The sequence below is a fragment of the Saccopteryx leptura genome, chromosome 8 (genome assembly GCF_036850995.1).
Source record: "Saccopteryx leptura isolate mSacLep1 chromosome 8, mSacLep1_pri_phased_curated, whole genome shotgun sequence".
Taxonomy (NCBI): Eukaryota; Metazoa; Chordata; class Mammalia; order Chiroptera; family Emballonuridae; genus Saccopteryx; species Saccopteryx leptura.
In genome coordinates this window covers 85,770,380-85,914,558 of record NC_089510.1, presented here as the reverse complement: position 1 = coordinate 85,914,558, position 144,179 = coordinate 85,770,380, and the positions used below count along the sequence as shown (strand labels likewise).

Here is a 144,179-nt window from a genome sequence, read left to right as displayed (position 1 = left end):
AAGGATTGAGATGAAGTAGATGGTAGAGATGAGAAATGGTCCAGCCTATATGCCTAGGGACCAGCTGTGGATTGGCTAGGTGGTTTTGCTTCACACTGTGAGCCTGGCTGGACTTGACTTCTTACAGTGGTTTGGACTCAGGTCTAGCCAACATATGCTCATTCTGGTGCCCAGGCCAAAGGAGCAGCAGCTATGCAAGGGAAAGTCTTCTCCTGGTGATGGCAAAAGCACAAGGTAAGCCCAGGAATTCAGTACAGGTCAGGCCACATCCACTAAAATCCCACTGACCAAAGCAAGTCACAGAGTCAAGCCCAAAGTCAAGGGGAAATTTTCACTATCTCTAGTGGAGGGAGTACAGATTCACATGATAAAAGGCACAGATATAAGAAAGCACAAATTACTGCAATCAGGAATTCCAATTCTAACCCACAGAAACCTCTTTTTTTAGATATTCCCTCTGTTAAGTGGGCAATAGACACATTATTCTTCTGTCTTTCCTCAATATAAATATATATATACATGTATCACCATATTTTACTGATTTTTAAGAAGCCATTAATTGTAAAGTATACCATAATTTTGTATACTACTAAAAAAAAATAACACTGCCAATTGAGCTATGGTACAGTGCTTTAATAATAAACCTGTGTTGCTCTGACATTTCTTTCATTTTTTCTGAAAGAACTGGTGATTTATTCTGTTTTCAGTTCACTGTTTGACATGTGATAAGCAATCCTATGGCACATACTCAGTAACAAGATGTAACCCAACTACATCCACTGTGGTGTCATTCTTTCTTGGGTCCTAGAAAGCACATGGTTCTTGCTTTGATATCAAATTTAGAACTTGCTAATAACATCACTATATATTTCTGCATACCAGTAACTTTTCATTCCAATGCAGAACCATAATCTAATCATTTTGAGCTTCCTTTACATTATAAAATCAACATGTTAAGAACTAACAATATAAAAACTCAACTGACCTTTTTATTTTTTTATTTTTATTTTTTTTAGAGAGGAGAGAGAGACAGAGAGAGACAGAGAGGAGAGAGAGACAGGGGGAGGAGCTGGAAGCATCAACTCCCATATGTGCCTTGCCCAGGCAAGCCCAGGGTTTCGAACCGGCGACCTCAGCATTTCCAGGTTGATGCTTTATCCACTGCGCCACCACAGGTCAGGCCTCAACTGACCTTCTGACAATATTAACAACTATGGCCAAATTCACCCATGCATAATTAATAGTAATTATAAGCAGTAATGGTTAAAACACATCCCCATTTGTATTTAAAATGTGAAAATATGCACACAATCAAATAGATGAAGCACAATTTATACATTTATATACATATGCACATTTGTAACTTGTAATAAAATACAGAATCTGATTTACCAAAAATGATCCAAGGGAATTTTTTTACAGGAAAAACAATCAGAGAAGCAGTCTTCCTGAGGAGAATAGGGGAAGTTGGATAATATTAATGAAATGGATAAATTGCTAGAAAAACACAACTTACCAAAATGAACATGAGGAAAAAATAGAAATAGTGATATGCCTTTTAAAGAAATTTAATATGATCAAAAATATTTTCCCACAAAGAAAACTCCAGAGTCAGAGGACTTCATGGAAATTCTTTCAATTATTAAAGGATAAAATAAAAACCAATTTATTTGTGTTAAACTTTTCTTTATCCCAAAATTTTCAAACATGGAATAGTTGAGTAATGAACCTGTGTCCCATCACCTGACTTCAATAATCAACAATCTCTGGCAATCTTGTTACACTCTCCCCTCCAAATCTCCAGTATCAAAGAAACATGGTCCTGATACATCCAGTAAGGGCCTGCGGCTTGTACTTCATCAACCTGGCCGGGGCTACCTTCCCATCATTTGAGCCAACCAAGGTCAGAAGATGATTAGATGAGTTGGGCCAGATTCCGTGCCCACTCCTGCCACCAGCATGAGTCAACTCCTTTTAAATTAAGAGAACTTTTGCACCAATCTTATACAAACTCTTCCAGAAAACAGAAAAAGAAGAAATACTTTCCAACTAATTTTATGAGGCTTGTGTAACTTAATATAAAAATATGACAATGACACCTGACCAGGTGGTGGCACAAACGGGGATGCGGAGGACCCAGGTTTGAAACCCTGAGGTCGCCGACTTGAGCGCAGGCTCATCTGGTTTGAGTGTAGCTCACCAGCTTGAGCCCTATGTCGCTGCTCGAGCAAGGGGTCACTCGCTCTGCTGGAACACCCCCACCCCCACCCCCACCCCATCAAGGCACATATGAGAAAGCAATCAAAGAACAACTAAGGTGCTGCAAAGAAAAATTGATGTTTCTCATCTCTCTCCCTTCCTGTCTGTCCCTCTCTCTGTCTCTGTCACAAAAAAAGAAATATGACAATGACATATAAAGGGAAAGCATGAGGCAATTTTTTTTTTTTTTTAAAGTGGTGTCTTTTTTTTTTTTTTAATTTAATTTATTCATTTTTAGAGAGGAGAGAGAGAGGGAGAGAGAGAGACAGAGAGGGAGAGAGAGAGGAGGGGGGAGGAGCTGGAAGCATCAACTCCCATATGTGCCTTGACCAGGCAAGCCCAGGGTTTCGAACCGGCGACCTCAGCACTTCCAGGTAGATGCTTTATCCACTGCGCCACCACAGGTCAGGCCGCATGAGGCAATTTTTAACAAGTACGTTTATGTAAAAATCCTAAATAAAACACTAATATCAAATCCAGTGATTCATTATATATATTTTTTCAAAATGACAAACCATCCTTACATTTCTAGAATAACCACATATATATTGTATATATAAATATGATAGTATATAATCTCCATATATAAGTAAATATACACATACAAATAAGGTGAGTTATTCTAGAAATGCAAGGGTGACTTGTCATTTGAAAATAAATCAATGTGGCCCTGGCCGGTTGGCTCAGCGGTAGAGCGTCGGCCTGGCGTGCGGGGGACCCGGGTTCGATTCCCGGCCAGGGCACACAGGAGAAGCGCCCATTTGCTTCTCCACCCCCCCCCCCCTTCCTTTCTGTCTCTCTCTTCCCCTCCCGCAGCCAAGGCGCAGCCAAGGCTCCATTGGAGCAAAGATGGCCCGGGCGCTGGGGATGGCTCCTTGGCCTCTGCCCCAGGCGCTAGAGTGGCTCTGGTCTCGGCAGAGCGACGCCCCGGAGGGGCAGAGCGTCACCCCCTGGTGGGCAGAGCGTCACCCCCTGGTGGGCAGAGCATCCCCCCTGGTGGGCGTGCCGGGTGGATCCCCTGTCGGGCGCACGCGGGAGTCTGTCTGACTGTCTATCCCCGTTTCCAGCTTCAGAAAAATACAAAAAATAATAATAATAATAAATAAATAAATAAAAAAATGTAATTCATTATTATCAGAAAAAAAGGAAAATATATCATTTCTATATACTGTATTCAGAAAAAGCATTCTATAAAATTCAACTCTATTCATCATTTAAAAAAATACTCAGCATAAACTACAAATAAAAGAAAATCTTCTAAATCTGATAGCATGTTAACTATAGTTAATAAAGCTGCTAAGTGAGTAGATCTTAAGTTCTCATCAAAGGAAAAGAAATACGTTACCATGTATGGTGATGGTTGTTAACTAGACTTACTGTGGTGATCAATTCACAATATATACAAATACCGAGTCAGTATGTTGTACACCTAAAACTAATAAATGTTATATGTGTCAAGTGATGGTCATTGCTGCCGATTCAGTGCCAACAGGAACCCCAATTTAGGGTGCAGTGAAGAAGGAAACTTTGTTAAGCGCAAAACAGCTTAAGTGTGATGCAGCATGGCTGTGAGAACAGCACAGCTGAGAGGCGGTCTTGGGGTCAGGCCCCTCCAGCTAGACAGCTCAGCTCTGCAGTGCAGTGCAGTGCAGTGCAGTGCGCTGGTCTGCTGCACTGTACTTTGGTCTCTGCTCTCCTCTGCTGAGACAGCTTCAGTATTTCAGTTCAGCCATCTTCAGTCTTTGATTAAAAGGGGAAAGTGTGCTCTCAGAGCCAAAGGGAAGCTGGCTTATATGGAGTGAAGTCCCTATCTCGGGTCTCTTGATTTTTCTGTCCTTATGCAAAGAAAGACTACATCCTCAGTTTGATTGGCCCAAAAGGCACTGTCATGATTGGTCAGTCAGAATAGAGCCACTATGGTTGGTTGGCACTGCACTGCTCTGATTGGATGAGGAAAGCCTCAGTCCCTTCCTTAAAACAGGATTCCAAGGCCTTTGTATAAGGTCTGTTTCAGATGGCAGAAACACAGTGCCGGCAGACAGGTCCGTACAGTTTATGTGAGAGGCCCCTGGGTACAAATGGCTGCTGGGCTCTGTTTTTGTTTTTTTTTGTTTGCTTGTTTATTAATTAATTGAATTTATTGGGATGACACTGGTTCTCAAAACCATATAGGATTCAACTGCAAAACTCAATAAAACATCATGTACACCCGCACCATGTGCCCTCCATCCAAGCAAAGTCTCTTTCTGTCCCCATGTCTCCCACGTCGCCCACCTCCACCTTGCCTCCACACCCTTGCTCTCTGGCTATCACCACACTGTTGTCTACGTCTGTGCATTATGTATGTATGTTTTTAGCTAATCCCTTCACCTTCTTTTATCAGTCTCCACAACTTCCACCCCTTAAATTTGAGCCCAGTTAGCCACCATGAGCCCTTCTTATTAGGTGTCTTCTTTCTCAGAGTTCACATATGTCAATCACATCTCAATAAAAAAAAGAAACAATACCAGTGAAAAGACAGTGTAGCCACACCTTTAAAATACTGAAATAAACACTGTCAACCTAGAATTCTACTACCCAAATGGAAATATCTTTCAAAAACCAAGACAAAATAAAGACTTTTCAAACATACAAAAGCTAAAAGAATTAATTGCCAACAGAACCACATTGCAAGAAATATCATAGAAAGCATGACCAGGTGATGGTGCAGTGGATAGAGCATCGGGCTGGGATGCAGGACACCCAAGCTCGAAACCCCGAAGTCACTGGCTTGAGCACGGGCTCACCAGCTTGAGCACGGGGTTGCCAGGTTGAACATGGGATCATAGATATGACCCCAAGGTCACTGGCTCAGCTGGAGCCCCCGGTCAAGGCACATATGAGAAAGCAATTAATAAACAACTAAGGTGCTGTGATGAAAAATTGATGCTTTTCATCTCTCTCCATTCCTGTCTCTCTGTCTCTCTCTCAAAGAAAGAAGGAAGGGAGGGAGGGAGGGAGAGAGAGAGAGAGGTAATAGGAAGTTATCCACACAGGAGGGAAATGATGCCTCATGGAATTCTGGATCTACACAAGGGAATGAATTGCACCAAAAATGGCAGCAGAGCTCAACACATGGTCTGGGAATTCTAGAGGACCCCCTTCCAGGAGTTCTGCAAGGGCAAACTGTTTTTGTAATAATGCTAAGATACTATTGTCTTTTTACGCGTATTTCTCTCCCAGTGTACAGTGGAGGGAATAGCAGGACAGAGTAAATGCGGGCTGGTCTGAGGCTCTGGGTTTCTTCTATCCAGCCATACATCAGGAGAATCATTAAAAATATAAAATAGTGATGCTCTTCTGACCATGTTTTTTATTTTGAAATATATTTTTCATAAAAACATGTTACTTATGGTAACCAGTAATCTTTCATTGTTACTTTAAAATGAATAAGTATTTAAATTTTTTGTATTTTAAAAATTTCTAATGCAGCATGTATCAATAGAAAGAACCCACAGAAACAGAAGCTTTTCAGCGTCCTCCATAATTTTAAGACTATTTAAGGAGCCCTGAGACTAAAAAGTGTGAGAACTGCTATTCTATTCTGGAGCAGCTTAATGTTCAAAGGCCTTTGACATAGATAACTGGAAATAAGGACAATTTTGTGATACATAGAGCCACATATGTTAAAAAAAAAAAAAAGCGTGAAGGTGAAGGAAGGGCTTTAAAAATGGAAGCAGACAGAAGACCGAACAGGACCAAATACCTCAATCTGGAGGTTTATACAAAATGGAGGAGGGGCAAAAGCTTTGAGGAGATTGCCTAAGGTGTGTAAATCATTTACCTGCTCACTGTGGACCAGCTGTGCCTGGTAAATACAGCTGCCCAGCAACCTCAGCGATTAGTTGTTTGAGACACAGATACGATTGCAGGGTGTGAATGCATTTCAGAATAATACCATTGAAATTGCATCTGGCACCTAGGGACACTGTCTAAGTTCCTGGTGGCGTTTTCATTCATGCTTACCTTTCTGCCATCATGTATCCATTTTACTTATAAAGAAATTGCAAACTTCTTTATAAGAAAGGTGTGGACTTTGGATCTGAGTAGCCCTGGACTCAAAATCCTGCTTAATCCTGCCTTCGTCTACAAATTGTTGTGTGGGATCTTAACCATTTCGAGCTTGCACTGCTGAAGGTGCTTGCTTTCAAAACAAATGCCATGACTTGGGCTTTGGCTCTGATAGCCCATGGTTTGCGCCTGATTCTCCAGGTTTTCCAGTAAGTCTTAGAGGCCCTCAGACTTTAACAATAAATTCATTTCTTCATATAGCAATAAATAATAATTCCAATTTGCCACCTCCTCTCTAAGGCTTGTTACTATGTACTCTTTTTATTATTAGCGGTGCTAGTGGGTGTGAAGTGATATCTCATTGTGGTTTTGATTTGCATTTCCCTAATGATTAATGATTGCTGCAGACAAAATGTTTATGATCCCCAAATTCATATGTTGAATCCCTAAAATCATGGTATTTGCAGGTGAGATTTGGGAGTTAACTGTCATGAGGGTAGAGCCCCATGATGGGGTCAATGTCCTGTTCAGAGGAGGGAGGAGCTAGCTCTCTCTCTCTCCTCCATGTGAGGGTACAGGGAGAAGACAGCCCTCAGTAAAACAAGAGGGCCTTCCCCAGGAACCCAACAGTAGCAGCACCCTTAGGGACTTCCTGCCTCTAGGACTGGGGAAAATCATTGCTTGTTGTTTAAGCCCCCTAGTCTATGGTATTCCGTTATAGCAGCTCAAACAAACTAAGGCAGATGTTAAATATCTTTTCTTGTACTTACTGACCATTTGCACAGTCTGTGGAGAAATCTCTATCCCTGTCCATTTCTAAATTCAGTTGTCTTTTTATTGCTGAGTTGTGCCTGGCAGGATAATTTTGAGGTGCACATTGTACACTGTCTGCAGAGTTCCCCACTTGGGGTTAAGATCCATTTTGTCACACTGGTAACTTGCTTGATAGCACATGCTTTACTGTCACCTTCCCTTCTCTATTAGTTTGCTGAGACTGCCAGAACAGAATCCCACAATCTGGGTGGTTTAAATGACAAAAATCTATTGTCTCATAATTTTGGAGGCTAAAAGTCCAAATTCAAGGTGTCAGCAATGTTGATTCTTTCTGAAGGTTGTGGGAAAAAAAAAACCCAAAACCTGTTCCGTCCCTCTAATCTAGCTTCGGGTGCTTTATTGGAGATCTTTGGTGTAGCCTGGCTTGTAGAAGCGCCCTCGGGTCTGCCTTAATGTTTATGATGTTCTACCTGTGTGCATGTCTGTTCCAAATCTCCCCTTTAGATAAAAACATCAGTCATATTGGGTTAGGGCCCACTCTATGCCATATGACCTCCTTCTAACTTAACTAATTACATGTGCAATATACTAGTTTCAAATAAAGACACATTTTGAGGGAGTAGGGGTTAGGAATTCAACATATGAATTTGGTGGGGGAGGTACAGTTCAACCCATACCATCTTCCTTGTTTTACCCTTCTCCCAATTACTGTTTCCTGAGATCACAGCCAATAAACAACATGCTCCACATCCTGATCTCTGGGCCTGCCTCCGGGGAGCCAAAGCCAAAGAGACAATCAGGACCTTGCTGAGTCAAAAGGCAAACATCATTCCGGGGCCGCCAACCACTACCTGCCAACAGGGTGGCAACTTCCAGTGACACTCATCCTTGCTAAAAAGACCAAGGGCTTGGACTGGAAATATTAAGTCCTTGGCTACTTTTCCTAAGAACTTAATATAACTTGGTAACTCTAGGGGTGGAGTCTTTGTCAATCAATCTTTTGCAGTTTATGTGGTGAGATTTCAACTCATATCCAATGAGCAGGTAGAGTAGCAGGACAGTTTTTTGTCAAACCCATGGAGATTGGGTGTGGGTGCTGTCTAAAGTTTGAGATGAAGACCGGGCGCGTCACTACCCACTCCCCCCCACCACCACCCCCCCCCCCCACCCCCGTGCACACCACGCAGGCTTCTGATGACCTGGAGATTTTCATTTCCCTGCACAACTAAGTTCTCACATATGCTGCCTTTCCCCAGGCTATCTCTGCTATTCCACCATAATTTACCAGTTCTCACACTTCCTTTAAGTTCTACTTTAAATGTCACTTATTCTTTTAAGTCATTCCCAACCTAATCTGATCAGAGTGAATGCCGGGACCTGTGTGGCAGCCGTCAGCCCCAATAGGGCTTTTGGCCTGGAGCTCCTGACAGCTATCTTGCCACCACGTGGAGCCTAAGAAGGAAGTCCACACGGAGATGAGAAGACAAGAAAGATGGAGAGAAGCCCAGCACTGGGGACATCACTGAATTACCAGATCAAACGATGCCAAATTCTGCCAATCCCTTGACATTTCAGAGTCATGTGCAAAGTATTTCACCTTCTTATTTAACTCAGTCTTAATTGGTTATGACTTTTTAAAAATAAATCCAGAGATCTAAGACTAAATCACCCATGAGATACAACTTCCAAGGCATGGGAAGACAGCTATGGGGACCTCAATTTCCCTCTTCACCAGAGCAGGGCGGTGGAAGCTATTTTCCAATGAAGTGAAATAAACAATAAACAAATATACAAACAAGATAATTTCAGAGTGATAAGTGTTCTTGAATAAATTAAAGTGGCCCAGAGAGCAAGGAAGGGTAAGGCCAGTACTTTGGCTCAGGCTTAGGAAAGGTCTATCAGAGGAGGTGACATTTAAACAGATGCCTGGTGGAGAAAGGTCCAGTCACACAGAGAGCCGGAAAACGGCTCCCGGCAGGGGACAGACTATGCCAAGGCCCACAGGCAGGAAAGGACTTTGCCTGTTCAGAATGAGGCATCATGAGTGAGGGGGAGCATGGTCTGGGTAAGGTGAGAGAGGCCGACAGGGCAGAGCACAAAGGGCTCTATTATATGCCAGGGGTGCAAGGGAGGCTTGAGGTTCAGAGTCAGAGGCTCTGATGGAAAGGCCCTCTCACTGCTCTGGATAGCGGGCTGCAGACAAGAGGCTGTGGCAGAACTGAGGAGCGAGGCACGCATACAGGAAAGAAGGCAGATTCAGAATATACTTTATAATTTGGAGACAGCAGGATTGCCTTAGGAGCATATCCTAAACTCTTTCCATAGAGTCTTCTATACCTTGATTTGTAATGGCGTCATCTCTACCTTGCAAAGGAACTGGGGTGAAGAAAGTTTCCAAATTTCATCTCCTTAGGCTGGTACAACAAATTACCTCCAGTTTAGTGGCTCTAAACAACACAAAAGTATCTTCTTACTGCTCTGGAAGCTTGAAGTTTGAAATTAATCCAAGCAGGGCAGAGGCTGAAATCAAGTGTCAGCAGGGTTTGGTTTTTTTTGTTTGTTTGTTTGTTTTTTCTGGAAGCTCTAGGGAAGAAGTTCCCTTGACTTTCCCAGGTTCCAGAGGCCACCCATACTCCTCATCGTCATAGCAGCACTCGCTGCACTCCTGCTGCTGTGGCCACACCTCCTTCTCTGGGTCCCCCACCTCCCTATTTCTTTTAAACAGACCCTGGCAATCACATGGGTCTCCTTGGATAATCCAAGATAACCTTCCCACCTGGAGATACTTAACCTTTTCACATCTGCATTGTCCCTTTTGCTGCATAAAGCAACATCCTTTGGCTGTGGGGATTAGAATGCAGGCATCTCCCAGGAGCTGTTATTCTGACTACCACACACTCCACAGCTGTTTATTTCCTTGCTACTTTCTTTATTGTCATGTGAATCATTTCTAAAGCCCTGGCATTTTTTTTTCCCATTTGCTGTCCATTCCTTCCTTCATCCCACAACCATTTTCTACTCATCTACGTTGTGAGGTGTTGCCAGGTGTTGTGGGGAGACAGTTATGTACCCAGACTCCACCCTTAGGAATTTCCTGCCCCCTTCCCGGGAGAGCCTTGTTACTAGTCCCGCTAAAGCGGGCTGGCTGTTGTGCAGGGACACTGCAAAGGGGGCAGGTGCTCCACAAAGGTGGTCACTCCAAACGGCGTCACCACATCGCCGCTTCTGCTGAGTTTCTACCCCTGGGGTCAGCAAAACACCATCTAAGCCTCAGTAGATTCACCAAACAGGCGGTGGGGAGATAAAGGTGGAGTGGTTGCCATAGGAAGGGGGTGTGGGGAGGGGAGTAAAGAGGGACAAATACAGAGTGACAGAAAATGATTTGAGTTCAGGTGATGGGCACACAATGCAATCAACAGTTCAAATGCTATAGAAACGTTCACCTGAAACCTGTGTACTCTATAGATTGATGTCACCCTATTAAACTTATAAATTAAACACCACTTTTAAAGGAGAGAGCTAACAGTGAAGAGCAGGGCCATGATTTGAAGTCGTGGCCGTCACAGAATGGGACCGACTTTCCCTGAGGGGCCGGTGCTGCAGCTGCCGCTCACACCCCCCCCCCAGGGCTCACTGCTACCACAGCTGCCTGTCTGACCCTCCTCCCTGCCTCTCCCAGGTCAGCCTTCTGGAAATCATCTGAGCCATTTCTTGGCAAATGTTCCCACAAACCCGTCTCAGGAAATGCTTGACAAAACACTTGGCCCCAAAGAGTCCTTATCTCTCCGAGATACCTACTGAAATATTTATGGATGAAATGATACGAAGTCTGGGCTTTACTTCTGAACAAAATGTGGGAGGAAATGGGTGGGTATAGATGAAACAGGCCTGGTCATGAGTTAATAATTGTTGGAGCTGGGTGAGGGGAACACAGAGGTTTGTTACATACTGGGTTTTGTTTTGGTCTGTTTTTTTGCATATCTAGATTTTTTTTTAAGATTATGGGGAAAAGAGGTGCCACATTTCTGATAGATACGTGAATTCCAAACTGCCCTCTTGCTGTTCCACTTATCTGTCAGACCTCACCCTTACTGGACTATCGCCCTGAGACAAAGGAATTCCAAAAAGTTGACAACCCGCCCCAAGGAGGGGCTCCGGACACACCAGGACTTTTGGTTCAACACCCACATGCTCGAAGCCTCCCAAGGAGGAGCATTCCGGACATACCAGGACTTTTGCCTCAGTATCCCCTCAGGCTCTCCCAAACACTATATAACTGGCCCCTAGTCTGTAACCGGTGCTCTTCTCCCCCAGGAGGAGTGCCCAGCAGGGTTCCTTTCTTCCTTTCAATAAAGCCTGTGACTCTGGTCTTTCGGACTCCCATGGATTCCAACAATTTCACCTTATGTTCTTGAAACAAACATTTGGATATATTTTCCTGTTTAATAATCGCCTAGATTTTAAAAATAAATAAATGCAGGCATACAAATATTTGACAAAATAGTCACTTTCTACAGTCACTGGAGCTACAGCAGGGAAGAGAAAGTGCTAAATATCTTGCCTGCTGCTCGTCTTGAAACAATAATGGTACTGTCCTCCGAGGAAGAAACACATAAAATCCTGGCACATTATTCCAGTAATGGGATTCAAAGGGCTAAAGATATCACTTGGAAAATGATAGTTGATTAAGAGATAGTTGTGGTTCTTTATGATGGACATGACAAATTGGCTTGACTTGTCTCAGAATTTTCTTACATTAATATCCAGACAGCATATTAGCATGAGACATGGGTCATGAAACTGTGGTTGTCAACCTCAGGACAAATCTGAGAATAAAACCTGTGAAATGGATAGAATTTTCTTTGGATTGTCTTCACTTGCTTTTTCAGCACTCCTGTAAGGCAGAATTATGTAGTAGAAAGACCACGGCCTTTGGACTCAAAAAAGTTGACTTGACTTCCATCTCAGATACCTGCTGTGTGACTTTGGGCAAGTTATATAACCTCTGAATCTGTTTCCTCATCTATAAAATGGGCCTAATAGTACATACTTTGCAGGGATATGGTAATGTATATAAAATGCCTCTTCCACTACAGACACTCTATTAATGGTAGTTTATTATATTTATAATTGCATATTTCTCTTTACCCTACTCCATCTCCCAATATAGAGCCTAGAACATAGTAAGAATGCAAATGTTTGCACTCTTAATGCAACAAATATTTGTTGACTTACCTTAACCTGGAGATGGCAGTTACTGAGAGGAAGTATTAAAATTATACCCGTTGCGGGTTCGATTCCCGGCCAGGGCACTCAGGAGAAGCGCCCATCTGCTTCTCCACCCCTCCCCCTCTCCTTCCTCTCTGTCTCTCTCTTCCCCTCCCACAGCTGAGGCTCCATTGGAGCAAGGTTGGCCCAGGTGCTGAGGACGGCTCTGTGGCCTCTGCCTCAGGCGCTAGAATGGCCCTGGTTGCAACAGAACAACGCCCCAGATGGGCAGAGCATCGCCCCCTGGTGGGCATGCCGGGTGAATCCCGGTCAGGCGCATGCAGGAGTCTGACTGCCTCCCTGTTTCCAACTTCAGAAAAATACAAAAAATTAAAAAAATTATACCCAAATCCTCTTTTTTTTGCAGATCACACATTCTCCTGAGAGCTTCCCTAGCTAATTGCTCGAGCCAAAAAATAAATCCCATTCGTGACATCACCTTTTTCCTCCTCACATTTAATCAATCACCAAATTCTACTCGAATCCTCAATTATCACTAGAATCTATTCACTTCCCTCAAATCCTATTGCTAGTTTAAGACTACCTTCTCTTTCATTTGGTCTATAGCAAAATTAGGTCTCCTGACATCTGCTTTCTCTTTTCCTCTTTATTGTAGCCAAACGGATGTTTTTTTCCTTTTTTATTGGGGAGGAACAAGAGATGAGAAACATCAGCTTGTAGTTGTATCACTTTAGTTGTTCATTGATTGCTTCTCATATGTGCCTTGACTGGGGGGCTCTAGCCAAGCCAGTGACCCCTTGCTCAAGCCTGTGACCTTGGGCTCAAGCTAGTGACTTTGGGCTTCAAACCAGCAACCTTGGGCTCAAACCAGCAACCTTGGGGTTTCAAACCTAGGTCCTCAGCCTCCCAGGTTGATAACTCTATCCACTGTGCCACCACTGGTCAGGCTTCTTTTTTTTTTTTTTTTTTTTAATCGTGGAAAAAATTAAATACTCAAAAAATAAAGAATATAATAAACTTCCATATACCCATCACACAGCTTCAACAATGATCGATGATTGGCCGATTTTGTTTCGTGTATACCCCACCCACTTTCTCCTATGTTCTCAGATTACTTGAAGCAAATTCCAGAAGTCATGGCTTTCTGGGGGATCTTTTCATGCAGTCAGAATAAAATTCTAAGTCCCTCACATGGCTTGTTTGCCATGCTCTAATCCCTGTTGACTTCTCCAGATCAGAACTGACTAGTCCCCCATCTGCAGACCCAGTCAAACCAGCCATCTCTCAGTTCCTCTGCCATTTTATGTTGTCTCCTTACTGCCCTGCAGTCTTCAGTGAGGCTATTTCCAGTGCCCAGGAAGCCTGACCTTGACCTTCTCTCACCCTCTTTGCTCAGCATCAGCTCCTCCTGCTCCTACTGTCACCCTGCACATCACTCATTGCCCAAGAGGCCTCCAACAGTCTCCCCCTGCTTCTCCTCCAATTACACGTACATGATTTTGTAAGGAGTCATGCAAGGTCGTCTCCATGTAAAAAATAAACTCTGTGGGCATAAGAACTGTGTCTGTCCTATCTGTCTCATGAAGCACCCAGCACACAGTTCAATACCTTCCTTAGAGGAGGCTTGTAATATCTGTTGAATGAGGTCCTCAAGAATGGTAAACACAAAAGCCACATTAATTTCATGTTATAAATTGCTAATAGACCGGTGTCCTAAATCTTTTATAACCACCAGGACAATGCTCAGACCTTTAAATTAAGTGTATCTTGTTATATTCAATGACTTTTGCCTGACCAGGCAGTGGCGCAATGGTTAGAGCATTGGTCTGGGACACAGAGGACCCAGGTTTGAAACCCCGAGGTCACCAGCTTGAGCGCGGGCTCACCAGCTTGAGCCCAGGGTCGCTGGTTTGAGCACGGGATCATAGACATGACCCCATGGTCACTAGCTTGAGCCCAAGGTCGCTGGATTGAGCAAGGGGTCACTAGCTTGGCTGGAGCCCCAGGTCAAGGCATATATAAGAGTAATCAACGAACAATTAAGGAGCCGGAACGAAGAATTGATGCTTCTCATTTCTTTCCCTTCCTGTCTGTCCCTGTCTATATCTCTCTCTCTCGCACGCAAAAAAAAAGAAGTCTATCTATCTATCTATCTATCTATCTACCTATCTATCTATCTATATATACACACACATATATACATACATACATATACACACATATATATAGTCTGTGTCGCTGTGTCATACATACATATGTATATATATGTGACATACATACATATGTATATATGTATTCATATATATATGACTTTTAAAAAGGGTATGAGCTACATTATGCTAGACATTGAGGATTCAAAGACAAATAATACATGGATCCTTCCTCACAGAGCTGAATCTAGTGGAAAAGATAGTCATTTAATTATTTGAAAACTGGTCATTTCTCCCATATTATACAAAGAGGCCAGAATAGTTAATTAGCCAGAGAATTGGTAAAGTGTCAGATAACTGAGAGTAAACAGAAATTTGCTATAAAAAACAACAGCTAACATGAATTGAGTCCTTCCTTTGAGCCAGATATAAGTACAAAGCATCCTTCACACATGATTTTATTTAATCCTCATAGCACCCTTTCAGATATGCCTTATTATTCCCATTTGCAGATTTTTTTTAAAAGGCATTAAAAACTTAGATAAATCTATGCCATCCAGGATTTAAAATCAGGAGTCTGACTCCAAAGGTAGCATCGCTAATTTTTACACTGAAGCTGACCAGTAATCTTCGAGTACTGCTACACGACAAAACGAAGGACACTTTCCAGTTCATCAGCGCTTTGCACTTGGTGTCCTGGTTTCAGAGTTATTTGTACACACACTTTCACTGGAAAACAGCAGTTGCTGAAACCTGTTACTGATAAGGCCAGGCACTGAGAAGTGCCTGGGGGCCCAAGGCACTAACCATTGAATTTGGACTTTGTACCAAATTTTTCCTATAAAGAGAAATAAGCTAGAAACTCTCAAGTTGTGAAGCTATTTATTGCCTGCCATGAACTTAGCCTGTCTTCTCTGCCAAATTGAAAGCTCTACATTGTTTTCTTCATTGCACAGTGTATTTTGCCTGCTTACCTCCTACAGATGGATACTGACTAAGAGGAAATGTATTCTAGTTTAAAAGGGAGAAGTTGTGGACCCTGGTCAGTTGGCTGAGTGAATAGAGCATTGGCCCAGCACGTGGAGGTCCTAGGTTCGATACCTGGTCAGGGCACACATGAGGAGTGACCATCTGCTTCTCTTCCCCTCGGTCTCTCCACTCTTCTCCTCTTGCAGCCAGCGCTCATTCGGTTCAAGCATCAGCCCTGGGCACTGAGGACAGCTCAGCTGATTTGAGGATTGGCACCAGATGGGGGTTGCTGGGTGGATCCTGGTCAGGGAGTATGCGAAAGTCTGTCTCACTATCTCCCCTCCTCTCCCTTAAAAATATAAATGTTAACCATTAAAAACAAAACAAACCCAAACACAACAGAATTTTGGGCGGACAAAGAGGAATGTGGGAAGTGAGGAAAGTGGGGTGATGATAAAACTGAATTCATAAGACATTTTTATTTTCTCTGGGGTCTGGGTTCTGTCTTAATGAAGTTGCGTGGAGGTGAGAGGCAGAAAAAGGGAAACTAAAACTAGTTTTTCAGGTGCTGACCAGAGTCCGTTAAGCACAGTTAAACACAAAATCAGTAGACAAAGCACCTATTATCTGTGAATCATTATAGTCGCCCATAACAACCTTCTACTTGGGCAACCTGCTCATGTGGAGGGAGACTATCCCACTGAGAAATAGACCAATGTAGATAACTTGGAAAGAGCATAATGAGGCAGTATTTTCATTAAAAAGTGGGGACACGGCGGTGGAGGGGTATATTCGGTGGGACACTTGAATCTATGTATACAATCAATTAAAATCAATACAAAAAAAGAAGAAGAAGTTATAAATCAGCCTGACCAGGCAGTGGTGCACTGGACAGAGCGTCGTACTGGGACATGGAGGACCTAGGTTCGAGACCCCAAGGTCGCCAGCCTGAGCAGGGGCTCACCAGCTTGACCGTGGAGTTGCTAGCTTGAGCGTGGGATCATAGACATGACTCCATAGTTGCTGACTTGGGCCTAAAGGTTGCTGGCTTGAAGCCCAAAGTCACCAGCTTGAGCCCAAGGTCACTGGCTTGAGCAAGAGGTCACTAGCTCTGCCCCCGGGTCAAGACACACAAGAGAAAGCAATCAATGAACAAGTAAGGTGTTGCAACGAAGAATTGATGTTTCTCATCTTTCTCCACTCCTATCTGTCCCTCTCTCTGTCACAAAAATAATAATATTAAAATAAAAGAAGTTATAAACTATGCTTGCTCACTCCACTGACCCTCTCCAAATTGTTTCTGAAGACAGACACAGATACCTATAACTCTCCACATATAGAGATCAACTACAAAAACAATGCAACTTGTCATGTATATCGCAGAACTAAAAAAAAAAAAAAGACAAGTATAGAAGACTATTTAAGAAAAATACTTCAGGCCCTGGCCGGTTGGCTCAGCGGTAGAGCGTCGGCCTAGCGTGCAGAGGACCCAGGTTCTATTCCCGGCCAGGGCACACAGGAGAAGCGCCCATTTGCTTCTCCACCCCTCCGCCGCGCTTTCCCTCTCTGTCTCTCTCTTCCCCTCCCGCAGCCAAGGCTCCATTGGAGCAAAGATGGCCCGGGCGCTGGGGATGGCTCTGTGGCCTCTGCCCCAGGCACTAGAGTGGCTCTGGTCGCAACATGGCGACGCCCAGGATGGGCAGAGCATCGCCCCCTGGTGGGCAGAGCTTCGCCCCTGGTGGGCGTGCCGGGTGGATCCCGGTGGGGCGCATGCGGGAGTCTGTCTGACTGTCTCTCCCTGTTTCCAGCTTCAGGAAAAAAAAAGAAAAGAAAAAGAAAAATACTTCACTCTCAAAGAATTAAAAGCTTATGACTCACTGCATAAGAGTTTCAGGAGGAGATATGAGAAATCAGAGAGGAAGGGAAAATAAAATGGAATCAATCAGGAAGAAGTACAGATATATCTGCAAAAATAACCTATGACGGCCCTGGCCGGTTGGCTCAGCGGTAGAGCGTCGGCCTGGTGTGCGGGGAGACCCGGGTTCGATTCCCGGCCAGGGCACACAGGAGAAGCGCCCATCTGCTTCTCCACCCCCACCCCCTCCTTCCTCTCTGTCCCTCTCTTCCCCTCCCGCAGCCAAGGCTCCATTGGAGCAAAGATGGCCCGGGTGCTGGGGATGGCTCCTTGGCCGCTGCCCCAGGCGCTAGAGTGGCTCTGGTCTCGGCAGAGCGATGCCCCAGAGGGGCATAGCATCGTCCCCTAGTGGGCGTGCCGGGTGGATCCCGGTCGGGCGCATGCGGGAGTCTGTCTGACTGTCTCTCCCCATTTCCAGCTTCAGAAAAATACAAAAAAAATAAAAAATAACCTATGACTTGGAAGATGAGCTTGAGAAAAAACAGGAGGCAGAGGTAAAGAAAAGACAAGATAATGATCACTGATGACTCAGAAAATATGCTACCTATCACCCCTTGGAAAAGTTGTTTGAAAAATCTAGATAATCAAAAGACAGTTCAACAAGATAAAGAATTCAAGAATGGGCCTGACCAGGTGGTGGTACAAGGGATAGAGCATTGGCCTGTGATGCTGAGGACCGAAGTTCAAACTCCCAAGGTCATGGGCTTGAGCACGGAGTTGCTGGCTTAAGCATGGGATCATAGACATGACCCCATGGTTGCCCCATGGTCCCAAAGTTGCTGGCTTGAAGCCAAAGTTGCTGGCTTAAGCAAGCGGCCTCTGGCTTGGCTGGAGGACACTCCGCCCACCCCCTATCAAGGCACACATGAGAAACAATCAAAGAACAACTAAGGTACTGCAATTATGAGTTGATGCTTCTCATCTCTATCCCTTCTTGTCTGTCCCCGTATGCTCCCCTCCTCTCTGTCCTTCACTTAAAAAAAAAAAAAAAAAGATGGGAAAGATATTGCCTTAATTGATTGTTGGTGAGCAATGAATTCCTTTAAATATCACCCTAAGGTAAACAAGGGCAAGAATTACCATTACAGAGCAGAATGAGTTGTAGGGTTGATACTGTTCATGTAAACAACCAATCAGGAGGTTTAGGAGGACAAGAGGGACATCTTGACCCAGACAGAGGCAGCAGCAGTGAGTGTGGCGTTCCTTGTAGCAGCCACGAGGTGAGGTCTGGGCACCGTTCCTGTCTGCACAGGCGCACCCGGCTCTCTGGTCTGCCCAGACATCCTTGCCATTTCTTTTCCTACATTAGCCACAGTGGATCCTGTTGTTTGTCATTAAAACTGTGATTGATAAACCATTCAAATAAAATTGAAGAAAGACCAGGTATGTGGTCTAAGTAATGAGTGTGAGGGGAAACACACTCATAGTGATGATAGGAATGTTGTTTCAATCTTTTAAAGGGCAATTTGGCAGAGTGATTAAACTTTTAAACATAAATCCCCGTGACCTAGAAATTATACTTATTGGAACATACCTTATATATTTAAACACACTTTCATTCACTCAACAAGTATTTATGGCACACTGTGCTGGGCCCAGAATACTGCATTAAACAAAACAAGCAAAAACCCCTACCATCAAAAAAATAAACCCTTACCCTCTGGGAACTCAGATTCCGAGGTGGAAGGGTGGAGGAAAAACAGACAGTAACAAAGACACGATGTGTTGGAAGCTGAGAAGTGCTAGGGGAAAGGAGAAAGCACGGAAGGGCACCAGGAGGCACTGGGCTCCTTCTAATTTGAGGTCCGTGGTCAGGGAAGACTCTTATGTGAGTCAAGACCTACAGAAGTAAAGGACTAAGTCGTGTGGTATTTGGAATAAGAGAGTTAAAAAAAAAGGAGACAGCAAGTACAAAAGTCCTGAGGTGGAAACCAACTGACACATTACAACAGCAGCAAGGATGCCAACGTGGCTGGAGCAGAGGGGAGTACAGAAAGAGATGGCTCACAGAGGTGATGTTAACAGGGGCAGACAGGATAGCTTTCTAGGCCAGGTTTTTAGTCTCAGTGAGAAGGAAGACACAAGAAAGTTCTGAGCAAAGAATATTTGCCCTACACTTTGACATGACTATTCCAGCTGCTATGTTGCAGACGGACTGAAGGAGAGGAAGGGCAAATACAGGGAACCATTCAGAAGGCTATTCCAGTACAGTAACCCAGTCAGGAGACGGGTGCTGGCTTGGACCTGGTGTGGGAGCAGTGCGGTGGGGAAAAGTGGTCAGGGTGCACGAACTGACAAGACTGTGAGACTAAGATGTTCGAAACAATATTGTTTGTAACTGAGAGAAACTAGAAATAACTTAAATATCCATTAATAGAGGCAGGTTAAATAAATTACAGCACTCTTTTCTTTAACTTATGTAAATACTTCTGTAATGATTGACAGCATTTATTATTTTTTAAATTAAAAATCTAAGCAAATGGCCCGGCCTGTTAGCTCAGACACAGTGTCCTCCTGAAAGCCAAGGTTGTGGGTTCAATCCAATGGTGGGATTCAGCCAGTTCGCACCAGTTCTGCAGAACCAATACCCACTTTTCTGTTGAGTTCAGCGAACTGGTTGTTAAAATGGCACTTGTAATCAGGGTTCTCTCTAAGGTGGGCGCCTGGACAGCCGCCCAATGTGGAAATCACAAATTTACATTCTAAAGGAGTGGGATCCTACTCCTACAGTGAAAAGATGGTTAAGGATAAAACACACAGCCGATGATGATCGATGATGGGATAAAAGCTAAGAAAATTGCAAGTGAGGATGCCAATCAAGAAGCAATATGGAAATATCTTACCTAACAGTTTTATTGTTTTTTTGCCAGGTATTATTTAATATTTTTTCATTAATATGTTAAAACTCTTTCTTATAACATAATCTAGTTTTGTGTACCTCTTTTATTCTTATTTAAGCATCAAATGCATGAAATAATAAACTACCTTTTGGTATATCTTTTTTTTAATACTTGAAATGATCATTAAAGCAGAGAACCAGTTGTTAAATTATTTGAAGCCCACCTCTGGTTCGATCCCCAGTCAGGGCACATAGGGGAAGCAACCAATGGATGCACAACTAAGTGGATCAACAAATACAGGCTTCTCTCTCCATCACTTCAAAATCAATCACTACAAAAATAATCTAAGCAAACAATTTTAAGCACTGATTTTTAATGCTATTCAATTTTAGCATAAAGGGATATGTTGTAGTTTCAATAAAAGCATCTTTTTGGGGGGACCATTAAGACATCTTGTTTGGTTAAAACTAAAAACCTAAAAGCATTGAAATTAGAGTTTCTTATTTGAAAAAGAATCAAACAGAAATATGCACCTGTACCTGTTAAACTAGTGTGTCAATAATTCATGACTGGTCACTACAAAGCATTTTTGGTAAAGTATTGATATATATAATCTAGGAATGAGGATACAAGATGCTAGGTGAGTGGTGGTTTTTAGTAAAACTTTAAAATTGACTTTGCTGTTACAAAGCATCTAAGATCTGAATAGGCAGAAAGATTTGTCTAAGGCGTGAAACTAGAACGTGGATATGTGATTCTGAATCTACACATGGCCCATGTATCAATTTGGTGGAGACCAAAAACTGTTCTCAATGATAAAAATGATTTCAACGATCATTAATCACTCACCATATACCAGACACTGTGCCTTGTGTTTCTATGACAACTTTTTAATTTTACAATACATAATATAATTTCACAAATTTGCCCAATGTCATTAGCTAAAAAAAAAATAATTTTTTAAATGGAGCTGAAACTTACTCAGATTGTCTTGTGGCAAAACCTACCCTCTTTCTGCTACAACACTGTAGTAGGTAGCTTTGGCTAGATTGATTTTTGAGGTTTCTCTTTGGAAAATATAGTGTATCCATTAGGATTGCATTCAATTGCTTGTAACAAAGCCTAACCAAGAGTGCTTTAATCAAATAAGGGGACTATTTTTGTCATGTAATAAGTCTAAAGCTGGGCAGTTTGCAGGAGGCAGTGCTCCTCCTTTTCTCTTCATTGTTGCAATGTGGTTATAAAACGGCTGCTGCCCCTCAACCTCACAGTAACCTCACGGCCAGAGGCAACCAAAGGCATGGTGGGTATGGCGTCAGAAAAGCGAAATTTCAGGACTTTGTAGGCGACTTCCTCCTACATTTAATTGGCCAGAGTTGAGTCAAGAGCTTCTGGGAAAGCGAACGTTTAGTGCGGCTCACTGCCTCCCTGAACAAGATCTGTGAGTTCTCTTAAAAAGGAAGAGGTGGGAATGGGTATTGAGGCTGCAGTTAGCAATGTCTGTCCCAGGAGGAATATCGAATGGAGGGTATTGGGGGAGAACAGCTGCCTCCCAAGTGCTTCTGGAGTAAGTGGTTTCTAGGGGCCCTGTTGATGAAGTTTGCTGCAGGAGAGTAAGGTAAATGTAGTCTTTGTTCTAGGCAGCCCTGTACTCAGCTTCAACACTGTTATGGAAAGAGAGAATGGATACTGGAGAACAGCCAGGGGCTCTGACACAGTTCCTCCACCAGCCTGAGAAAGGGTTCCCCTTAGGAAGGGGCCCGGTGAGCACAGCCATATACTTTTCTAGAGTGGGGGGGGGGGGTATGAAGGCTGTTGGTGACACAGCCTTGGAAATGGAGGGAGAGAAGTAGGCATTTGGGGATGCTTGGGAGCATCTGAAGACAAATTCAGCCTCCTGGATTGTTTGGAAAGAGGTATTAAGAGTGTAGGCTGGTGCTTCAGAGACACCTCCTCCCAGTCCTGTCACTAGAAAAGCATCCCTCCTTTTTAGTCCTCGTTTTCTTCCATCGTAAAGGGAGTCATAACCCTCACAGTAGGGTTACTGTGAGCCTGGATTGAAGTGACGCATGTCCGGCTCTAGTATTATACTAGACATTCCAAAGATGGCAGCTGTTATTCTTCACGGGAGCATGATCCGGCCCATCCGCCCCCAGCTCGAACGCAGCTCACAACCTCTCCTCAGCTCTCCTCACTCACTTGCCATTCTGCTGTTAGAACATGCTTTCTCTGCCCAGCTTTCTCCTGGCTTTGCCACGGTGCACTCTTGGCGAAACACCTCCCGTCCTGGTGAATCCCGCAGTCCTTCATGCCGCAACTCACCTCTCCCTTTCTCCAGGAATTCCTCTCTGACCTCACCTGGTTGGGTCAAGCTCTTCCTCAGTTCTCCTAGCAGCTCACAGGCCTATCACCCCATCACAGTTCTTACAGCACCCACCTGCAGGCCTTCACAAAGTTCCTTGTAAGGTCAGTCCAGGCTCTCCAGGCGGTTAAAGGCCCAGGCCACTCCCCTTGTTCAGAGCTCTACAGAAAAAAAGAGGAGGAGGAAATTGAGCACTATTTTTTTTTTTTTTTTTTGTATTTTTCTGAAGCTGGAAACGGGGAGAGACAGTCAGACAGACTCCCGCATGCGCCCGGCGGGGATCCACCCGGCACGCCCACCAGGGGCGACGCTCTGCCCACCAGGGGGCGATGCTCTGCCACGACCAGAGCCACTGTAGCGCCTGGGCAGAGGCCAAGGAGCCATCCCCAGCGCCCGGGCCATCTTTGCTCCAATGGAGCCTTGGCTGCGGGAGGGGAAGAGAGAGACAGAGAGGAAGGGGGGGGGGGTGGAGAAGCAAATGGGCGCTTCTCCTATGTGCCCTGGCCGGGAATCGAACCCGGGTCCTCCGCACACTAGGCCGACGCTCTACCGCTGAGCCAACCGGCCAGGGCCTTGGGCACTATTTTAAATGTTTACATGGCAAGTCCAAGGTGCTCAACATTTGTTAAGTTTCAAATTAACACTGTTGACTCAAGAAAGAATGCAGTGTCAGTGTGCTACTTGTAAAAGTGCTATTGCAGATTTTCGGAAGGCACCGAGCACTCCAGGCGGTTGCTTAGAGGCACACACGTTTCAGGTTCTCTCACCCTGCGTACGTACATCCCCCCATCTGGAGACAACTGCCAATGACCACTCTGCCCACCCAGCTGGGGAGATGGAAGTTCCTCGGGCTGGGGCCTCAATGCCTGGCACGAGGAAAGGGGTCTCACTGAGTGCCAGGGGGCTCCCGCTTCCGCGACCCTCCACCCCGCACCTTGGAGCTGTCCCTTCCTCCAGCCTCAACCCCGGCTCCTCTCCGGCTCGTCTCCCGGGGGTCTGTAGTGGCGGCTTTCATGGACTCTTGGCGCCCAACGGCAGGCGGCGCCCTCGGGCCGGTCTCTCGCAAGGTGGTGCCGGTGTGTGCGCGCCCCAAGGCTCCAAACGCGAAGTCCGTACTTCCTGGTCGGAGCGAGCGGTACCGCGGCAAGGGTCGCCTCGGGGTCCCCGCGGCTGCGCTCGCCACCTCTGCCCCTCCTCCCAGGAGCGCGCGGTCGGAGAGCCTCCCTCTGCGGGCGGTGCCCTGGGGCAGGGCGCGGCAGGCACCGGGGCAGCGGTCTCGTCGCGTCTTTGGTCGGTGCCCAACGACCGGGACACGGGCGTCGCGAGTCGGGGGCGCCCCACCTCGGGTGAGTGCGTGGGGCCGGCCCCGCTGCTTCCCCTACCCGGGTCCGGTGGGCAAACGGCACTGCGCCGCTCGCGGCTCCCCCGACGGGCTCCCTGCGCGTCCGGGGAGAGGACTCGCCCTTCTTTCCCCTTCCCGGGATGCGGGGGCTGGGGTTTCTCCACGACTCAGGTCCCGGTGTGGGCGGGGGCCCTTGGCTGAACGCCTCCGACGGCCGAGCGCCTGGGCTGGAGGTTTCCTAGTAGCCTGGGCGCCTGGCGCTGTCGTGTGGGGGGCGGGGAGACCGCGAAGGGACGGTGGCCTGGGGCAGGCGTAGACTCGCGCCCTCAGTTTCCGAGGGAGATAGCTTCTAAACGTAAAAGCAGGTGTGTCATTCGCACTCCTTCCTGGCACATCGAGGGGGCGTAGACAGTCACGCACACGGCCGCACCGGTCTGCGTCGGGGCGGACTCTGCGCCCCTTCTCCTGGCCCCCGGGGTTGGGGACCGAGCCCTTGCGCGCGCGCGGGGCTGTGGGATTGAGCCCCAGGGCTTTACGGGGCTGTTTGTTGTTGGAGACAGTGGCGCCTCGGTTGGTTCCGCTAATGACCAGCCTGGGCTGGTTCAAAATTCTCTCTAAATAACCTGGACCTCCCTCCGGAAATCGTTGGCTGAAGCTCCTTTTCTTACCAGACCAGGTGGCCTGGGTAGGTGGCGGCAGCGCCTGCCCCCTATTCCGGAGACAACCGTGCGGACCCGGCCTGCTGAGGAAAAGTCCAGTGGGGAGAAAGCACGCTCTTTTCGCCTTAACCTGTGCAAATGACTTGGTAAGGGGCGGGTTGCTGAAACCCGAGACGTAAAGGCACACGGATGAGAATTGCAATGGACATATGAGTGTTTGGTTCTCAAACTGCTTGATTGCTTCAGGTCAAACTGTTTCGTTTGTGCTTTTTCAGATTTTTTTAAAACCTCTAATTTTAAAAACCGCTGATACAGAGTTACTGAGGATTGCCAGTGGGGATCAGCCTGGCTGTAATGAAAACCACAGGGATGGGGAACCTGTGGTTGTGAGCCTTGGTTGGATCCTGATTTAATTTTAAAATAACAGTTTTTAAAAATTGACCCAACAGAGGAAATTTGTACTGCTTATTTGGTAGCGTTAAGAATATTTGTTTTATTTAGGTCAGCGGTTCTCAACCTGTGGGTTGCGACCCCGTGGGGGGTCAAACGACCAAAACACAGGGGTCGCCTAAAGCCATCAGAAAATATTTCCCATGGCTTTAGCCGCTGAGAAGCCGCGCTGCCGTCTGCAGCAACGCTATTCAGTTTGAATGCACGCTGTGTGTTCCAAACTGAATGCCTGCGGTCATGCGCAGACGCGATTGCATCATGCCTCCGGGGCCTAAGGGGGGGGGGCATGCTTAGCATGCAGTCCATAGCAGCGCATTACGTGTGTCCGGCGCTTGCTGACCTCATCAGTGGGCGGGTGCAGCAAGCGCTGGAGGGCCGAAGCCTAGGAGGCAGAGAGGCAAGAGGCAGAGAGCCAAGAGAGCCTGCGAGACAGCCTGCTGGTGTAAAAAAGGTTAATAATGTAAAAACAGTACACACACCATACACACAATACTGTGTAAGTGTAAGGTGCTTTGTGTGTAATCATTACACAGTACACAAAGCAGTTGACACTTACACAAAGCACCATACATTTACACAGTGTGAACTACATCGGTCTTATACTATAAGAGACCACTATAAGATGTAGTTCACACTATTCCCCAATGTATAATTATCTCCCATATCTCCCACTATTTTCCCATATTCTGAATGAGGAAACTGCTGTTTCTGGCATTGAATCTGCCTCCTATTGATTTCATTGGGAGTGCGGTGGATTTTGTGGAAGAGAGCTCCGGAGAATCTCGGGTTACTACACAATCCGCTGCAGCCTCCTTTTGATTTCAATAAGAGGCGGAGAAATGACAGTTTCCGACACATTTCTTCCTCTCCTATTCAAGTCAATGGGAGGCCGCAGCAGATTCCGCTCAAATATAGAGCATGTTGTTTAATTTTTTCCACGCTAGAACTTTTCCTAGAGCAGAAAAATTCCCAAGGTGGAATCCGACACCCCCAATAGACTGAAAGAGGCCTCACACTGAGGAATCTGCTGTGCGGATTCCGCAGTGTAAAAGATCTGCCTCCTATAGAAGTCTATTGGGGGTGGCGGATTCCACCTTGGGAATTTTTCTGCTCTAGGAAAAGTTCTAGCGTGGAAAAAATTAAACAACATGCTCTATATTTGAGCGGAATCTGCTGCGGCCTCCCATTGACTTGAATAGGAGAGGAAGAAATGTGTCAGAACTGCATTTCTGCCGTACAGGGGATCTCTCTTCTGCGGAATCCACGGGTCTCCCATTGAAGTAAATGAGATGTGGATTCCACCGCAGAAACCGCTGCTTTATAGTGTGAAAGAGCCCTGAAAGATACCATGCTGTGCAGAAACTGCAGTGTATCCTATGACGTAGTTCATACTGTTCTATACAGAAAACTTGCCACTAATCTGGAAAATACAGATCCATTAGTTAAGCAGCTATTTACGGAATGGTAGCCCCAATACACTAGGTAAGGAGGTCCATTAGTAATAAATATTTCTCAATATATAATTAAAAATTGTTTTTGTGATTAATCACTATGTTTAAAGTATGTTTGATTTGTAGCAATGAGAATACATAATGCATATCAGGTATTTACATTCCGAATCATAACTGTAGCAAAATTACAGTTACAAAGTAGCCACCAAAATTATTTTTTGGTTTGGGGTCACCGCAACATGAGGAACTGTATTGTGGGGTCACGGCATTAGAAAGGTTGAGAACCACTGATTTAGGTACTTTAGGTGATGGTATCATACTTATAGGTTTGAGTTTTTTTTAATTATTGTCTTTTAGAAATAAACATTGATATTGAAATATAGGTTGAGGATTTGCTTCAAAATACCCCAGTTTTGAAGAGCACTACCTTTGGAATGAGGGGGAACTAGGTGAAAAGCTGGATGAAGGGTTTGGGGCAGGGGTTGGGAATCTTTTTGGCTGAGAGAGCCATGAATGCCACATATTTTAAAATGTAATTCCATGAGAGCCATACAACAACCCGTGTTCATTACACATTATCCAATAAAAATTTGGTGTTGTCCATGAGCGGTAGGAAATGAATGGATTGTAATACATCAGAATGATTTATATTTTTAACATTTTTTTTTTATTATTAAATATTTGTCTGCGAGCCAGATGCAGCCATCAAAAGAGCCACATCTGGCTCGAGAGCCATAGGTTCCTGACCCCTGGTTTGGGGTATGGAATTTCTTACACTGCCGTTTCTACTTGTGTATGTTTGCCATTTTCCTTTCAAAGTACCACCACCACCTGTGAAGCTTTTTTTGTATAAAGTAGTTTTGAAAGTTAGCTGCTAGTGATTCTAGGTTCAAGGCCTTCACAGATGCTCACTCTTTGTAAATTGGGTGTAAAGGCTGCCTTTCTAGACCCATAAAGTCTTTTTCTCTCTTCTGGAGTGCCACTTTGCTTTGCTCAGAAGGCATGGGGTGTTTGCTGAGTGTGACAGCACTAAGCGGATCAAGTTGATGCTGGTGGATGCTAGGTCAGCTTTTTTTATACCAAGGGTATTAGCAGGCCTGAGGGTTCAGTTGTCTGCAAAGGGACAGGTTGTATAAAATGTGTTAGCAATTTTTCTGAACTGCCCAAATCCTTTGCTAGTGATGCTCATCAAAAACCAGAGCTCAGAGTAGTCAACACACCCACCCACATACACTTAAAATTTGTGTACACTTCTGGAAGCATTGTGTGCATCCATTAAAAGTGTATATTACAATATAAAACAGATCACCAGGTGAGTGGATCTTATTACCTGAGAGATCTTATCTGTGTTGGTCTTTTTTATGTGCTTACCCTGTTTGTTTTAGACATCATGACATGTAAATATTTAGTAAAGAACTGACTCCTAAAATATTCTGCACTATCCTTTTCCTTTCCTCCTGCTTTGAAGAAGGAGGATGTGTGGAGTAATATCTGTACTATGTTCATCCAACTCTTGTTTCTACTCCCCTCTGGATTTATCATATAATTCCTCCTAAAACTGTCATACTTCATTCGTAATTTGAAAAAGTGATGATTGTTCAAGGGAGGTATTAAAGTTCAATAGAGGGGGAGGAAGGGGCGACATACTTCTTAAAGATAAACCCTCATTTTTTAGTAGTTTCAGTGTAACTGACTTTAATGCCTCTTTGCTTTTAAGAGAAAAAAAGCCACATAAATGCTGTCTGTGATAGCTGAAAGTTGAAGTTGAATGAATCCCTCAACCTAGAACTTGCCTCATGCAGATTTGCTCGTGTGAAAGAAGTTGTAAAGATGCTTTAAAGATTCAGTTGAGTGAATGCATGTCCAGTTTCCTTGCAATGTATGAGGGAATTAACAAAAGCCTCATTACAGTTGGAAAATATAATACTGAATTCATGATGATTCTTAAGTGAAATTGCCATGTAGGTCAGTTTTCTGTGTGACAAAAGGAAATATGCAACTGTTAAGTCACTTTATTTTGTGCCTCAGTTCTCTAAAACAGGAGCATGGAGAAAGAAGACAATTCCTGGCCCTTAGGTGGCCAGGCAGTGACGGAATAATGTTTCCCTGCTCTGTGTGAGGAGGGTGGAATTGGACGCTGGAGAGTAATTTCTAGTAACCATTTTAAGGAATTACCACAAATGTGATACCATATTCTCCCTTCATCACATTATTTGAGGATAAAAACACATTAGAAAAGCAGATTACTCTTTTGTTGGTTTAGAAAGGAGAGGAAAGGGTGTTGGCAATCAAGTCAATAACTCTACTTAATATATAAACACTTTGTTTTCATCTATGTCACTTCGTGCCCCCCTGTGAGGCGGAGCAGCAGTAATGGAGGGTTGTTTTAGTTTTTAATGGATGAGAACATTGAAATCTAAAGACGCTAAGTGAGACTTGCTAAGTCATTTCTTTAGAGATATGGGGAAGGAAATTCATCATTTGTTGAGAGTGCATAGTAGTCTTCACACACATGTTTTTAATTCTCACATATTTCTCAGAGTTGGGTATTATCAGTCCGTTTTGCAGATGGAATTGTAGATGAGAGAGGCTAATAGTTCACTGGAGGTCTGGCAGCTAGTGGAAGTAGAGCCAGGATTTAAATTCAAATCTGTGGGATCTTAGAGTTTCCAGCCATACTACCTTTAGCAGACAATGGAGCCATACACCCAAGAGTTGGTTAGTTAATCTGGGCAAGATATCTTTTTACCATGTTCGACTGCCCTCGTTATAAACTGGGGACATGGGCTGCATCCACCCAACAGAGATGTTTTTCCAGGCCAGCACAGAGTTAAAAAGAAAACTGAACCAGTGCTGAAACCTGGGAGATTTCAAATATTCTGCCCTCAAGAGTTTCTGGAGGTAGTACTGGAGCAGCCTTCTGCAGAGAAGGGTAGTGCACACCATTCCCTGGTCTCCACCACTCCCTAAAGTGTCCCCTATCCATGAGGCAGGGGACACTCACCCTAAAATTGTTTTTCTTGGCCCTGACCGGTTGGCTCAGTGGTAGAGCCTCGGCCTGGCGTGCAGAAGTCCTGGGTTCAATTCCCGGCCAGGGCACACAGGAGAAGCTCCCATTTGCTTCTCCACCCCTCCCCCTCTCCTTCCTCTCTGTCTCTCTCTTCCCCTCCCGCAGCCAAGGCTCCATTGGAGCAAAGATGGCCCGGGCGCTGGGGATGGCTCCTTGGCGTCTGCCCCAGGCGCTAGAGTGGCTCTGGTCACGGCAGAGCAATGCCCGGGAGGGGCAGAGCGTCGCCCCCTGGTGGGCAGAGCGTCGCCCCTGGTGGGCAGAGCGTTGCCCCTGGTGGGCGTGCCGGGTGGATCCCGGTCGGGCGCATGCGGGAGTCTGTCTGACTATCTCTCCCCGTTTCTAGCTTCGGAAAAATACAAAAAAAAAAAAATTATTGTTTTTCTTACAGTAAGAGGTCTTTCTACATGTGTGTCTATACAAAATGGGATAACAAAATAGATGGAAAGACTTTTATCCCAAGAAGACATATTCCTTTGAGGGAATGAGGAGTCCTGTGTTTACTCAGCATAGCTTCCATGTCAGACAAATACAAGGTATGTCATCATTTTTCTCACACCCCATAGCTTTATGCATTACTTCATTTACTCTAGAACTTTAGAGTTTACTGCCCCTGCAACAGAACAAAAACGGAGTGCATGTGTGGGCAAACTGCAGTAGAGAACAGGAAAGGCGCCAGAATCCCAAACCACAAACTGTCAGTGGAAAGGTGGGTCTTGTGCACAGAGGGTGTTTTCCAGGATGTCCTGTGAGGATGGCACACCAAGAAGCTTTCTTCTTTTTCTTTTTCTTTTTGAGAGAGAGACAGGAAGGGAGAGAGATGAAAAGCATCAATTTGTGCTTGTATCACTGTAGTTGTTCATTGATTGTTTCTCATATGTACCTTGGTTGGGGTTCCAGCCAAGCCAGTGACCTTGGGCTCAAGCCAGCGACCTCTGGGCTCAAGCCAGCAGCCATGGGGTCATTTCTATGATCCTGTGCTGAAGCCGGTGACCCCGCTGTTAAGCTGGATGAGCCCACCCTCAAGCCTGTGACCTCAGGGTTTTGAACCTGGGACCTCAGCATCCCAGGTCAACACTCTATCCACTGCTCTACCACTGGTTAGGGGAGGGAGGCTGTCTTTCTTTGAGCAGCCTGGTATTAAGATCCAAATGAATTCTGAGCTTGTGCACTTGCTCTCTGTAGCTACCTTGAGGGTTCCCAGGACTTGGGAAGGTCTCCTCACTCCTTTCTCTGCCCAGCTCTCTACACCTAATGGAAGGTGTGCTGCTGCTACACACTGCTTAAGCATAGCCTGTTTAAAAGCTCTGCAGGGGTCAGGAACTGAGGCTCCCATAGTCCAGCCTTGGAGAGCTCACTATGATGCAAATCCAAGGATGACCTAATTTCCTTCTCTTGAAACGTTGGTTAAGAGTCATGGGACAGCCTGACCAGGCAGTATAGTACAGTGGACAGAGTGTCGGCCTCGGACACAGAGGACCCAGGTTCGAAACCCTGAGGTCTCTGGCTTGAGTGCAGACTCATCTGGCTTGAACACAAGCTCACCAGCTTGAGTGTAGGGTCGCCGGCTTGAGCATGGGATCATGATATGACCCCCTGGTCACTGGCTTGAGCACAAAGGTTGCTGGCTCAGCTGGAGCCCCCTGGTCAAGGCACATAAGAGAAAGCAATCAGTGAACAGCTAAGGTGCCACAATGAAGAACTGATGCTTCTCATCTCTCCCCCTTCCTGTTTGCCTGTCTCTACTTGTCCCTCTCTCTGTCTCTATCCCTGTCTCTGTCTCTCTTGCTAAAAAAGAGTCATGGGACAGATGTTCTCAAATCTGTCTGTATCTGGAATTTCATTACACTTGAAGCTTTTGTTTATATCTTTATTTCCTTCCCTGAATCTACGTGCTCACAGCTGGGGTGGGGATGGGATGCAAAGAAAAGGAAGAGGAAATACCACAAATAGAACCTTGTGGAATGGTTTTGAGGAACTGTTACATGCTGTTTTGAGGAATTGGTCACTAGAACTGTCAGTCTAGGTCAGTGGTCGGCAAACCGTGGCTCGCGAGCCACATGCGGCTCTTTGGCCCCTTGAGTGTGGCTCTTCCACAAAGTACCACATGCGGGTGCTACCTCGATAAAGAATGTACCTACCTATATAGTTTAAGTTTAAAAAATTTGGCTCTCAAAAGAAATTTCAATCGTTGTACTGTTGATATTTGGCTCTGCTGACTAGTGACTTTGTCGACCACTGGTCTAGGTCTGTACATTGTGGTAGATGTAGAAACTTTCCTCTTCAAGGTTCCTTTAGCTGATATAATAAATCTGCATGAGACATTATCAAAAGAAAAAGAAATTTGATTACATGCATAATATGGGAACCCCACATACATGAGAGGTTTAGTCAGAAAGGGAAAATGAGGTCTAGATGGCATCCTTAGCCAAGAAGGAGGGAAGGCACCTTGGGCTTGAGAAGGGAGAGAAGGGAGGGAAGGCACCTTGGGGCTTGAGAAGGGAGGGAAGGCACCTTGGGCTTGAGAAGGGAGAGAAGGGAGGGAAGGCACCTTGGGGCTTGAGAAGGGAGAGAAGGGAGGGAAGGCCCCTTGGGGCTTGAGAAGGGAGAGAAGGGAGGGAAGGCACCTTGGGCTTGAGAAGGGAGAGAAGGGTCCTTCGCAGGGTAAGACCAGATGTTCAGTAACTAGAAGTGTGCCCTGCCCTATAGGCAGGTCATAAAAAGTTATTTCTGGTGGTAACTCTTATTATGGGCAAGGTCCCTAATTTAAAACCTTGATGGGAGAGGTAAAAGGGTCTCAGCTGCCTTCAGCTCAAACTATTCCACATGCCAAAGGGCCCACCTTGGGGTGGCTCGTCTGGGCCCCTTTCGCTACCCCAGTGTGCAGTGTGCCACGGAAATACAGCAGAGGGGGCTGCCAGTGCAGTGCCTTGTTTGGTGAAAAGAAGGAAGTTTAGAGACAGGGCCTGGTCATTGGTTGATTGGATCCTTTCAGGGAGACCCCTGTGATGCTGGTGTCTGAGTGTGTGTCTCTGGTAGGCAGGTGATCACTAACTCCCTGGTCAAACAGTCAGGTGGTGAAAAAAAGGGGGTTGATCAATTATCGGCCGGAGCAAACAAAGGTGAGGTAGCAGTGCTGTGTGTGGTCTCCAGCTAGATTGCTGGGTTTATTTCTGGTTCTTCCACTGCTTGCCTGTGTAACCTTGACTACTTTTTAAACCTTTCTGTGCCTGAGTCTTCTCCTGTGTGAACTGGAAGTACTTACTGCACAGGGGTGTGAGGGTTAAATGGCACGTCGCTGCCTGGCATGGAATCAGGACTGCGGTACGTCAGCTGTTGCTGCTGCCGGTAGAGCCCTGTCTCCTTCACATCTGTCTGTATTTGGGGGATTTCCTCCCATAATTTTAGAAGGAAAGCTACAAGATAGAGATGCTCTCAGCTGAGAGGGAGCCGTGGCTGCCCAGAGGCTGCCTGTGGCCTTAGGGAAACGTTCTCCATGAAGAGGGCTCATAGGGAGTTTGGAGCAGCAGCAGCTTCGGTTGGTGAAGAGAACTGGGCTGGAGCCCTTGGCTTTGAACCCAGGGCTTTGGCTCTGTTGTTTGGGGATTAAAATCCACACTGACTCAGGAAAAGAGATGGGGTCCCCTGGCATTCTCTGTGGGCGCAGACTCCATCCTATTGTGGAAGTGCAGACTGGTGTCAGCATGGCCTTGGGGCAGACACAGAAGTCCTAGCCCCACCAGGGCCACCGCTTGGCGGGGACTCATAGCCCCCCAAGTCCTCAGTGCGCCCTGAGCCTCTTCCGTCAGCTGGGGTAAGCGCACTCCATAGGAATGTTGTGAAGACCTGAGAACTGGGTTTGACTTGGCCTTTAGCGGTGAAATCCAGCAGGTACCCCAGCAGATTTAAAGATGCTGGTAACTAATATTTACATAGCACTTTTTATAGTGTTAAAAAGGGCTGATTTGATCTTCAGCCAGGGTACAGGTTTGTTTGCATTTGTTTTTACTGCCTTTTTTGTGTGTCAGAAGTATAAAAGTGAACTGAGTTCAGGCCAGAAATGGGAACATAGGAGTGGATTATTCATACAACTTGATCGGAGAAGGCAAAGTGAGTTTGTATTCCTTATGCCCTAGAGGAGGCGTGGGGAGCAGTGACATAGTGGGGAGGAAAGGAGAGAGTGACAGCTGAGGTGTTCAGGAAACTAGAAGCATCCAGTACGTCCAGGGAGGCAGCCAAGGCACAGGTCAGCCCCGTGAACAGCTTCTGTCCAAGCCCACTTACAGAAGTGCCAGCGGGCTGCCTGGACTGTCGGACTTCTTCTGCCCCCGCCCCAGACCTTCACTAAGCTGATTGCCTTTCTCATTTCTCCTCCTCCACTCCCAGCCCAGCATTCTCCTTAGAGTCAAGCAGCGCCCGCCCCAGCCGGCCCTCAGGATGAGGCCGAGCCTGCTCCCTTCCAGCCGGCCTCGTTCACGTTCCTCTCCGCTGCCCCCGACGGTTCCTGTCGGTGTCCTTGCTCCCAGGGCCTCTTCCTGCACGGGCTCCTTCTCTCCGCCTTTCAGTTTATTTCATTCCAGGTGGTAGAAGGGGAAGAAACTATGACTCCGCCATCCAAGGATCCAAAGACATGAACATTTTGGCATATTTCCTCCCACTTTTGTTTTGCTTTGATTTTTGTTTTCTATAAATGTAATAAATTTTAGTATTTTATAAAAATTTAATTCATTTTATGTTAGCATTTGACAAAGTTGTCATACTGTGATTAAAATTTATCATAGCATTTTTCCAGTCTTTACAAATATTATTTATAATAGTTGCATGCTAATTTCTGCCTTTTTTAGCCCTTCTTTTTTAATATTAGGGATAATAATATTAATATTATTAGGGAAGTAAGTGGTTACTCTTTATTTGATATTGGAAGTCATTCTAAGTTGAATGTACATAACCCTTTGATTCTGTGATATATTTTTCTGGCATAGAGCGCCTGTGAGAAGCATCTTGTTATCCGAGGGTCCCTTCCAACCACACCTGAGTTTATGCTAATGAGGTGCTTCTTGGTGGGCTGGTTGCCAGGGGAACCAGCCTGTGATTCGGGGTTTGGAACTTTTAGTCCCACCCCCTGAGGGCCAGAGGGAGGAGAGGGACTGGGGATTGAGTCCTGTGATTTCATCACTCGTGATTATATGATGAAGCATCTCTAAAGACCCTAGCAGTGGGGTTTGGAGAGCTTCCGGTTGGTGAGCACATCTAGGTGCTGGGCGGGTGGCGTGCCCAGAAAGGGCTTGGAAGCTGCTCCCACACCGTGCCCTAGGCATCTCTTCCGTTTGGCTCCTGCTGAGTTGTAGCCTTTATAATAAATCATTACAGTAATAGTGTCAACAAAAATTCCCAAAAAGAATATTAGAAAATGGAGAGACTTTATTTGTATGAGCAATTGCAAAGCAGGGAGATGCAGCCTCCGGCAGAAACTGAAGTGTGCTCTAAGCAGACAAAGGGAAGCCCACCTTTTAGAGAGGAAGTTCCCACTCTGGGCCCCAGGCAGGTCCATTTTATGAAAGGAAGACACCCAGATTCATGAATCTGGTGTGACTGGAGGATGCAGTCCTGAGCAGTCAGCATTACACAGCCTGATTGGTCATTGTGGAGCAGTTCTGTTGATTAGTCTAAATGCAAATAAGAATATAATTGTGCAGTTCTTTTTTTAGACAGAGAGAGAGGGACAGACAGACTGGAAGGGAGAAAGATGAGAAACATCAATTCTTTATTGCGGCACCTTAGTTCATTGATTGCTTTCTCATATGTGCCTTGACGGAGGGCGGGGTGGGGGGGGCTTCAGCTGAGCCAGTGACCTTGGGTTCGAGCCAATGACGTTTGGGCTCAAGCCAGTGATCATGGGGTCATGTCTATGATCCCACATTCAAGCTGGTGAGCCTGCGCTCGAGCCAGATGAACCTGCACTTAAGCTGGTGACGTCTGGGTTTAGAACCTGGGTCCTCTGCATCCCAGGCGGACACTGTTTCACTAGCCATCACCAGTTCAGGCTAATTGCGGAGGTCTTCTTGGATGAGTCAGGTCTCAGCTGAAACCAGGAACTCCCTTATAATAGCTGACTCAGTGTAAAGGGCAGGGCATAGTACAGGAAGCCAAGAGTTCAGTCTGAGGTTTTTCCTGGTAGACCGAGTACATGAGAAGTCCCTGTTGGTTGATGGCCACTAGACTGTCATTATTATTTTTTTCTACTAAACCTTTCTGGTTTGTTTGTTTTTATAATTTAGAAAATTAAATTTAATGGGGTGACATTGATCAATAAGAGTACAGAGGTTTGCCTGACCAGGTGGTGGTGCAGTGGATAAAGCATCAGACTGGGACTCGGAGGACCATGTTTGAAACCCCAAGGTCGCCAGCTTGAGCGTGGGGTCGCTGGCTTGAGCAAGGGGTCACTTGCTCTGCGGTAGCCCCCATCAAGGCACATATGAGAAAGCAATCAATGAACAACTAAGGTGCCGCAACAAAGAATTGATGCTTCTCATCTCCCTGCCTATCTGTCTGTCCCCATATGTCTCTCTCTGACTCTCTGTCACTATCAAAAAAAAGAGTACAGAGGTCTCAGCTAAACATTTCTGTAGCATTTGAACTGTTGATTGTATTGTGTCCCTGTCACCCAAAGTCAGTCGTTTTCTGTCACCTTGTAGTGGTCCTTTTTTATCCCCCTTCTCCCAGAACCCTGCCCTCACCCCGCCCCCTCGTAACCACTGTCATTATTTACAAAATGTGGGCCCTCATTTCACCGTGGGGAGTCTGTCTCAGCAGATGAATCTCTTCTCTGGCTCACATCAGTGAAGCTTTCCTCCTGGAGGCCACTAAGTAAAGTGTTTCCCTGAGTTCTGTGAGCCATTAAAGCAAATTATCGAACCTGAGGACGGGGTCTTGGGAATCCCTGATTTACAGCCATTGGTAGAAGAACCTGGGGCCTGTGACTGGCATCTGTGCTGGGTAGCAGTCTGGTGGGATGAAGCCTTCATGGGGTCTGTGCTAACTCCACGGAGTTACTGTCAGAATTGCTTGGTGTAGAAAAACTGACACTTGGTGTCAGAACTGTTTTGAGTAGAGACAGTATTTTGACCTTTTGATTCTATTTCTCATTATTTGGGATGGATTCCTATTAAGAATAATTACTGAATTAAAGGTTTTGAATTGTACGGTTTCCTTTCTGATTACAAAAGCAATAATTTTCACTGTGGAAAATGTAAGCATAGGAGAGTATGCCAAGTAAATCCACAGCCTTCCTCACCAGTCAGAGACAGCCACTGGGAACCCCTGGGAAGCACTTGGCTCTCTCCCTCAGGATGTGTGCCATCTGCAGCCTTGTTTTCCACGGCTGGCCATGACCCAGCAGTGTGGTCAGCACCTGGGCGCGTGTTAGAAATGCAGAATCTCAGGCCCACCCCAGACATTTTGAATCAGAATCCACCTTTCAACAAGTTGCACATTCAAGTTGGAGAACTATTGGTTTACAAGGCCATGACCTTACCAATCACTTTACCTGTTGGGTGGCCTGGCATTAATTACCTCTGATCTGTGTATATATGCACATTTTTGTTCTGTTTACCTAATGTTTGGGTTATACTCTGTGAGAGGTGGGGAAATCTCCCCTCTTTTCCCTTAATATTTTTCTGACTGGTCAAATAATTCAAATGACATACAGCAGAGTAATAGAAGAAAGTCAATTGGAAATTGACGTTGGCACAGGGGATTCACTTAAGCGTGAAAATTCCAAAAACATTATGGCACAATGAGGTGTGTGTGTCATTCAGAACTAAGGACGGAGAACAGAATTCACAGAGAGATGAAAAGAGTTATTGTTGAGTAAATAAATGTATATTGTGTCATCTTGAAACCATGGCACAGAGAGAGAATTTAGAGCAAATGAGCCTTGCTGGTTCCTCCCTGTCAGTCACACCCAGTTCCTGTTAAAAGATAGTCATTTTATGATGGTCGCTTCAAGTCATTTGTCTGAACTCTTTTAGACAGTACGGGATAAGGTCAAAGAGTTTTCCTGAGCCGTCTGGACCTTGATTACTCTCAGCTGAGAGAATCTGAATGCCAAAGTGGCGATCTGTCTTGGGGCAACTTGTTCTGTATCACTGGTTTTCAGTTCCCCTGCCCCACCCGATAAGACTGTCTGAGGACAAGAGCCTGTGCCCTCAGGAACACAGACTCAGGGTCAGTGGACGCTGTAGGAGGCAGGAGCTCCGCTGCACCCAGGAGGGCCCTGACACATGCCGCTTCACCTTGCTCTGGTCTTTAACACTATGTCAGCATGCTCCAGTTCTTTATTCTGAAAGCTTGTTTCTCATAACTGCAGACTATCCTAATTCGCTGGACTACTTCCCTATTGTTAGGCATTTAGTTGTATCTTTTTTTTTTTAATTTATTTTTCTTTATTCATTTTAGACAGGAGAGGGAGAGACAGAGAGAGAGAGGAGAGACAGAGAGAGAGAAGGGGGGAGGAGCTGGAAGCATCAACTCCCATATGTGCCTTGACCAGGCAAGCCCAGGGTTTCGAACCGGCAACCTCAGCATTTCCAGGTCGACGCTTTATCCACTGCGCCACCACAGGTCAGGCCTAGTTGTTTTGATTCTTTTGGGGCAGGAGAATGTTCTGTAGGCTATTAGGAGTATGCTGAAGTGAGCTGCTCCTGCAGTAATTATTTTCTTTGACTCTGATTAATTCCTTGTGATAACTTCGTGGAGTCAGAGGCGTGAACAGTTGAAAGTCTTTATAACGCACCAGGAGAGTGAGGCGCCCTGACACTACACCTCCCAGGCACTGGGTGGTGTGCTCTGTAGACAGTCTCTGGGGGCAGTGGCTGTGCCCTTAGTCATCACACCTCCAAACCTGGCTTAGGTCTGACTCAAAGGTGTGACCCTAAGGGAGTCTGGGAGAGTGCAGAAGTTACCAGAAAGGTGGGCGGCTGCCTGTGGTGGTGTTTCCTTCCTCTGGCCTGAGTCCTGAGTTGTAATAGATGCCACTGGCCAGGCAGCAGCCTCCTTCAGGGCATGACCACACAAGTACATTCCAGTGGCTGGAGGGGGCAGGCAGTGAGCAGAGGGCCCTGCAGTGAATTAGTGGAGGCCCGAAATGGGCCATCTGCTGAATCTGATTGGCACCAAACTTGTTTTTGTTTCAGAAGTCTGGGCCTGTTGGGTCATCTGACACTTTTCCTCCCTTGAGCAGACCAGGAAACTCATGTTGGTACAGTTTATTCTGTAAGGTACACTCAGGTTCTGACATAAAGAAAAAGTGAAATATCAGCGTTGTATTTGTCAGATTGAGTCACAGTTTGAACTTGGATGGCTTCCATAATAAATATTTTTGGAGTAAATGAGTGAGACATTATACAAAGAATAAATGAGTTTAATTATGTTTTATAATATACATATGCTAAATATGTGTGATTTACATGATGTCATTAAAATATTTTAAAATGAGTATTAAATCATTAGGCACTCATTTATACTATTTTACATGTTATGATTTCCAAAAGGTGCGCACACACACTTTGCCTGCTGGAAATGTGTGATTGATTGAGTCATGGTTTGTCTAGTAATAAGTCTTTTGGGGGGTTATTTTTAATCACTTAAACATTTATTAAGGTACATAAGAAAAATGCACAGATCTTAATTGTTGTCATTTTTGATAAACATATACACCCATGTAAACAACATCCCTTTCAAGATACAGAACATGTTCATGCTCCAGAAAGTTTTCTCGTGCCTCTTTGCAGTCAGTCTCCCTACCCTAGAGGTAACTGTTGTTCTGATTTCTGGCATCACCAGTGAGTTTTGCCTGTACTTAGCTTCCTATAAATGGAATACAATAGAATAGTTTTTTTAAAAAGAGTAGACTCTTTTATAAATGGAATTCAGTATACAATAGAGAACAGAAATGGCTTCTTTTGTCAACATGTTTTTGAGATTCACACATATTGTATATTTCTGTACTGTGTTCTTCATCAATAGTTAATATTCCATTCTTTGATTATACCACAATTTATCCATTCTCCTTATGTTAATGGCAAAGGACACCAGATGTTGGACCTCTGTTCAGCAACCTCAGTTCTTGTTTTTGGCTAGGAAAGAATTCAGAGCCAAAGAACTCAAATACAAGCCCAAGTTTATTTAGAAAGTCACAGAGGTGGAAGATATGAGCCAGCTGGGCTGCGTGGACTCGGGAAACTAGTTACAGAGGCAAAAGAAGGGTCCTTGGAGCTTAGAAAAAGAAAGGGAAAATGAGCATGGGGGAAGAAGAGGGGGAAAGGCACAGGAGTGCTCCAGACAGAGAGAGAGCGAGCTAGTGAGTGAGCATTTCAGTGGATCCTCACTCTTAAGAGCTTTTGTCTGGAGGCCTAGGGGGGATCTCAATAGAATAAAATATTCATCAGCTTTCCTGGTGTGTCTCCTCAGGGTCATGGTCGGTGCCAGGGCAGAGGTCATTAGTCATTGCAGCTGGTCCTGATTTTAGCTGTGGCATTGCCCCAACCTGGCCTTGCTTTTCTGGGCCTTGCTGAACCACAACTAAGTGTTAGATGTTATCCGTAGTTTGACCAAAACTCGGTCTCGTAGTCAACACACCTGAGACTTTGTTCTTTTTTTTTTTTTTTTTTTTTTTTTTTAAATAAATTTTTATTAATGGTAATGGGATGACATTAATAAATCAGGGTACATATATTCAAAGAAAACATGTCTAGGTTATTTTGTCATTAAATTATGTTGCATACCCCTCACCCAAAGTCAGATTGTCCTCCGCCACCCTCTATCTAGTTCTCTGTGCCCCTCTCCCTCCCCCTAACTCTCTCCCTCCCTCCCTCCCAAGTCCTCCCTCCCCCCACCCCTGGTAACCACCACACTCTTGTCCATGTCTCTTAGTCTCGTTTTAATGTTCCACCAATGTATGGAATCATATAGTTCTTGTTTTTTTCTGATTTACTTATTTCACTCCGTATAATGTTATCAAGTTCCCACCATTTTGCTGTAAATGATCTGATGTCATCATTTCTTATGGCTGAGTAGTATTCCATAGTGTATATGTGCCACATCTTCTTTATCCAGTCTTCTATTGAAGGGCTTTTTGGTTGTTTCCATGTCTTGGCCACTGTGAACAGTGCTGCAATGATATCAAAATAAACAGACAGCCAACTAAATGGGAAATGATATTTTCAAACAACAGCTCAGATAAGGGCCTAATATCCAAAATTTACAAAGAACTCATAAAACTCAACAACAAACAAACAAACAATCCAATAAAAAAATGGGAAGAGGACATGAACAGACACTTCTCCCAGGAAGAGATACAAATGGCCAACAAATATATGAAAAGATGCTCAGATTCATTAGTTATTAGAGAAATGCAAATCAAAACTACAATGAGATACCACCTCACCCCAGTTAGATTAGCTATTATCAACAAGACGGGCTGTGGAGAAAAAGGAGCCCTCATTCACTGTTGGTGGGACTGTAAAGTAGTACAACCATTATGGAGGAAAGTATGGTGGTTCCTCAAAAAACTGCAAATAGAACTACCTTATGACCCAGCAATCCCTCTACTGGGTATATACCCCAAAACCTCAGAAACATTGATACGTGAAGAGACTTTGTTCTTAAGATTATTTGATGCCCTGGGAACCTCATTGTCTTGAGGGCTTAATGCTTAAGGGAGTGCTTGTGCAAGGGATTGAATAAGGCTGTTCTCCAGCTCCTGGGTTCCTCCTCTAAGGGGGTCTTCCCTGTGACTAGCAACATAGCAGTGGAGGAAAGTTCAGGGCAGTGTCGGAACCACATGACCAGTGACGTGAAAGGTCGGGGTCTAACCCTCATGAACAGGAAGCGTCACCCTGGCTTCCAGGTCCCACCCTACAATACTTGTCCTCCTAGTTCTACTCATTGCGAGGTTCCCAGGGCTTGCTGCCTGGTGGCCTTTTGTACCTGGCCTATTGTTTCTGCTCTGCCCGTGCTGTCTAATTAATTACCTACTGTATCACTGGGAAGACCATTTGGACTGTTTCCAGTTCAGGGCTGTTATGAATATAGCTGCTGTGAACATTCTTGTGCAAGTCCTTTAAAGTTTTATTGCAGTGTAATTTACGTACCATAAAGTTCTTCCATTGTCAGTGTACAATTCTGTGATTTTTATAGACTGTACAACCATCTCCACAATCTAAGTTTAGAATATTTATATCACCCCCAAAGCTTCCTCATGCCTGTTTACAGCCAGTCTTCACCCCCGCCCAGTCTTACTGCTTTCCGTCTGTTGCCTTTGTTCGTTCTTTCTTTCTTTCTTTCTTTTTTTTTTTTTTTTTTACTATTTCCTATTAATGAACTCGTAGAATATGGAGTGGTTTGTGTCTGGCTCCTTCCACTCACTGTAATGTTCTTGAGGTCCCCCTCCTTGCAGCACGCCCCAGCGGCTTGTTCCTTTGCACTGCTGAAGGGCATTCCATCTGACAGGGAGACATTTTGTTTATCCATGCACCAGTTGATGGACATTTGAATTGTTTCCAGTTTGGGGTTATTATAAACAATGTTTCAGTGACAATTTATGTACAGGTTTTTCTGTAGACTTGTATTTTTATTTCTCTAGGGTAGTGTCTTAGGAGCATAATTACTAGATCATATAGCACCTTTATGTTTAACTTTTTTTTTCGTAATTAAAGTTCTACTTGTTTATTCATTTTTTCATTTATATTTTTATTGGATTTATTGGGGTACAGGTTCAGGTGTGAAACTCCATATAACATCCTCTGTACATTAATTACATCCTGTACCCACACCCCAAACAAAGTCTCTTTTGTTCCTATTTCTCCCCTTTGCCCACTTCCACCCAATACCCCCTCCCTTTCTCTCTGGCTATTCACACTGTTGTGTCTGTGTCTGTCTGTCTTTCTTTTTTGGCTCAATCCCTTCACCTTCTCTCACCCAGTCCCCCGCCCCCTCCCCTCTGACAGCTGTCAGTCTGTTCCTGTATTGATGGCTCTGTTTCTATTTTGTTCATATTTAACTTGTTCATTAGATTCCACATATAAGTGAAATCATATGGTATTTGTTTTTTCTTGTTTCATGTTGTATAATAATCTCCAGGTCTATCCATGATGTTATAAAAGGTGAGATTTCCTTCTTTCTCACAGCTGCGTAAAATCCATTGTGTGTATGTACCACAGCTTTTTTATCCACTTGTCTACTGATGGGAACATGGCTGTTTCCAGATCTTGGCTATTGTAAGTAATGCTGCAATGAACATAGGGGTGCATGTATTCTTTCAGATTAGTGTTCAGGGATTCTTAGGATATAGTCCCAGAAGTGGAATTGCTGGGTCAAAAGGCAGTTCCATGGCCCTGACCAGTGGCTCAGTGATAGAGCATTGGCCGGGCATATGGATGTCCTAAGTTCAACTCTCGGTTAGGGGCACACAGGAGAAGCGACCGTCTGCTTCTCTTTCCCTCCCTCTCCTCCTCCTCTCCTCCCCCCTTCTCGCCTTCTCCCCTTTCTCACCTTCTCCCTCTTCTCTCCCTCTCCCCCTTCTTGCCCTCGCCCCCTTCTCTCTCTCTCCTCCTCTCCCTCTCCCCTTCTCTCTCTTTTCCCCTCATACAGCCAGTGGCTTGATTGGTTTGAGTGTGGCCCCAGATGCTGAGGATAGCTTGGTTGGTCTGAGCACATCTGCTTCAGGCACTAAAACTAGCTCAGTACGTGAGCATCAGCCCTAGGCAGGGGTTGCCAGGTGCATCCTGGTCAGGGCACATGTGGGAGTCTGTCTCACTATCTCTCTTCCTCTCACCTAAAGAAGAAAAAGGCAGTTCCATTTTTAAATTTTTGAGGAAACGCCGTTATTTTCCATGGTAGCTGCACCAGTCTACATTCCCATCAGCAGTGCACGAGGATTCTGTTATGCCACATCCTTGCTAGCACTTGTTTGTTGATTTATTGAGGCAAGCCATTCTGGCAAGTGTGAGGTGCTATCTCATTGCAGTTTTAGTTTGTATTTCTTTTGATGATTAGTGACCTGGAGCATTTTTTCTTAGATTGAGTCTGCCCGTATTCTTTTTTTTTTTTTTTTTTTTTTTGTATTTTTCTGAAGCTGGAAACGGGGAGAGACAGTCAGACAGACTCCTGCATGCGCCCGACCGGGATCCACCCGGCACGCCCACCAGGGGGCGATGCTCTGCCCCTCCGGGGCGTCACTCTGCCGCGACCAGAGCCACTCTAGTGCCTGGGGCAGAGGCCAAGGAGCCATCCCCAGCGCCCGGGCCATCTTTGCTCCAATGGAGCCTTGGCTGCGGGAGGGGAAGAGAGAGACAGAGAGGAAGGGGGAGGGGTGGAGAAGCAAATGGGCGCTTCTCCTGTGTGCCCTGGCCAGGAATCGAACCCAGGTCCCCCGCACGCTAGGCCGACGCTCTACCGCTGAGCCAACCGGCCAGGGCTGGTTATCTATCTTTGATCCTCTTCGGAGAAGTTTCCCTTGTCTGAGGAGACATGTCGGCAAAAATATTGCTGATAAAGATGTCTGAGATGGCACTGCCTGTGTTTTCTTTTCAGATTTTTTATAGTTTTGTGACTTACATTAAGTCTTTTATCCATTTTGAGTTTGTTTTTGTGTATGGTGTAAGTTGGTGGTCTAGTTTCTTTTTTTTTTTTTTTTTTTTTTTGCAGGTAGCTGTTTAATTTTCCCAACACCAGCACTTACTGAAGAGACTCTTTTTTTTTTTTTTTTTTTTTCTGAAGCTGGAAACGGGGAGGCAGGCAGACAGACTCCCGCATGCGCCCGACTGGGATCCACCCGGCATGCCCACCAGGGGACGATGCTCTGCCCCTCCGGGACATTGCTCTGTTGCGACCAGAGCCACTCTAGCACCTGGGGCAGAGGCCATGGAGCCATCCCCAGCACCCGGGCCATCTTTTGCTCCAATGGAGCCTCGGCTGCAGGAGGGGAAGAGAGAGACAGAGAGGAAGGAGAGGGGGAGGGGTGGAGAAGCAGATGGGCGCTTCTCCTGTGTGCCCTGGCCGGGAATCGAACCCGGGACTTCTGCACGCCAGGCCGATGCTCTACTACTGAGCCAACCAGTCAGGGCTGAAGAGACTCTTGACTCCATTGTATGCTCTTGCTTCCTTTGTCAGATAGCAGTTGACTGCAGTGGCAGGGGTTTATCTCCAGGCCCTTTGTTCTGATCTTCGCTGCTCTGGGCTGAGGACCCTGGCTTGGGCTTTAGGCCCTACACTTCTCAGGGGGAACCCCTGCCACTGAGATATCCCTGTAGAGCCTCAGCCACTGCCCACAGGGGTGGGCAGCCCTTTTTGCATCTCCCTCCTACCAGTCTTGAAGTGGCTTCTGTGAATCCTTCATTATAAGACTCCTCTTGTATAAACTAGTCTTCTGTAAAACAATAAGTTAGTCTTTAGCTGGTTATTCAGAATGATTGATCTTTAATTTAGTTGTAACTCCAGTTTGGTCCTGGGAGGAGGTGCGTGTAAGCTGCCATCTTGGATCCCTCTTACTTTTACCTTTTAAGAAATTGCTAAAAGTGGCTGTACAATGCAGGATGGTTCGTTGTCTACATTTTGGCCACGCTCAGTGTTAGTTGTTTGGTTATAACCACTCTGCTGCTGTGTGGTAGTATTGCATCACAGCTTGAATTAGCATTTCCCAGTGATTAATGATGTTGAGCACCTTTCCATGTGCTCGTTAGTCACTTATGTCATCTTTGGTGAAATACCGAACTCTTTGGCCTATTTGTTTTTTAATTGGGTTATATGTCACCATCATCTTACTACTGAGTTTCAAATATCTTTAAATATTCAAGGAAAAATACTTGAATGAAAAACATTCAAATATTTTTTTAAATTCTAGAGACATTCTTTATCAGATACATGATTTGCAAATATTTCTCCATATCTATGACTTATCTCTTTATTTTCTTTTTAAAATTTTTTATTTATTGTTTTTAGTGAGGTAGTGAGAGAAAGAGACTGGAATGTTGATCTGTTCCTGCATGTGCCCTGATCAGGGATCGAACCAGCAACCTCTTTGCTTCGGGACAATGCTCGAACCAGCAGAGCTGTTGGGCCAATCCCTCTTTGTTTTCATAATGGTGCCTTTTAACGAAAACAAAAAGTTTACAATTTTGTTGAAGTCTAAGTTATCAATTTCTTTTCTTTTATGGTTTTTGCTTTTAATTACACACCAAAGAAATATTTGCCTAACCTTTTACAAGTCTTTTTTTTAATTGACTTTATCTTTTAGAGCAACTCTGCATTCACAACAAAATTGAGCACAAAGTACAATTTTCCAAAGAGATTTCCTGTATATAACCTGCCCCCACACATACATATCATCCCCCATTACCAACATTCAACATCAAATAGTATATTTGTTACAGTCGGTGAAACTACACTGACACGTCATAATCACCCACAGTACATAGTTTACATTAGAGTTCACTTTTGGAGTATATTCTGTGGGTTTGGACAAAAGTATAATGACCATACTGATGGATACTGTATCCATCATTATAGTATCGTACAGAAAATTTTCACCACCCTGAACACCCTTTGTGTTCTGCCTATTTTTTGAGGGAAATCATGCACCCCAAACCCCTTGCTCCCACCTGTCCAGAACATTATTGGGAAGGTCGCCAGCCACCACATTTGCTTTTTCGGGTGCTCTCTGGTCATAGGTCATTGGCCCTAACGACATGTATTCGCCATTATGGTATTATACAGAATGATACTAGAAGTACTTCGTACTCCACCTGGCCATCTGTCCTCCCCGCCAACCCCTGACGACGACTGATCTTCTTACTGTCGCCCTCAGTGCACCTTTTCCAGAATGCCAGATAGCTGGAATTGGACAGTAGAGTGGTTTTTCAGATTGGCATATGCATGTTGTTTCCTCCATGTTTTTTCATGGATTAATTTTTTTTTTTAAATACTTTAATTTTTTTATTTTATTTATTCATTTTTAGAGAGGAGAGAGAGAGAAAGGAGGAGCTGGAAGCATCAACTCCCATATGTGCCTTGACCAGGCAAGCCCAGGGTTTTGAACCGGCAACCTCAGTGTTTCCAGGTTGACGCCTTATCCACTGAGCCACCACAGATCAGGCTGGATTAATATTTTTTTTAAGATGAATAATCAGTTTATTCAGTCACTTCCTAAAGAACATTTGGTTGCTTTCAGCTTTTGGCAATTATGAATATGCTGCTATAAACAGCATTTTATAGATTTTTGTACAGATTTTTGAATGGACATAGTTTTCAGCTCTACCAAGAACAGTGATTGCTGGCTTGTATGATAAGAATATATTTAATTTTGTAAGAAACTTCCAAAATGACTGTACTATTTCATATTCCCACTAGCAGTGAGAGTTCCTATTGCTCCACATCCTTGTCAGCGTTTAGTATTGTCATGCAATGCGGACACGTATTATAATTTCTCCTAGGATAATACCTAGGGTTAGAAGTACTGGATCATAGAAATATGATGTATTGTTTGAGTGTATGTTTGAGTCTCAAACTATTTTCCAGCGGTTGTACCATTTTGCATTCTTGTATGTTTTCTAATATTTGGTATTGGTCTTTTTAATGTAGCAATTCTAATGGGTGTGAAATTATATGTCATTGTGGTTTTAATTAGCTGTTTTCCTGATGACTGATGATATTGAGCACCTTGTTATATATAACCCTTTGAGTAGTACGAGCGTTCATGTACGTCCTCACTCAGAAGGTTAACAAAAACCTCACTGCTCAAAGGGTTAATGACCATCTGTACATTTTATTTTTGAAGAGTCTTCAAATATTTTGCCCATTTTGTTTGAGTTTTCTTTCTACTGTTGATTTGTCAGCACTATTACGTAGTTATTGGTGTGGTAGTATGGGCACAAGTCCTCTGTTCAGTATGTGTGTTGTGAATATTTTCTTCCACTGTGTTCCTTGCCTTTTCATTTTCTTATGAATAGAAAATTTTAAGAAGACCACTTTATTCATTTTTTTTCTTTTATGGTCGGTGCTTTTGGGTTTTGCTTAAGAATTCTTCACCTACCCCACGGTTGCAAAAATAATGTCTTTCGTTTTTCTTCTAGAAACTTAGAGTCTTAACTTTTTATGTTTAGGCCTGTGATCCATCCTGAATTAATTTGTGTGTATGGTGTGAGGTGGGATTGAAGTCCTTCTTTTTCCTACAGCAAGGCAGTAAGTCCTTACCATTTACTGAGAAGACTCTTCCACTGAATTGCATTGGTAATTTCTTGTAAATCAGGAAATGCTCTACTCGGTTCTGTTTGTCTGTTTTTAAGCCAGTACCACACTGTCTTCTGTTCTGAAGTCTACCAGTATTGGAATCAGGTAAGGTAAGGCCTCCAACTTTGCTCTCTTTCAGAATTTTTTGACTGTCCCTTCCCTTTGCATTTCTATATATATTTTAGAATCAGTTTGTCAGTTTTTACAAAAATGCCAAGTTGGATTTTGATCAGAGCTACACTGAATCTTATCCATCTGGGGAGTATTGACATCTTAATATTATTTTTAGGTCTTGAGTTTTTCTCAGCAGTGTTTTATAACTTTTAGCATTAATGTTTTATACATACTTTAAAAGACTTGGCCCTGGCCGGTTGGCTCAGCGGTGGAGCGTCGGCCTGGCGTGCGGAGGACCCGGGTTCGATTCCTGGCCAGGGCACATAGGAGAAGCGCCCATTTGCTTCTCCACCCCCCCACCCCTCCTTCCTCTCTGTCTCTCTCTTCCCCTCCTGCAGCCGAGGCTCCATTGGAGCAAAAGATGGCCCGGGCGCTGGGGATGGCTCCTTGGCCTCTGCCCCAGGCGCTAGAGTGGCTCTGGTCGTGACAGAGCGATGCCCCGGAGGGGCAGAGCATCGCCCCCTGGTGGGCAGAGCATCGCCCCTGGTGGGCGTGCCGGGTGGATCCCGGTCGGGCGCATGCGGGAGTCTGTCTGACTGTCTCTCCCCGTTTCCAGCTTAAATAAAAATTAAAAAAAAAAAAAAAGACTTATTCCCTTGTATTTTATGTTTTTGAATCTATGATAAATATTTTATATTATCAAATTTTGTTTACCTATATATGTATATATGCAATTTTAAAATTAATCAGCAGCTTTACTAAATTATCTTCTAAAAATATTTTACCGCATGACCAGGCCATAGAACAATGGCTACACCATTGGTCTAGGGCAGCGGTTCTCAACCTGTGGGTCGCGACTCCGCCGGGGGTCACGACCCACAGGTTGAGAACCACTGGTCTAGGGGGACCCAGGTTTGAAACCCCAAGATCACTGGCTTGAGCAAGGGGTCACTGGCTTGGCTGGAGCCTCCTGGTCAGGGCACATATGAGAAAGCAATCAGTGAACAACTAAATTGCAACTATGAGTTGATGCTTTTCATCTCTCTCCCTTCCTGTCTGTCCCTATCTGTCCCTCTCTCTCTTGCTCACTAAATGTGTGTGTGTGTATATTTCATTTTACCTTTTTTTTTTAGATTTAATTCATTGATTTTACAGAGCAGGGAGTGAAGGGGAGTGAGAACTATCAATGGATAGTTGCTTCACTTTAGTTGTTCATTGGTTACTTGTTATATGTGCTTTAACTGGGCACCTCCAGAGTTTTGAACCTGTAACCTCAGTGCTTCAAGTCAATGCTCCACCACAGGCCAGGCTAAATTAACTTATTAATTCAAGTAAATTTTGGGCAGGTGCCTGAGAACTCTCTGTATATATGCACATCATCTACACATAGTTTTACTTTATCCTTTCTAATCTCTATATGCCTGTTTTCTCACCTTACTGGCTATGCTGTGAAGTGATCAGAGCAGTTATCCTTGTCTTCCCAGTTTTCATGAGAAAGTTGTCAGTATTTTATAATAAAGTATGATACTAGAACCCTGGCTGTTTGGCTCAGTGGTAGAGTATTGGCCTGACGTGTTTCCCGGACGTCCTGGGTTCAGTTCCCTGTCAGGGCACACAGGAGAAGCAACCATCTGCTTCTCCACCCTTCCCTCCCTCTTCTCTCTCTCTCTCTTTCTCTGTCTTCCCCTCCCACAGCCATGGCTCAACTGGTTCAAGTGCATCAGTTTTTGGCTCTGAGGCTGGCTCTGTGGAGCCTCCACTTCAGGTGCTAAAAATAGCTCAGTTGCAAGCATGGCCCCAGATGGGCAGAGCATTGGCCCCAGATGGAGATTACTGGGTGGATCCCAGTTTGGGTGCATGTAGGACTCTATCTCCCCTCTTCTCACTTGGAAAGGAAGAAAAAATAAGTATGATACTAGCTATAGATTTTTCATAGGTTCTTCATCAAACTGAGAAAACTTCCCTCAATTTCTACTTTGCACAGAAGTTTTTATCATGAATGGGTGTTGAATATTGTCAAAAGCTTTTCCTGTGGCCTGACCAGGCAGTGGTGCAGTGGGTAGAGCATCAGACTAGGACACAGAGGACCGAGGTTCAAGACCCCGAGGTCACCAGCTTGAGCCCAAGGTCGCTGGCTTGAGCAAGGAGTCACTTGGTCTGCTGAAGCCCCATGGTCAAGGCACATATGAAAAATCAATCAATGAACAACTAAGGAGCCGCAATGAAGGATTGATGTTTCTCATCTCTCTCCCTTCCTGTCTGTCTGTCCCTCTCTCTGACTCTCTCTGTCTCTGTCACACACACACACACACACACACACACACACACACACACACACACAAAGCTTTTCCTGTGGTTCTCAAGATGATCATACGGTTTTTTTTCTTTTATTCTGTTCATGTGGAAAAGACTCTTTTTCATCTCTTGGGACTTTCTCCTTGCTTCAAATTAGGGGAAAGACCATATTCCTCAGTGCCAACACTAGAACATCTTGGTGTCATTTATGGAATGTACGTAGGGTTAGGGGCATAAATAGACACTTTGAATCAGATAATCTTCGTGACACATTTTATAAACTAAAAAGCACTGTACGTATTTAGGTAGAATTGGTTGACTTAAACAGCCTGCCTACCTGTCTCCCAAAACTTAATTTCTAAAACTTCTACCATTAGTGTCATGCTTTTAAAAAATAAACCTGAGGAGGCCCTAGCCAGCTAGCTCAGCGGTGGAGTATCAACCTGGTGTGTGGAAGTCTGGGTTTGATTCCTGGCCAGGGCACACAGGAGAAGTACCCATCTGCTTCTCCATCCTTCCCCCTCTCCTTCCTCTCTGTCTCTCTCTTCCCCTCCAGCAGCCAAGGCTCCATTGGAGCAAAGTTGGCCCGGGTGCTGGGGATGGCTCCATGGCCTCCGCCTCAGGCACTAGAATGGCTCCGGTTGCAACGGAGCAACACCCCAGATGGGCAGAGCATCGCCCCCTGGTGGGCATGCCAGGTGGATCCCAGTTGGGCACATGCGGGAGTCTGTCTCTCTGCCTCCCTGCTTCTCACTTTGGAAAAATACAATACATACATACATACGTCCGTACCTGAGGAGAAGTATTTCTTATAATTTCCGATTCTTAAGGGAATGGAAACAAAATAGGCGAGGGTTTATGGTAGCAGAGTAAGTTGGCATAGTTCTGGGATGCTGTTGTCAAAGACTTGTGAGAGAAATAGATCCTATTCCAGATTGCGTGATGGTGAAAAAGCATCTCCCTCAGGTGATTTGGCCTGGCTCACTTTCTCAGAAATGACAAACAGAGCCATGGATTTAGAAACCACAAACAACTGAACTTGAGCAGTGTCATCATCTTTGGTTTTTGGAGTCGCACTAGGAGTGTGTTCAGTCACTTGGGGCTACAAGTGAGGTCTCAGGAACTATTGAACAGATTTTCCGTTGGTACTTTCTAGGTCACTGAATGCTTAAACCCCTTCCTTTGCTCAAGTGCAAGACGAAAATTGATGCTAATCATTGAGAACTAGGAGGCAATCTCTAGTTCAATGTCCTTTGAAGACTAAACATCTTTTATAAGCATGTTTGCTAAAGCATATGAATTGGGATATTTCTGTTGGTGCAGACACTAGCTCCCTAACTAACACATCCTACTTTTGAACAACTCCCATTCTTATTACCCTTTAACTATTTTTCTCATGAAGCCCTTTCCCATATATATTGACTTCTTTAGGTATACTCCTATTTACTGGTATCTTTCTTAAAATTTGGTAGCAAAAACTGAATGACTAGAACAAGGTATGGAATGCCTTTCCTCCTAATTCTGAACATTGAACTTATATTAATTATCTGTTCCCACCAAAATGATGAAGTAAATATATATGTACAATTGGTGGTAAAAATAAGAAGACACAGTTACATTGTGAGGGAGGGCTATATGAAAGTATACGTCACCAGAAAATTAATTTGCAAGCAAACTTAGGGCATTGGCTAAAAATTAAAGGTAGCTGTATGGAAAATGGAATCATATCAATGTAACCTAATTCTTTCGAGAACATTGTAAGGATCTGGAGGAAGCAAGGCATGTATATCTTGACTTTCTCATGCTGTTGATTTAATCAAGACTAATGTACTCATCAGCAGCCCAGGGAAACATAGTCTAGTTCGGATGATACCATAGTTAGATGGGGGAAGGCCACAGAGAGGCATTATCAAGGATGTGATGTTGGTTTGGGACAGCTCTTTTCAGTGAATCTTAGAGGTCAGTCTGGGACCTGGTTCTATTTAATCAATTTTAATCCATGACCAGTGATGTATTATATGTATGTTTATGTACCAGAGATACTAGAAACGGTAGTCAAAATAACCTGGATAGATTGGGTACTTACAAATTGGACAAAGTCAAATGAAGGCTAATTAATTTTGTAAGTAGGAAATTCAAAATGGAGAATGATTGCCTCTGTGCCTGTTCCCAGCTGATAAAAGCTCCTGAGCCATGGTGACTCACAAGGTCATTGATGAACCATCAATAACTATAATATAAGTCTATGCAGAATACCATGTTATGTAAGTCAGTGACCTGTATAAGAATATTTATATGAGGCTGGGAACAGGCACAAGATACAATGAAGGCTTACAGTGGACAAAAATTTTGCAAGAGAAGCACGGACATATACAGCAAGGATGGAGGGCTACGAAAAAGAACAGTTAGAAGTACTTTGTATTAAGTAGGATGGGCTAAAATGCTTTAAAAATTAGACCACAATGTAATGGCTCAAATCCAGTATGAGTTAATTTTTCCCATGTAACAGTCCAGGATGGTTATCAGGTCCCTGGGTGGATCTGAAAACAATTGTTTAAAGACGGGGATGTGTGAAGAGGACCCAGAGGCCAGCTTGAAGAATCTCTTAGAGGATGAGTTTGGGGAAACTTAGGCATTCAAAAGAATAAGGGTGGCAGTGATTATAACACAAAATAAAAGTAAGTCCGTGAATCCAGAGTATATCTCCAGGGGAAAAATTGCCAGCTGGTAAAAGCAGAAGGAATTATAGACTTAGAAAATCACTGTTTTGGCCCTGGCCGGTTGGCTCAGCGGTAGAGCATCGGCCTGGCGTGCGGGGGACCCGGGTTCGATTCCCGGCCAGGGCACATAGGAGAAGTGCCCATTTGCTTCTCCACCCCCGCCCCCCCCCTCCTTCCTCTCTGTCTCTCTCTTCCCCTCCCGCAGCCAAGGCTCCATTGGAGCAAAGATGGCCCGGGCGCTGGGGATGGCTCCTTGGCCTCTGCCCCAGGCGCTAGAGTGGCTCTGGTCGCCGCAGAGCGACGCCCCGGAGGGGCAGAGCATGGCCCCCTGGTGGGCAGAGTGTCGCCCCTGGTGGGCGTGCCGGGTGGATCCCGGTCGGGCGCATGCGGGAGTCTGTCTGACTGTCTCTCCCCGTTTCCAGCTTCAGAAAAATACAAAAAAAAAAAAAAAGAAAAAAGAAAATCACTGTTTTGTAATTCCCAAGATGATAATAGATTCCAGTAAGGATGGTAAGTAGATACTGAAACTTCGGTGACAATTTGCTGTGGAACAGCACAGTCTAACAGCCTGAAGGCATTACCCTGGAGATTACTTTTTGATCACATAAGGGAGAAGGTACCATACAATAGATAAATGGCAGACACCTCCTTAATTAGATGATCTAACTTCACATGAGCAGTAATGAGACAAAAGGGCATAATGGGATGAATACAGATAGTATTCCTGTGGGGAATGTTCATCTAATACTGAAGCAGCAATTATTATACATGGACAAATCCAGATTGTGCAATATTCTACCAGATGACTGGCCTAGAGTCTTTGAAAAATCTAGTGTGTTGCTCTTGTTACTGTAACACACTGCTGAGAAAGATGTCACTGTCAAACCCTGCATGGCAATCTGTGATGCCCAGGAAAGATAGGGTGACCTGGAAGTCCAACTGCTTCCTTAGGCTCACCCAGCTTCTGGGTGATTGTCCAGAATGCTTCACTGTGGGAGCAGACAGTGTGGGCTCCAAGCAGATGTGGCCGACCCACACGTCCCACTGCAGGAAGGCCATGGTGCTGATGTGTGAGGCCACCATGATATGCAAGGCCCTGGGGGGCATCTGGGAAACAATTGCTCTGGAGAAACTGCCTCACATCCAGGAGAATGTGGGCTGTGTGTTCACCATGGAGGACCTCACTGAGATCAGTGACATGCTGCTGGCCAGTGAGGTGTCCTCCAGAGCGGGTGCGGGCACCATTTCCCCATGTGAAGTCACTGTGCCACAGCAGATGCTGGTCTGGGGCCTGAGAAGGCCTCCTTCCAGGCTTTCGTCATCGCCACTAAAACTCTGAGTGACATGCTGCTGATTAAGCCTGGAGACAAAGCGGGAGCCAGCAAAGCCACAGGCAGGCAGGAGCCTGCTGAATGGACACGCCCTTCCCCCTGGGGACCAGCCGGCAGGTGTTTGACACTGGCACAGCCACCACCTTCTCTCTCAGACAGTGCTCTTTCAATTTCTGAGTTTTCAAAAAAAGTTTTTATGAGTGATGCAGACTCCCTTTTCATGTCTAATAGCCCGTTCTCCTGTTTGTGAATTGTCTTTTCCTGTCTCTCTCGGTGACACTCATTATTCAGATTTTGCATCTGCTGGATTCGTTCTCTAATTTTCTTAGCCTTTTCTCTGTCTTCTTGTTCTGTGTTTTTTGGGAGGGATCTTGCATTTCCTTTTCTAACTGTTTTATTCATTTTATAATTTCTGCCATCATATTTTTATTTTCCAAGAGCACTTTCTTATTTTCTGTTGTTTTAAATACCCTCTTCAATAAGCACAGAGATCGAAAGACTTATACAGACAAATGAAAATGACAATATGACATATCAGAATCTCTTGGATGCAGCAAAAGCAGTGATAAGAGGGAAGTTCATATCACTTCAGGCCTATGTGAACAAACAAGAGAGAGCCCAAGTGAACCACTTAACTTCACACCTTAAGGAACTGGAAAAAGAAGAACAAAGACAACCCAAAACCAGCTGAAGAAAGGAGATAATAAAAATCAGAGCAGAAATAAATGAAATAGAGAACAGAAAAACTATAGAAAAATTTAATAAAGCAAGGTGCTGGTTCTTTGAAAAGATCAACAAAATTGACAAACTCTTGGCAAGACTCACCAAGGAAAAAAGAGAAAGGACTCATATAAACAAAATCCAAATGAAAGAGGAGAAATCACCACAGACATAGATATACAAAGAATTATTGTAGAATACTATGAAAAACTTTATGCCACTAAATTCAACAATCTAGAAGAAATGGATAAATTCCTAGAACAATACAACCTTCCGAGACTGAGTCAAGAAGCAGCAGAAAGCCTAAACAGACCAATTAGTAGGGAAGAAATAGAAAAAACTATTAAAAACCTCCCCAAAAATAAAAGTCCAAGCCCAGACGGTTATACTAGCGAAGTCTATCAAACATTCAAAGACGACTTGGTTCCTATTCTACTCAAAGTCTTCCAAAAAATTGAAGAAGAAGCAATACTTCCAAACACATTTTAGGAGGCCAACATAACCCTCATACTGAAACCGGGCAAGGACGGCACAAAAAAAGAAAACTACAGACCAATATCTCTAACAAATACAGATGCTAAAATACTAAACAAAATACTAGCAAATCGAATACAACAACATATTAAAAATATAATACATCATGATCAAGTGGGATTCATCCCAGAATCTCAAGGATGGTTCAACATACGTAAAACGGTTAACATAATATACCATATCAACAAAACGAAGAATAAAAACCACATGATCTTATCAATAGATGCAGAAAAGGCATTCGATAAAATACAACACAATTTTATGTTTAAGACTCTCAACAAATGGATATAGAAGGAAAATATCTCAACGTGATAAAGGCCATATATGATAAACCATCAGCTAACATCATATTAAATGGCACAAAACTGAAGGCTTTCCCCCTTAAATCAGGAACAAGACAGGGTTGTCCACTCTCTCCACTCTTATTTAATGTGGTACTAGAGGTTCTAGCCAGAGCAATCAGACAAGATAGAGAAATAAAAGGCATCATATCGGAAAAGAAGACATAAAGGTATCACTTTTTTGCAGATGATATGATCCTATACATCAAAACCCCAAAGAATCTACAAAAAGACTACTAGAAACAATAAGCCAATACAGTAAGGTCACAGGATACAAAATTAATATACAAAAGTCCATAGCCTTTCTATATGCCAACAGTGACACATTAGAGAACGAACTCAAAAAAATAATCCCCTTCACGATTGCAACAAAAAAAATAAAATACCTAGGAATAAACAAAGAATGTAAAGGACCTATATAATGAAAACTACAAAGCATTGTTAAGGGAAATCGAAAAAGATACAATGAGATGGAAAAACATTCCTTGTTCTTGGATAGGAAGAATAAATATAATCAAGATGGCCATATTACCCAAAACAATATACACATTTAATGCAATTCCCATCAAAATTCCAATTACATTTTTTCTTTGGTTTTTTTTTTTTGTTTTTTTGTATTTTTCTGAAGCTGGAAACTGGGAGAGACAGTCAGACAGACTCCCGCATGCGCCCAACCAGGATCCACCCGGCACGCCCACCAGGGGGCGATGCTCTGCCCCTGGGGGGGGGGGAGGTCGCTCTGCCGCGACCAGAGCCACTCTAGCGCCCCGGACAGAGGCCAAGGAGCCATCCCCAGCGCCCGGGCCATCTTTGCTCCAATGGAGCCTTGGCTGTGGGAGGGGAAGAGAGAGACAGAGAGGAAGGAGGGGGGGTGGAGAAGCAAATGGGCACTTCTCCTGTGTGCCCTGGCCGGGAATCAAACCCGGGTCCCCCGCATGCCAGGCCGACGCTCTACCGCTGAGCCAACCGGCCAGGGCCCAATTACATTTTTTAAAGAAATGGAACAAAAAATCATCAGATTTATATGGAACTATAAAAAAACCCAAATAGCCAAAGCAATCCTAAAGAAAAAGAATGAAGCTGGGGGCATTACAATACCTGAGTTCAAAGTATATTATAGAGCCATGACAATTAAAACAGCATGCTACTGGCAGAAAAATAGACACTCAGACCAATGGAACAGAATAGAAGGTCCAGAAATAAAACCACATATATATGGTCAAATAATTTTTGGTAAAGGGGCCAACAACAGACAATGGAGAAAAGAAAGCCTCTTCAACAAATGGTGCTGGGAAAACTGGAAAGCTACGTGCATAAGAATGAAACTCTACTACAGTTTGTCCCCCTGTACTAAAATTAATTCAAAATGGATCAAAGACCTAAATATAAGACCTGAAACAATGAAGTACATAGAAGACGACATAGGTTCTAAACTCATGGACCTTAATTTTAAAGAGCATTTTAGGAATTTGACTCCAAAGGCAAGGGAAGTAAAGGCAAAGATAAATGAATGGGACTACATCAGACTAAGAAGTTTTTGCTCAGCAAGAGAAACTGACAACAAAATAAACAGACAGCCAACTAAATGGGAAATGATATTTTCAAACAACAGCTCAGATAAGGGCCTAACATCCAAAATATACAAAGAACTCATAAAACTCAACAACAAACAAACAATCCAATAAAAAAATGGGAAGAGGACATGAACAGACACTTCTCCCAGGAAGAAATACAAATGGCCAACAGATATATGAAAAGATGCTCATCTTCATTAGTTATTAGAGAAATGCAAATCAAAACTACGAGATACCACCTCACACCTGTTCGATTAGCTATTATCAACAAGACAGGTAATAATAGCAAATGTTGGAGAGGCTGTGGAGAAAAAGGAACCCTCATTCACCGTTGGTGGAAATGTAAAGTAGTACAACCATTATGAAAGAAAGTATGGTGGTTCCTCAAAAAACTGAAAATAGAACTACCTTATGACCCAGCAATCCCTCTACTGGATATATACACCCAAAACTCAGAAATACTGATACGTAAAGACACATGCAGCCCCCATGTTCATTGCAGCATTGTTCACAGTAGCCAAGACATGTAAACAACCAAAAAACCCTTCAATAGATGACTGGATAAAGAAGATATGGTACATATACATTATGGAATACTACTCAGCCATAAGAAATGATGACATCGGACCATTTACAACAAAATGGTGGGATCTTGATAACATTATACGGAGTGAAATAAGTAAATCAGAAAAAACCAAGAACTGCATTATTCCATACGTAGGTGGGACATAAAAATGAGACTAAGAGACATGGACAAGAGTGTGGTGATTGGGGGGGAATGGAGGGAGAGGGGAAGGGGGAGGGGGAGGGGCACAAAGAAGACTAGATGGAAGGTGACGGAGGACAATCTGACTTTGGGTGATGGGTATGCAAAATAATTGATTGACAAGATAACCTGGACATGTTTTCTTTGAACATATGTACCCTGATTTGTTGATGTCACCCCATTAAAATTAATAAAAAATTTATTTTTAAAAAAATAAATAAATATAGATGAGAATTCAGCTGTCTGCTATTGAGCCAGACACCAAAGCAGTTTGTGAGATGTGAAACAATGCCACTATGCTCATTACATTTTCCGGTTTGAGAGAACATAGTAATTTTTTATTTTAAAAAACGCGACTTATGTTTACATGCAATGTGTCAAAAGGTCCTATAACCAAACTATGAGAATGCTAGTTTTTTGTTTTTATTTAGATGATTAAATTTAACAGGTGACATCGGTCAACTAGAGCATATAGATTTTGGGCAAATATCTCCACATCATTTGGGCAGTCAATTATGTTGTATACCCACCACCCAAAGTCAAATCATCCTCCGTCACCTTATATTTGTCCTTCTTTATGTCCCACCCTTCCCCCAATCCTCTACCCCTTCCCCTCCCTCTGGTAACCACTGCACTCTCAATTTTATGTCCCACCTATGTATGGAATCATACAAGTTTTAGCTTTTTCTGATTTGCTTATTTCACTCCATATAATGTTATCATGGTCCATCCATGTTGTTGTAAATGATCTGATGTCATCATTTCTTATGGCTGAGTAGTATTCCATAGTGTATATGTACCACATCTTCTTTATCCAATCCTCTATTGAAGGGCTTTTTGGTTGTGTCCATGTCTTGGCCACTGTGAATAATGCTGCAATGAACATGGAGGTGCACATCTTTATGTACTAATTTTTTTGAGTTTTGGGGGTATATATCCAGTAGAGGGATTGCTGGGTCATATGGTAGTTCTATTCTTAGTTTTTTGAGGAACCACCATACTTTCTTCCATACTTTACATTCCCACCAACAGTGGATGAGGGTTCCTTTTTCTCCACAACCTCTCCAGCACTTATTACCTGTCTTGTTGATAATAGCTAATCTAACAGGTGTGAGGAGAACTGCTAGTTTACACCCCAAAACTTGTGGGTGAAAACTGCAGTCTAAGCAAGACTTTTTTTTTTTTTTGGTATTTTTCTGAAGCTAGAAACGGGGAGAGACAGTCAGTCAGACTCCGGCATGCGCCTGACCGGGATCCACCCGGCACGCCCACCAGGGGGTGACGCTCTGCCCATCAGGGGGCGATGCTCTGTCTCTCCGGGGCGTCGCTCCGTTGCAACCAGAGCCACTCTAGCGCCTGGGGCAGAGGCCAAGGAGCCATCCCCAGCGCCTGGGCCATCTTTGCTCCAATGGAGCCTCGGCTGCGGGAGGGGAAGAGAGAGACAGAGAGGAAGGAGAGGGGGAGGGGTGGAGAAGTAGATGGGCTCTTCTCCTGTTTGCCCTGGCCAGGAATCGAACCCAGGACTTCTGCACGCCAGGCCGACGCTCCACCACTGAGCCAACCGGCCAGGGCCAAAACAAGACTTCTTTAGAGGTCATGTTACATGCACCCTGTCCCAGGGTCTTTGCTGGACTTTTAATCTAAGTATCCTCTTTCTTTCTATTGCTGGAGAAAAGATCTTAAGCAGTTAGTTATTGGCTCTAATCCCACAGCAAATTTCAGTTTTTCTAAACAGAGATCTGGAGCCAATTATTCCAAAATGCAGTCACTAAGAGCTATAAATGATGGTTATTTTTATTTTCTGTCTTTCACACAGAGCTTATTCGTGTGGCATTTTGGAATGCTAGGATCCAAAAGTAAGATCATTGAAGGCATTAAACTGAAATAAGATGGTCATCAGCTGAGAAAGACCTGTTGGAGAAAGCAGAGTAAGTATGTGTGTTGTTAGGAATTAGGGTGTTAATAAACAGAAGAGCAGAAACTGGTCAGTGAAAAGAAAACCCGGTTTGCTGCCTTCAGGCCTTGCTAATACTTCTAAACTGGTCAAACCACAAAGCCCAAAGGTGCCTTGAAAAGGACTCTCACATGAGCTTTTTAAGTTGTAATGGAAGCAGTATGTGTTGATTCATAAGTACCCTAGTTTTTGCTCCCTAAGACACACTTTTCCCCCAAAAAGTGGAGGGGAAATGCCCATGCATCTCATGGAGCAAAAAATATGGTATTTTATTAAATACTTTAACACTCCATTTGGTTCAGAATATATTCTTTCTTATTTTCCTCCTTAAAACCCTAGGGGGTGTCTTATGTCAGGTGCGTCTTATGGAGCAAAAAATACAGTTTAAAAAAATTGTTTAGGAAAGGAACCATATCTTATAAATCTCTGAATCCCTGAAGTTAATGTGAACATTTTTTCAAGGGAAAATTCAGGAGTGGCCTATCAAAGGATTTTTGTCTTGTCTGGGGTTGGGGGTTGGGGTGGGTGTTGTTTAAAGCAGTGGTCCCCAACCTTTTTTGGGCCACGGACCGGTTTAATGTCAGAAAATATTTTCACGGACTGGCCTTTAGGGTGGGATGGATAAATGCACAAAATAAAATTATGCAACCGGCGTAAAAACTGGTATTTTTAAATATAATTGTCGAACTTACGAGACAAGCATCGAGTGAGTCTTAGACGATGTAACGGAATCTGGTCATTTTTTAAAAATAAAACATCGTTCAGACTTAAATATAAATAAAACGAAAATAATGTAAGTTATTTATTCTTTCTCTGCGGACCAGTACCGGTCCGCAGCCCAGGGGTTGGGGACCACTGGTTTAAAGAACAAAATCTTTCAATCTTGAATACTTTTAGTGGTTTATCGAGAACATAGGGTAAAAAGTGATGGCTGTAGCTGATCCTCCTCCACTTCCTGCACCTTTGCTGACTCGGCCTGGCCCGTTCCTTCCCTGTAGACTCTCATCTCTCTAGGTGCCTCACCTGAAAGATCATATCTGGAAGATAAATCTTTCTTGCCTTTACCAGTGTTTCCATTATTTCCAGCTGAACCTTCCATATCTTTGAGCTTCAGAGATTTAATCTGAATGATGATCCTGTAGCTAAAACATATTTGAAAACTGCTATACTAGAGGGCCCCATTAGCACTGCATCTATTTCACTGACAGAAAGACAAAAGGAGGGGTGGATGGGTAAGGTTAACATCATTTTGAGTCAGTGGGACTCTGTTAATAGCTATCAGTGATTGTTCTGGGGATTAGCTACAGGCTGCTACTTTTAGCCTGTGTTTCTGTTCCAGTAGTTGAAAGTATTTTGTCTTTTTACAAGTTACTAACGTACTTATGGAAGTTTTAGTAATTTATATATAACATTTTGATTTTGGAACTGGGAGTTCTGAACAATCAGTATCTAAAAAAAATGACCCAAGTCTACATATTAATTCTTCATATTCCGTATTGTTTTTTTGTTTGTTTGTTTTTTTTTTGTTTTGTTTTTTTTTTTACAGAGACAGAGAGAGAGTCAGAAAGAGGGATAGACAGGGACAGACAGGCAGGAACAGAGAGAGATGAAAAGCATCAATCATTAGTTTTTTGTTGTGACACCTTAGTTGTTCATTGATTGCTTTTTCATATGTGCCTTGACCGTGGGGCAGCAGCAGACCGAGTAACCTCTTGCTCGAGCCAGCAACCTTGGGTCCAAGCTGGTGAGCTTTGCTCAAACCAGATGAGCCCGCGCTCAAGCTGGCGACCTCGGGGTCTCAAACCTGGGTCCTCCGCATCCCAGTACAACGTTCCATCTGCTGTGCCACCACCCGGCCAGGCCATATTCTGTATTTCTTTTTTTTTTTACAGGGACAGAGAGAGGGGTAGAAAGGGATAGACAGACAGGAACGGAGAGAGAGATGAGAGGCCTTCATCATCTGTTTTTCGTTGCGACACCTTAGTTGTTCATTGATTGCTTTCTCATATGTGCCTTGACCGCGGGCCTTCAGCAGACAGAGTAACCCCTTGCTCGAGCCAGCAACCTTGGGTCCAAGCTGGTGAGTTTTTGGTTTTGGGGTGTTTTTTTTTGCTCAAGCCAGATGAGCCCGCGCTCAAGCTGGTGGCCTCGGGGTCTCAAACCTGGGTCCTCCACATCCCAGTCCAGCGCTCTATCCACTGCGCCACCACCTGTTCAGGCCTGTATTGGTTTATGAGAAATATAAATTCCTCTCAGATAATTATTTGTGGAAATGATTGGATTAAACTAGATTTTGAGAATCGAGGTGTTTGTCTTGTAAAGTTTTAAAATAGAGATAGAATCAGCTCTAGACTGATAGCTCAGTTGGTTAGAGCACTGTTCCAAAGCAGAGAGGTTGCTGGTTCGATCCCTGGTCAGGGCACATATAAGAACAGAACAGTGTTCCTGTCTCTCTGTCTTTCTTGCTAAAATCAGTCATTAAAAAGAAAAGTCAAAGATAGAATCAAAATAACATCAAGATTTTTTTCACTTTTCTTTGCAGGGATGGAAAATAAAATGAAGAAGTATTTTATTCTATATGTCAGCAGGCCTTCTGAAGTTTAACTAAAAATATGACTGCTCTTTGTTCCGAGAACTGCTCTTCTCAGTACCAGTTACATCAAACAAATCAGCCCCTAGGTGGTAACTGTCTGCTAGTCTTCATTATGCTTGGGAAAATATTACTAAACATCCTCACACTGGGAATGAGAAGAAAAACCACCTATCAAAATTTTATGGAATATTTTTGCATTTCGCTAGCTTTCATTGATCTTTTACTTTTGGTAAACATTTCCATTATATCCTACTTCAGTGATGTTGTACTTTTAGGCATTAGGTTTACAAAATATCACATCTGCTTGTTCACTCAAATTATTTCTTTTACTTATGGCTTTTTGTATTATCCAGTTTTCCTGATAGCTTGTATAGATTACCATCTGCATTTCTGTAAAACCAACTTTCCATTTAAGAAATTATTTTATTTCTTTACAGTAACTGTAATTTGGATTTCAGTCTTCACTTACGTTTTGGGAAATCCAGCCATCTACCAAAATCTGAAGGCACAGAATATTTATTCTTATCAATGTCCTTTCTACGTCAGCATTCAAAGTTACTGGCTGTCATTTTCAGTAGTGATGATTTTATTTATGGTTTTTATAACTTCTTGGTCAGAAGTTATTACTTTGGTACAGGCTATTAGGATAACTTCCTATATGAATGAGACTATCCTATATTTTCCCTATTCATCCCACTCTGGTTATACTATGAACTCTAAAAAAACACTGTTGCCCAAGTTCATTGTCTGTTTTCTCGGTACCTGGTTACCATTTGTGCTACTTCAAATAATTATCCTTTTATTTAAAGTACAGATTCCAGCATATATTGAGATGAACATTCCGTGGTTGTACTTTGTCAATAGTTTTCTCATTGCTACAGTTTACTGGTTTAACTGTCACAAGCTTGATTTAAGAGACATGGCATTACCTGTGGATCCATTTGTCAACTGGAAATGCTGCTTCATTCCACTTGCAATTCATAATCTCGAGCAAATTGAAAAGCCTATATCAATAATAATTTGTTAATATGTTTCCATGTTAAAATGTACAGCTATGATAAGAATCATAACTTTATAAACCAGAAAGAATGACAACTCAGGACATAAAAAGAATGAACTGAAAGCCTCCCTCAGCTTTCCCCGTACCATGTTCATACTTTTTCAGAATGTGTAGTTTGGGGCTATGATATTATCTTTTTGTTTGTTTCTTAACAAGATAATTCCAAGAAAACAATTTTATACCTGTTCAGCAAAACTGCATGTTACAAATGTTAACACAGAAGTGAAATGAGTCAACATTTGGCCATACTGATGTTGATATTATCCAAAAAAACTATGGGATGCTAATTGTTACATAAATCGAGATTCACTGACAACTTTGATACAAACTTAAACAAACATTTTTATTAAATTGAGAGCAGATAAATCAAGATCTTTAAAATGATTTGTTATAAATAGTCTTCAAGGGGAAGATGAACTCAATTTAAATTTAGCTAATTAAAAAAATACATCTCTGTTCTTAATGTAAATATTTCTGGAAGCAAAGTTTCAGCGGGTTATCTTACAGAACTGGGAGTAGTGACAAGGTCTCTTTCCATGGCATATCAGATTTATTTTCAGTTACAACTTACATGTCACTTGCATGTCATATCATAATTACATTGGCAGTGTGTCACCGTAAATTAAAGTAGGGTTCCTTATCTTCACTGTTGATTTTTTGGGTTGAGTAATTCTTTGTGGAGACTGCCCTGTGTATTGTGTGATGTTTAGTAGCATCCATGCCCTCCTCCCAGTAGATGTCAGTGGCACCAATTTTGATTCGTCCCCAGTTATGACAATCAAAATAGCTACAGACAATGCCAACCTCCCCATGGTGGACAAAACTGTCCTGGGCTGAGAACTACTGGAGTAAAGGAATCTGGCAAATAATGTGAAGTCACTTTGTAAATTAAATTGAACTACATGGTCATTGTCTAATACAGGGGTAGTCAACCTTTTTATACCTACCGCCCACTTTTGTATCTCTGTTAGAAGTAAAATTTTCTAACCGCCCACCGCTTCCACAGTAATGGAGATTTATAAAGTAGGGAAGTAACTTTACTTTATAAAATTTATAAAGCAGAGTTACAGCAAGTTAAAGCATATAATAATAATTACTTACCAAGTACTTTATGTTGGATTTTCGCTAAGTTTGGCAGAATAAACCTTTATAAAACAACTTACTATAGCTAAATTTTTTTATTTATATATTATACTTTGGTTGCTCCGCTACCGCCCACCATGAAAGGTGGAACGCCCACTAGTGGGCGGTAAGGACCAGGTTGACTACCACTGCTCTAATCTGTCAATGTCTAAACCTGACCCTCTGAATGTATTGCTTTCTAATTGGCCATAACATGGAACTGAAGTATTTAAAATTATATTGCACTTAATTAGTAGAAATTTAATCTGCAGATTTAAATCAGGAAAATTTATAACTATTTCAAACCCCTTACTAAGATTTTTGTTTGTTCACTTTAAGAGTATTTTCCATGCCTCATAAGCTTAAATTAAAAAATGAAATTATTCAATAGACCAGCCAAATGGAAGAGGCTTTTATTTGTAAAGAAATGAACTTAACAGCTGGCCTACAATATATTATGGAATTATAAACAATATAAATAAACGATCCTGCAGACCCACTAAGCTTCCATCCAGACCCACATGAAGCAATGTTACAACAATATGTGAAAATGTGCAGGTAACACAGGTGCAATTACAAGCAAATTTAAGCAGCAGAGTATAAGGTGCTTTAATTTAACAGTTAATGTTGCCACCAACAAACATTTGAATGCTTAATTTTACTTCACTGAATACAGACACAACAAACAGGAAAATCTAAAATTAATACACGTGCTACTTGTTAATATCAAAGTGCCTTATCATTTTTTTAAAAAAATACACCAAATGGACAATCTTTTTACATAGATCATGGTGTGCTCTTAAAATGCAAATTTAGCTTCATTTTCAGGTTATACATTTGAAAACTGTAGCTATAGACACCAATCTAGGAACACTAATGCTAAGAGTGCTAAAACTATTTAATTTCCTGTAAGGAGGACTTTAATACAATATCCAATGTAAAGAATACATCTATATATAAGTTTAACATTTGTTTTCTGTAAAGATAAAAAATGTGTTTTTTCCCCTTGGTGATGCTCAGTTCATCATGGGTAGATGAGCTTTTGAGGTTTTAATATCAAAGTCCTATTTTAGAACAATGTGAAGAACCAAAAGGAGTAAAAAAAAATGAGTTAACGTGCTGGAAGCATCAAATATTCATCTTTTTTAAAACAATTTATCACTACAATTTGCCTTTGTGAAAAACAAAAAATGTAATAAGCAAGAGGCCCGAAATGGTTGGCCTCCGTGTCAGTCATGGCAGTCAGCATCCATCCCACGCTGCTGTCTGCAGTTCCAACCCGCCCACCAGCCCATGCCGGACTTGGAGGAGTTTTGGGGACTTGCTTTGGGACCATGCTTTTGAATAAGGTGATTGGGAATCTGGTTGTATTGGAAGTTAGATGTCCAAAATTATACCATCCTTGCACACTCCACTGACTTTAAATATTAAGAATACATATACAAAAAGTATTTATGCAATATATAGTATATTTTAACACGTAAAATATTTTTAATTGGGTAAGTTGAAATTAAAGTAATTTTAAACAGTGCCATGGAAAAGAATTTTAAACCCAGACTACTGGTTACTTGGATGTCAGTGTTCCTATTTTTAATGAATTTGTTACAGATTCTAATCCCAACATGTATTTGGACATTTTCCTGCTATAAGAACCTATGACTGTGATGCATAAAAGGTCTTTTTAATATTACCTATTTTCAGGCCCTGGCTGGTTGGCTCAGTGGTAGAGAATCAGCCCAACATGTAGATGTCCCAGGTTCGATACCCAGCCAGGGCACACAGGAGAAATACCCATCTGCTTTTCCACTCCTCTCACTTCTCTCTCTCTCTCTTCTCCACCCCTCCTACAGCTATGGCTTGATTGGAGTGAGCTGGCCCTAGGCTCCATGGCCTCCACCTCAGGTGCTAGAATGGCCCCGGTTGCAACGGAGCAAGGGCCCCAGATGGGCAGAGCAATGCCCCCAAGTGGGCTTGCTGGGTGGGTCCTGGTTGGGGCACATGCAGGAGTCTGTCTCTGCCTCCCTTCCTCTCACTAAAATTAAAAAAATATATATTAATATTTTCTTTTTTTTATCCTTATAGAGAATGTTAGTATCAAGCAATCTGTTAATGTGTAAAGCTGTGGCAACAGGAATTACAATGTAATTTGCAGAATCCTAAGGTGAGAAGGACTCTCTATCCAGTTAATGACCCCACTCAATGCTTACTCCCTAAATATTTGTCAAATTAATTAAACATGTAATTCTTTGATGTTTACTAGTTCTGCCTTTTAAAGGAAACCCTTTTACTATGTGACATGTGCTTTCTAAGAAGGATATTTGTAATAAAATTTATTTTATGCAATCTTTCTTGCTTTAAAAATAAATAAAAACCCAAACAAAATTTAAAAATAACAAAGCCATTCAGTGATCTCTTGCGATTTTTCAGTCTTAGATAATCATTTCACTGTCAACACTGGGTGTACAGCTTCAGTAGTTGAAATGAACAGTAACTCAGCACCAGCTTCTCTCTCTCATTCTGACATATACCTTGCATAGCAACTCAGGAATAAATGTCAAAATAATTCTTAGGAACATGGGCTGTCATAGCAGCCTCAAAATATAAATCCTTAATGTTGGTACCCTTAGTCTTATAACCTAAATAGGCATACAACTGATTGATGTTTAGTATGTGAAATGTTACATGAATTGACATGATTCACTCAGACCTCTAGGATGTATCTAGCCTAATCCTTCTGCCAGTGCATGCAAAAATTCCCTCAGTCCCATCTATACATTCATACATTAAGTAATAATAATTCTGTCCAGGTCTGTTTAAACTAGAATAAAAATTTTGTTTGGGAAGTTCTGTTTACTTTTAACCAGTTCCTTAACTCATGCACACTGCACATAGTAGGCGTTCACATGGTTTGCTAAATGAGTGGATAAATGTCTGAATGATAATGCATATGTGTTCATATATTCATTCCGTGGTTAACTAACATTATAAAAATGTACTCATTTGCTTGTCTGTTTGAATTTTCTGCCTTATTCCTTAGTCCAGCTAAGACTAGATGACCCAGGAAATAACGCTTAATAATTATTGTTTAGCAATAGTTCTGACGTATGAAATTAACCGTGAAAAAGGAAATGAGAATTAAGTAGAAGCAACTTAAAAACACCCCACTAGGCCCTGGCCGGTTGGCTCAGCGGTAGAGCGTCGGCCTGGTGTGCGGGGGACCCGGGTTCAATTCCCAGCCAGGGCACATAGGAGAAGCGCCCATTTGCTTCTCCACCCCCCTCTCCTTCCTCTCTGTCTCTCTCTTCCCCTCCCGCAGCCAAGACTCCATTGGAGCAAAGATGGCCCAGGCGCTGGGGATGGCTCCTTGGCCTCTGCCCCAGGCGCTAGAGTGGTTCTGGTCGCGGCAGAGCAACGCCCTGGAGGGGCAGAGCATCGCCCCCTGGTGGGCAGAGCGTCGCCCCCTGGTGAGCGTGCCGGGTGGATCCTGGTCGGGCGCATGCGGGAGTCTGTCTGACTGTCTCTCCCCGTTTCTAGCTTCAGAAAAATACAAAAAAAAACACAAACAAACAAACAAACAAAAAAAAACACCCCACTAGTGGCCTAGAATAATCGTTTTAGAGCTGGGAGGAACCATAGAGATAATTTAAACTAAAATCAACATTTCGAATAAGAGGAAACAGGTTAAAAGCTTCCTGGAGTGTCACACAGAACTAATTCACCAAATGAATGTAAAAGCCCAGTCATTCATCAGATTAATTTAATGATTGTGTTCATCTATTACTTAACTATTGAAGAAGATTATTTAGTACTACCTAAAGCAAAAAGAATTATGACTTTTACCACCACTCTAAACAAATATTTTAAGCAATGGATACTCCTGGTTTGCTTGAGGCAAGACTGCAATGAAAAGTTCCTTCTTTCTAAGCTAGGTTGTGGTTTATTTCACCCCCAGCCCCACCCCCTCAGAAACACCAACTTCTTCACCTCCATTACTTAAAGCTCCAAAAAGCACGGATTTAACACTGATAATATTCCCTAAAGTATAATTTATAAACCAATTATGGTGGCTACTATCAATCCTTAAGAAGATTACTGGAGTCAATTTAAATAGGTGATTTAAAAGGACTTACTATATTACTCTTAATTTTAAAACTATGCCATGTTAGCATAACTTTTAAATTTATAGATTGTTTTTCTTCCAAATTAAGATTCACTCATTACTTTCTTTTAAACAATACATTTAAAAACCTTTGCACAGGTTTTCTTTCTTTGGATTCATATTTACGCCACCAGTATCACTGAAAGCAACTGTACTTCAAAGACAATAGAAAATACATTTTTCTAGTGTACCTCCTCTCTAGCATCTCAGATTAACACTGTCCTCTTTAAATCAAATTAAATGTTCATAAACTATAAAAATGGGAAAATGAAACACTTGTGGAAAACATTTCCCAAAGGTTCCATAAACAGCACTTGAAAGGTTCATGTGTTAGAGTAGAATGGGACAGTCCTCAGTAGAGAAGCTGGGCTTCAGATCTGAGCAGAAGGGAGGCCACTCCCTTTTCATGTATGTGGACTAAAATGAAAGTCCAGAAAAAGCCAAACATTTTGCTCTGGTGGTAAAAATTACATTTGCCTTAGTGCTTTACAACTTGCAAAAAAAAAGCTTTCTCATAGTATTTAACATTTTTTTTATTGAAGAAATGGCTTGTATTGCTGCTCTGAAGAAAATTATATAGTGATACATTTTCTGAACTTCTAACAAAAGAGGAATATCTTCCCCAAAAATTATTTTAAAGTGTACAGCTTTTAATAGGTTAAATTATAGTAAAATTGCATATTTATTTTTCCTAATGCTGTATTTGTGCTTATAAAAATTGAATCACAATCTTTAAAGATAAAATCAAATGTTCTAAATAGATTCATAAAATACCAATATTGACAAATGTGAATCAAACAGTTTATTTTATGATCCGCACTACTGTGCATCAAAGAAATAGAGGTAGGCTTGTGTTTACTGAAATCCACACTGATAAAGAGAAACTTACAGCTCTTAGTAATCCAATTCTTAGTCTGAGACACAACCTAGCAAATAAAATATAATCTTAAAAATGCTTTTCTTTATAAAAATCTACAAGGTTGATTCAACTGTGGTATCTGAAAGTGAATATTCAATAATTCTGATATTATAATGATTAACCTTTGAGTTTTTGACATATTTTCCAACTGTAATAGTTGTCACCTTTTTCAGAAGTAAAAGATCACTAACATGTATCACTGGAACTTTTAATATGCTCCTAAGAGCAGGGTCACTTTAAAGAGTGAAAGAATTGAGTTTGATTACAGGTAAATATCGACATACTAAAACTATAACCTGTTATTGCTATAACTGAGATCCAACCATTACAATGGGTTATTGTGAACGATCGAAGGCCATATCTAGACTACACAACCTCACTCAGTTAAATGTGCTATCCTCTTGGGTCTGGAATGCTTTTCCTCCCGTTTGTCTCCTCCACTTCAAAACCTCTCCCCTAGAAAATGCACAGGAAACAGATTGAGCAAACATTGTGCATAGATGGGCCAGTTTCCACTGCCCTAAGGTTTCATTAAAACATGACTGTTAGGTATTAGAAAGCCCTGTCCCAGTTACCTCACCACCACCACCACCACCACCACCACCACCACACACACACACACACACACACACACACACACACACACACACAATTAGGTAAAGGTCTCTTTAAGAAGAAAGACTTCATGCTAAGTTTTTCCAGGGATAGAGGAGGCTTAGGGGAGGTCAGGGGTGAGTAAGGCTCTTTCATGCTATCATCAGGTAGTGCTCAATGCCAGCTGTACACATGCAGCGTGTGTTCTTGCCATTCACTAAGGGTGAAGATCTTCAAACCACAAAATATAACCAGGCTGTTTTGGAATGAATTATAGATCTTTAAAACGTCCAGTCAGGGATTTCATCCCCTTGATAGGCTGTGAGGATACATCACTAATATACATCTATAATAGTTTATTCTTTCCAAAATTGTTTACATACATGTAAACAAAACCTAAGACTATACAATCTATATATTGCCTCCCTACCACACTTGGGCCATGGTGGCGCCATGCAAATGCAAATAGTGGGACTTAACTTTTAATTGAACACGTCAGTGATACGGGATACTATGACAGATTTCAACCTAACACTGGTACTTCAATAAATGTCAGGCTGTAATTTCGCACTGGATATATGAAGATAAGCTATGTCAAAAATTATATAGTCAAAGGCATGGGTATAACAATACTTTCATACAGTTCTAAGTGTTTCAACACCCCAGGAAACAAAAAAGTTGACTACTTAAAATAATTTCTATTTAAAACTAGATAAAACATGAATATTAACTTCAAAAGTGCAGAAATTTGTTCAGTGTTGAAGTGGGATAAACTAACAAGTGGCAGGTCTCTTGTCTGCCTCTCTTGCATTCTCAAGTTTCTTCACTAAAATTCCTTCCTCCCAGTCCACCTTCTCTACTACTAGGTGACAGCCCTTACAGTGGGACTAAGAAAGTCTGTTTAGAGGATGCCACAGCAAATTAAAAGTACCATCTTGGAAAGAGTTAAATGCCACTTAAGAAGTGACAGGTTTTGGGACAGCAATCTGTCTCATACTATACTGACTTTAATCAAAGCTTCATAGCTATGTCAGACCCATCCCTATACAAGGCTTGATGAAAATCCACGTCATGTAAAAAATAATTTTTACAAAAAATAAAATAAAAATAATCTTTACAAACCAGCTATCTTATCTTGTTTACTTTCTTAGAAACACATGGCTTAAAGCAAATAAAATTTCAAACCTGTAGCGTTATTTTTTTCCCCTCATTGGAAAAAGAGTGCATCAGTTTAAAGTTAGAAAATGCCAACTTAAGTAACAAAGGCAGGAAGAACTAACCATATCCCCTTTCTTCTTGTCCTTCCCTCTCAATCAAAATCCTAAAACAATAACATGAAGGATAGTGAAAATAACAGCCCTCTTCCCACCCATATCATGCTAAAACTGCTTAAAGCTCAGGAGAGAGGTGGACACCCACTGTTAGCGTTTAATCATCTTGAAAGAAACAGCTGTATCAAAGGTAAGAACCAAAGCAAATGAGCCATTTCTAAATAAAATGACTAAAATGACTCACTTGAAAAAACCAAGTTTATCTTCTGGTATGTTTTGAGGGGACCATAGACGATCTAGACTATCATTAAGATTATTATAAGATTTAAGATTATAAGGTGCTCTCAAACGGAAAACCCTCTTGTAAACTTTCATGGATACTTAACACAGTGCTAGGCACGGCTTTTAGTAAGTACATAATGACTGTTATTAGAAGAGGGTGTAAATAAAAGGAGAACCTATAACAGTTCAAAGCTAACACCTTGAAGGCTATAGATAATATACTTATGGGAGGTAACCACTATTGTAAGGGAACTCAATCCCCAAACCATCAATTTTATATTGTTTGTGAATTATCTATGATAAAGTTTTAATTCCAGGGAGATTTTTCTTTGTGCCCCACCCCCAATCAGTGGACCATTTCCTACTAATGCTTAGCCTGTACCTGTGTTCTGAAATGCAACATGAGGGAAAAAGTCAAGCATATGACAACTCTGTCACTATGATTAAATGCTAATAAATGACAAATTGACTATAGAGTACCTACCTTTACTTGAAACTTTTATCCAATAATTAAAAATGTGATGTAAAGAAATAAGTAACATAGACTACAAGTTATTGTAGGTCTGAAACATGAGCCTTATACTATATTACACATTCTAATCCTACACCTAACTATTAGTAAACATCTTTTTTAAAAAAAAATACTACACAAAAGAATCCCACAAAGCATACATTCAAACAAGAGGCATCTAAAGATTAAAAAAATTACCCGCTGTATTTTTGTATAAAAATAATCAACATTCTCTAATGTACACAAAGCCAAAAGATAAATATCTGTGATGTCTTTAATGACATCCTTAGTCTTCTACTAGCTCAACATAATCTTGTTGAAAAGAGCAGTGACAATGACTGAAACCCACGGATTCTCTCCCACATTTGCCAAATATCTATGTATATTCCTTTGATTACTAAAACATTTCCTTTGTATGGTACAGAGATGAAAAATGCTTAAAACAAATTTGTGATATAAATTGAGCTACAAAACTCTCAGGGCTCCCCCAACAATTTTGTTCTAGTGTCATAACTCTAAAGAGCATTAACTGTTCAGTGAAATGTTTTGCTTTAAAATTTCCCCCCCTAAACCATGTACATACAAACTTAGATCTCATTATCCAAGAGACACCACTTGGTAAGTGCTTTGCAGAAAGCATGCAATGGTTTAGGTAAGGAAAAGGAATATGTTTTCTAGCTAGACCCATCATGTTCATTAGAAAAACTCCAAAGGTCAAACACATATATCTGCTACAAGCTACTGCCTTGCCAGCAAAGGTTGTATGTACACTGGTTCCTAAGGTTATGCCTCCATCAGTACAGAGAAACAGAGATAAGAACGATAATATGAATCAGTATCTTCTGGGAGTCAGATCATTTGTATCTCAGTCCCTTTTATCAACCAGTTTAATGGCTTCCCCTCCTTTTCTAGTATGCAAATACTGGGAAAAATACTTCTGCAGAATATTGATGCTATCTGAAATATTTCCATTGTATAACGTATCCCTTTGGGTAAAAAAAGAGAAACATTCATCACTCCTACACCAGAGTTTCTCAACCTTGGCACTCCAGTACTGACAGTTTGGACCACATAACTCTTTGTTGGAGGGCTATCCTGTGCGTTATATGCACGTATAGCAATATCCCTGTCCTTGGGTGTAAGATATCAATAGCAACCCTCCCTCACTCTCCAAGTTATGAACCAAAATGTCTCCTGGGCAGCAAAGAATGACCTTTGTTGAGAACCACTGCTCTAAATGTACAAAAATGAAGAAGAAAATTTTCTCAGATACACGAAATTCTAGGTCAAGTTTGAAATAGTAGCCAAAATTTGACCTGTAGATCAGTATTACTCATGCTAGAATGCAATCCTTCTTTATAGACAAAGCAACTTTCTAACAGACATGGTTTTTTTAAAATGCACATTATCCCATTGCATACAATTCCAGTGTCACTGGATTCCTAAATTATTTCTAAATCATCTCTCAGGACAACCCATAGAAAACTTATAGGGTAGAAAAATGTATAACAGAACAGGATCAAAAGAGGAGAAATGTAAATCATTAAATTACTTTTAAAAGGATTCTTTATATTAATGATAAACATTACTTATTAAAAAATTATCTACTATAACACGTTTCTTTGAAAAATATCATGGCCCTCTATAACAAGTCTTTCAATGCTGTATGTAACCTATAAAATTAAAATTAGCCAATGTTGGCTAATTATGAAAATGTATGATGAATTATTATATCTGTAGAAGAAATCTCAGCTTTTGATGTGGAGATCCCAATGTGCTTGGCTATCCACCACAGTAAGCGATAATATTCTAGGCCAACTTCAGCCTTTACCTTACAAGTTCATTTAAGGGTAAAACTGCTGTTATCTCAAAGCCTCACGATCCTGTTAAGATTCCTTCAGAGAGTTGATGCGTGCACAGATCTTTAGGGCTGGGCCTAGCTTGATATTCATTGCACTCATAAGATGGTCTTCTTTTAGCAGGAGAAGGGCCTGTCCATCAATCTCCTGTGCTCTGAACTCATCCGCGATATCCTGGCAGCCTGAAATTCGATGAAAGCAAAGAAGTTAGAATCAACAGACAACAACTAGATGTCACTCCTATAGTCACAGCTGTGCTCTCACTGGGTCTGAGAATGTAAAACACAGGCTGAGCTCTCGTTGGGTCTGAGAATATAAAACACAGGCTGAGCTCTAGTTGGGTCTGAGGATGTAAAACACAGGCTGAGAAAAAAATGAAGTTTATTTATGGCAGTCTTGGGTTCACTCCTGAAGATAGTATTTCTTTGCATTCTGAAAATAAAAATTAATATAAAATCCAGGTAAAGCACTTTACTGGGAATTCTTGTTCTAAAAATAATATAGAAATAATTAGTAAGAGTCAGGTAAAATGTACAGATTGATCAGTCTAGATTTAGTATATCTTCACAAAAAAGACGATGCCACACATATAACGACTTTAGATTAACTAGTTATATCTCATAAACTTATCTTTCTATAACATATCCTTCACATACAGGTACAAAGGAATAAAATACAATGTTCTGTCATTTAACGATTTAGAAATATTTTCTCATGTACCAGAGTACCATTTTCATTATCACTTGTGCCTTATTTTCATTTACAACCTTCAACTGGCAAGCACATCAACAGTTTTTTTGTTCACTCAGGACAGAACCAATCCATTCGGATTGTAGTATAGCTCGCTTGCTCGCTCTACAGCAATGCTGCTCAACTCATAATTTCAACTTCAAATCTTAATAACATTGGGCTCATCTCCACTTTTGAAACATCAATTCATAATTGAAATTAGGAGCTTGCTGTCTAATCTCTTGCCAAGTAACCAATATTTTAGCTATCAATCTAAACCAGGTGCTTTATCCGGTAACAAACACAATGTTAGCGTCTACTTTAACCCCAAATGTTTTTATTATCTACCAAATTTTGCAGTCAGGTTACTCACTAAACTTCGCCACTAAGTATAAAGAAACTAGCAAGTTTCTTTTTTTTTCCCCCCTTTTGTATTTTTCTGAAGTTGGAAACTGGGAGGCAGTCAGACAGATTCCTGCATGCGCCCGACCGGGATCCACCCGGCATGCCCACCAGGGGGCGATGCTGTGCCCATCTGGGGCGTCGCTCTGTTGCAACCAGAGCCATTCTAGCGCCCGAGGCAGAGGCCACAGAGCCATCCTCAGCATCTAGGCCAACTTTGCTCCAATGGAGCCTTGGCTGCGGGAGGGGAAGAGAGAGACAGAGAGAAAGGAAAGGGGGAGGGGTGGAGAAGCAGATGGGCGCTTCTCCTGTGTGTCCTGGCCAGGAATCGAACCCGGGATTCCTGCACGCCAGGCCAACGCTCTACCACTGAGCCAACTGGCCAGGGCCGCAAGTTTCTTTAATTAAGGAACTGAGAGGAAAAAATGCAAAATGTAGAAGCTTCCTTAGACTTAGCACTCTAAGAGAAAACAAAGAAAAAGATAAAAAATGGAAATGCTTACATTACACTATTGGATACTACAGCTTTGTAGAAATGATTATCTTTCTATTGTAAATGTATCATTCTCTTGTTTATATAGATAATGATGTCATGCCTATAACCCCAGCACCAAGCACAAAGCACTATAGGCTCTAAATGTATATATTTTGGGGTAAGGACTGAATGTGTGAATAAACAAAAAATTGAATCTGCTATAGAGAGCTACCTGTAAGAGTAATACAAATACTTTCTTCTGTGTTCAGCTGTGTGGCCATCTTTTCTCTTGGTTATTTCTTTTTCCTGTTTCCTCTACAGCTGTCAGCTTATCAATTTCTAGATTTTAATAATTTCTCAGACTTTTAAACTTGACATTTCAAAAGTATCCTCTGCAAAATTATTATGGTTTTGCCATGTGCCATATAAAATAAACTATACAGTTAAAATGGGATTACTCACCACAGAAAAGCCCCTTTTCTTTTCCCAGAGGTAGCTCTCAGAACTGGGCAGACAAACTGACTAATCTTGCGTCTAGTTGTGACTTCATCCTTCTGTATCTGAAAGAACTAATGTTCTTCTCTCTTCAGTCTTATTTACAAGAACACAGGAAAGAAAAGAAGAGAGAGAAAGATAGAGTAGGACTTACTTAGGGTCAGAAAACAGGAACAATAAGAAGTAATGAGAACCAGAAGAGCTACATTTGGGAATAGAAACAAGAAGAGTTCTCCAAGGGGAAAATATGTAACACGTTCTTATTCCTCTGCATTATGAGAACCTTCTTCAAATGTCTTCTTGTAGGTGGATAATAAATGTATCAGCAAAATAATACAGAACAAAAAGTGTTTTGGAAACATGATAATATATGAATACATTATCTTCAAAATTTTAGATCACAACTTTCTTAAGCCAACAAAGAAAGTGGGGGCAGGGGGGTTATACTATACATTAGCATAGAAATGATAAAAATAAAGTAACTTTAAGAAGAAAAAAAGGGGAAAAAAAGAAGCAAATATGCTTCTAGAAAATCATTAGAGAAAAATGAATTTTTAAATTCTAGATGCTCAAAGTATATTGAGCTAAAGTTCTATGAGTTTCTGACATTAGAATATACTTCTGTAAAATGATTGGCACCCTAGGGATATGTACAAAACATATCCCAACTGCAGTAACTCAGTTGGCTTTATGTCACCAAAAGGAGCTATCAGGATGTGCACAGATCTCAACACATGGGCACGGGTCCCAACTGAACTTGGCAAGCACCCAGTCACTTTTCCAGAGAAACCCAAAATAAACTCACCCTGCACAAAAGATGACCTCAGTAAGGTTGGTGAAAAGATACCACCCGTCACTCAATACTATGTATAGTATAATCAAGCTCCAATCTTAGTATTATGAAAACCAGTAAAGAGTCATGTTTTATACAATTCCTACACTTTATATGCCTACAAGAAACCGAATCTACTGCAGATTCACAGATTAATAAATACAGAATAAACTGATGTTTGCAAAAGGCAGTTCACTGTTTCAAGGAAGAGTTAAAGATAACTGCAATTAAGTAAAAAGAATCTTTTCTGTAGAGAACTTTTTAATACACAAAAATTTAGAAAATATTTTTCATTCTGGTAACAGCTCTGAGATTTGGGTGTACTGTGTATTGGCTATATTATAGTCCCACCAGAATGGTTCACAAGATGACATTATACAAAGAGGAGCAAGAGAAAACTCTAGGAATAAATACAGGTGCCCTGATAAAAGAGGAAAGCCTACCCTCAACTAGAAAGAAACAAAATACAAAAGATGACAAAATTTACAAGCTTGTTCATTCTATGAAAAAATCTTGGGAGTAGCTTGACCAGGCGGTGGCGCAGTGGATAGAGCGTCGGACTGGGATGCGGAGGATCTAGGTTCGAGACCCCGAGATGGCCAGCTTGAGCACGGGCTCATCTGGTTTGAGCAAAGCTCACCAGCTTCAACCCAAGGTCACTGGTTCGAGCAAGGGGTTATTCAGTCTGCTGAAGGCCCACAGTCAAGGCACATATGAGAAAGCAATCAATGAACAACTAAGGTGTCGCAACAAAAAACTAATGATTGATGCTTCTCATCTCTCTCCGTTCCTGTCTGTCTATCCTTATCTATCCCTCTCTCTAACTCTCTGTCTCTGCAAAAAAAAAAAAAAAAAAAAAAAAAAAACCCTTGGGAGTAGACTACTTGGAAAAAAACACAGAAACAAACAGCCCTGAATGAGGTTTTGAAAGAGGCTCAAAAGGAAGTTTACAAAGGCCAAAGGAGCAGAGAGAAATGACGAGAAAGGCTTGTTCTGGAATGAGATTTACCTTAAGCTACAGGCATTGCACAGAGAAAATTTTTGAGAAAGATACAATGATCACAAATAAGCTTGTTATTTAACCTATCAAAGCAGTTTGGAAATACTCCCATTTAATCAGTAAAAGAAAAGCAGTCATATTAAGCAGACTCCTAAACAGTCCCAAGCAATCCTTAATTATAAAGCAATCTCCTTTTAATGACATGTAATGTTCTCTATACACTTGCAACAAAAAAGTGTCTTGATGAGCTCAATAAGACAACACCTTAAGATATAAGCAATAATAATTTTTTTTATTCGAATGAGACAAAAGAGTTAGCCTTTGTTCTAACCAAGCAGCCAGGAGTAGCCTCATGGCAAATGGATGCTGGGGAAATTCACCCTGAGAAAGCATATGAAGTGGCAGAAGAATGGGCACTATTACTTGTTCATTAACCAGCCACCCTCTTCAGACCACCCACCCCAGAGGAAAAGAAACACTTTCCCTCTGATGAGAAGAAGTCCAGCTAACAAACAGCTATTTGGAAGCCCCCCCGTGGAAGGCCGAGACTACTTTTGAAGATGACAGAATCAAAGTCTGGCCTAGGAAGTCAGTATAAATTTTTATGGTTAAATCTCAAAATATCTAAACTGGTCTAAAATCTAAAATTTATTTCATTAAGTATTAAAACCACAATAAGTAAAGACTCATCATCCTCTACTACATCTGTTTTAAAGCAGACTCTCAATCTACTTGGTCAGCACTTAACTTACACATAAGTTTTCTTAGGTGCATACTAAAAAATCTTCCTATGAAAAATGTATCCCCCTTTAAACAATTTCTTCTTTTTTTAAAAGTGACCATATCTTGTTTTTCTTTAAAAAAAAAGAACTTATTTAGCATTTCTCAAATAAGCTATTAAAAAAATAAGTGAATAAAATCTCATCGAGTTCTGTATATAAAGTAAAGTGGCTCACAGATATTTTTTAAAAGCAGTAGTACTGCTGAATATCCTTTCTTTACTCTCACAGCACATTAGCTATAAGTTTGTATCTAAGACAGTGGTCACCTTCATAAAAAGATTAATTAGCAAAAATAGCTGGATTAATTTTAATAAGCCTATAGATGCCCTCAAAGGGGATATATTTTTTGAGAAAGTTTGTGTCAAAAAAAAAAAATATGACTCACAATAAAACCAAAATAGAACATTTTTAAATCACCTTGTGTTCCATATTCATAAGGTCAGAGTGAATGATAAGATTTGTTGATTTAAAAATATATTGTCTTATATAACCAGTAGGATCTCATTATGAGCAAAGGTGGTCTTTAGAAGCCAGCCCATTGGAGAAAATGGCTATAAAAGATTACTGTTGCATTAAAGAAAAAAAGATTAGAGAACATAAAGACTAAGCTAATAGAAAGAATACCAAAATGAGAGAGCAGAAAAAAAAATAAGAAAGTTACCCTCAATATTGGGATAGAATATCAAAACTAAATGTTAGTTGTCTACTTAAAAATATCAAATTTCAGAACTGTTCTTGATATCTACTTATTGTAAAGAATCAAAGAATGCAGATTCCTTTAAAAGAACCAGTGTGAGTTTTTAAAAGAAACCAAAATTTCATAATATTCTAAAAGGTCTTAGTTTTCAAAAATGTTAAAAAAAAATTATAGTCTCTCTTATTTCTTTTTAAAATGGTTAAGTTGGGAGGAAAAGGAGGAAACAGAGTAGAAAAATAGAAGAGCAGAAAGGAAGACGTGTCTGACTCAATCTCTCTACTGACCTCTCGAAAGAAATCAGACTGAAGAGAAGAGAGCACCTTTAATATCTTCACCGGCTGGGGTATCACAGCAGAAGCAGGACTAGTCAGTTTATAGCGACTTGGTATGAGAAAATACCCAGTTGTGCTGAGGGAATAAGCAAGAGGAAACAAATCACATTTCAATAGCAAATGTCATTTAACTAATATATACACATAAGAATTTCTCTAGCCCCTTCGTGCAATAAGTGTGGATGGATCTAACATTATTTCTGTGTGTGAATGCACAAGAAAAATACTAAGGCTGAGTGCTGAATTACATACCAGGCAAAGAATGAATGAAGGCCCAGACGTCATCAACAGTCCATATAGAGGGCTCTGTTTGTGCAACTGGGAGCAAGTCACTGTTCTCAGGCATCTTCCTAATTCTCACATCCCGGAGCTCACGCTCTCTCTCCCGCTCACTCTGCCTGCGAAGACGTGTTGTCATAGCAGATGGCACAGGATCTTCATGAGAAGCCAAGTCTTCTTCTGCAGATGGATAAGTAATCGGAAGCTGGAAAATGTAGTACAAGTAAAATACAGCATTGTACTTTCCTTGCATTACAGAAAAGGGTATTGTACATCGAAGCAAGGTTTCTACAGACCTGCCTAAGGATATGTTCTCTTGCTGCCCCATCAGGGCCACTTGGACGACGGCCACGATGCCCAAGACTTTGATTATCAGGCTTACGATTCCAACGACTAAGTGCAAATTTTTTAGAACAGCTAACATTGTACCTAAGAAATTCAAGTAAGAAAAAATATTAAGTGATATATGGTATACTGTATTTAGTAGTTAATAATGACTTTAAAGTGAATTTGTGAATCAGTAACTGCCATAATACTTCATTAAGAACTATAATATCTCAGAAAGAAAACCACAGTGTTCAACAAATTTATTAGTGCTAGCAGTCAAAAACTGGTCTCTGTATAATGTAGCTCTCAATCTAACACTGGGCAAGTATTGATATTTTCTCCTAATAACAGCATTGATAGTGGGAAACTTTCTGCAAAATAGAAAAAACAACTGATTTCTACAACAGCATAATAATTCAAGGTTCCAGGAGAAAAAGAAGTTATGAATTAACTATTCAGATGTTTATCCAAATGAGTATATTCCCAAGTAATATGTTCTGAGTAGGGATTAATAAAAATAGGTTAATATAATAAAGAGAAAAATTTCAAATGGCTAGTAAAAGATTTTTAAAATATCACTGTAATCAAAGACTGAAAATATAAAGTTGAGATTTCAAAATTACCCAAGAAATTCATAGGTCACTCTTCAAGAAACTTAAAAATATCTAATTATTTAAAATTGACTGGAAGATTTTTATTTTATCAAATAGACTAATATCTTTTAACATAAATTTTTATAAGGCATAACAACAGCTGAGAACAGTTTTGTGCCATTTATTGGGTTCCAAGACCCTAGAACAGGGGCCATCATGTTGATGATCCCATGCTCAAGCTGGCAGCCATGTGCTCAAGCTGGTGAGCCCGTGCTCAAGCCAGCAACCTCAGGGTTTCAAACCTGGGACCTCAGCATTCCAGGTTGATGCTCTATCCACTGTGCCACCACCGGTCAGGCTATACTTTTGAATTTTTTCAACCACCTCAAAATTTAAAAACCATCCTTAACCTAGAGGTCATACAAAAATAGGCTACAGGAATGACTCAGTCTGGGCAGTTTGTCACCCCTGTCCCTAGAAAGAAGAGCGAAAAGAAATCATCCAAGAAACATATTTCTGAAAAGCTACAGAAAGGCTAAAAATAATACATGCAGTTCATTTTTTACACATATAAAACTGCCGCTGTAATTTATTTTCAAAACTCTTTTGCTCTAAGAAGGTTTTTCAGAAAAATGACCAGAGTAAATCTCAACTTTACTTTTTTTTTTAAATCAATGAGGTGTTTTATTGGGGTGGCCATACTCACATCGAGAGCCTTGCCTATTAGGCACTTTGAGTAAGAGGAAAAATCGTGTTAAACTTTGTCCTGTCTTTTGCTAGCTACAGTAATATCCTCTCTTCATTTGTGTATCACCAGTGCTCAACATAACACCTGACATGCAGTAGATGCTCCAAGTTTATTGAAAATATGCAAGCTCATCCCTTATCTTGATCTCTTATCTTCCCCTCCCCGCACACATACTTATGTGCTTTCTCTAATGAAGATATCCTCACCCATTTGGAATCAATTGGGTAGCCTCTGAAATTGAACCAGATTCTGGAGTTGCAAACCTAGTTGAGATAATGCTCTTTCCCTAGGTAGTTGGTATTTAACTTGTCCTGCCCTCTCGTGCTTATTTAATTGTAGTATTTGTGAATTTTACTATAGTCTGAAAGCCAGGAGATCCTGAGCAGTTGCAAGGGAGCTAGGCCTGCCTTCCATCTTTCTATCAAGGTTATTTTATAACTGTTCTAGGACCCAGATACAGAGAACAAAATTAATTTTCCTCATGTACATTTTATAAAAATATCAGGAAGTGGAAGTAAAGGTGCATTATGAGATAAACAGGTCTTTTTTCCCCTCAAAATATAAAAAACAAAAAAAGTGTTCTGATGGCCACCTCCCTTCACCCTCAAACAATTTAACAAGGTCCTGCTGTGTTCATTATGCTCATTAATAAGCTCGGCTCTGTGGGTTTCTAATTTCCACTCTTTCTTTTTTTCTTTTTTTTTTTTTTTTTTGCTGAGAGGAGGAAAGATAGTGGAGCAGACTCCGCATACAACCCGACCTGGATTCACCCAGCAACCCCATCTGGGACCAGTGCTCTCGTACCGAGCTATTTTTAGCACCTGAGGCCAATGAGTTCCAATGGAGGTATCTCCACCACCTGGGGCCATGCTCAAATCACTAGAGCCCCTAGCTGTGGGAGAGGAAGGAGAAGAGGATAAGAAGAGAAAGGAAAGAGAGGAGGAGAGAAGCAGATGGGTGCTTCTCGTGTGTGCCCTGACTGGGGATCAAATCCAGGATACCCACATGCCAAGTTGACACTCTGTTCACTGAGGAACCACTCAGGGCCTCTAATTTTCACTCTTACCAACTGACAAAACTACTTTCACCACTGACTAAGGATCAGAAAAGAGACACTAACTTTACACTTGCTGTTGTTAGTCCCTAAGTATTTTGTCTCCGAGACAGTTGTGTGAACAGCAGCAGTCCTTCCTGACCAATCTACCCTCTCTTCTGTGCTCTCCTATCTTCATTTCCCTAGGTTAGGCCCCTACCTTCTAAAGAGGTTTACATAAAAGTGTAACTCTGTGACAGCTCAGCACTCATCTCTGGGAGAAAAGTGATGGCAGTGTTAAAAAACTTGAAATATTTCTAAAAAGTCAAGAAATTTAAAGTACTCTGAAAGGCAGTCTTTTCCTTTAGAGTTTTTAATCATTTAGAACCACAGAGCCACTATACTTTCTTGTGGTATATACACAAAGTGGAAGACACCCAAGTTACATAGGAGTTACATAATTTTATTAGGATTATCAATCACATGAAAGAATATCTGAAACCAATGAACCCATTTTAGGAAGAAAATTCTTTTACTTATTTAATAGTATAATACTTGTAATACTAAGTTTTACTAACTATATTTTAGTGATACCATACTAAATAATATGTTCAACAAGAAATTCCCTAGATATATAAAATTAAGGTCTTAAACTTTTTGGAACAGAGAATAAATTTCAAAATAAACAAACTGCATACATTTCACCTTTAGTAGTAAATACCAATACTAGGATTTATTATGTTGACTGTAAACAAAAAGTCAACCATGTATTTCTTTAGCAAAATGGGCTTATTTGAGAACAAGGAACTGCAACCCAGGACATGCAACCATAGTGAGCCATGAAGAGTCAGATACTTCTTCCCTTATGCTCGTCCATTTTTCTATTCTATTCTATTTCCTCAATGAAGGCAAGGAAATTCTTATATATAGTGGAAAAGTAGGTTGGGAAGGGTTATTAACAGTTTCCCAGTGTACCTTATGAACAACATAGGGTATTAGAGCTCCCCCTTCTGGCCTCTCTACTTCGCTTTAATGAGGTTCCTGTTCATGAATATTTTATCATTATCAGAATCAAAGGGGTTTTCTAAAAAGTGTAAACTAAACTTGAGACAGGATCAATGGATACTAAGCATTCCTTTCGTTATCAATACTATTTTGCCTGTAATATTACTAATGAAAATACAGATTTAGAAAAGAGATATTTTGCTGATAATGTAACAATGTGGGGAACATACAATAGCTGTCCTATTTAGAAACCTAAAATTAGTAGGGTACAGTTAAACAAAAGAAAACATTTAAAAAACACAAAGTAAATCTAAGTATTTCAATATTGTTTTAAATATCAGGTGATAAAACAAAAACTGTTCTGCTATGTGGGGACTACTACACTAGCCTATTCACAGAAGGGATTCTCCCAAGCATATTTTTACCACCACAAGATTGCTACTTTAATATTAGATTATGCTGTAAAACTAATTGTGTTATGAATATGTAATTTTCACTCAGCAAAATTTAATAACTAAATACAAAAGTAGCTCCACATAATGTCTATTTGATATTATTCTTCTATATTGGATAGGTCTGACTATTGGTACACTCTAAAAGTTTTTTGGTTTGTTACAGTGGTTGTTGGTTTGTGCTTTAGGAAATTTAAAATAACAGAGATACCTTTTGGCACATGACATAGTGCAGAATCGTTTTGACCGTAGAAATTCATTAGCATATCCCATCTTCCCACAGAATTCACACTTGAGCAACTCACTGTCCATTTCTTCTAATGTCTCTAAAAAAGAAAGAAACAAAGGAAAAAAGTTCCAAATATAATTTTGGCAAATTTTCTTTTACCCTCTGTGTTGGTTGGAGGGTCTGCTAGTTTAAACGCTCCAGAAATCTTAAAGGAATGATCTTTAAACTTTTTTTTTTTTTAGCAAGAAAGAGACAGAGAGAGAGACAGACAGAGAAAGAGACAAATAGAAACAGACAGGAAGGGAGAAATGAGAAGCCTCAATTCTTCGTTGTGGCATCTTAGTTGTTCACTCATTGCTTTCTCATAAGTTCCTTGACTGGGGGACTGCAGCCAAGCCAGTAACACCTTGCTCAAGCCAGCGACCTTGGGCTTCAAGCCAGCAACTTTTGGGCTCAAGCCAGCAACCATGGGGTCATGTCTAGGATCCCATGCTCAAGTCAGCGACCCCACGGTTCAAGCCAAACAAGCCCGCGCTCACGCCGACAACCTAGAGGTTTGGAACCTGGTCTTCTGCATCCCAGGCCAATGCTCTATCCACTGTGCCATTGCCTGGTCAGGTGATCTTTGAACTTTTCAATCCACAGCCACTTTGGCAGAGCAAAGTCACCAAACCAACCAGCCTTCATAAATTCCTTCTTTCTCCTGCATAAAAATTTTATAGAGTTTCCTCTATATACATAAGCCAATCATTTTAAAGGTTCATTGTAGTAAGAATTCAACATATCTAACATGTGCAAATAACTTTATTAAGCACTGTAATTTCTATAGCAGAAAATATTTAATCCTAACTGGAGAGAATAAGGATGACCTCAAATAGAAGGTACATTTTGATGTTAGAGAACCATGTAAAATAATTAACATTCTCAAAGATCCACAGTATAAAATTAGACAGAGGTAGACACATCTAATTATTAAGCACTCCCTACGTTACACTTCCTTTTAGTTATATCATATTAAAAATAACTTAATCTTTAAATCACCAATAGTTTTGTAATTTTTAACCTCTGCTTCTTTTGGTCAAGATGCCTTCTATTAAGCCAGAACGCCCTTTCTCTACCTCTCTATCGATAACCTTCTTTGAGCCATACTACAGAACCCAAAGAAACTTCCTATCTAAAGCCTCAAGTATTACTCAGCAGCAGTCACCTGCAGGCAAGCAACTTAATCTTTATGATCCACAGTTTCCTCATCTGTAATATGGAGTTTAAAATGCCCTTCCCAAAGAATTGCACACTACAAAAAAAGAATTGAAGACTACAAAAAAGTGAGAGTTCTATTTCCAATTCTCTACATAAGAACTAAGAGTGCCATCCTGGTTAGAGCATCATCTCGAAATCTCGAAGTGTAGAGGTTGCCAGTTCAATTCCTGATCAGGGCACATACAGGAAAAGATCTATGTTCCTGTCTCTTCCTCCCTCCCTCCCTCCCTCTCTCTCTCTTTCTTTCTTTCTCTCTCTCTCTCTCTCTCCCCCCCTTCCTCTCTTGTAAAATAAGTAAAAATAAGTAAATCCCTTCCTCAATAAATAAAAATTTTAAAAAAAACAAACAACTAAGAGTACCAAGAACAACTATAAGTGCTTAGGAGATACTTCAATGAAAACTTAAATTCTTAAATCCACTATATTTTTCCATATTTTTGCATCCTCATAATTCCTATGCCAAGTTATATAAAATACACACACAAAAAAGCACTCCACTAACTAAGTCTTCTGTGAACTCCATATGTGCTCTTCTATGTTATTCATTAACCAAGATTTGTTAAGATGAAAGAGGCTCTGAAATGCAAACCTGGAGAACATGTACTCAATAAGTTTAAGCTCACAATATCCTAGTGTTACTGGAGAAGCAAATGGCAGAGTACCAAGTCAAGTGAAGCTAGCAAAAACTATTCAAATACACACAAATACAAAGGACATCCAAATATACTGCTCACAAAAATTAGGGGATATTTTATAGCTTCATATTCATTTTGAAATATCCCCTAATTTTTGTGAGCAGTATACATCGTCATGACTGATCAAATCATAAACTGGCAAGTGATCATTTTAAGGAAATTCTCAAGACTACCTTTATAAGAAAAAGTCATCTATTGCTACTAATAGCAATGAGGAAGAAACAGTTTCAAAACAAGTAAAATTAAAATTGCTCCTTCCAACGACCTAGAGATGTGGCCCAACACCACATTCCTGGGATCTTATATCCTAACTTTCAGGAATATTGTATTACTCTAATGGACAATATGCAACAGTTGCTAATAGAATACTTTATAAAGGAGAAGAAAATGTTTTTGCTGGTGAGAGAGGGGAGATCTCAAACAGGTATGTTATAAATGTTAAAAACCTAACAAAAACAGAACATCAGTTTTATTTCTCATAAAGAAAAGAACAAAACAGCATACTAATATATTGAGGATAATTACTTAGACTCAGATGTTAATTCACTACTGTACAGCCCTGACTATATTAAATGTTATATAATTAAACTGAATTGCATGAACTGCAGTACCATCATCAGAATCAATAAAAGATAAAATATGTCATTTTTTAATTTATTGGTAGTTGCTCTCCTACAGCCATTTATATACCACTTTGACTTTCATGGAATATTTACTATGAGAAGTCTATAATACAGGATTCTTTGACATTAAGGAGATTTAGTGATACTTTCCCTTGAACAAATTTAATCACCTCTTGATTAAAGAGTATATCCTTAATAAAGCTGTAATACTCAACTGATATCAAACACCAGAATATGGAAAGTCTAAAACCAAACAACCCAGAAGCTCTAAATTTCTAAGCAAACTCAATAAAACAGTCATTTATTTAAGCTGGCTTAGAAAAAAATGAAGACAGAAAATTGGTTGTTTTGATTCTAAAATTTGAATTATTGTACTTTCATGTGTAATGGAATTTTTCCTACCTACACTCTTTCAAAAGTCAAAATGACATTATTCAAATTAACACCAATCTTGTTATTTTTATTAATAAAATTTGGTCATTAAGAAAGAGTCTGGTTAGCTTTCCCATTATTTTAGTCAAATAATGCATTACATGAGAATGTTTCTAAGTAAATACTTCTAAGTAAAAATTTGTGCGGAATAAAAATCCATGTCCCTAGTGTAGTGACAGGGGCAGAGGTAAGGTGAGGTGAGTAAAGGGAGGGGAAACAGGAACCAAAGAGACTTTGCCTGGGGCAATGGGCGCACCAGGCAGTACGTGGACCTGGAACCTGTACCCAATGAATTCAACAGAAAAATCTATGTCCTGTTTCAAGCAGTAAAAGTCAAAGTTAATTTAAAGGGTATCTTAAGTAAAATCTACAAACCTTCCGCAATCATGTCTTCCATCTCTGTGTCAGATGAATTATCTGCATGCTTTGTGTTATTCTGTAGCTCCGGCTGAACACACACAGAATTTACCACCTGATTATCCAAAAGAGGCCTTTTCTTCACAGGCTGTTCTATTAACAAAGATGAACGACTCACCTTTAAAAGAAACAGATTATAATGAAATAATCTTTTTAAAGACTTTCAGAAATAAGTTGGTTAAAAACCTCTTGGAAAGAATGGTATCTGTGATGATTTGCTCATTTGGTTGATCCAATAGTCATTACATGCTTAATTCCTTAACAAAAGGTTAGGCATCTGTACATTAACACTTATAGTCCAGGTTGTCAGTAATATGGATGCTTCAAAGTGTCAAATGGGAACCTAGCATCCTAGTTTAGGCAATTAGTTATGAAAAAGTCTTTCCTTTAAAATCATAATAAATTTTTACTTGCCAGTTTCTTTAATTTTTTTCTGCAACAACTTTTAAGATTTATTTTTCATGTGTAAAGCTTTTTATCTATAGGGTTATCTCCTCAGGATAGATCATTATTATGTGTACAATATAGATAAAGGCAAAAAATGAGCAGAGGACATTAACAGATATTTCTACAAAGAAGACATACAGATGGCCAACAGACATGAAAAGACTGTCAATATTACTAATCATCAGAGAAATGCAAATAAAAACCACAATGAGATCCATTCTCACACCAGTCAGAATGGATATTATCACAGTCAACAAATAAGTGTTGTCGAGAATATGAACAAAGGGAACCTTCGTGAACTCTTGTTGGGAGTGCAAATAGCCATTATGAAAGACCGTATGGAGATTTTGGAGATTCCTCAAAAAACTATAAAAAGAACTACCACATGACCCAGCAATTTCATCACTGGGTATTTAGCCAAAGCAATCCAAAACACTAATTCAAAAAGACATATACACCCCTATGTTCACAGCAGTATCATCTACAATAGCCAAGATATGGAAGCAACCCAAGTGCCCATCCACAGACTAATAAATAAGTGGTACATACAGTATATGTAAAATATTACTCAGCTATGAAAAAGAATGAAACCTTGCCATTTACATACACGGTAAACTGACAACAAACTAACTGATTAGGCAACCAATTATCACAATACAAGACCTTTTCTACCCATAAATCTCAAAAGTCAGATGATTCAAATATCTTCAAAATACACTATTTTGTTTTCTTTGATTTTGGCCACTCATCTTTGATTTATTTTCTAAGGAAAAATGTTCATCTCTAGATAGTAGCATATAAAATATATACAATTAGTCTCAAATTATAAGACCTTTAATAGTAGCTACTTTGAAGTGAACATTTTAAAGCATTTTTAAAAATCTGGTTGAAGGCTGAGATATAAGAATAGCGAGAATATCTATTTGCTAACTATAAACCATCAACTGGGTAACTTCAGAAGGATTAGGTCATTGGGAAGTTACTTTCTGTACTCAAGTTAAAGTTCACAAAGTATCATAATATACAAGAAACACAATTTTTAAAAAATGACATTTTAAGTGTCATTTCAGTCCCCTTAAAATTAAGAACACATAGGAAAATTTACTTCATTGGAATAAACTTCCAGTTACCTTTCTCTAAAATGTATAAAATTGATATCTTTACATCTTCAAGTTTTTCCTCAGTTTATACATCTAAATAGCTAGCATAAAATTCTAGAAGTATATAATATATACATGATACATACAGAAATAAATTCTACATAAAAGTGATTTTTTAAAATAAAATTATAAGCTTTTTATTACAGAATAATAGGCTAAATTTTAAAATAATGTTACACCAATTATTTTAAAAATATACATTTGCTTGTCACTTACAGGAAATGGCTCCAATCCCTCCTGAATCACAAAGCCTTCGATAACATGGGTCAAGATCTGTGGTTTAACAATGGCCTGTGGAGGTTTGTTTTCTATATTGGGAATGCTACTGAGCATAGATGTACTATTAGTCCTTGTGGTAGCCGCTGGAAGTAAGAGTGGAGGAGGAGGAACAGAAACGTGTGAAGGATCTGAAGGAGATTTAATCACTGAAGCGCTGACTGATGCCACAGCAGGTAATTCCACTTGCTCTGAAAAAAAAAATTTTTTTTAATCTTTAGCATTCTGCCCAGGCAAATATGAAAGAAAATTTAAAAAATAATAATCATTAATAACAATAACAGTTAATATCTGGTGCTTAAAAAACCATTCTAAAAACTACTATCTCATTTAATCCGTACAATGACCTTTCAAGATAGAAACCACTTTTATACCCACTTTACAGAATAAGGGGGTCACTTACTCAGTTATCATTCCAACTATGGTTAAAAGGAACTGTCCCATAAGACAGGACTATGTTTTAGAATGTCAATTTAAGAATAATTACTGAAATGGCGGCTTTTCCAAAAATTGTAAGCAATATAGGTATTAAATTCCCTATGTTACTGTTTATATATTCCAAATGGTACGGGGGGGGGGGGGGGTGCTTAGAAAGTATGCTTAAATAAAAGGGGGCATGAAATCCATAGAATAAGATTTTAATGAACTACACAGGTTACATCACCTTTATTTCAAGCAGTGAGGCTAATCCAAATCCATGCAGAAATGTTCTTTTGTGTTTTTGGGTTTTTTTAACTCTTCAGTGGCACTGTATGTGTCAATCTGGGGAACACTACTACCAGGCAATTGCCAAATGTTGGGCTGGATCACTGCGATTCCTCCCTTTCAAACTCTTGAAGACCACAGTAAGATAGCCCTGACAGCCTGTGATGGAGGCTTTACCTATCCGTCCATTCGACAGCACCGAACCTTTACTGCCTGTATTAAAGTGGAAAGATGGAACCAGCTGATAGCTAGGAATATCAGTGAGTACAGATATCTGAGGGAAAAAAAAAGGAGCAGAGATTTATGAAAACTGAATCCTAGATGGAAACAAGTCCCTCTATTTTACAGGTTCGTTTATTTCAGGGGTCTCAAACTCGCGGCCCGCCCACCAATTTTGTGTGGCCCGCAGATTAATCCACGAAGTTTGATTAGTCTGCAGGCCGCACAAAATTGGTGAGCGGGCAGCACGGCCGCGAGTTTGAGACCCCTGGTTTATTTCATGATTTAATGAGAGTTATTCTAAATACCAACCTACCTTGTTTTTCCCCTTCATATACTACAAAAGCATAAGTATGAAGTAAATTAGGGAAAGATTCAAGTCTACATTGTACTTAGACAACTTAGCCAGATGCATATGCCTGACAGGATCTCAAACTATATTCTCTGCCTCATGTGTGAAGATATTCTTGTGTTCCGATATTTCAAAGATTTTACAATTTGCTTTGAGTACCATTAATAATGCTTATTAAATAATTAAATTACAGGTACAATGCAATGTTATTATCCAATAACTATAAACTTCTGTTTCTGCCTTTAAACAAAATTCCAGAAAATTTGCAGCAACATAAATCCATTTTCTGTGTACAGAAAATAAAAAAGATTTCATACTCTAATTTTCTTAAATCTTTTGAAGTATTATTTTGAGTATACAGAGGCAATAATACTAAACTTCTCCTGAATATTTGATATAATTTTACTGACTAAACATTCACTATTTTTCAGGAGGGGAAAAATTTGGAAGGAAACTGATTTCCACCTCCTATGCTTGCCAGAGATTCACAACTGTAGTAAGGGAATAAGAGCTGGAGAGATGGAAGGGTTAGAGACGTGCCATGTTGAAAAAAAGAGAGGGCCATGGTTGCTTTGGTAGCAAAGTCAGTGTCCTAGTATGATTTGTTTCCATGTCTGTACAGTAATGGTTCTTACCTGAAATGATCACAAGGACCAAGTAGAACAAAGTACTTACAATGACGCCTGACCAACAATAGTATTATCTGGATCAGGGGTCAAAAAATTTTCTATAAAGGACAACATGGTTTCTGCAACTACTCGTCTTTGCTGCAACAACAGAAAAGTAGCCATAGATAATATCTGAAAAAATGAACGTGGCTGTGTTGCAGAGAACTTTATTAAAGGACAATGGAATTTATATTTCATATGACATGAAATATCACTCTTCTGATTTTTTTCAACCATTTAAAAAATTTAAAACCATCCTTAGCTCATTGACCACACCAAAACAGACAGCAGGAAAAATTTAAAGTGTGAGCTAGTTTGCCAACCCCTGACCTAAATAAAATATTCATAAATTAAAAAAAAAATTACATGGAATGTATTTTTTTAGGACCAAGACACTGGGCTAAAGACTATACTAATATTTTAATAAAATACCTAGGATTCACAGTCACTTTGATATTGTGAGAAGGAGCATACAAAAGATTTACTTGAACTTAAAAGTAGCACTGAGGTAGTGAATAAGACTTTAAACCAGGGGTTGGGAACCTTTTTAGCTGAGAGAGCCATGAACGCCACATATTTTAAAATGTAATTCCGTGAGAGCCATACAACGACCCGTGTACGTTAAGCATTATCCAATAAAAATTTGGTGGTGTCCCGGCGGACAGCTGTGATTGGCTCCAGCCACCCATAACCATGAACATGAGCGGTAAGAAATGAATGGACTGTAATACATGAGAATGTTTTATATTTTTAACATTATTATTTTTTTATTAAAGATTTCTCTGTGAGCCTGACCAGGCAGTGGCGCAGTGGATAGAGCATCCTGGGTCCTGCGGAGGACCCAGGTTCGAGACCCTGAGGTCACCAGCTTGAGCGCAGGCCCATCTAGTTTGAGCAAAAAAGCTCACCAGCTTGGACCCAAAGTCAAGGCACATATGAAAAAGCAATCAATGAACAACTAAGGTGTCGCAACAAAAAAAAACTGATGATTGATACTTCTCATCTCTCTCCATTCCTGTCTGTCTGTCCCTCTCTCTTCCTCTCTCTGACTCTCTCTCTGTCCCTGTAAAAAAGAAAGAAAGAAAGAAAGAAAGAAAGAAAGAAAGAAAGAAAGAAAGAAAGAAAGAAAGAAAGAAAGAAAGAAAGAAAAGATTTGTCTGCAAGCCAGATGCAGCCATCAAAAGAGCCACATCTGGCTCGTGAGCCATAGGTTTCTGACCCCTGCTTTAAATGCTTAACCTTAATAATTTTTTTTTTTTTTGTATTTTTCTGAAGCTAGAAACGGGGAGAGACAGTCAGACAGACTCCCGCATGCACCCGACCGGGATCCACCCGGCACGCCCACCAGGGGCGATGCTCTGCCCACCAGGAGGCGATGCTCTGCCCCTCCGGGGCATCGCTCTGCTGTGACCAGAGCCACTCTAGCGCCTGGGGCAGAGGCCAAGGAGCCATCCCCAGCGCCCGGGCCATCTTTGCTCCAATGGAGCCTTGGCTGCGGGAGGGGAAGAGAGAGACAGAGAGGAAGGAGGGGGGGTGGAGAAGCAAATGGGCGCTTCTCCTATGTGCCCTGGCCGGGAATCGAACCCGGGTCCCCCGCACGCCAGGCCAACGCTCTACCGCTGAGCCAACCGGCCAGGGCAACCTTAATAATTTTTTAATCTATCTCTAGTAAGAATTAGTGAGGCTTAATTTAAGTATTGTAAAGGAAAAAGCACTTTTAATAGCATTCATGTAGTCTAGACTAGCTCACAAACAATTATGAAGAATGCCAATACAACTTAGAATGCTTACTGATTTGGGAAAAATTAATTGAAATCTTTTGCTAGAACTTTAATTTATTCCAATTTTTAAACATATGAAACACATCTGTACAGACCAACAAAGATTAGGAAGCTACAGTATGTTTTTCATTTGGGTGGTCCCTCATTAATTGTTCTTGAAAACACAACTTTCCCATTGCTAACATTTATCTAGTGGAAAATTCCCCCCAGTTGAGATGATTTCCTTACCTAACAAAGGATGTTCAGAAGTCAGATCTTCTCTCCCCACAGTGATGGCTGCCGGAGACAGTGTGGGTGGTGGCGGAGTTCTGTCCAGCCGGACACCTTCATCTGACTCTTCTGGCATTTCTTCTTCACACACATCTTCTACTTGATAAACCTGCAACAAAAACCACAATGCCTTATAATGTTGCTAAAAATACATTTAATAAGGTGTTCCTAACATAATTTAAAAAATTCTAAGTGCTTTGAATTTAAAAACAAGGCAAAATGACTATTCGGCAGGTTGAAAAGAAAACTTTAAAAATGAAGTTTTGCAAATATGTACCTAACAATATTTCATAAAAGCAAGTTGTAGATCAATGTCTATGTTATGAATGGCTAGTTTCCAAGAAAGTGACAATCAAATCAGAACCTAACATTTTTGATTTTGAGAATTAAAACAAATGTTTTGATTTTATATACTCTATTTTGGGAATTTATTATTGCTTCTGTTAACATCTAATTCTGATAAATCAAAATAGATGCTATTTTTTACAAGCACACTAAGTAAGTCTACAAAATGACACACAATATATCAGGAAATGTACTACATCCCAGGTTCCTTATTATATATATTTATGTGAAAGATTAAACCATGAAAAGAACTATCTGAGTACCTACAAAAAAGGTATTCATGCAATTACAACTTTAATCATCTGATCTACTCAAAAATCTAATTTTTTATATAAGCAAATATCAGGTAAACAGAAAACATCTGTCCTTGAAATAATACACATATACCATTCTAATCCAAGATACTAATTTTAGTTCCTTAATATTGTTCTATAATTACAAAGGAAAGTTTTGTTTTGTTTTGTTTTTTAATTTTTATTAATTTTAATGGGGTGACATCAATAAATCAGGGTACATATGTTCAAAGAAAACATGTCCAGGTTATCTTGTCATTCAATTATGTTGCATACCCATCACCCAAAGTCAGATTGTCCTCTGTCATCTTCTATCTAGTTTTCTTTGTGCCCCTCCCCCTCCCCTCCCCCTCTCCCCCACTGCCCGGTAACCACCACACTCCTGTTCATGTCGCTTAGTCTCTTACAAAGGAAAGTTTTTAAGTCTTTAACTATCTTTATTCAATGGTAAAGACTGAACTTAAACATGGACTCAAAAGCATTCAAAGAAGGAACCATTTAACAAAATATAACTATTAATTTTTCAATAACATTAAGACTAAATTTTCTAAGTCCACTTCTAGAGATTGACACAGGTATTTTAATTTGTCACATTATTTTTTTAACCACTGTGTTTAAAAGATAGGTTTTAGAAAAGCCACAAAGCAGTCTACTCCCTCCTTTTTTTTAACTTTTTATTGATTTAAGAAAAGAAGGGGGCCTGACCTGTGGTGGCGCAGTGGATAAAGCGTCAACCTGGAATGCTGAGGTCGCCGGTTCAAAACCCTGGTTTCCCTGGTCAAGGCACATATGGGAGTTGATGCTTCCTGCTCCTCCCCCCTTTCTCTCTCTCTCTCTCTCTCTCTCTCCTCTCTAAAATGAATAAATAAAATCTAAAGGAAAAAAAAAAGAACTCTTAAAAAAAAAAAAAAAAAAAAAGAAAAGAAAAGAAAAGAAGGGGGGCAGAGGGAAAGCAAGGGAGAGAGGGAGAAAGGGAGAAAGAGAAAAAGAAAGGGAAGGACAGAGGGAGAAACACTGATTTGTTGGTTCACTTATTTATGCATTCATTGTTTGATTCTTGTATGTGCCCTGACCAGGGATAGAACATAGAACCCTCAACCTTGGTATACTGGGACAACATTCAAACCAACTGAGCTACCCAGCCAGGGCATCACCTCCCTTTTTTTATGTACAAAGGTTATTAGTTACATTTACAAATCAAATGCTGTTAGTTTTTAAGTTTACTCAAACTAATTAATATTTCTAATAAATGTTAAAATAAAAACTTTTCAACATTTACAAACTTTAAGTGATATCTAATATTGTATATCTTTTGAACTAAACTATTGATAAAGTTTGGTTTGAAGTATATAAAATTAAATATAAATATGATCAAGATTCCTGAAACCAAAATAAACCAGATGTCATAAAAAGGACTACAAAATTTCATTCACAATGGCTTATCTAACAAAAGCGATAATTTAAAAACAAAACAAAACATCTTTCCAAGCCTCTACCTCTAAGAAATCTTTTGCCTTAAAAGCTTTTTAATTCTACTGCTATTAATAATTTTATGTCAAATATAATATCTAGAAGTGTGATCCAAATCAGCTACTAAGTAGGCAATATTTTTGTTTTAATTTAATTTATCTGGGTGACACTAGTTAACATAATTATACAGGTTTCATATGCCCAGTAGGCAATATTTTTTAAGTATTTGTTCACAACTTTGTTGGTGAAATGTTTTTCACCAACAGATTCCTTACCTCATGTCAGGTTTCTCAGAAGTGAAAGCAGTTGTGTTATTATACAATGTACAATAATGATAGCTGCTAATATCTGTACATGATAATATTTTTTAAATGATGGTAATGGCCAATACAGGGAAAGTCATCCAAAAAAAGTCCTGGTGTTAAAGGGGGAAAAAAAACCTTCTAGTGAGGGGTATCTGCTTGTTGTAGTGATTACCTTAATTTGGTGGAGTGGTAGAGAATTCTTGATTTTTTAAAAATAATAAGAGTTGTTAAGGATAAAAAGAGGCACACCACAAATAGTATATTCTGAAATAATCCATCAAATAATACTGTTAAATACTTTTTATTCCTTATAGTTAAGCCTAACTATACATTCTCCCAAATCACCCACGTAAAGGCAAAATAAGTTAATGAATAAAGGAAACAGACAAAAGCAGATCTGTCACGGACATCTACCACCATCAGCATAAAAAACCTAATGGCAATATCTAAAATTCTGAATAAAGGAATGAAGTAGAGGTTTTTGCTGATAAGATCATTAGGAAACTGCATATCACAATTTCTATTTATAGTTCATAATTATTCTAAAAGTAGTGATGCCTGCTAAACTGACCTCAATAAAGTATATTAGTCCTATCCCTCTCCCTTTCTTAAATAAATCATGAAATATTGATTAGTTCTAAATTACCTACTTTCACATCTTATTGTACCTAAATATCAATAAAAAAATCTTAGTTTTACACCTTTTACAAATATATCTCTTTAAAATCATACTGATTTTATTTCAATAATTCAATTATCTTTCAAAATTTCAAGTTTCTAAAGAAGTAAATATATCTCTCTAAAAAATATTTTTTAAAGAAGTAAATATACCTCTTTACATTTAAATATTTGAAACAACCAGGAAGTGAAGTATAATTTATGAAGAAATGTTTTTTTTAAACATGGTCAAAGATAATAAAAGAAAAATATAGCAATTTAATAAATACACTAGGTACTCAGAGAAAGGTATAAGGGTGAAACATGAAACTATTGATAACAAGTATGACCATACCAGTGACAGCAGAAAAGTTGTTACTTTCACAAAAAAAAAAAAAATCTTCCAAAAATGAGATAACAAAATTTTTTTTTAATTTTGAGAGCAGGAACAAATTAAGACCGTAAATATTTTTAGTTTTAAGTGTTATGTTTTTGATATTTCTATCCCAAATATGATCCTCCAAACTTTACCTTAACAAAAACAATCAGAAAAATATAAGGCATATAAAGAAATTTTATTTTTACTTGTTAAAAGCAATTCACTGAACTAGAAAGATTATAAATTTAAATTAAATTTGATTTCTTGCCCTGGCCGGATAGTTCAGTTCGTTACAGCGTCAACTCGAAGCACAGAGGTTGCCAGTTCGAACCCTGGTCAGGGCACATGCAGAAACAGATCTCTGTTCCTGTCTCGCTGTCTCTGCCTCTCCCTCCCCCTCCTTCCCTCGCTAAAATCAATAAATTAAAAAAAAATTTTTTTTTTTTTTCAGGGACAGAGAGAGAGTCAGAGAGAGGGATAGATAGGGACAGACAGACAGGAATGGAGAGAGATGAGAAGCATCAATCATCAGTTTTTCATTGTGACACCTTAGTTGTTCATTGATTGCTTTCTCATATGTGCCTTGACCGGGGGCCTTCAGCAGACCGAGTAACTCCTTGCTGGAGCCAGCGACCTTGGGTCCAAGCTGGTGAGCTTTTTTTTTGCTCAAGCCAGATGAGCCTGTGCTCAAGCTGGCGACCTCGGGGTCTCGAACCTGGGTCCTTCCGCATCCCAGTCCGATGCTCTATCCACTGTGCCACCGCCTGGTCAGGCTAAAAAAATATTTTTTGTTTTAATCTGATTTCTTTGAAAGTACTAGACACTTTAAAGCTCTTTTTTGTTACTATATCCATTGTAAACACTCTAAAACTCCATTAAAAGAAAATATAGAGACATGGTAACTGAATGACAAACCTATTTCTTCTAGATATCCATTGTTGTTTTTATCAAGTTCTGTTTTTAATAAAAGTGAACAGGAAATGGAATTCAATCTCTTCATGCCTATTAAGGTCAGTTTTAATAACAAGAATAAAGATCTAGATCTGCATCCTGAGAACCAACATGTTTCCCATTAAGGAACAGACTGTGAAACTCCTTTCTGGGCAAATAGGTTACTGGTCTTTAATCAAGTCTCTTCAGTGAGGTCTTTACTGAAGACATAAAATTCCTTTTGGGAAGACTATTTTCTCAGTTATAAATCAATAATGAATTTAATCATTCTGCTTAAAAATTTTGAGACCTTCCTTATTCAATTTTTACTGTTATTTCATAAATTTTAAGAGTCCTTTAGAGAATGTTTAAAGAAAAACATTTTTTAAGACAATTTTCCTTTCTAGGCAACATGTACCATTTTTAGAGGTTTATTCTGATCAATTTAATCACAATCTCAATTATTCAAAACTTTTACTCCTCCCAACAGGTTTTTGCAGTCTCAATATTCAATTCATCTACTGAGATTTTCTTAGCTTTTTAAATGAGAAATATTTTAATCTCAGGCTGCACTTGTAAAGACTGCATATATATTTTATCTTAGTACAAATTTAAAAATCAAAAGTTTAATAGTTCTAAAAGAGGTTCTAAGTTGTTTTTTGCAAAGTTGCATCCTTTCCTAGAATAGTATTACAATTTTAATTACAAAATATAATTTTACCAAAAAATTGCATCATACAAGCATACCTCCACCTTGAAACAAAAGGCCCAGGACTTCAGAATGCATACAACCAAAAAGGTTAGCTAGATAAACCATACGTTTAAGAACATACAAGCCAACAGAAGGGATCTATGAAGGATAATCACCTTAAGAGAAAAAACTTTGTGCAGATGACACTGGTTCAAATGCATTCCCTTGGGGAAAAAAAATCAACTCTGTAAAGATAGCAGATGGATTTGTTTAAATAGTAATAAAATTAACGAGGGACTTTAATAACCATCACAAATTATCAAGCATGCAACCATACAACAAATGGCGATTTTTTTGCCCATACAGCATGTTTGTCAGATACTGAGATGGAACTTTCAAGCTTTTTAAATTCACAGGCATGTAGCTCTAGCGACATAATATAAAACGTAGGAGAAAACAACTTTTACTTTCAGTTCAGCAAGAAAGTCAAAGAGCTTCCAAGGGCTTACCACTGGTGGATCAACAGGTGCTGGTGGCTGCACTTGCAGGTTTACCGCAACAGTCTGTGGAGGAGGGAGAGTCTGAAATGGCAACTGGACCAAAGCTTCTGCAGCTGGAAGCTCCTCTTCCGACACCAAAGCATTCTGTACCAAAACCTGGCCCTGGGACAGAATCTCAGGCTGCACTTGTAAAGACTGCATAGACTGCAAGGGCAGTGGTGGAATCTGAGCTGGAGGAGAAGTCGACATCTGTGGAGGGGTTGCGATTGGAATTGGAGAGGACTGCAGGGATGAATATTGCTGATGTGATGCCGGAGACATAATCTGCTGACCTGGGGACACCAAGGCCGATTGCTGAACAGGGCCAATGTGGACGACAGGGGAAGCTGGAAGTGGAAGATGGGATGGGAGATTCAGCTGGGCTGTTTGTTGCACCTGATTAGCAGAGGACTGCTGCAAGTTTGGCCCTGGCTGGAGAGCTGACGACACGAGAGGGTGTGGCTGAATAAGTGCTTGTGGGTGAATAATTATAGTAGGAGACTGACTTGGTGAATGAGGCGGTGGAGGAGACACCACTACAGACTGCTGTGCTGACTGTGACTGGCTGGGAGACATTGTTAAAGGCGGGGGATGACTCTGGACTGGTGAACAATGCTGTGACTGGGCATTACTGGGAGCTGGAGGAAGGCCATGATTTTGGAGTGGTATACAGTGCTGGGGTGGGTGTGGGTCCTGAGTTGGATTTTGGAGTGTGATCGGCTGAATTTGCTGCTGCTGCTGTTGTAATATCAGCTGATGATGGGAAACCTTGGGAGGCGGTGAATGAAGAGGAATCTGCTGATGTTTTATTAGAGGATGAGGCTGAATTGGAGGATATGAAGCTGTGAGAGAGAAAAAATGACAATTAGCATTTATTTCAAAAATAAATAATTTTTATGATAAATTTAAAAGAAAGTTTTTACATCATAAAGGCATAAATATCAGAAATCTATTAAGTCTTCCAGACAACAGTGACTTGAAAATGTAATCATAAACAACTTGTCTTTGGAACACTATAAATTTCATAAAATAAGCTGTACTGTGATAAATTCCAAAAGAAAATTGACTAAAATAATCAATTTATAAATCTGGATCTATACATAATTTATTCTTATTAAATTTTATAGGTCCCCAGGATATCTGTATTAACTTTTAACATGCTTTATCCACTTGAATTCCTTCTTTGGGGAGAAAAGGAGTATTGTTGGACAAGTATAACTTATGTAAAGATAACTTCAAAATCACAAAAATGCGATATTAAAATCCATAAAAGTCTCATTCTTTCTAATCTGCATCTCAATATTCTTCCAATTAATCATCAATGTAATTACTTATAAAGTTTCCCAAATAAATTACCAAACTGAGCCAAGACTTGACCCAGGAGGAGAAAATGCTTGCTTAATTCAGTTAAGCAAAACAGATGTGTCACTCCTAGAGCACGGTCAAATAATCAATGTAAGTAAGAAATGAAATGTCAGGGGCCCTTCCAAATCTATGAGAGTCACTAGCTTTGTATGCAAAGAGAATGAAGCAATAAGAAATTCATGCTGTCTAAGCACTGGCTGGTTAGCTCAGTTGGTTAGAGTGCCGTCCCGATATGCCAAGGTTGTAGCACAGAAACCTGGTGAGGGCACATACAAGAATCAACCAATGAATATGTAAGTAATTGTAACAACAAATTGATGTTTCTCTCTTCCTTCTGTCTCTCTAAAAATCAATTTTAAAAATTCATGCTGTCTAAATAAAGGATCTTGTTTTACGTTTTTTCCTCCTGACAAAAACAAGCAAATAAACAAAAAACCTACACTAATCTATAAGCAATTGTACCAGTTATCTCCACAGAGGAGCCAAAAACAACAGGAATAATAAATATAACGAATGAACAAAATCAAGTATCCCCATCATTATGCCTCTTTTGCATACTGATGTTTATGTTTACACACAGGGAGATGCTGGTGAAATCCTCTCTAAATTAGAATGGAAACTGGGCTAACTATATATAAGTGTACAATTACTATGTTGTACACGTGAAACTACTATAATATTGTATAATTATAATTGAAAATAAATTTTAAAAATGACACTGGGTTCACTAAAAGATAAACTGAAAAGATTGCTTCATATTACTATCATGCAAAAAAATTATACACTGAAAATAGATCTAAAGGGCAGAAAATTTTTCTTAATCTCAATGTTAAGATAAAGACCATAAACATCTCGCACATTCGTGACAAAGGCCTTATAAAAACTCCAAACTTCTTTTTTTTTTTTAACATTTTTGCATGTGGTTGGTTATTTAAAATTTTGGAGATCCATTAAGGAAATTAACTTTTGATTTAACATCTCAAAAAAGAGGCATATAGAAGATTCAACAAATACCCATGGATTTTATTTTTAGTTAACATACTATAATTTACCCCTTAATAGCATCCAAATCAGAGGATGACATCAGCAAGATGGTGTTATAGGAAATCCCAGGCCTTCCTTTCCCCTCCAGAGTCACTGACTCCTATGAATTTTTTAAATAAAAATTTCTACAATTTCATCTAACAGAATAATTTTCACATAACCAGATTAGTACTTCAAACTTAAGACTGAAAATTTATGTCAGCATCTTATAAATGTGTTGATAAAGATTCTCTACGTAGTATTCAACAAAATCTTGTATTTCTATATACAGTAGTGCCTTTCCTCCAACGGGTTCAAGGTACTTTCACATTGCTCATTGTACTAAAAAAGAAAATGCCCATGAAGTAGACAGGTATTATTATTCCCCCTTTATAGATAAGGAAGCAATGTGTGCAAGCACAGCAAAGGCCCATTTTAATGCAATTTTTGAATATAATCAAAATTTAGCATGTTAAGTACAAAAAAATTATTTTTGTGCTCTAGAAGTAAGCAATCTAGAACAGATACTTCAACAGATTAACAATCTATCCTTTCCCATAAATTGTTCTTTAATCAGAAACCAGAGTCTATTATACTAGTCCACAAGTCTGACTGACAAGCACATCTATTACAGAATAATTATGAGAATATCCGAAACAATACTTCTACACAGGAAAAGCCCTAGTGCTCTAGAGAAGTCTATCATGCTTGTTTTTTTCTGATTCTAATTAACAATTTATTATTGTCAGGGTGGCATTATATTTGGAAAATTTATGATTGACATAATCTCTCATTTATGTAGAACTCCTTAATTACTATCAATATTACTGTAAATTATTAAATACATTATTTCATTTAATAGTTACAACCACCCCATGCAGAAGGGTACTACACTAATCCAATAAATACATTACTGGTGAAGAAACTGAGCATTAAGTTACTTGCCTGAAATCACAAGAACCATAGCACTAACTGAGTCCGGGATCCTATTGTGGACTGAAGGTCTGTGTCTCACGGAATCCCTGTGTTGAAGCCTAAGTGCTTATGTGACTATTGGATGACAGGACCTCTAAGGAAGTACCCTAGTTTTTGCTCCATAAGCGCACTTTCCCCCCCAAAAGTGGAGGGGGAAATGCCTGTGCGTCTTATGGAGCAAAAAATACAGTATTTTATTAAATATTTTAACACACCATTTGGTTCAAGATATTTTTTTTCTTATTTTCCTCCTTAAAACCCAAGGTATGTCTTAGGATCAGGTGTGTCTTATGGAGTGAAAACTACGGTAATTAAGCTTATATGAGGTCAGAAAAGTGAGACCCTGACCTAAGAAAATTAGTGCCCTTGGAAGAAGAGACCCAGAAAGCTCACTATCCTCTCTCCTAGCACTCAGACGGCCACATGAGATGAGCCAGAAGGTAGCCAGCCATCTGTAAGCCAGGAAGAAAGCTCTCATCAAAAACTAAACCCTGCTAGATCTTGATCTCTGGCTTTCCACCTCCAGAACTGTTGTTTAAACCACCCAGTCTGTGCTATTTTTTACAGCAGCCTGAGCTTAAGACTAACACAGGCCTTTCATTACACACTGAATTAATGTCTGCATAAAAAGGTATATTTTTCCCAACTACATTAATTTCGTAGAAACCCTATGAACTGTTATAAAAAAACAACAACCTAGAGCTCTAATATAGTTAAGGATAATTACCAGATATTTGCCATTCTTTATATATTAGAAATAGAATTATTAACTGTCAAGCAGGAACTCCGCCTTCAAGAAGAAATGATGAAGAAAACCAAATGATTTTTTTTCTTATTTATTTTAGAGAGAGAGGAGGGAGAAAGAGAGAGATGGGGGGAGGAGAGGGAACCATCCACTCGAAGTTGCTTTCTGTATGTGCCTTAACCAGGCAAGCCCAGGGTTTTGAAACAGTGACCTCAGCATTCTAGGTCAATGCTTTATCCACTGTGCCACAAGTCAGGCTAAAAACCAAATGATTTTAGCACCCTAGAAAAATAATAACCATGCCCATTATAGTAATTATTAGACTATACTACATTAACACAGTAGTTTGTTTTGGGGGGTTTTTTGTATCTGAAAGTGACCTATAGGTACAAGCTTTTTCCTAACTGAGGAACAGGACAGATTACCAATCAAGAATCTCAGAAAAAAAAAGTGTAGCTTCAGACTAACTTCCCACTTCAAAAAGAGCAGTGTAAGGCTTGAGTAAATTTTAATAAATTTATAATTTGGCAGTGGCAAAGGTTTAAAAGTCTTAGGATGTTCATTTGGTTTTGTTTCTAAAAAACAGCACCATGGAATTCTAGAGTTTGGTTAATATACCTAACATCTAAATTTGGAATTGCAACTGTCCTGAGACTGATGGTTTTAGCTTACTGGGCTTCTCCATACCTACATAAAACATTGACCATTAGAGGAAGATGACTATAAGAATATTATCACACTATCAATGAAAAGAAGAAGAATAAGTGTCAATTTAGAACCAGTTCAGGGTTCTTAGAACCAGACTTCAGGGTGACTAAAAATCTGAAAGTAAATCTCCTTGCCTAAACTAACCCTGAAAGAGTTCCTAGGTTTCTCTGAAGGTAACATTCTCTTTGGAAGGAAATTAACCTACGCTCCCTTATGGAATCACTAAAAATTGTTCCAAGCTGTCATTCCAAACACAATGAGTCACTGCTGCTTCTCACTGACTCCTGTCTATACTGGCCAGAGGCTCTGAGTCTGAGAATACTCTGGACAATTCAGTATAAGAATCCTTATCAAGCCATACACAGGACAGAACCTGGCACACAGATGTTTAAAAAAAAGAGTTCACATCTAACTAGACTATGAATAAGTTTATTAAATTTATACATTAAAACAAAGCCTGCACTTACCTAAGATTCAGATTTAAGAATTCTAAGCAGTGATCCCTAATTACTACACACAGAAAACATCTGTGCTATAACTTGCACAATTCAAATGGAAAAAAAAATCAACTCTTAATCCAATATATACTTACTATTGCAGATAAGTACATAAAAGACACAATTTAGTACTATCAAGATAAAAAGATGAAAAAGTGAATCTGAAAAATGATTACAAGAGTTAATAAATGACCTGACCAGGCAGTGGCACAGTGGATTGAGTGTTAGACTGGGATGCCGAGGACCCGGGTTCAAGAGCCCAAGGTCGCCAGCTCAAGCGTGGGCTCATCTGGTTTGAGCAGGGCTCACCAGCTTGGACCCAAGGTTGCTGGCTCGAGCAAGGGGTTACTCAGTCTGCTGAAGGCCCACGGTCAAGGCACATATGAGAAAGCAATCAACGAACAACTAAAGTGTTACAACGAAAAACTAATGATTGACGCTTCTCATCTCTCTCCGTTCCTGTCTGTATGTCCCTATCTACCCCTCTCTCTGACTCTCTGTCACTGTAGAAAAAAATAAAAGTTAATAAATGTAAAGTGCCTGACACACAAGTCTTACTGTCTAATAGAAAGGCTAAGATCAGTCAGTATAAAAATAATTATAAAAGAAAAAAATGTCACAAAAAGCATTAAATGCTATACAAGTTCAGAGTAATGAGAGATTTCTAACTAGGGGAATCAAACAATTCCAACATTTCGAGATTGGGTGATTTAGAGACCACCAACAATATCAGCACAGAGAAACATAAAAGGAGAAGTATGTAGACTTCAGTACTATAAAATGAATCTTTAAAAAGTAATGCAGAGTTATAAAAGGGTAGAAAGAAGATGCTTGACTGATGAGGCTGGATGAAAAGAAGGTTTTTTAAAAAATGAAACTTATGTGAGGTGTCTAGACCAGTGCATCACACACACACTTTCCATTAACAATAGTTACACTGGTAAAAAAGCATATATACTAATGATTAGGGTGACCTAAGTATGCTAGAGAAGCAAAGGAAAAAATCCAGCATGAGGGAGACAAAAGAAGCAATAATAACTATGAAAGAAGGTCAGGAACAGGTAAAACGATGCAATTAGTGAAACAAGCAAACAGTGCTAACTTTAAAGAAAGCAGATAATCCCTTATCTAATTAGAAGTGAAGAAAACTCAACACTGACAAATTTTGAGATGAACAGACCAGATGGTAAGGAAATTCACTCCAGATGCCCCCAACATTTTCAGCATGAGAACCATGAAGCAAGGTTATCTGAAGATATAACAGAAGTGCACATGGGATTCAAATGTTGGTGAGAATGAAAGTGGCTTTAGCTGATTCCCTGACATCTTCTCACAGAAGTGGAAAAAAGCAACATGGTAAGGAAAAAACTAGGGGAATCAAACAATTGATTGGAAAAAAGCAACATGGTAAGGAAAAAAATTGTGTATAATCCTTATTTTTGGAAAGTAAAAAATTCCTCCCACTAATGACCATTTTAAACAACAACAAAAACTACTTGCTTTTTTAAAGGCTTTTAATTTTGTTCCACTAAAGCATATTAAATGACTACAGACAAATCTTGTTTCTAAAGCTAAAAGGTTTTATTTATATAATGAAGACTAGTAAATAATGTCAATCAAATGTCAAATGACGAAAAAAAATCAAGTTTATTATAATTTGTTTTAGCTGATGAGCTCTTCTGATTTTTTTTCAATCTACAGTATTGAGATATTCTTTTTTAACTTATAAAATTCATATCTTAAAATGCTTTAAAAGTGTCATTCTTAATCAAGTAATGAGCATCTTTTGTTTTGCTCTTCCTGTGAAGAAAATGAATAATGCAACTATTTTCAACAAAAGTTTTATCCCACCTGGTGCTATTAACTGGTGAATACTTGATGTCCGGGTGACAGCTGTGCTTCGTGATTCCAGACTCGGACTTTCTCCTTTCCTATTACTTTCTGGAGAAGAATCTCGTTGGCTGATTTTAGAACTGGTCACTGTTGTTTTGTTATGACAAATTGTCAATGACTGAGTTTGACTACTGCTTTTTGGCGGACCATTCTGTGAGCTAGATAACACACCCAACTTCTGGCTGCGTAATGTTAAATTCTGAACCTGAGAACCACATAACAAAAAATAAAGATGAAACAGATGATATTAATTGATGTGGTAATTATTACCATTATAACAATAATAAAAACACATTTATATTATGCTTTTCATACATAAAGCTCCAAGCACTTGAAACAACTGACTAATCCTTAAGGAAAGGGGAGTAATCACTCTAAGAAATCATACCTTAAATATTGACATTTTTAAAAAAAGACATTAAGGGAAAGAAAAATCATTAAGAACTAAATGAAAACAGAATATATATATGAACTATGAGTCAATTACTCTGCAATGTATTGCATTTTAAAATCGTTACCAGCTTGGAGATATCCAAAGAGGAGAAAGAGAAAGGCCGTTCCAAATATCATAAAAGGGAAACGTGAGCAAAGGTGCAGAGGTGGGGGAGCCCAAGGTGTGTGGGGAAGCACGGGTAGTTCCTTCAGTATCAGCCCAACTGTTCCATGCCAGGACTGTGACACATTAAGGCTACAAGTACCTCATAGCTCACATACTTAGAAAGTGTGGATATGTGGTAGGCAGTTAGACAGACATGAGTAGAGCAAGGGCGATGGGCAGGGTACAGGTCACCGAAGCAAGGACGACAGTCTCTAGGCCATAGTGTGTTTCAGCTGTAGGCCCAGAAAGCAAAACCAGACAAGTGAACATGATCACAGCTGACCTGAGGGACCAGCTGCATTGATTAAGGACCTCCCTCAAAGGATATATCTAGAGAGCTGATGAATATTCTGTTGAGATACTCCCCTGAGACCTCCCCTAGTCTCCAGCCTAAGCCCTTTGGACTAAAGACCCAGCATGCTCCCCGTCTCCCTCCTGGGAGTCTGCCCTGCACTCCCCCCCAACCCAAGGCGCATTTCCCTCTTTCTCTTAAGCTCCGCCTCTTTTGCCTCTGTAACTTGTATCCTAAAGCCCATTTCTTCCACCTCTGTGACTTCCTAAATAAATCTTCTCTTATAGTTTGGGTCTTGGCTCTGAATTCTTTCCCAGCCAGAACTCAAGTACCGATGTTGCTGCCTGACCCCACCAGTCTACCACCTGGTGTCATGTTTGTTCCCACCAACAACAGATACAATACTGCTGTCTTAATAGAAGTAAGAGATAACAAAAAAATTACCAGCTCTATAGAGATTATAAGGAAACAGTAATCTTGATGTATAGAACACTGGCTTGCCTTTGAGAACCTGACCTCATGAACTGAAAAGACTGTACATGGCCTTGAAATTCAGGTTTCTGGATGGCTCCTGCCTATACCTGGACCTATTCTAAACATATTGCCAATCTAGACGGTGGCAACGATCATACCAAGTATGATCACATGAGGTTATAACACTTCCCAACAGCCAGGCTGAATATGCCTAGCTAGGTGCTTGCCTACCTGGAATGAATGTACCAAACACATTTATGCTAGCACTAGCCCTCGGAGGGAAACAGGAGTAAAAGAGATTCTGAAGTGACAAAGTAAAAGATATACTGCTGCTCTATGAATGTTCTTCAGTTTCATGTGTGTTCTCTCTACAACTATATCATTTCAAAGGCTATACCTTCTCTTTTTAGGTGCCAAATGCAGTGCTCAGCCAATAGCAGGTGCTAAACAAATGTTTATTTCAGGGCAGTTGATGTATTCATGAGTTCTATTCTAGCTACTGAAAGAATCTTCTAAGTGAGACCATATGGAGCATCTTCTATGATTTCTGTCAAATATTTCATAGCATAAGTGGACTAAAAACTGTATTATTGAAATTAAATGCAAAAATAAAATCCAGGTTTCTCAGCTTGCCACTCTAAGCCCTTCAAAGTCGAGGCCCAAACCTCTTCGAGCCCCCCTTCCACTCTTCCAGTCCACTATCCTCGTATTCTACCTAAACCGTCCTACTCGCCCTTTTCCAAACTACCCTGCACTTCCTGCATTTAGAGCCCTTGCTCAAGTTCCTCCTGCTCACATGCCATTCTTCCTGAATGCTCCTTCAGGGCTGGTAAAAAACCCCACTCACTCTCCCAAAGAATCCTCTCCAAAGTTCCTCACTAGAAATATATCATTTCTCCTCCCATCTAATGCTTTTCCTATAGAATCTGGGCCGTAATGGCGATAGCACTAATGTCTAGCTTAGTTTAGAATTACTCATGTCTGTCTCTGTGAAATACTGAGACTCTGGCTGGCAGGCTCTCATCCCTCCCATTCATTTTTTTACTCCCCACAGTTATGTGATGCAGACAGAACAGAAACTGCACAAGTCTGAGGTATTCTCCTGTATCTGATTCTGAACATATATTACATGGCCTTTTTTTTCTCTTCCATATTTCATTCTATTTATGGTTTTCTTTGGCTAACATTAAAACCTTTTCATATTTTACCAAAAAATCTCAACAAATATCTAATGGAGGTATAGTAAAATCGTGTGTGTGTGTGTGTGACAGAGAGAGGGACAGATAGGAAGGGAGAGAGATGAGAAGAATCGATTCTTCATTACAGCACCTTAGTTGTTCACTGATTTCCTTCTCATATGTGCCTTGACCAGGTAGGTACAGCAGAGTGAATGACCCCTTTGCTCAAGCCAGCGACTTTGGGCTTCAAGCCAGCGAACTCTGGGCTCAAGCCAGCGACCATGGGGTCATGTCTATGATCCCACACTCAAGCTGGTGAGCCTGTGCTCAAGCCGGATGAGTCCATGCTCAAGCCAGCAACCTCAGGGTTTCAAACCTGGGTCCTCCGTGCCCCAGTCTGACACTCTATCTACTGTGCCACTGCCTGGTCAGGCCTTTTTTTTTTAATTAAGTGAGAAGTGGGGAAGCAGAAACAGACTCCCACATGCTCTGCCTGCCTGAGCTACTGCTCCATTGCTCAGCAAGCGAGCTATTTTAGTGCCTGAGGCCAGGCCATGGAGCCATCCTCAGTGCCCAGGGCCAACTTTGCTCCAACCATTTGAGCCAGCCATGGCTGCAGGAGAGGAGGAGAGGGAAAGATGGGGAAAGGGATAGAAAAACAGATGGTTGCTTCTCCCATGTGCTCTGAAAAGGAATCAAACCCAGGACTTCCACACACAGGGCCAATGCTCTTACCACTGAGCCAACCAGCCAGGACTAGTAAAATCTTAAAAACTTGAAAACTGAAACATTTCCTTCAAATGAAAAGCATATATATTCACAATGTAAATGAGGATTTGACACAATGAACCCTAAAACCTGCAGTAGTCCATTTCTATAGAATAAGGTACTCTTTCCTTCTAAATTTCCTTTTGTTTTCTAGAATCCTGAAAAATAAAATCTGTGTGTACATTTTATAATAATGTATGTTATATACTAAATATTTTTATATGAATAGAAAAATTTTAGACTATGGCTATAATATCTATGGTCATCTGGGCTTAAATATTTACAATAAATTTCAAACATGTAAACTGTATTTCTAAACGATATTACAAAGTTAATGTAGATGGCACATATTCAGATTTCCTTAACACTTCACTTTCGAAGAGCACAAATGTGAGGGCAGTCTGATGTCCAACTTTCATTTCATCTAAAGTTTCCTATGATCAAATTATGGAAACTTTCTGACTTAAAAAAGTCTAAATTTCCTGTTAAGTATTTTTGCTAATTTCATACTTTACAATATTATAGTGGATTACCCAAACACTCGCACACCAATTTTTCAATCTGAATCCAAGAAACACTGTGTGAATTACAGTAGCATCCATTCTTTGCAGATAAGGAAACTAAGAGTTACTGTCACATTGCTGGCAGTAGATCTGAGTTTCTAGATTTTAAATCCAAAGGACTGTTTTCTTTTCAATTCTTACAGTACTTCCCACATAGCCAAAGTAAGTAAGACTCCTTACTTTTCTAGAAATATACTTTTTTTCCAAACATGATATTTTTGAAAATAAGATTTTTTTATTAAAAATTTTTTTTCAGAAGAAGGGATGGAGCATTTAAAATAGTAAATATGGGTAAAATACTAAGGAAAAACTGTCATTCTGACTTCTATCACTTAAAGACTTAAAATAAAATTTCAAATTTGGTTACTCCTCAATTACACACTATTACTTTAAAAACTGAATATATAAGCTTTAAAATTAACAAAGTGGAGTACAAATTTTTAAAAACAGTCCTGAACTTGAGGAAAGTCACCACTGGAACATTCAAAGTATTAGCAAATCTTACCACTGCCAGCTCATTCAATGCCTTTTTTTTTTCTGACATGAGAAGCAGGGAGGCAGAAAGACTCCCAAAAGCGCCTGACTGGGATCCACCCGGCAAACCCACTAGGGGCAATGCTCTATCCATCTGGGGTGTTGCTCCATTGCAACAGGAGCCATTCCAGCACCTGAGGCAAGCCCATGGTTCCATCCTCAGTGCCCAAGCCAACTTTGCTCCAATAGAGCCTTGGCTGTGGGAGGGGAAGAGAGAGACAGAGAGAAAGGAGAAAGGGAAGGGTGGAGAAGCAGATGGGCACTTCCGTGTGCCCTGGCCGAGAATCGAACCTGGAACTTCCACACGCTGGGCTGACATCCTACCACTGAGCCAACTGGCCAGAGCCTCACTGCCATTTCAAAAGCAAGCAGAGAAAAACATTTGGTTCTTCAAAGTCTATCCTTGAATTAAGTCATATTATCACAGAGCCACACACCTGTATCATATCTAACTCAAGGCACTTTTATAAATTACTGTATTATGCTCATTATACTATTAGAGACACTATAAGATGTTTTCTCCATGAGAAACCACAAGAAAAACTGAGTTCTAGAAAGCATGTTAGTTGTATTTTCCCAGTTGGTTTACTTTACCTCGGAAACTGGAAATCCTTTAAATGGTTGTGCTTCTCCCTTCACTATTAGCAACTTCAAGCTAAGAAGCATAATTTGTGACTCATCTTTAGATAATATATAACAAAAATAGTAATTAGCAGCATGTGATATCTTATGTGTCAGGCAGTATGCTAAGTTCTTTATAATTACTGTCTCATGTATTCCTTATAACAACTCTGAGCTATCACTTCTAGTTTACAGTGAAGAAAACTGAGACTTAGCAAAGGTATTAATAAAAGCTAACATTTAGTGGGTTATGTATCAGACACTATTCTGTTTTTCACTTATTAACACATTTAATCCTCACTACAACATTATGAAACAAGCATTATAATGATTTTGTAAACATTTATTTTATTTTATATTATATTATTGAAATTGAAGCAAGAAATTAAAGATATCCAAAGAAAAAGTGGTAGAGCATGTATTTGAACCCAGAAAATCTGACTTCAGAGTCCAAACTTATAAACACTATGTTATACTACGACTTTGTCCAAAATTAATCAATTATGGTAAGTGACAGAGCTGGCAACTACTGCTGAAGTCAGAATTTGGACTCAGGTCTTCTTAGTCCCGCCTTGCAAAAAAAATAAACTAAAAGTACTAATGAGTGCCTATTATGTTCTAGATACCAAGCACACATATTATACATTCTTCAACTTACCCTGCAAGTATTATGACTATTTAGAGATGTTTGTTAACTTGTCTAAAGCCATACAGCTAATAAATAACCAAAATGAGAGTTAAACTTAAGTCCATGCAGAATTTTAAGCATATAATCTGAATAGCAACCTCACTCCTAGCTCCATGCCACTTTCCTTTATTTGTGCTTTTTTTTTGCAAGCTTTCTATTTATTTTACCTTGTTTTATTGCATGCATCTTATAAATCAATTAAAATTGTGCCTGACCAGGTGGTGACTCGGAATAGAGCATCAGACTGGGACACAGAGGACCCAGGTTCAAGACCCCAAGGTTGCCAGCTGGAGCACGGGCTCAGCCGGCTTGAGCGTGGGCTCACCAGGTTGAGCACAGGGTCGCTGGCTTGAGCAAGGGGTCACCCCCCCGGTTACCCCCCCATCAAGGCACATATGAGAAAGCAATCAATAAACAAGCAATCAACAAACACTAAGATGTTGCAATGAAGAATTGATGCTTCTCATCTCTCTTCCTTTCTCTCTGTCCCTATCTGTCCCTCTCTGATTCTCTAACTCTGTGAAAAAAAATGTTTTTTCATTGGAACAAAATATAAATAAAAAATAAAACTGAAAATATTCTGTAGGTTGATAATGGTCTAGTTCAGTGGTGGCAAACTGTGGCTCGCAAGCCACATGCAGCTCAATCAGATTAAGGACGTTTATAGCAAAGGCCAGTTTAGGAGTACCCTAATTAAGTTAATAACAATGTACCTACCTAAACAGTTTAAGTTTAAAAACTATGGCTCTCAAAAGAAATTTCAATCGTTGTACTGTTGATATTTGGCTCTGTTGACTAATGAGTTTGCCAACCACTGGTCTAGTTCTGTTAGGTCTTAAAAAACCAAAAAACAACAACAACAAAAAAACAGGAAAATCATTACTTCAACAAATCCATTCCACAAAGAGGCATTATAAAAGGTTAGAGTTAAGAAAACCTTAAAGTTAACAAAAACAAAGGTCTTATTTTGTAAATATGAAAACTAAAGTCCAACAAAGTTCAGGATTTACAGAACACGTTAGAAAAAATTTGAATTTAACTGATTAACATGTTTATATGCTAATACATCAAATCGACCTTATTATTAAATAATATATAAAGAAAGTCTATAAAAAGTATCAAAGAATATTATTGCTATTCTCATTTTTTGCTTTTTACCAGAAGACTAAGACTACTAAATCAAAAATAGGAAGCTAAGGATGATCCTAAGATATACAGACTAATTTCTATGGAAAAATACCAAAATGGAATTAAACAAAGTAATATTCTACTCAACTGCTTTAATTTAAAATTTACTCAATTCATTTTTACCAACTTTACTGAGGTATAACTTACACACAGGAAAATAAATGAACCAGTTCAATGAGTTTTAACATATATAATATGAATACACACACACACACACACAATCAAGGTATTTCCATCACCCAGAAAGTTCACTCATGACCGTTCCCAGTCAATCTCCCCCACATTCTGCTCCAGGTACCACCAAACCAATTTTTTTCACTCTAGATTAGTCTTGCCTATTCTGGAATTTCATATAAATGGAATCACAGAGTATGTACTCTCTGGTGTCTGGCTTCTTTTGCTAATTATAATGTAGTTGTTTTCTTCTTCTTTATTTCTGAGTAATATCCCACAATTTGATTATCCCAGTGGTCGGCAAACTCATTAGTCAACAGAGCCAAATATCAACAGTACAACGATTGAAATTTCTTTTGAGAGCCAAATTTTTTAAACTTAAACTATATAGGAAGGCACATTCCCTATCGAGGGAGCACGGCACACGGTATTTTGTGACAGAGCCACACTCAAGGGGCCAAAGAGCCACATGTGGCTCAAGAGCCGCAGTTTGCCGACCAGTGCATTATTCATTCACCAGTTAAAGAACAATGGTTGTTTACAGTCTGGGGCTACTCTGAATAGAGCTGCTATAAACATTCATTTATATATCTTTATGTGGATATATGTTTTCAAATCTCTCACAGTAAACACCTAAAAGTGGAATTGCTGGGTCACATGTTAAACATATATTTAACTTTATAAGAAACTGAAAAACTGTTTCCCAAAGTGGTTGTACATTCTCTCTAGTCTCCTTCATTTCAACCATACTAGTGAGTGTTTAGTGATATAATTGTGGTTTTGATTTGCATTTCCATAATGATTTATGATGTTTAGCATTTTTTCATGTGGTTGTTGGCCTTCACATATCTTCTTCTGTGAAGTGTTCAAATCTTTTCCCCGTTTTTAATTGACTTGCTCATGATATTATTACTGAATTATAAGCATACGTTGCATATTCTGAATACAACTCCTTTGTCAGATATATATACTGTATTGTGAACATTTTCCCTTAGTCTCTTCATTTTTGTAACAATATCTTTTGAAGAACAGCTTTTAATTTTGATAAAGTCCAATTTATTTTCTTTCATGGTTAGTGCTTTTTGTGACCTAAGAAAGCTTCGCCTCCCCTAGGGATGTGACAATACTCCCTATGTTCTCTTCTACAGGTTTCATAGTGTCGGCTGTTACCTTTAGGTCTAAATTCTACTTCTATTTTATTTTTGTGAATGGTGTGAGGAGAAAGCTAAGGTTCACTTTCTTCCACACTACCAAAGTACTATTCTATTCCATTTTTTAAATTTAAAATTTACCCAATTTAATTCACTTTCCATCTTAAAATCTATCTTGACTTAGTTATTACATAGCTGCTTGCAAAGGAATCTACACAATAACATCTCACAGAATAATAAATATATCTGGCTTTACAATAAAACTAAACACAATGTTATAGCAAAAACTCGTTCTTACTGTATTTTATTAAGTTTCTATCTGAAATGTATGACAAAGAGCACTGAGATCATCAGTAACTTCAACACAAATCTATATTTATCTTTAACCTGAAGATCCAAACCTCCAGCACCACATTATGAAGCTAGACAAGCTCACCTGAGTAGCTGCAGACTGACAGGAAGATGACGATGACGACGAGACAACAGGAATGTCAGACTGGACAGCAGCCACAGTGGTAGCGGGTGTGAAAATCAGCTGTACAGACAGAAAAACCAAAAAAAAAAAATACCCTAAGACAAAAGAACGTGTCTCACACACAATGTATAGCAAGCAAGGGAGACTGAAATTTGTGACAGAAAGACAATGCAGTTTAGGACTGCCTTCTAAGCAAAAGGGTTTTACATGACAAATAGAAGTTTCTGATAATAGGGAACTGAAAAAAATCACAAACATTTTTGAAATAGCTCATGATTCTGATGAGTAGAAGAAAAAATCAGTGCTCAAAAAAAGTATTCATTTCAGTAATATGAAATCCTCATACCAAGTATTTGCCCCAAATAAGCTATTATAGTTAAATTTCTCCCAACTCAAAACTATCATGGCGGAATTCCTAAAACATAAGTTAAAATAGACAGCCATAGTCACTACTCTTAAATACAAATTAAAGTGAGAAACATAAAAAGAAACCCCAAAAGTCTTTTCTGTCCTCTTTACCACAAAAGATAGCTATGCCATATGCCACACTACTGTATTTCCCTCAGCTATCTAGAATCTACAGTACAAACCAAGGTTACTCTTGTCTTGATTTTAAAACTATCTGTAAAAAAAAAAATTATTCTAAATGTAAATGCCAGAGCATGTCAAAATTCAACAACACCACAGCCTGCAAAAAAAGCTTCACATCAAAAACATAGTAATAATAAGGGAAGTACATAATTTATTTACTAAGAATCACCATCTCCTTTCAACTGCTTTTTTCAATGTGGAAACAGAATGCCATTAACTTAAAAAGTTAATACAATCCCCTTAGAGATTATCCAGTCTAATTTGGTAAATTATGACAATTGTTTCCAAGAATGTATAAACACTCTATTTCAAAACTGCATGGAGTTACTCAGTTCCTCAAACACCAGTTCTGTTTAAATTAAAATTACCAATGAAGGGATCTTTTTAACTTCAGTTCTTTATAGCATATTAAATTTAAGTGAATTGAACAAAGTATAACTTTCACAAGAAGTAAATTTCTAGTACAAACAGCTGAAAGCACTAAACCTAAAGAGATGGTCTATTTAGTTTGACCCACATGAAAGTTCCAAAGGGTCAAAAATAGTCAAATTAAAACCATTTCAAATGGTTCAGCCTAATTTTGAAGCATATTATTAATTAAATAAAAATTCATGGTAGAAAAAAGCCAGAAATGTGACAATGTCTATTGAGTAATCTATAAATAAAAGGAGGATTATGTCATTGTTTCCTGTTAGAACTATGATGGGAAAATTTCTTTGAAATTTTAGTGGAGATCCGGGGATCCAGATATATATTTAGTTCACTGGACAGAAATGAAAGTAAATAAATATATGCTAGGACCAAAGTTTCCTTCTAGCTACCTGTAAAGACATCAAATAAAGTAAATGTCAACCAATTTCTACATTTCTTAAAGAAGCTCAACAGTTAAATTGAGAAAACAGTAGGTTCTTAAATTAAGAACAGCCAAATTAACATTCCTATATTAATAAAGGATCAAAGTGAGCTTAAGAACACAAATCACCTTGCAAAATTTGAGATGGTAATAGCCAAAGCTAAGAATCATCTGGTAAATTACCAGAAACTCCAACCCAAATTTCAGAAGATGCCATAATATAAATTCTAACTTATAGTTAACAACCAAGTTTTAAATATTTCATCAAATCTAAGATCAAACATATACAATGATTTTATGTATCACTATAAGTACCAATTATAACTGTAAGATGCTACCAATTATAAAATGCATCTTAGTTTCAGAGGTTTAAATGTTAAAAATGGTTTAAAATCAATAAAACTTTTTATTAAAAATAATCACTCCTAAAAAAAAATAAAAATAAAAATAATTACTCCTATGTTACAGATCTGGCCAATTCTCAACATTGCCGATTACTATTTGATATACCAAGAAGGCCTACCAATTAGAGAATTTTCATGACATAAATGGACAAGAGCTAAGCACATGCACATAAAAAATTTGTTAAACATTTCTTAAATATTAAAAATGCCTCTAATTGCATCAAATCAAGAAACATTTTGCTCTCTCTCTCAAGTCCTTAAACACTAAAAAAGTTTGGTAGCTCACATCTTACCATTTGAGCTCGGAGATACATTTGAGCTTGGCTTGCAGTTAGGGTAGGGGAGGTACTCCCTAGTAACATAGTCTGTTGGGTAATACTGCCGCTGGTAGAACTGGAAGCCTGGGAACGGCTTATTAACTGTGCAGGTGTAGGAGAAGTGGAGAGGTTGATCTAAGGAAGAAAATATATTAGGTCATAGGCTTCCATGTCACTGAATTTTACCAAGCTGCAGTTAGGCAATCAATAGTATATACAGTAGCTAAGGTACCTAAAAGAGAGGACTTTAACTTTGACAGACTGCCCTCACTTCTTTGGGCAATTATTTTGCACATATGGAAACAATAGCAATTGCTGGTTAGTAATTAGAACATTTTTGAAGGATATCCTCAATGTTTGTTTCAATAAGATTCCAGTATCTGAAAATATTATTTCCACTACCTCCCAAAAATGTAGGGCTAATGTTCCATTATTTTAATACTCCATGTAACTTAAAACATTCAAATTAACAGTTTACATTATTTTGTCAGATTGTCACATTCTGAGGGATTTTTGAAGTGAACAAAAATTAAAACACAGATAATCCATTCACATACATAAAAATATACATGTAACATATAATTAGCATAACATTCTTCCTCAAAAGCTATCACAGAAAAAACTACAATTGCTACTTGTCAAACAGATAGAAAAATCCTGAACACTAATAATAAAATTAAATTATAAACACTATTTTAAACCTTAAAACTATTGTTGGCCCTGGCTGGTTGGCTCAGTGGTAGAGCATCAGCCCAGCATGTGGAAGTCCCAGGTTCGATTCCCAGTCAGGGCACATAGGAGAAGCGCCCATCTGCTTCTCCTCCCTTCCCCCTCTCCTTTCTCTCTATCTCTCTCTTCCCCTCTCGCAGCCAAGGCTCCACTGGAGCAAAGTTGGTCCGGGCACTGAGGATGGCTCTATGGCCTCCGCCTCAGGTGCTAGAATGGCTCTGTTTCCAGTGGAGCAACACCCCAGATGGGCAGAGCATCGCCTCTGGTGGGCATGCCAGGTGGATCCCAGTCGGGTGCATGCGGGAGTCTGTCTGCCCCTCTGCTTCTCTCTTCAGAAAAATACAAAAAAAAAAAATACAAAAAATACAAAAGAAAAAAAACACAAAAAACTATTTTTAAAGAATAAACTAGTACATAGTTTATTTCTAGGATACATAAGAGACTAATAATTGGTTTTATTTGTGAAGGCAAACTGGCTAGGGTAAATAAGAGACAGGGCATAACCTTTTTTTTGTTGTTGTTATTGTTGTATTTTTCTGAAGTTGGAAACGGGGATGCAGTCAGACAGACTCCCGCATGCACCTGACCGGGATCCACCCGGCATGCCCACCAGGGGGCGATGCTCTGCCCATCTGGGGCACTGCTCTGTTGCGCCCAGAGCCCTTCTAGCACCTGAGGCAGAGGCCATGGAGCCATCCTCAGTGCCCGGGCCAACTTTGCTCCAATGGAGCCTTGGCTGCAAGAGGGGAAGAGAGAGACAGAGAGGAAGGAGAAGAGGAGGGGTGGAGAAGCAGATGGGCACTTCTCCTGTGTGCCCTGGCCGGGAATCGAACCTGGGACCCCTGCACGCCAGGCCAACGCTCTACCACTGAGCCAACTGGCCAGGGCTGGGCATAACCTTTTTTATCTTTCCAAATTCATACCACTTCAAGTATTATCCATATTAAAAATAAAAAATATTTTTAAAAATATTAATATAGGCCCTGGCCAGTTGGCTCAGTGGTAGAGCACCGGCCTGACGTGCAGAAATCCCGGGTTTGATTCCCAGCCAGGGCACACAGGAGAAGCGCCCATCTGCTTCTCCACCCCTCCCCCTCTCCTTCCTCTCTGTCTCTCTCTTCCCCTCCCACAGCCAAGGCTCCATTGGAGCAAAGTTGGCCCGGGAGCTGGGATGCCTCTGTGGCCTCTGCCTCAGGCGCTAGAGTGGCTCTGGTCGCAATAGAGCGACGCCCCGGATGGGCAGAGCATCGCCCCCTCGTGGGTGTGCCAGGTGGATCCCAGTCGGGCGCATGCTGGAGTCTGTCTGACTGCCTCCCCGTTTCCAGCTTCGGAAAAATACAAAAAAAAAATTAAAAAATGCCCTGGCCGGTTGGCTCAGCGATAGAGCGTCGGCCTAGCGTGCGGAGGACCCAGGTTCGATTCCCGGCCAGGGCACACAGGAGAAGCGCCCATTTGCTTCTCCACCCCTCCGCCGCGCTTTCCTCTCTGTCTCTCTCTTCCCCTCCCGCAGCCAAGGCTCCATTGGAGCAAAGATGGCCCGGGCGCTGGGGATGGCTCTGTGGCCTCTGCCTCAGGCGCTAGAGTGGCTCTGGTCGCAACATGGCGACGCCCAGGATGGGCAGAGCATCGCCCCCTGGTGGGCAGAGCGTCGCCTCATGGTGGGCGTGCCGGGTGGATCCCGGTCGGGCGCATGCGGGAGTCTGTCTGACTGTCTCTCCCTGTTTCCAGCTTCAGAAAAATGAAAAAAAAAAAAAAAAATTTAAAAATTAAAATAAAATAAAATAAAATAAAAAAAGATTAATATAATCCAACCTCAAATCCTTTTTGTGGACAAAGCAGAGAATAAAATTTAAAAAATAGAAATTAAGAAATCATTTATTAGACTTTTGATTCAAGCAACAATGCAGACTGGACTCATATATCCATCTTCCCAAATACACTCACTGAAATGTTAAATATACATGAAAATTAGTATAGCTGAATTTTTAAAAAGGATAGAAGAAAATTTCTAGGTGCCAAAAAAGAGGAAACTCAAAGACATAAAAGTTCCAGCTGAGGCCAAGGTAGTCTAAGGAGATACCGGCCTACAGATATAGAAGACCTGGTCTTGAGCCTATTTCAGGGAGAGCCGGAAGTAAAACCCCTGTTTTCAGCCAAGATCCTCAAAAGGGCTGCTCAATATGTAAAAAGGGAGCCGGAGAAGCTCCACCTCATACCCTAAGGAACAGCAAGGCAGCTTGCCATCTGCCCTGCTCCCAGTGTGGGGAGAAAAGCTCCTATTAAAATCAAAACTGCAGGCTTGCACCATGTGGAGGTACAGAATGCAAATTTACACCCCCTATACAGGTCCATATTCCACCCCAAACACTAGATTTTGCACTAGTCAAGGACGTTTGTTAAAATGAACCAGTAAATGGAGGAAACTGAATGAAGGTTATAAAGGAGGACTTCTTTGGACTATTTTTGTAACCTCCTGTGGGTCTATAATGATTTTAAAATAAAAAGTTTTTAAAAACTGTATAGGGTATAGAAGAGGTGGTTCAGTAATTCTCTAAATTTAGTTTCATCTTTTAAGTTATTTCTTAATTTCAATAAAATACTTAAAACCTGTAATTCAGTACATGAACATAATATAATATACAGAATTAGTATGCAATCTGGTTTTCACTCCTAGCACACCCTAACACAGCATTTATCAATGCCCTCTATCTGACAAATTCAGTGAATTCTTTTCAGAATTTTTATTCCTTCTCAACCTTCTTTCTAACCCATCTCCAAAATGTTCATGCTTTGTCCTCAAGTTTTCTCCTTAAATTCCTAAATTATCACATCTATTCCCATAGTTTCAAAGAAGTCAATCATGATTACTCTCAATCCTTGATGACAAACTCTTTTCTGAGCTTCAGATCCAAATATCTTCAGAATATATCTTATTGTATGTCTCTTACCAACTGAAAATCAACATGTTCAAATATCACACTATTATTCCTTTCCTTCTTAATAACCAACTTCTTCTCAAATGGCCATGGCATCTTTTAAAAATCCCCCAACACAGATTCTCTGGGAGTCATCCTGACTCTTCCCTCCCCTTTACCACACATGCACCTTAATGTTTCTATACCTTTATTCTCCTTGTTTCCATTTTGACTTTAAATCACTTGGTCTGAGAATCTGAACCCATGGCACTTCCACCTAGATTGCTTAAGCAGCTACAAAGTGATCCCCCTACCTAGAATCTTGCCATCTCCTCCTTGCCAGATAATCTTTCCCCGATTTTATTAATATTAATCAATCATTTAAAACCTTCTGTGAAAGAGAAGGTAGAGGATTAGTAAAGGGTGACAGGGGCCAAACACATGGTAACAGAAGATGATCTGACTGTGTAGGTGGTGGGCACACAATAAAATATATAGATGATGTATCATAGAAATGTATACTTGAAACCTATATAATCCTAGTAACCAATATCACTCCAATAAATTTAATCAAAAATATAAAAAAGAAAATAAAAACCTTCTGGGCAACATTCAACCTCTGCTGACTCACTCTAGCATCATGTCCTGCCATTCCTCTAATCCAGTGGTGGTCAACCTGGTCCCTACTGCCCACTAGTGGGCGTTCCAGCTTTCATGGTGGGCGGTAGCAGAGCAACCAAAGTATAAATAAAAAGATAGAATTAACTAGAGTAAGTTGTTTTATGAAGATTTATTCTGCCAAACTTAGCGGAAATCCAACATAAAGTACTTGGTAAGTAATTATTATTATATGCTTTAACTTGCTGTAACTCTGCTTTATAAATTTTATAAAGTAAAGTTACTTCCCTATTTTATAAATCACCATTACTGTGGAACCAGTGGGCAGTTAGAAAATTTACTACTAACAGAGATACAAAAGTGGGCGGTAGGTATAAAAAGGTTGACTACCCTAGATCTAATACAATATCCTTCACATTAGCCATATGAAGCTATCTGCTGTATCATGATTTCTCAGGCCTGCATGGCCCTGGGAACAACGCTCTGGACTAGGTTCATCATTCCCTATCCCGGAGCCCAGCTCTCATGTAGTGAACAACTCCCTGTCAAAAATCTTCCGCTCTAGCCTGACCAGGCAGTGGCGCAGTGGATAGAGCGTCGGACTAGGATGCGGAAGACCCAGGTTCGAGGCCCCCGAGGTCACCAGCTTGAGCGTGGGCTCATCTGGTTTGAGCAAAAGCTCACCAGCTTGGACCCAGGGTCGCTGGCTTGAGCAAAGGGTTACTTGGTCTGCTGAAGGCCTGCAGTCAAGGCACATATGAGAAAGCAATCAATGAACAACTAAGATGTCACAATGAAAAACTGATGATTGATGCTTCTCATTTCTCTCCATTCCCATCTGTCTGTCCCTATCTATCCCTCTCTCTGACTCTTTCTCTGTCTCTGTAAAAAAATAAAAATAAAAAAAAATAAAAAATAAAAAAATCTTCCGCTCTAATAAGCTTCCTCAGGCATCCCCACATCCCATAGTAAAAATGTTTCCCTCCTTTTTTCCTGTTACCTTCCATATACTTCTGGCATATACTTCTACCTTCTAAGCAGTAATTTATTTCTTTAAGGGTGGGGACCATGAGTTATTCATCTTCATATATCCAATATATGGAAAAGCACTCTGGAAAAGTGTCTTCATTCATTAAGTTTAACTTAATATATGCTTTGTTATTTTAAGACATACTTCAGAGTATGTAATACATACTCTGAATGTTACATTAATGTAATACATATGCACATCACAAAAAGCATGAGTATGAGTGTGAGTGTGTGTGTGTGAGAGAGAAAACGAAAGAGAGAAATAATTTTTGGCATAGCCCCTAACAAAACAGAGTAAAAATGCAGACAGTGTGATGATATTAATTCAACTCTATTTCTTCAACTCTATTTTTGATGTGCTATATAGTGAATTATTAATAAACCCTCCCAAAACATGATCTTTTTCTATATCACTCTATAAAGAGACATTCTGAATAAAGACTTGACCCCAAAATTAAATCACTTAGCAGTGTAAAACTACAGCCAGGTTTTCTGACTTATGTATTTTGGCATTCAGGGAACCTTCCTATACCTCGAAAGCTTGATAATTTGGGTCACTCTGCAATAATAATCCCTTGTACTTCTTTTCAGTCAATGATGGGGAACGGAAGGAGGGAGGGAAGGAGGGAGAGAGGAAAGAAGGACAGGAGGGAGGGAGGGAGGAAACGTAGCAGGGTGGGAGGGAAAGAGAGGCTAAATGACTCTAGTAAGCACAGACCACACACGCTAAACAAAAACATAATAAAAGTTTTTTCAAAAAATGATTGGCGCCTGTCCAGGTGGTAGCGCAGTGGATAGAGCATCGGACTGGGATACAGAGGACCCAGGTCCAAAATCTCGAGGTTGCTGACTTGAGTGTGGGCTCATCTGGTTTGCACAAGACGCACCAGCTTGAGCCCAAGGTTGCTGGCTTGAGCAAGGGGTCATTAGGGCTGCTGTAGACACTTCCCCATCAAGACACATATGAGGAAGCAATCAATGAACAACTAAGATGCCACAACAAAGAATTGATGCTTCTCATATCTCTCCTTTCCTGTCAGTCTGTCCCTATCTGTCCCTCTCACTGTCTCTGTCAAAAAAAAAAAAAAAAGATTGGCTAATAGCTAAAATGTCTGAGAGTACTATTTAAAGAAGTAGAACACAAAGTACAGACAGAAAATTTTTTTCTTAAAAAAAACAAAACTAGTTACTTCCTAATTACCTACATTGCATTCCATTTTATCGAAGTTGTGAGATCAAAGAATAAATGTTTATAACATGTCCAGCCCAACCTATGAGAGAAGGTAGAGCATCACCCACCTCTGCAAGTCAAGCTGGCCCGACTAAAAGAAACTTCTCCTTTCCACCACTGATAAGGCTCTCCTCTACTTTCACCTTTGTTCCTCTGACTTGAACCAGATGCTCATAACAGTTTCCATTATTTTCTCTGTCACTTATACCCCAACACTTCTAAGTCCCTTTCACTTTATTTATTTATTTATTTTTGTATTTTATTTTTTCTGAAGTGAGAAACAGGGAAGCAGAGAGACAGACTCCTGCATGTGCCTGACCGGGATCCACCCGCATGCCCACCGGGGGGCAATGCTCTGCCTATCTGGGGCATTGCTCTGCTGCAACGGGAGCCATTCTAGTGCCTGAGGTGGAGGCCATGAAGCCATCCTCACCACCCGGGCCAACCTTGCTCCAATGGAGCCTTGGCTCCTGGAGGGGAAGAGAGAGAAAGAGAGAGAGAGAGGAAGAGAGAGAAAGAGGGGAGAGGGGGAGGGGTGGAGAAGCAGATGGTAGCTTCTCCTGTGTGCCCTGGCTGGGAATCGAACCCAAGACTTCCACACGCCAGGCCAACACTATACCACTGAGCCAACCAGCCAGGGCCTAAGTCCCCTTCACTTTAAAGCCCTGGCAAATCTTGGCACTTCATGCCTCAGGCTGTACACTTCATATAAAGGAATTTACTGCTTAAGCCCTATTACTGGAAGCTCTCTTCCCAAGGGCACTAATTCCAACTGTCACCAGAGAAAACCAAGTCTGCTAAGAAAAGCCATTTAACTCCCAATCACCCACTGGTGTTCCAAAAAGGAGATAACAAAAGGTGTCTGGCCCAGAGGACTTTCTAGACCAAAGCCCATTTGAGAGCCACTGCTCCCATTTGACTGAACAAAATCCATTGATACCCCAAGTGGTATCAATGGATTTTGACTCCATTTTTAAAAAATATTCCATTTCCAGAATAAATGTTCCAATCAAAAAACAAAGGGTAGCTGAATGGATAAGAAAACAGGACCCGTACATATGCTGTCTACAAGAGACCCACCTTAAAACAAAAGATACACATAGACTGAAAGTGAAAGGATGGAAAAAAATATTTCATGCAAATGGAAAAAAAAAAAAGCTGGGGTAGCAATACTTATATCTAACAAAATAGATTTTAAAACAAAGACTATAGTAAGGGATAAAGAAGGTCACTACATAATGATAAAGGGAACAATCCAACAGGAAGAGATAACCATTATAAATATCTATGCACCTAATATAGGAGCAACTAAATATATAAAGCAGACTTTGATGGATATAAAGGATGAGATCAACAGCAATACTATAATAGTAGGGGATTTCAATACCCCACTAACATCACTAGATAGATCCTCAAGAAAGAAAATTAACAAACAGCAGAATTAAGGGACACACTACATCAACTGGATTTAATAGATATCTTCAGAATCTTTCACCCTGAACAGCAGAATATACATTCTTTTCAAGTGCTCATGGTACATTCTCTAGGACAGACCACAAATTAAGGCATAAAATGAGTCTCAACAAATTTAAGGTGATTGAAATCATATCAAGCATCTTCTCTGACCACAATGGCATGAAACCAGAAATCAACTACAATAGAAAAACTGAAAACACTCAACTACTTGGAAACTAAATAGCATGTTATTAAATAATGAATGGGTTAACAATAAGATCAAGGAAGAAATAAAGTATTTCCTTGAAACAAATGAAAATGAGCATATGACAACTCAAAATCTATGGGACACAGCAAAAGCAGTCCTGCAAGGGAAGTACATAGCACTACAGGCATACCTTAAGAAGCTAAAAAAAGCTCAAATAAACAATATCCCTACAACTAAAAGAGCTAGAAAAAGAACAGCAAGTAAAGCCCAAATGAAGTAGAAGGAAGGAAATAATAAGATTAGAGCAGAAATAAATGACATAGAAGCTAAAAAAACAATACAGAAGATCAATGAAACCAAGAGCTGGTTCTCTGAAAAGGTAAACAAGAGAGCCCTGGCTGGATGGCTCAGTGGTAGAGCATCGGCCTGGCATGCAGAAGACCCGGGTTCGATTCCCGGCCAGGGCACACAGGAGAAGCGCCCATCTGCTTCTCCACTCCTCCCCCTCTTCTTCCTCTCTGTCTCTCTCTTCCCCTCCCGCAGCGAGGCTCCAATGGAGCAAAGATGGCCCGGGCGCTGGGGATGGCTCCTTGGCCTCTGCCCCAGGCGCTAGAGTGGCTCTGGTCGCAAAAGAGCGACGCCCTGGAAGGGCAGAGCGTCGCCCCCTGGTGGGCGTGCCGGGTGGATCCCGGTCAGGCGCATGCGGGAGTCTGTCTGACTGTCTCTCCCCGTTTCCAGCTTCAGAAAAATTTAAAAAAATTTAAAAAAAAAACAAACAAGATAGATGAACCTTTAACCAGACTCACCAAGAAAAAAAGAGAAAAGACTCAAATAAATAAAATTAGAAATGAGAGCAGAGAAGTAATAACTGACATGGCAAAAATATAAAGGATTGTAAGAAAATACTATGAAGAACTGTATGCCAAAAAATTAGACAACCTAGGTGAAATGGACAAATTCCTTGAAAAATATAATCTTTCAAAAATCAATCTGGCAGAATCAAAAACCTAAATAGACTGATTACAGCAAATGAGATCAAAACAGTTATCAAAAAACTGCCAACAAACAAAAGCCCTGGGCCAGATAGCTTCACAGGCGAATTGTACCAAACATTCAAAGAAGAACTAACTCCTATCCTTCTCAAACTATTTCAAAAAATTCAAGAGGAGGGAAAACTTCCAAGCTCCTTTTATGAGGCGAGCATAATTCTGATTCCAAAACCAGGCATAAACAACACAAAGAAAGAAAACTATAGGCCAATATCCCTGATAAATTTAGATGCTAAAATTCTCAACAAAATATTAGGAAACCGGACCCAGCAATACATGAAAAAATTCAAACATCAGGATCAAGTGGGATTTATTCTGGGGAGGCAAGGCTGGTACAATATTCACAAATCAATCAATGAGATTCATCACATAAACAAAAGAAAGGAGAAAAACCATATGATAATAGCAATAGATGCAGAAAAAGCATTTGATAAAATCCAGCACCCATTCATGATCAAAACTCTCAGCAAAGTGGGAATACAGGGAACATACCTCAACATGATAAAGGCCATCTATGAGAAACCCACAGCCAATATCATACTCAATGGGCAAAAGTTAAAAGCAATCCCCTTAAGATCAGGAACAAGGCAGGGGTGCCCCCTTTCACCACTCGTATTCAACATAGTTCTGGAAGTCCTAGCCACAGCAATCAGACAAGAAGAAGAGATAAAAGGCATCCAAATTGGAAAACAAGAAGTAAAACTCTCATTATTTGCTGATGATATGATATTGTATATAGAAAATCCTAAAGTCTCAGTCAAAAAACTACTGGACCTGATAAATGAATTCAGCAAGGTGGCAGGATATAAAATTAATACTCAGAAATCAGAGGCATTTTTATACACCAACAATGATCTGTCTGAAAGAGAAATTAAGAAAACAATCCCCTTCACTATTGCAACAAAACAAATAAAGTACCTTGGAGTAAATTTAACCAAGGAGGTTAAAAACTTATACTCAGAAAATTATAAAACATTAATAAAAGAAATCAAGGAAGATACAAACAAGTGGGAGCATATACTGTGTTCATAGTTAGGAAAAATAAACATCATTAAAATGTCAATATTACTCAAAGCAATTTATAAATTCAATGCAATTCCTATTAAAATGCCAATGGCATACTTCAAAGATATAGAACAAATATTCCAAAAATTCATATGGAACCAAAAAAGAACACGAATAACCTCAGCAATCTTGAAAAGGAAGAATAGAGTGGGTGGTATCACACTTTCTGATATCAAGTTATACTATAAGACCACTGTACTCAAAACAGCTTGGTACTGGCATAAGAACAGGCATACAGAGCAATGGAACAGAACAGAGAACCCAGAAATAAACCCACAGCTCTCTGCACAATTGATATTTGACAAAGGCGGTAAGAGCATACAATGGAATAAAGACAGTGTCTTTAACAAATGGTGTTGAGAAAATTGAACAGCTACCAGAAAAAAAAAATTAAACTAGACCACCAACTTACACCATTCACAAAAATAAACTCAAAATGGATAAAAGACTTAAATGTAAGTTGTGAAACCATAAGCATCCTAGAGGAAAACACAGGCAGTAAGCTCTCCAACATCACTCGCAGCAATATATTTGCTAATTTATCTCCACAGGCAAGGGAAATAAAGAACAGGATGAACAAATGGGACTATATCAAACTAAAAAGCTTTTGCCCAGCTAGACAATATGAACAAAATAAAAAGGCAAACCACACAATGGGAGAATATATTTGACAATACGTCTGATAGGGGTTAATAACCAAAATTTATAAAGAACTTGTAAAACTCAACACCAGGAAGATAAACAATCCAATCAAAAAATGGGCAAAAGAGCCTGACCAGGCGTTGGCGCAGTGGATAGAGCATCGGACTGGGATGCAGAAGGACCCAGGTTCGAGACCCCAAGGTCGCCAGCTTGAGCGCGGGCTCATCTGACTTGAGCAAAAAAAAAAAGCTCACCATCTTGGACCCAAGGTCGCTGGCTCGAGCAAGGGGTTACTCGGTCTGCTGAAGGTCCGCGGTCAAGGCACATATGAGAAAGCAATCAATGAACAGCTAAGGTGTCGTAATAAAAAAAACTAATGATTGATGCATCTCTCTCCGTTCCTGTCTGTCTATAGCCTCTCTCTGACTGTATCTCTGTAAAAAAAAAAAAAAAAAGGGCAAAATAAATGAATAGACACTTCTCCAAAAAGGACATACAGATGGCCAATAGGCATATGAAAAAATGCTCAACACCACTAATCATTACAGAATGCAAATTAAAACCACAATGAGATGTCACCTCACACCAGTCAGAATGGCGCTCTTTAACAAAACAACACATAATAAGTGCTGGTGAGGATGTGGAGAAAAGGGAACCCTCCTGCACTGCTGGTGGGAAGGCAGACTGGTGCAGCCACTGTGGAAAACAGTATGGAGATTCCTCAAACAATTAAAAATGACACTGTCTTTTGACCCAGCCAACCCACTTTTAGCAATATATCCCAAGAACACCACATCAATGATTCAAAAGGAGAAATGCACTCCCATGTTTATGGCAGCATTGTTCACAATAGCGAAGATCTGGAAACAGCCCAAGTGATCATCAGTGGGCGAGTGGATTAAAAAGCAGTGGTACAGGCCCTGGCCGGTTGGCTCAGTGGTAGAGCATCCACCTGGCGTGCAGGAGTCCCAGGTTAGATTCCCAGCCAGGGCACACAGGAGAAGCACCCGTCTGCTTCTCCACCCCTCCCCTCCCATTCCTCTCGGTCTCTCTCTTCCCCTCCCGCAGCCGGGGCTCCTTTGGGCGAGGTGTTCGCCCACCTGGGCACTGGGGATGGCTCTATGGCCTCAGCCACGGGCGCTGGAGCGGCTCTGGTTGTGGTGGGGCGGCGCCCCCTGGTGGGCGTGCCGGGTGGATCCCGGTCAGGCGCATGCGGGAGTCTGTCTGGCTGCCTCCCCGTTTCCAACTTCAGAAAAAAAATACAAAAAAAAAAGCAGTGGTACATATACACAATGGAACACTATGGGGCCATGAAAAAGAAGGAAATCTTACTTTTTGCAACAATATGAATGGACCTGGAAACTATTGTGTTAAGTGAAATAAGCCAGGCAGAGAAAGAAAAATACCATATGACCTCACTCATCTGAGGAATGCAATGAACAATATGTACTAAGGAACGGAATAGAGACAAAGGCGGATCAAAGGGTCCAGAGGGAAAGCGGACCAGGGAAAGGGGATGATAGGATGGGATAAGACCAGAAAAGCAAAACTGGGGGGTGGGTGTTGCGAGGAGGAGGGCAAGGGGGATGTGGTGGGGAACACGGAGGGGGGGAAGGGGGCGGTATTCAGGGGAACACTAGAATCTATGTAAACCCAATAAATTAAAATAAAATAAAATTTAAAAAAATATATATTCCATTTCCACATTGGGATCCCACTCCTACTCTAAACCCCAACCTATTTGGCTGGCAATTTGACAACCTGCCTTGTAGCCATTTTTTACTACCTCAAAATAACCGAAACTCTGAAAACTACTAGACTGCCACCGGATGGATCATTATGATCACTACTTAAGAGACTCCCGCTACCATGTTCTACCCCTCTTGGAGCTTGACCTAAACTTACTAAGCAACCTTGGGTATCATAATTTAGGCTGCTAGTCAATTTGAGCTATTGCTCAGCTAGGATAGAAAATAAAACAAATGCAAAAGATTATTCTTTTTTATCTCCTGGTAATCCATTCTCCTAAATTACTTCTTTTTCCCCACCAGCCACTCACAGGTTCTGGCATACTTCATCACACAAGGCTGCCTGATTTATGACAAGTAGCACTAACAATGTCATAAAAATTAAGCACAATCACTGGAATTATAGATTCTATGAAAGTCACATAGATAAAATCACAATGAGAGAATAGTTTCAAAAGGATATCTTTTAATAATGTGAAGGGAAAAATATTAAAAAACACTTATTTTTGTGTTGTCTAATGTTACTCCAGTATTTCATGGAATAAATAATTCGTCTATAGTGTTTTTAACCAACCCACAAAATGTTTACTAGTCCTTTCCTTAACAACCAATGTATTAATTAATGACATACCTGACATCAATAACCATAAATATAGTATTAATGCTTAGGGCAAGATTACATTACTTAGATTTTTCATTTTCTTCAGGCTAACATTTTTAAGTTTTAAATAATTTCTTTTTAAATTAATTTTATTTATGTTCCAGAATACTTTCCTTAGCTAAAGAAGTAGAGCACAAGTTCATTTTCAATTCATTAGCCATCTACAAACTTATTCTGTTGGAATTAATTTTACAAAGCAACAAAGTACTATCATACTGGATCAGAAAAAAATAGCTAAAAAGGGCATTATAATATTAACTCAATGGTTCTCAACCAAGGACAAGTTTGCCTCCAGAAAACATTAGGCAACGTCTAGAAACATTCTGGGTTGTCACAATGGGGGCAGGAGGAAGGCCACAGTCTACTGGCATCTAAGTGGATAGAACCTAAGGCTGCTGCTAATTCTATAATGCACAAGACAGTCCCCCAAAACAAAGAATTATCTGGTCCAAAACATCTATAGTGATGACGTTGACAACTATAGGACAATTGATGAAATTTTAATATATACTGCATTGTATTAATGTGGAGTTTCCTGAATTTGATCATTTTCATGGGGCTTCCTAAAAAAACATCTTTGTTCTTAGTAAATACATGTCAAAATAGTTATGAATAAAGAAACATGTCTCAACTTACCCACAAATGATTCAGATAAAGATAATACATAAATATGTAAAGAGAAAAAAATAAATGATAAACCAATGAGCCAAAATGCTAACAACTGGTGAATCTAAATAAATTTTATTATTCTTGCAATTTGATATTACATCAAAATAAAAAGTTAGGCCCTGGACAGTTGGCTCAGTGGTAGAGCATTGGCCCGGCATATGGAAGTCCCGGGTTCGATTCCCAGTCAGGGAACACAGGAGAAGTGTCCATCTGCTTCTCCACCTCTCCCCCTCTTCTTTCTCTCTGTCTCTCTCTTCCCTTCCCTCAGCCAAGCTTCCACTGGAGCAAAAGTTGGCCCGGGCGCTGAGAATGGCTCCATGGCCTCCGCCTCAGGCACTGGAATGGCTCCGGTTGCCACTGAGCAATGCCCCAGATGGGCAGAGCATTGACCCCTAGTGGACATGTAGGGTGGATCCCAGTTAGGCGCATGCAGGAATCTGTCTCTCTGCCTCCCTGCTTCTAACTTCATAAAAATACAAAAAAAGAAAAAAAAAGTTAAACAAGTATTACCATGCCTTAAATTTCTTTCAACCAAGAATCTTCGCACAATTTCCCAGTATATTATATATGCACTACAGCAGACCAGATTTCTTTTACTCCTTCTTCAAAATAAAGTACACGATCTTGAGTAGATACTTATAAATGTGACCCAGATAACTCAAGTAAGCATAAACTGAAAAGTAAGTGTGAATTTCACAGAAAAAGCTAGAAACATGTAACTATTCACCAAGAATGTGACACTCTGTCATACATCACAGTAAATGCATGGCCTAATACCACTGCACTGTATATTTCAGGTTTCAGTACATACTGAAAACTATAATAATTTAGAACCACAAAAGATCTGAAAAGTGGGAAAACATGTATAAGAAGTAATACAAAAATACTGTTAAAACTCAGATTTTCATAAGTTTAACATTAGCTCTAAATTCTTGAAACTTATTATTTCTAGGTGCTTGTTACTTAAATAGCATTTCAACAAATATACAATTAACAGCTTTGCAAATATTAACAGTTTACTTCTGGAATACAATAATTAAATTTTTAGTCCAGGAAAAAAATTTAGAATACTTACAGATGTCTGGGACATACTTGACTGTTGTGTGACACTTCCTGTGGGGGATGTCGATGGTCTTCCACTGGACAGACTTGCCTAGAATAATAAGGATTTTATAATATGTCTATAAAAACATGAAGTTAAAAACTTTCTGGTATCAGGATACCACAAAACCACAATAAAAGTCAAAACTAATTCTTTCTACAGTCAACAAGATTAAACTTTATCCAAACAGATTAAGAAAAATCAAAAAAGGTTAATGGTGGAAACAGAAAGACCCAATGGTTAATCTTTTGTTTTGTTTTGTTTTGTTTTGTTTGTTTGTTGTTGTTTTTTTTGTACTTTTCCGAAGCTGGAAACGGGGAGACAGTCAGACTCCCGCATGCGCCTGACCGGGATCCACCTGGCACGCCCACCAGGGGGCGATGCTCTGCCCATCCGGGGCATCGTTCTGTCGTGACCAGAGCCATTCTAGTGCCTGAGGCAAAGGCCACAAAGCCATCCTCAGCGCCCGGGCCATCTTTGCTCCAATGGAGCCTTGGCTGCAGGAGGGGAAGAAGAGAGAGACAGAGAGGAAGGAGAGGGGGAGGGGTGGAGAAGCAGATGGGCGCTTCTCCTGTGTGCCCTGGCCGGGAATCGAACCTGGGACTTCCGCACACCAGACCGACGCTCTACCACTGAGCCAACCAGCCAGGGCCTGGTTAATCTTATTTTAATAGCTGAGCTCATTATCAGTTTCTCTACAGGCCTGTCTTCTTTAAAGTGCAATCACCATTCTGATATTACAAAACAAAAAATGAAGCTACATCAAGTGCCAGTGGCTTTTAGTTTCCTAACTCATATCATGAACACGATGTTATTTAAAATTACACTACCAAGAGAAAGCAACAGCTGGGGGTGTGTTTACAAGAGAAATAAACCTTTTTCAGATTCGGTCAACTGGTATTCTCCTCTAGTAAGATTTAAGATTAAATCTCACATATACTATAGTTGTATTTAAATAAACAGTAAAATAATAAAACTCTCTTTGAAAACACAAGTATTATTTAATCATACAATCATCTTGTTATCAGTAGGAATAGTATGATTAGATTTTATAAATATGCACATGCATTTCTTTATATAGAAAATTTCTAGAGGGATACATATTAAATTAGTAGAGTGGCCACCTCTAAAAATGGAAAACAGCAGTGGGTGTAGGACAGGAACACCTACTTTTACCTCTTATAAACAATTTTATACTGTTGGATAGTTTTCAATAAATGTAAATTACTTGCATCCTGGTTAAAATATAAAGACAAGCCATGTAACCCTAAGTCTCCACTGTTGTACCCAGAATTTTGTGCACAAAATCATGACACTAGCACAGCATTTCTGCAATGAAGATAAAAAAACAATGGGACAAAGTCAGCCAACAGAGTAACATATAAAACATATCCATTATTTCTTTTAATTAACTTCAATTTGGCAGCCCATTATATTTCCTTGAGAGAACATGATCATGAAACATCTGAGAACTCTGAAATAATACCAAACCTATTTATTTTCCACAATTACCTGCAGATAACGTCACCCTGGGCCTCATCATACTGCGTTTATTCAGTCTCACCTGAACGGCAGCGAGGCTCTGCAGCTGGGAGCTGCTCAGGTGCTGCTGCTGCAGGGCGGCAGTGTGCAGCATCAAGTGCTGCTGCTGCGCCGCGTACATCTGCTGCAGGTACTGCGCGGCGGAGCTGGGGGGCCGATGCAATGCCTGTTGAATTACCTGTGGTAAGTCAATTGAACCAATGTCAAACCATCGTTTTAACCTTAATCCTAACTGTAAAATACTTTTTAAAAAGTCATAGTTTAAAATTTCACTAGTTTAATATTCAATGTCATCAAGCTCACTGACAGAGTTCTCTCCTAATTACACATCACTAGGACTGTACAAATTAATTCGTACAAATTAAAATTACCTAGTATAGCCAATTTACAAAAGAAAAAAAGGCCAAACAAGCACTCAAAAAGATTTTCAATCTCATTAGTAGACAAAACATACCAATTAAAACAGGATACTATTTTCAAACTTTAGATGGATAAAGATTTAAAGGAATACTGCTACTAGCTGAGGAAACAGGTATTCTCATAAATATCTATAAGAATGTGAACTGATATAAGCATTTTGAATGAAACTAGGTAGAATTCAAGGCTTGGGTGTAGACAGGAATATGTACAACCCTGCGGCCACTATAAATAGTAGATCAGTGCTGTTCAATATAGTAGCCATAGCCACATAGGTCTCCTGAGCACTTACAATGTGGCTAGTGCAACCAAGAAATTAAGTTTTTAATTTTACTTAATTTTAATTTAAATGCAAATAGCCACAAACAGCTAGTAGCTACTGTATTAAACAGCACACATAAATATTTATTAACAAAAAATCCCCATATATATCATAAGGTGAAAAAAGCAAGTTACTAAATAGTGTATAGAATAAAATGCCTTTATTACATTAAAAAATCTGAGTTCATTTAGGAAAACATTAAAAGACTACCAATGGATAACTGGGTAAGAGGTGACCTTTACCCTCTCATTTGTATTTTTCTTTAAATGTCTGGAAAAACTTAGAATTCTGAGTAGGTATTATATTAATAACAAAATTATAAAGCAATTTACTTTTTAGAAAATTACTGAGATTTTTTCACATGCAATTTTCAAACATTTTTTTTAAATTTTCAAACATTTAATAAAAGTTTTTTAAATGTCAGATTGTTTCAATTGTTTTGACAGAGAATAAAACTATTCTTCCTAAAAATATTCCTGAAAAAGTGTTGCTGTGAATATTTATTAGTACAATATAAAATCTGAGCCTGAAACTTCATAAAAAAATACATGTAGGAAAGTCAAATATTCTATTAACAGAGAAAAATCCTTTATCTGTCCACACCAGTAAATTGAACGATGCCAGTCCTCTGCAACCGCAGCCCAAAGTCACATCGTGCCCACAGGGACTCGGAAACAATACAGAACCCTAATAGCAGCACCTAAGCAGAGTTTTCACAGAGCTAACGAGGTAATGGAGCCATACCCTACACAGGTATGACTCAGGACACCTTGAACCACAAAGCCATGAATGTTTTTATCACAATTCCGAGAAAGCACATGTCCTTGTTGTTTCCGCCCACTTATTCTTACCTCGTCTGTCCAGGTACGGACTGCTGCCCTGCCTCAGACTCCTGTCTGAAGGCTTTTGGCTGCTGGTTGCAGAGCATTCCAGAACAGTACTATATAACAGTATGTCTTTGGTCAGGTAAATCTATATATGTTCTAATTCCATAACAAACAAGTCATCTATTTCAGTGGTCCCCAACCCCCGAGCTGCAGACCGGTACCGCTCCGTGGGCCATTTGGTACCGGTCCACAGAGAAAGAATAAATAACTTACATTTCAATTTTATTTATATTTAAGTCTGAACGATGTTTTATTTTTTAAAAATGACCAGACTCCCTCTGTTACATCCGTCTAAGACTCACTCTTGATGCTGTCTCAGTCACATGATACATTTATCCACCCCACCCTAAAGGCTGGTCGGTGAAAGTATTTTCTGACATTTAACCGGTCCGTGGCCCAAAAAAGGCTGGGGACCACTGATCTATTTGACAGATACTTTTCTCAGAGTAATTTTTTTATTGTCAGTATAGTCTTTCATTATCATTCAATGCTATACTCTTGGGAGAAAGACTTTTTAAATACAAGTTAAAGATCTAGCACATTGTTCCTGTCTTGTTCCGGAACAAGGAGGATAAAGAATATTCATAGGACTAAAAAAGAAAGCTGGACAATATTAAAAAACGACTTAATTACTTCAATAAATATTGATTTGACTGCATTTTAGGAGAAGCAATTCTATATCATACAAACTAACATTAGTGCTATTTGTGAGAAATCTATATATCTCCAGAAACATTTGTAAAAAATTTTATTAAAGTATAGTTGAGCTTAACCAGGTAGTGGTGCAGTGGATAAAGCGTCAGACTGGGACGTGGAGGACCCAGGTTCGAGACCCCAAGGTCGCCAGCTTGAGCATGGGCTCATCTGGTTTGAGCAAGGCTCACCAGCTTGGACCCAAGGTCGCTGGCTTGAGCAAGGCGTTACTCAGTCTGCTGTAGCCTTCGGGTCAAGGCACATATGAGAAAGCAATCAATGAACTAAGATGCCGCAACGAAGAATTGATGCTTCAATTGTTTTGACAGTTGAAGCAATCACTGAACAACTAAGGAGCTGCAATGAAAAATTGATGCTTCTCATCTCTCTCCCTTCCTGGTTGTCCCTCTCTTTGTATCTCTCTGTCTCTGTCACAAGAAAAAAAAAGGGTAGTTGACAAAATAATATATCACTTCCGGGTGTATAACATAGTGATTCAACATCTACATACCTTAAGAAGTGATCACCAGTACAAGTCTAGTAATTTTCTATCACCATACAAAGTTATTATATTATTGACTATATTCCCTACTGTACATAACACTATGTTTATTAACACATCAGCTTAGGTAAAAACTAGAGACCAAAATGACATGTTAAAATGTTACATCATCTGTCAAAGATCTAGATACTCTTCCCTATATTCCTTGCCTTAGAGGAAGATGAAGAACATTAAAAAGACAGTCTGGCCTGACCAGGCAGTGGTGCATTGGATATAGTGTCAGACTGGGACACGGAGGACCCAGGCTCAAAACCCCAAGGTCACTAGTTTGAGCATGGGCTCATCCAGCTTGAGCGCAGGGTCGCTGGCTTGAGTATGGGATCACAGACATGACTCCAAGGTCGCTGGCTTGAGCCCAAGGTTGCTGGCTTGAGCAAGGAAGGGGTCCTTCGCTCTGCTGTAGCCCCCTGGTCAAGGCACATATGAGAAAGCAATCAATGAACAAGCAATCAATTAATAACTAAGATGCCGCAACAAAGAACTGATGCTTCTCATCTCTCTCTCTTCCGGTCTGTCTGTCCCTGTCTGTTCCTCTCTCAGACTCTCTCTGTCTCTGTCAAAAGAAAAAAAAAGACAATCTACATTCCAATTTGAATTTTTTAACTGACTAGGTCTCCAACAATTCTGATTCCACCCTTGGTAATTTCAGAAGCCTGAAATACAATAGTTAAATAGCCACTACACTGGGATATTCACTTTAGAAAAATGAACAGAGAGAAGACTATATTCATTACAAAGTTATTTTCAGGGTAAAATGGAATTATGGGGATTCTAGAGAAAATGTGAAGGTATAATGGAAAAAATAAAGTAGTTAAGGGCACAACTCTAAAATTAGAGAACCTACCAGCTTTGTGAGTTTAGGAAAGTTATCCTCACTTTACAGTTTCTGGAGACTAATATGCCTTCCACTCAAGACTACATAGCTACTAATGATAAAGTGAAATTCAGCCCTAGCCAGTTGGCTCAGTGGTAGAGCATCGGCCTGGCGTGCAGGAGTCCCGGGTTCAATTCCCAGCCAGGGCACACAGGAGAAGCACCCATCTGCTTCTGCACCCCTCCCCCTCTCCTTCCTCTCTGTCTCTCTCTTCCCCTCCCGCAACCGAGGCTCCATTGGAGCAAAAGTTGGCCCAGGCGCTGAGGATGGCTCCATGGACTCGCCTCAGGCGCTAGGATGGCTCTGGTCTCAACAGAGCAGCACCCCAGATGGGCAGAGCATCGCCCCCTGTTGGGCATGCTGGGTGGATCCCAGTCGGGTGCATGCGGGAGTCTGTCTGACTGCCTCCCCGTTTCCAACTTCAGAAAAATACAAAAAAAAAAAAAAAAGTAAAAGAAAGTGAAATTCAAACGAAGAGTATATCAGACTGCAGTACCCCTGCCCTTTCTATATGATATCATAGTGCCTCAACTTCCATTATTATAAAGGTTAACTAAGTAAACTTCTAAGATTTTACCTAGTTAAATATTCCTTTCCACCTCTGCCCCTATGAGCTTTAGAATGAATCCTTCTGCTTAGGATCTTAGATCACTTAAGTTTAAAATGAACCTCTTAACACAACTATAGACCTGAATAGATCTCCCTAGATAAGTCTGTGTTATGGATTCAAATATAAAATAAGCCAAAAAATTTTTTTAAAAACCTACAGCCATTTTGCATGTTGGTGTTCTAGAATCAGTAACTCCATATTGTAGCAGCATCTAGAGACCTTCCAACTATAATTTTCCGACCTCACTCTGACAAGTGCAAGCCCTCTCAATGGAATAATTATTAAATAACTTTTTAATTGTTTCAAAGACTAGAATTCTAACTATACTTATTTAGAGGATATCATAACATTCATTGGATATCAAACAAGAGATTCACCTGGCATAAGCAAATCAAATGACATCGTAAGTCTTAGTCGACCCATCATAACAAAATACCTGTACAGCATGTCGGTCTGAGCCACTGTAGACAGAGATCTGTGGCTGCTGCATTCGCGAGGAGGAAGTGGTGATGGTGGTCGTGGTGGTGCTACTGGTTGTTGTCGACACAGAAGATGTTCCAGGGTTTGGTTCACTATCCATAGCTGTACTGTGGTCCTTAAATCTGGCGGATAACACAAAGGGTTTGTATTGGCAAAAGCATTACCTTATGGATTTTAAAGATTATTTAATAATTCTAAAGAAATAATCAACAGTCTAAGTTTCTAAGAAGGTCCACAAAACACAGAACACAGTCACCATAAACACTTAGAAAGAAAAACTACTTCACAAATACATAGCATATTTAATACTTAATACCAAGTAAATTTGAATTCAAATGATTCAGGATATGTAACTCAGACAAAGCCGGCCTCAAATTTATCTTTTCATTACTGAAAGAAGATGAGTTGAGTAATTTTGAAACGAGAACAGGTCATGAGTAAATACTAAACTACCTAGGGAAATAAAAACTCAAGCAACATCAGAGTACTTTAAAATACATATTTACATTCTTTTGACCGTACTAATTACCAGTTAAAGTCATTCTTATCTATACATTAAAATAGGATGCCTAAGGGCTTGTGATAATTAGCTTAGGTTTTGGCTACTATATATATATAATATAAAATGTGTATACACACACACACATCTGCTTTAAAAATAAGTTCTTAGGCCCTGGCCTGTTGGCTCAGCGGTAGAGCATCAGCCGGGTGTGTAGAAGTTCTGTGTTTGATTCCCAGCCAGGGCACACAGAAGTGCCCATCTGCTTCTCCACCCCTCCCCCTCTCTTTCCTCTCTGTCTCTCTCTTCCTCTCTGGCATCCAAGGCTCCATTGGAGCAAAGTTGGCCCCAGTGCTGAGGATGGCTCCATGGCTTCCACCTCAGACACAAGAATGGTTCCAGCTGCAAGGGAGCATCACCCCAGGGGGGCAGAGCATCATCCCCTGGTGGGCGTGCCGGGTGGATCCCAGTTGGACACATGCGGGAGTCTGTCGACTGCCTCCCTGCTTCTCACTTCCAAAAAATACATTAAAAAGAAAAATAAGTTCTTAGAAAATAAATTAGTAAGTTTTTTTACAGCACACTAGCTTTCCCTCTAATTAATCTACAACACTGTCCTTACTACATCTAATAAGTATAATGAGTTACACTTATAGGCAGATTACTCTTGGTTAACAGAGAAGCAGCTGACAATTCACTCACTTCCTTACCAAATTTCTTCTTCACAAAGAATTGTCCCAGATTTTGGAAACAGCATAATTATGTTCCTTTCCTCAGGTATGGGCAATAAAAGTACATTTTTGTATAAAACTTTGGTTTTTTTCCTTCTAATACTACAAACTCACTTCACTGTTGTATAAAATTCCACTAAGTACAGAATTTGTATCTGAATAAATTAAAACATTTTATTTTAAGTGAATTCAGAGGGCCTTAATATTGTCAGAAACCAGATAGAAGTAGTTTCTGTGCGGGATAAGAAATGCACCACATGATTAAAAGCACAGGAGAATATGCTGGTGTTATCTGCCTTTCTTATCCGTCTTTCCTTCTTCAGAGAAACAAAATTTGGCCCACCTCACATTAGCAGTGTTGACAAGAATGTAACAAGAACACTTTGTACTTCAGAAAAAGATGAAGCAATGTGGCATTAATTGTGTACAGATACACTATTCCCATATGGTGTCCTTTTATATACAAGTTTTATTTGTTCTTTATATCATTTATGTAAATAACATTTATATGCTCACTCAAGGAATCAAATGTTTTTTTAAATCCCAATTTAATAAGCAGAAAAGTGAAAGGAAAAAAGCGTGGGGGGGGCTGACTATACTTAACTTTTTATTAGTAAATGACTCATACATCTTTACACTTCTCTGTTGGATTTTTAAATAGTTTTTCAAACTGCCCTCCGATCATCAAATCACAGCATCATATTTAAGTGTTCAACATCATACAGATTTAGTGGTAAATAAGGTAAACTTTTTATATTACTGGTTGTCATAACACTTCTGAACCTCGTACCGGTGATATGCAAAAAGCCAGTTTTAAATTCTGGTCCCCTCTGAATGCCACTCCACTCAACCATACCCTCAAACCCAAGTCCTATCTATGGTAAGCAGTTCAGTAACTAGCCAAAAATGGTCAGAGATTCCAAACTGTAGGCACAATTCTAAGCATCGGTGAGTGGAACCGGCCAAACCACTGAAATGTATTTGTAGACCTGGCACAAAAGAACAATTTTTGTAACTCCACCGTCTATGCAGAGCAATGCCTGCAAAACACAGCCGGCAGTCCTAGCGCACAAGAGGCCTACCCAGGAGACGGTGTTTCGTCGCTCCTCGGCATACCGTCACACCGCCACAGAGGAACGTGGCCCTCGGGGAGGCCCCGGCACTGCGGCCGGGGGCCCGAGGGCGACGAGACCGTCCCTTCAGGGAGTTCTGGCCTGGCCAGACGCGCCGAACCCCCGCCGCCGGGAGGCCGGCGCTGGGACAGCTCCTCCACGCCTCCGAGGGGAGGGCGGGGGGCAGCGCCACGGGTCCGGTTCTCCCACAGGGGGGCACTGGGGTGGCGCCGGAGCGGGAAAGGGGGGAGGCGGGGGAGGCCCGGCAGTGCCCGCCCGGCCCTCGCCAGCCTCCGCGGGGCCCCGGCGCGGACAGTGCCTACGGGGCCCGCTCGCAGGGATGACAGCGCCCGAGAGGCCCACAGGGACTCATCCCTCGAAAGACCCCACTGGCCGGGGTCCCAGGGCCGACCCTGGGAGCAGGGCCCTGCTGATCCGCGACCAGTCGGCGGAAGAGGCGCTCCCGCCTGGAGGTAACTGGACCCTCACAGGTCGCCTCGGCCCCCGACACGGGCCTCGCAGACTCCTCCACGATCCGGAAGCTCTTGGGTCTCCCTTTCCCCTCATTGCCCGCGAACGAAACCTGAGCATTCCCCTTGGGGGACGTGTCGCTGCCCCCACTCTCCCCCCAGTTACGACATCAGTCACCAGCAAGTCACTCACTCCGCTTCCGCCATCTTCTCTCCTCCATCACTAACACGGGCTGCGCATGCGCCTCCTTGGCGGCGGCGGGCGGAGGGGCGGGGTCGGCCCAGCCGGAGGCCCCCAGGGTCACGTGGGGTCGTTGGCTTCCAATACCCCCGTCAAAATTCAGGCCCATCTGTCTGTGGGAATTGACCGGGTTTCACCAATTTAGATACCAAAGTGTCTCGCCTCCAACTCCTTGGTTTCTCTTGCCTAGGGTCTTCCTATTGCAGAGGGGTCTGTACCCAAGATAAAAAAAAGTTCTGCTTCTACTGTTAAATTAAAATTTTGAAGAACATACAAAGCATGCCAAAGCGTATGCAAACTGCAAAGAGTGAGATGAAAGATAATACCAGGAGGATTGGATGCTAAGATCTCAGAGGGAAAGGAAATGCCTTAGTGGCTGTAAGGCTGTTACCTTGGGCGAACTGGAGTTTGGGGGTCTGAGCCAGCAGTTTCTCTCTCTTGAAGATAGAGTTAAGGATGCTGGTATGGTAGATGGTTAAGGAGTGATGCTGATTATCCAGTGTCTTCCACGGGAATGTACTGAGCGCTTAGTAGGGGTTGCAAACAAGAATACTACAGGGAACAAGCAGGAGTGGCCGCTAGTTTGCTAATGTGGTTTTACTAATAGATATAGATATAGACATAGATATAGATCTATAGGTATATAGATATATAGCAACTTCTGTGAGACAGGAGAAGACAGACAAAAAGGAGTATAAAAAGACCCTATATTCCAAGAACAGTCAGATGAAAGACGTTCATTGGGCAAGGTATGTGGGAAGGAGTGCAGTTTCCAGCGCTGTTTCCAAGCACATTACTCTTCCAACAACTCCATGGGTTCACCAACCCAGAAACTCTCCAAACCCTGTCCTATTGGATTTTAAAAGGGCTTCATTACATAATCATGATTGATTAAATCATTGGCTATTGATGGTAATTGATTCAACTTCCAGTCCCTCTCCCTTTCCTTAAGAAGGGAGAATTACAACAGTGTTAAGAACTCTGTGCCAGGAATGGGGTGGAAGACCTAGTATATATTTCTTATTATAAATCACAATATCACAAGCCTAAACTGACTAACACAGACTCACAGATCAAATACAGCCTGTTTCTTGTTTTTGTACAGCGATCAAGCTAGGAATAGTTTTTACATTTTCTAACTATAAATAAAGTCTATTAGAACACACTCATGCTCATTCATTTATATATTGTCAACGGCTGTTTTTGTGTCACAAGGGCAGAACTAAGGAGGTACCATAGATAGTATGATGATCTGCTTACTCTCTGGCCTTTTACAGAAAAGTTTACTGACCTCTATTCTGTGTCACTAGTCAGCCCGTGCTGGACCCCTTCAGGGTAGTTAATACAGTACACACACTGTCCAATGCTTCAACTAGACTGTGAGCGTTCTCACAGAATCCTATATGCTGAGACAGAAAGTCCAGCAGACCTAGATTTGAATACCTGGGCTAACGACTTTACCAAGCCATCATCGACAAGTGATTGAACTGCTTCAAGTTTTAGTTTCATAATGTGAAAAGGGGAGGGGGGGAGGACAACAACACCTTACAAGATGTTGCAAAATCTTAAAAAGTGACATGCAAAGTCTAAAAAAGTCCTCTTTTTTTTTACTTTTTATCAAGGCCTAAATTTGCTCAATAAATGTTATTTAGTATGCCTAATATTCAGTAGGTATTAAATACCTGTTGAGAGAATGAC

At 40.5% G+C, this 144,179-nt stretch overlaps 2 protein-coding genes and 1 pseudogene across 14 annotated transcripts; 2 read left to right on the top strand and 1 right to left on the bottom strand.

Annotated features, from left to right (window-relative positions):
* Positions 1-23,753: 23,753 nt before the first annotated feature.
* Positions 23,754-70,639, top strand: GPR160 (G protein-coupled receptor 160). 5 transcript variants are annotated; one of them, XM_066346881.1, is made up of 5 exons: positions 23,817-23,894; positions 24,562-24,695; positions 29,909-30,053; positions 60,014-60,125; positions 62,694-70,639. In XM_066346881.1, the coding sequence occupies exon 5, from the start codon at positions 62,764-62,766 to the stop codon at positions 63,769-63,771; it is 1,008 nt and encodes a 335-aa protein (XP_066202978.1). In that variant the 5' UTR covers positions 23,817-23,894; positions 24,562-24,695; positions 29,909-30,053; positions 60,014-60,125; positions 62,694-62,763; the 3' UTR covers positions 63,772-70,639. The 5 variants fall into 5 exon arrangements, with proteins under 5 accessions (XP_066202975.1, XP_066202977.1, XP_066202978.1 ...); XM_066346880.1 differs by lacking the exon at positions 29,909-30,053 and having other exon boundaries at positions 23,811-23,894; positions 24,567-24,695; XM_066346879.1 differs by lacking the exon at positions 29,909-30,053.
* LOC136379559 (large ribosomal subunit protein uL10 pseudogene) lies at positions 53,836-54,512 on the top strand (annotated as a pseudogene).
* Positions 65,324-142,486, bottom strand: PHC3 (polyhomeotic homolog 3). 9 transcript variants are annotated; one of them, XM_066346865.1, is made up of 16 exons: positions 142,434-142,486; positions 139,385-139,550; positions 134,606-134,761; positions 133,015-133,092; positions 117,897-118,055; positions 115,717-115,815; positions 107,010-107,256; positions 99,816-100,687; positions 99,483-99,530; positions 94,195-94,345; positions 90,182-90,432; positions 88,317-88,476; positions 84,914-85,028; positions 80,841-80,973; positions 80,518-80,749; positions 65,324-74,703 (listed from the first exon to the last, which is right to left on the bottom strand). In XM_066346865.1, exons 1-16 carry the CDS (start codon positions 142,445-142,447, stop codon positions 74,549-74,551), a joined length of 3,036 nt encoding a protein of 1,011 aa, XP_066202962.1. In that variant the 5' UTR covers positions 142,448-142,486; the 3' UTR covers positions 65,324-74,548. The 9 variants fall into 9 exon arrangements, with proteins under 9 accessions (XP_066202962.1, XP_066202961.1, XP_066202960.1 ...); XM_066346864.1 differs by lacking the exon at positions 142,434-142,486 and adding an exon at positions 141,741-142,414 and having other exon boundaries at positions 134,606-134,749; XM_066346863.1 differs by lacking the exon at positions 142,434-142,486 and adding an exon at positions 141,741-142,412.
* Positions 142,487-144,179: the final 1,693 nt, after the last annotated feature.

What these genes read in the sequence shown, in the direction of transcription:
- GPR160 (XM_066346878.1), top strand. Translation starts at nt 62,764, where the DNA reads ATGACTGCTCTTTGTTCCGAGAACTGCTCTTCTCAGTACCAGTTACAT.
- PHC3 (XM_066346863.1), bottom strand. Translation starts at nt 141,772, where the DNA reads ATGCCGAGGAGCGACGAAACACCGTCTCCTGG. An exon ending in CAAGTATGTCCCAGACATCT is followed by an intron (nt 118,056 to 133,014) that starts GTAAGTATTCTA and finishes TTTCTTCCTTAG; the next exon opens with ATCAACCTCTCCACTTCTCC. An exon ending in GAGAACATATCCTTAGGCAG is followed by an intron (nt 80,750 to 80,840) that starts GTCTGTAGAAAC and finishes TACATTTTCCAG; the next exon opens with CTTCCGATTACTTATCCATC.